The sequence below is a fragment of the Motacilla alba genome, chromosome 3 (genome assembly GCF_015832195.1).
Source record: "Motacilla alba alba isolate MOTALB_02 chromosome 3, Motacilla_alba_V1.0_pri, whole genome shotgun sequence".
Classification (NCBI taxonomy): Eukaryota; Metazoa; Chordata; class Aves; order Passeriformes; family Motacillidae; genus Motacilla; species Motacilla alba.
Window position 1 is genome coordinate 761,385 of NC_052018.1, and position 138,310 is coordinate 899,694.

The window sequence follows — 138,310 nt, forward strand, 5'->3', positions numbered from 1 at the left end:
CTCTGCCAGCCTGGCTCCAGCCCTGGAGCAGCTCTGGGGCCTCCTCTGGACCCACTTTTCTCTCCAGTTCAGTGAAACTTTGGGGTTCCTGGGCTCCCTCCTGCCAGTGCTGGTGCTGCACAGCCAGGCTCTGGCTCTGTCCTGTGAGGGGCAGTGATGCTCCTTGAGCTGGGCTTAGCAAATCCCAGTTTATGATGTTTCTTTGGGGTATGATGTCTCTTTGGGGTATGAGATTCCTTTGGGACATGAGATTTCTTTGGGATGCTGTTCCTGTTGTCCACAGGAGGTAGAGATCCAGAACCACTGTAGAGATCCACCGTGGATCCACTTTTCTCTCCAATTCAGTGAAACTTTGGGGTTCCTGGGCTCCCTCCTGCCAGTGCTGGTGCTGCACAGCCAGGCTCTGGCTCTGTCCTGTGGGGAGCAGTGATGCTCCTTGAGCTCGGCTTACCAAATCCCAATTTATGCAGTTTCTTTGGGACATGAGATGTCTTTGGGATGCTGTTCCCGTTGTCAGCAGGAGGTGGAGACCCAGAGCCACTGTGGAGCTCCAGAGCCACACCCCCTGTAGAGGAGGGTGCTGAGGACAGTGAGAGGGGCTCAGTCCTTGCACAGTGCAGGGCTGCAGGTGAAGCAGGACCTCTTTGGGGTGCTTTTATCCCTCATCAGCCACCTGGATGGGCCATCCTGAGCTCCTGTAGGCTGGGTGTTGGGATTAGGGGGAATGAGGTGTCACCTCTTCCAGCCAGGTGACATGGGGTGTGTCCCTCTGTGTCCCTGCAGGTTGGAGCCCCTCCCCTGGACAAGTTCAACACCTGGGGGGGCTCCCTGTCCCTGGGACACCCCTTTGGGGCCACCGGCTGCCGGCTGGTCATCACTGCTGCCCACAGGCTGAAGAAGGAGGGAGGCCAGTACGGCCTGGTGGCTGCCTGTGCTGCAGGAGGGCAGGTAATGCTGCTGTGCCCCAGCCCGGGGAGAGGGAGGAACCTTGGGAGAGGGCAGGAGCAGCAGGGTTGATCCTGCTGGGACTCTGCAATCCTGCCTGGTGACCCCAGCTCTGGGTGCTGCGTGTTCAGAGCTCCCTGAGGCACCTCTGGCTGCCCCCATCACCCCTCAGTCCTGTCCCTGTCCCCTGGGAGCACAGCCTGACTCCCCCTGGCTGTCCCCTCCTGTCAGGGAGTTGTGCAGAGCCACAAGGTTCCCCCTGAGGCTCCTTTTCTCCAGGCTGAGCCCCTTTCCAGCTCCCTCAGCCCTCCTGGGGCTCCATTCCCTTCCCTGGACACGCTCCAGCCCCTGCAGGTCTCTCCTGTCAGGAGGGGCCCAGAGCTGCCCCCAGCACTGGAGGTGCCCCAGCAGTGCCAGCACAGGGGACGGGCACTGCCCTGGCCCTGCTGCCACCCCAGAGCTGGCACAGCCCAGGGGCCAGTGGCTTCTTGGCCACCTGGGCACACCTGGGCTCATGTCCATCTGCTGTGGCTCATGTTCTTGATGCTGTGCCTGGGAGCCTGTGCCAGCAGTAATTACTCTTTGTTAATGAGCCATTTCTGTGATGTTTTGTCTCTCTGTTGCCAGGGTCACGCGATGATCGTGGAGCTCTACCCCCAGTAACAGCCCTGGGAGTGCTGTCCCTCCATCCTGTGCCTGGTGATGCCATTTCAATGCACTAATAAATCCTGCACCCAATCCTTCTTGGAGAGGGGATCTGTGGCCTTTGTCAATCCCTTGTAGCTACTCAGCCAGTAATTTTTATCTAATGAGCGCGCTCTATTCCACTTCCAGGAGAGGAGCAGTTAACACAGCTCTGAGTCTCTGCAGGCTCCTCGTAACTGTCTGATCCCTCTGGTAACCCTTCAGGATTTCTCCCACGGGGGAACAAAAGTTATCCCAAAGCTCTGGATGGAGAATTAAGTTTGGAGATCAGGAGAACGTGAAGCAGTGGAGGTGTGGGGGCTGAGAGGGGAGGTAATGCTGTGGGGAGGAGCAGCTCTGTGGGGCAGCAGCGTCAGTCCCAGGGGCTGAGCTGGGCTCTGAGGGGGCAGTTTGCTCCACGCTGTCCAAGTGCTGTTGGAATGAGCAAATTGCATCTGACGAATGAATGTCACTGATGGAACTGCAATAAATCAGGACAAAACCCAGTTCTGGCTGTTTTCTTTCCCTTCTTCCACCCGAAATGCTTTGGGGACTGTTCCTGTGCTGGAGGCTGTGAGCTGACACCAGGTGCTGGTGCTCTGAAATCATGGAATCACAGCTGGTGTGAGTGGGCAGGGGCTTGTAGAGGTCACCTAATCCACCCCCTGCCATGGCAGGGACACCTCCCACTGTCCCAGGATGCTCCAGCCTGGCCTTGGGCACTGCCAGGGATCCAGGGGCAGCCCCAGCTGTGCCGGGGCCTGCCCACCCTGCCAGGGCACAATTCTTAGTTCTCAATATCCCATCCAGCCCTGCCCTCTGGCACTGGGAGCCATTCCCTGGCTCCTGTCCCTCCAGGCCTTGTCCCCAGTCCCTCTGCAGCTCTCCTGGAGCCCCTGCAGGCCCTGCAAGTGGCTCTAAGGTGTTGACAAATTTCAAGTGTGCAGGGCTGTCCCTGTCCCAAGCATTGGGAAGATGAGATCATTGCTCTTCTGTTTAATTTCCTCGTTATTTTCTTCACTTTGTGATGCTGAGGGTGGCTGCTCTGACCTGCCAGGGAGCAGAGTTTCTCCTGAAGCACCTCACAAACAACCTTCGAGTCCTTTTTTCTGACAGAAGCACTTTCTGCCACCCACCAGCTGCTGCCCGGGGGCTGAGATAAGGGATGGGTGCAGCAGCCGGGCTGTCCTGTTTATTCTTCCTTGGAAACCTTGCACAAGAGCACTGCTCCAGGGGGAGAGGGGAACTGCCAGGCCCAGAGGAGGGCTGGGATTGCTTTAGAACCACAGAATCGTTTAGGGTGGAAAAGAAAACTGGGAAAACTGAGTCCAGTGCTGCCAGGCCCAGAGGAGGTCTGGGATTGCTTTAGAACCACAGAATCGTTTGGGATGGAAAAGAAAACTGGGAAAACTCACTGAGTCCAGTGCTGCCGAGGCCACCGCTGACCCACAAGTGCCACATCCACGCGGCTGTTGAATCCCCCCTGGGATGGGCACTTGTCATGATCTGTCCTTGTGAACGGGGTTTGTGAGGGTTCGTTAGATTGATCTCAAGGTACAAAAACACCGACATGGCAAAGGGGGTTGCAGTAATAATCAAAACCAGTGTACTTTATGGAATGATCACAGCAAAAGGCGTTGGAGGGAATTGGGGGGGAAAAGGGAAAGCATAAGGAAAGAAAAGGGTAAAAGAGAAAGGGAGGTTACAGCTACCAAACATAGAGGCGAAGAAGTCCTTCGAGGTCCAGTCAAGGGGTACCTGTCGCATTCACGTCCGGGGAGATCTCAAAATCACAAGCTAACTCGGGGGTTTTTATTACGATTTTTCTATTGGGGATTGTGAAGGGGGGAGAAACTGATACAATAGTCCATGATCTCATCTTGGTCAGCAGTGGGCGAGAGCCGTTGTCTTCTTGGTCCAGTGGTCACTACCTGCAGGCAAACACCTCAGTTTGGTCAGCTGGTCTCCCCCACTCACCCCCCAGGTTAGAGGTTTCAGTCTCAGTCTCTGGGAAAAAAGGAGTTTTTTCTATGTAAGGGTCTCATGTCTCAGTCCTTCGAGGAAAGGCTTCTCCCATCTCAGTCCCTCTGTCACGGTAGTTGTATGAAGGCTCCTCTTTTCTATGGGGACCACCAAAGGTCATCTCCGAGAGATCCAGCCAAGCTGGGAATTGGGAAGATCCCAGGATCACTGCTGCGGAGCGATGCAGGTGAGCTAAAAGGGCACGACACCCCCTTCTCCAAATACCCCTGGTGAGCAATAACTTAGCAGGCCAGGGGCTCTGCTCCGGCCTCGGGAGCTCGGCAAGCTCCCACCAAACCACGATATTAACAGGATCCTATACTTTTTCGGTGGTCCCATTTTCCGCCTTTTTTCATGACGAGAATCGTGAGGCAGCTGAGAGGAATTTCGGACAGAGTCCTACAGCACTCCAGCCGTGCCCTGCCCACCCTGCAGGTGTTATCTGGGGGGTTTAACCCCCTGTGGGCTGCGGGGGCAGAGCAGCGCCCTGGGGAGCTGCAGGCAGGGGCTGGTCCGCACACGCTCGGCCGGGCAGGGCTACATCCCGTCGGATGTGACTCATCCTGGAGGCTCATCCCGCTCCTCCCCTGCTCCGCCGGTGCCTCTCCTGTGTCCCCGCCGCCTGTGGGACCCTCGCTGCCATCGGTACCACCGTGCCTGAAGCCGCTCCGGGGCGTTCCCGTGCCCGTGTGTCGCGGAAGGTGCTCGGGGGAGCGGGGTGGGCTGGCGGCAGCGATCCGGGAGGGCTGCGGGAGCCTCGGCAGAGCTCCGGCGCGGCTCCCGCTACGGATGGAGCCCACTAGAACCCGTGCCTCGGCTCCCGGGGTGCCCAGGGGTCCCTTGTGCCCGGCAGGGCCGTTTGTGGGGCAGCGCTCGGGGCTGTCGGGGCACGCCCGGGGCTGTGCCCGCGGAGCCAGCGCCCGGGCAAAGGTTCCTTTGGCTTTCCCCGCGTTGGGCACGGACCCGGAGCGAGGTAGGAGGAAGGGGGGGGGATAAAAGGAGGGAGTCAGAGGTCCCAGCCAGGCGGTGCCGGTGTCCCCTGCGGGCTCAGGGCACGGCAGAGCCGGGGCTGGTGTCACCGGCGTGTCACGGCCGGGAGCAGCCCCTTGCGCTGGGGGGGGCACGGGGTGGGTGGCATCGAGGAGCGCGACAGCCCCCGACTGTGTGGCCCCAGCAGGGACCGTGGGATGGCGGTTTGCCCGGGTGGAGGGCTGGGGGGGTGTTGTGTGGCCGGCAGGATATGGGGGGGCTGATCCGGGGATCCCCCCGCTGACGGAGCCCCGTTTGCAGGGAGCCGGAACTGCCCCCCGGGCCCTGCCCCCGGCCCCACATGGACCTCCCGGCGGAGGATGGGGCTGAGGCACGCCAGGAGGGGAGCCCCGAGGCTGAGGTGAGAGTGGGAAGGGGCTGGGGACCCCCCTGGACAGCTGCAGTGGGGTGCCAGGGAACCCCAGTAGTGAGGAGGGGGGAAATCCATGGATGGGGATGTGAGACCCCCACGGGTGGCAGTTTGGGGATCCCCATGAATGAAGGGGGTGGGACACCCACAAGTGGAAGATGGGAGACCCCATGGGTAAGGTGTCTGGGTATGCAGGTGGGGGGAGGATGTGAAACCCTGCAGGAGGAGGTTTGGGGACCCCCATGGGTGGGGATTTCTGGGATCCCCATGGGCAGGGGATGGGGGATCCTCATGGGTGAAGGAGGGGGGATTCCTACAGGTAGTTATTTCTGAATCCCCATGGGAAGGGGATGGGGGATCCCCATGGGTGAAGGAGGGGGGATTCCTACGGGTAGTTATTTGTGAATCCCCATGGGAAGGGGATGGGGGATCCCTATGGGTGAAGGAGGGGGGATTCCTATGGGTAGTTATTTGTGAATCCCCAGGGGTGGACGATGGGGGACCCGCACAGGCAGAGATTCGGGGACCCCCATGGGCTGAGGACGGGGACGAGGATGCCGCCACCAGCATCGGTGCAGGGATGCGACCGAGGGCTGTGCTCGGGATGGGTTGGGGACACTGTGGTTCCCTGATGGGACAGCCAGCTCCCCTTCTCGTCCCACCCAGGAGCCCGAGGGGCCGCAGCGCCCGGCGGGGCAGTGGTCGGGGGCCGAGGTGGGCCGGTGGCTGGCGGCGCACGGCGGGGCCGCGGGGCTGGCGGAGCTGGCTCTGGAGCACGCCCTGACGGGCCGAGCGCTGCTGCGCCTGACCGAGGGGTCCCTGCGGCGCATGGGGGTCACCCCGCGGAGCCGGCGGCGGGAGCTGCTGCGGGAGCTGCTGCGGCTGCGGCTGCAGCAGGAGGTGCGGGAGCTGCGGAGCATCGCCGGCGGTGAGCGGCCCCCGCGCTGGGGGCGAGGGGAAGGGTGGGCAGGGGCCGCACCCCCCCGGGGGATGGTGCTGTGGGAAATGAGGCTCGCTCTTGGAAATTTTTAAAAGTTTTTATTAAAAAACCCAAAAATAACAGCGCTGGATGCACAGCCATGTACACTGTTAACTATAACAACTCATTTATTTTTCATTGCATTGGTCAAATACATATTCACAACGATTATACATATTCAAATATTCACTTGAGTTTATTTGTTTCAGGAATTCTTTAGCTTAGTTTGACCCCCAACCTCATCTCAGAGCATTTGCCACAATGTAGAGGTTGATTTTGGGAGTTTTGTATTTTATTTCTTCACAAGGCTCCCTGGTCTGTGGTTTCATAATTACTGATAGATGAAATAATTATCAATTATAGTGGTGGATTCCCCCTTGCTCTTTTAGTGTTATTTGCCTCTGTTGTCCTGTTTTTGCCTCTGAACCTGTTTTTGATTCTTTTCAATGTTATCTTATCATACAGACATTTTAGCCATTTTTACAAGTACTTTCAATCAATATCAGTTATTTCACTATTGTCAGTCAGCTAGAAAAATAAAACCATTTTTTAGTTGTTATTTCACAACTACAATTACTTCTGCAAAAGTTAACGTTACAATACACAGGATACAGTATTTTAATATTTTGTTAAAGCCTAAACTATAATATATTTATCACACTAAAATGTATAATCTACATGGGGATTAGGGTATTAAACATAAAAGGCTGACAAATTATTTTCTATGAAATAAATATGACAATTAATAATAAATATGAAATTATATTAAATAAAAAGTTAAAAAGTGATTACAAATGGCACAAAATAATTTGCAAAAGCCAATATAATAGCAAAAGCAAAAAACTATATAGTTATTTATAACAGTGTCACCTTCCCCCCTGTCCCCAGAGTGAAGATGACGTCCCTGTGGATGTCCCAGAGCCTGTGGGAGCAGAGGAGATGGCATGTGAGGACAAAGCAGCTGGGACTGAGCAACACATGCAGGAACAGTGCTGGAGGAGCCCCGAGGCCACTGTGACCCCCCAAAAAAATCCAGAGCCTGCCTGCCGCGGGAATTGATAAGGACAGCAGAACCTTAGAAGCAAAATTTGATCCACGAGGCTGGGCAGTTACCCCAAGCAGGCAGAAAGCAGACCCAGAACTGATCTCGTGTGAAATAGGGGGTAACAAATACAAAGACACTCATTGAAGTGCTGAAAAACTTTTGAAACGTTTGCAAAAATCTACAGTTGGGTCTAAACCGGCTCAGATTGGGCAACCAAGAATCCAGCAAAGTGTAGTTTGTTAAAGAAACGGCCCTAGTAAGGCTAACAAAATAGTGCTGGGAGCCACAAAACCTGGAAATGTTCTGGGTGAACATTGGCAGATTGATTTTGCTGAATTGCCCTGACAAGGTGGGGTATAAATCCAGAGCTGTAAAGTTCTGGTGGATACCTTTTCTGGGTGACCAAAAACCTTCCCTTGTCACACCAACCAGGTTAGGGAAGTGACTGAAGTACCGTCAAATCAAATAAAACACAAAAAAAAAAATCATAAATGCAGTAAGTAAAACAAATTGGGGGTACCTTTGGGAATGTCATCAGATTCCCACGTTATTGCAGAAGTGAAACAACAACTTAGGAAAGCCTTGGGAATAGCTTGGGATCTTCACACTCCTCATAGGCCCCAGGCTAGTGGCAAAGTGGAGCAAGCGAATTGTACAATCCAATTGCAATCGGGTGAAATACGTCAGGAAAGCTCCTTGGCCTGGGTCCAAGCCTTACCTGTTGCTCCACCTCAAAGCAGAATTCAGCTGTGGGGCACCAGCAAAATCAGCCCCTGTCAGCTGCTCTGTGGTCGACCCTACCGAGTGCCACACTCCAGGAAACACACATGTTGAAAGGAGGGGTTGATTTCAGTAATTACCTCATTTCTCTCAGTAAAACATTTCAGGATTTGCAGTGGTTGGACACAGCAGGGCACGAGTTCCAGCCAGGAGGTTGGGTCTGTCTGAATGACTGGGGAACTGCTCCACCCCAACCAAAGTGGAAGGGACCTTTCCAAGCACTGCTGACAACTTTTACTGTGTTGAAACTGCACAAAGTAAAATTTTGGATACCTTGTTCCAGAATTGAAAGGGCCTAAGCCGCTTGGGAAGAAGTCAAGAGCTTGTCACAAGCTGTTTCCCAAAAGCAAATGGCACTAGCCCTTGTTTTAGCATCACAAGGAGGAATATGGACTGTGATTAACTCCAGTTGCTGTGTGTTCACTGCTCAAAAGACACTGTAGAGTGTCTACAGCTGTCCAGGAAATCTGGGAACAAGCCCAAATTTTACAATCCACAGCTCAAGACACCACCTCCTGGGCATTTGGAGAAATCTGGGCCATGGGTACCCAGCTGGGCTTGGTGAAACATCTGTTTGTAATCACCACCTTAATAATTGCTGCATGGTTTTAGCCAGCATCAAGATTCAGTGTTGCAGCTGTTTTAATGCCTTACACTCTGAAAAAAAAAAAAAAAATCCTAAGGGACTGGTTCCCACAAGGAACTTAGAATCAAGAAGAGGAGGAATTTGGTAAGGACAGGAGAACAGCACAGCCTTGGAGAAACAGATAAAGGGTGTAACTCAGGCAAACAGCAGTCCCGAAAAATGGAAGCAGGATGCCAGCTCGGCTCTGCAAGGCTGACAAAGCAGAAGTTGTGCAAAACAAGGATACTGCCCTTACTCAAAAGTGGGGGTCAAGGAAGATGCCCCTAAAAAGGACACGGGATATTAAAGACAGACCCCAAGGAACCACATAAGGACTTCTGGTAAGGGGTGTGACTATATAAAATAAAGTGAAGTAAGTGGGGACAGCTAATGAATATGCAATCAGTGTGTATCCTTACAGCTCTGTTCATCCAACACTGCCAGACTTGATTGGAGAAAGTACCCAAAAATGACCAGTGCTGCAATCAAGAATGGCAGAAATGTCCCATACTACACGATGAATAACAACTTTTAATACTTTTCTTCTTATTTTCCTTCTGTAAAGCCAAAACCAAATGTCAGAAAAGACCTCCAACACCCTCAAGTCCACCTCTCACCAAAAAAAAACTTTCACCCCATACCAGGCAGCAGGAGTTTCACTTTCACACTGCTGCAGGAAAATGCAAGATAACCAGGAAAGCAGCAGCTGCTCCCTCACTGCCCCGATAAAAGCAGAAGCAGCTCTCTCCAAAAGAGCCGGGGCTGTTTGGGCTGTGCGGGACTTCTCCGAGCCCGGGAGCTGCGGGGCCCCGAGGGAGAAGGTAGGGGATGGGGATGGGAATAGGAATGGGAATGGGGATGGGAATGGGGATGGGGATGGGAATGATCTGTGGGGCTGGGAGTCGGGAGCAGCCGGGAGCGGGATCTTGTTGCTCTCCTGCCTCCTGTTGCCTGTGCTTTGCCACGGATCCCGAGCGGAGCCCCTTCCCTGCCGCCAGCCCGTGCCCGGCCGGGAAACGCTCCCCGCAGGCGGGGCCGACCCTGCCCGGCCCGGACACCCCCAGCCCCGCGGTGGGGCCGGATGGCTGCGCTCCCCTGCACGCAGGAGCCGGGGGGGATCATTCCTTTTCCTGCCCGTGCAGGGAGAGTGGGATTCTCCTCTCTTACACTCTAAGCATCACCACCCCGAGCGCTCTGGTCTGTGGGACAGCCCCACAAAGGCAGCAGTGTTCCCAGAGCCCCTTTCCCTGGGGCAGGGCTGCGGAAAACACTCTCGGGGGGCTGTTCCTGTCAAACGGGGTGCAGGCATTCCCATGGCAGGTCCTGCTGCCAGCCTTGCTGCTTTCCTTGTTTGCTTCCAAGGAGGAACTCGGTCCCAAGTGATGCCCTGAATGTGCTCCGTGCCTCTCTGCGGGCACTGACACAGTCGCATGGGGCTTTTCCCCTATTCATGCAGCACTGGGAAGCCGTGCAGGGACTGCCAGGGGTGCCTGGGGGCAGGTTCAGGGTGTGGTTGGGCTGGAATTAATGTTGTCCAGGGCAGCCTCTGGCTCCCGACCTGAACCAGCAGTGGCAGTGCTGCAGTGGGAGAGAATTTTGGAGGGAACAGGGCTGGGACAAGTGGCTCAAGTGGACAAGCTGCAGCAGTGACCCTGAGCCAGCAGTTCCCATCTCCTGAGCAGCTGTCCCGCAGTTCCCATCTCCTGAGCAGCTGTCCCGCACTGAGACTCTGCTGCCCAGGGAGCAGCTGAACATGCGCCTGCTGCTATAGTTACATATTATAATGTTGGCTTTTTACAAATATTTAAATGGATGCTATATGTATAATGTTAAAGTAACTTTGCTATAAAGATATAGGGGCTTTTTTCCTGTTATTAAATAAACTTAGACACAGTAGTGAAATAGCTGATATAGTTAAGCTTATGGTAATTGAACTGCCTGCTTGGCTGGGGCAATATCCAATGAATATATGATGAGGACCCCTGCTACTGATACACCAACTATCAGCACTCACCATCTGTGTAAAATATGGACCAAAGCCCAAAACTGGAGGTGATGATAAGAATGGACTAAAACCACAGCCAAGAAATGTGCATGCTGTAAAGAGGTGGACCCGAGGAGAAGCCATGCTAAACAGTTCTTGAAACATGTAAACTAGTTTGGGGAAAAGTTTAAATATGCATAATTGTTTATGAATATGCAAAAGGCCGATGCACTAGAAATGGTGTATAAAGGATGTTTCCAAAATAGTAGGGGAGCTCCTGGTGAAGGTCCAAGCACCCAGCCATATATCTGCATTTTTGTGTTTGTCTCCCATTGTCCATCATTAAACTTTTAAATTTTACCAGAAGAGTGAACCTCATTTTTCACAATGCAAAGGACACTTGGTGCCCAAAGTCCCTCCTGTGCTCTGCCAGCACGTCCTGCTTTCCTCTGCAGCTGAGCTGCCCTCATCTCGATCCAGTGGCCTTTCCAGCTTCTGCTGTCCCAGTGGAGAAGGGTTGGCCTCCAGTGCTCCCTGGAATGAATCTGCCATACTCATGGGTATGTTTCTCCTGGCTGTCTGCTCTTCTCCTTTAGGATTTCGGGCCTTTTCTTCCTGCTGCTCTTCCTCCTGAGTTCTCAAGGGGGTCCCATCTTCTCCACACCCACCGTGTACCCCAGGCCTGCTGCTGCTGCTGTGCTGGGTCCCCTGAGCTGGGGCCCTCGGTTGCCGGTGTCTGCTGGGAAGCCAAGGCTGGGAGCAACGGGAGCATCTGCTGTGAGGTGGGTGAGGGGAATCAGAGCTCACAGCCTTTGCTCAAATGTGCAGGGACTCCCAAGGGAAAGCTGCCCTGAAGGCTCTGGAAGGGTGCTGGAGCCCTCAGATCGATACTAGAGTCCAAGCCCCTGGTATCAGTTCCTGTGCTAGTGACAGTGTTCTGGCCTTGGTGGGATGGAAGGTGAATACTCAGAAGGATTTTTTTGCATGGAATAAATCTCTCCGGTATCAAACTGAACTGAGACTGGGGCAATTGTCAGGGTTGTGTGACAGTGTCAGAAACCCTAAAGGTTTAAAGGCAGGTGTCCAGTGAAAGCACCAGGTCTGTTAGGTTGAGAACCATGGGATCATGGAATGGCCTGAGTTGGAAGGGACACATCATGGTGCTAGGAGAGGCAGGATCAAAAGGTTTACTGAAATCTGAAAAGCTCAGATTAACTGGCTGTCCTTGATCAACTCCATGTGTTAATGTGTTGTGAAAGGAAATTTAGGGTGACAAGCAGGACTTTCCCTCTTGAGTCCGTAGTGGCTGTCACCCACGACTGCCTTGTGCTTCAGGGGTTTTTCAGTAAAAAGTGATGAGCAGTAATGGACCTGTTCTGGTTTAAAAAACAGGCATTCACCAAAGAAGGCAGGAACCTTCCTGGAATGGAGAATATGACCTCCTTCTCTCCATATCATTATAACTTTGAAATGATGGGGCTTTTAGGCAAAGATACCGGAAAAGGAGTAACAGGTATTTTCTAGAGTGTATGTGTATATATATATATATATATATATATATATATATATACACTCTAGAATATATATATATAATATTATAATAATATAATATATATTAATATTATATATATATATATATATATGTAAACCAGGAGAAACAAACAACAGCAGCAAACTATTAGCGTTCAGGAACACATAATCATGGAATGATTATACGCAGGTGCTTTTGTTGAAGAGCTCTGGGTGTCAGGGGTACAAACCCAAATCTGATTCCGACATGGGTTCGGGATGAACATGTTTTTATATTCTATCATTATATAACTTTCATGTTAATCATTAAACTTACATTGTTCTATTGTATACATTGATTTCATACATGGGCTTCTCATGGTCCCCCTCAAACTTCTAACATAGTTTTCTCATGATTCTTCTTCTGTTTAAACAATAAATGTTATTATTTATTGTTTATATGTATTTGTAATTTATTTATATGTATTTGTAATTTATATGTATTGTTAATGTTATTATACTAAGCAATTATCACATCTAACAATTATATAATTTAACATACACTGGTTACACAGGTGCAATTTCACATGATCTGGCAAACACAAAGCCTAACATTTTCAAAGTCTATTTCTAACATTTTTCCAGGGCCCCACTAAGTCTAGCTTCTTTCTAACTCCCCGGATTTTCTATGATTTTAAGACCTTTCACTATCAAAACAACCAACCAGAACCAGAAACCCAACCCCAGCCTTGTCTCACCTGTCCGGCACCGTTCGGCGCAGTTCCGGGCACGGCCAGCAGGGGCGCTGCTGGCTCCTGGCCGCGCAGGGCAGGTGCGATGATTCCTCCGCGGCTGCGGGGGGCGCTGTGGCGCGCGCTCGGCCACCCCTCCACTGGCAATGGCGGCTCTGGTGACACGGGAGAGGGGAGTTGGCTTCCCCTGCACAGCCCGCAGGGAGCAGCTGCTCTCAGTGCTGCTACAAATTCGGGGTGGTGAATCAAAGTGTAGCAAAAAAACCCCAAAGCAGTAGGGGCTGGGTGGGGATGGCTCCTTTGCACGGCTCACCAGTGGTGGCTGGGCCTGAGGTCGGGCCTGGTGGGGCTGAGGGTGCTCCCAGGTCCCAAGCAGCAGAGGAGCAGAGAAGTAAGCTGGCAAGCCTTGGTCACAGTTCTGAAAGAGGAAAAAAAAAAACATGAGGGAGGGAAAAAAAGGAAAAAACCACAGGGAAACAGGATCTCAGGTCAGAGCCACTGTGCTGCATGGCCCCTGTGTTGATCACCCCCACTGGAAGGAAGTGCAGCCCCTGGTCCCCAACCCCACACTGAATCCTGGGCTGCCCTTCATGCATCGTGATACTCCTGAATCAGAGGGGGGACAGTGACATCTCCAGACAGAAAGCTAATCCAAAACCAAACTGGCTATGGGATGAGAACCACCCCCAAGACAGGACCCCAGCACCTTCCAGAGCCGTTTCCCTGGGGCGCCTCTGTAACTTGCCCCAGTCAGCCTGAAGTCTGCTCCCGTCAAGGCCTGGGTTGAAGGTTTGCTGGCACTATTCCTCCTGTCACCAGAGATTTTAAGCTCAGTGGCTCCATGGTGGCTGTGGCTGAGATGGCCAACAATGGGCACTTGCCTGAGGAGACCCTCTGTGCTAAGGAGCAGCAGATCACAGAGGGCTCCTCTCTGAGTTGGCTCCCAGCATCTCCAGTCTCTCCTGAAGGGCCACCAGGATGTCCCAGGCACAGCTGTGGGCAGGGACAAGGTGGATTTTCCCCCTGCACTGGGCTGGGCCCCTGAGTGTGCCAGGAAGCAGCTCCTGGGAAGAGGCCAGAGAGGGGCGAGGGAGGGACTGCACTGGCAGCTGGAGCAGGAGCACAGCTCAGAGCCCCTGGGGCCGTGCCGGGCGTGGGGGGAGTGTGTCTGGGGAGTGTGGGGTGCCCATGGGGGGAGTGTGTGAGCGCTGCCTCCGGGTGCTGGGAGCAGCAGGCTGGGCCAGGCAGGGAGCAGGGCAGCCGTGGGCTGGGCAGAGGCTGCAGGATGCAGGCAGGGCTGTTGGATGGGCAGAGGGGCTGTGCCAGTGCTCCAGGGAGCCAGGAATGGCCCCGGCTGTCTGCACTTGTGGATTGAGGAGTTCTGCTGGGAGCATGTGGGCGATGTTGAAGATATCACCCTGTTCAGGGCAGGTTGTGTGGCTGAGAGAGTCTGTGTGGGTCTGTGTTCGTGTCTCTGTGTCTGTATTTGTGTCTTTGCGTGTCTGTGCTGTCCCTGGGACACACACTCACCTTCAGGGTTGATCCTGTAAACAGGAAAGCAACAGGCACATCCAGGGAGCTGGGAAGGAGACCCTGGCTCTTGTGCCATCCCAGGCCTGGCTCCAGCAGCTGGGTGGGAGCAATCCCCAGAGCCACAGCTGCTGCAGAGCCTCTGCCAGGAGCCTGGGGCCTCTGACAACACCTTAGGGAAAGTCTCTGTTCTTCCTCCACAGCCATGGCTTCTCAGGAGGACACACAGGAGGGGGATGCAAAGGCCCAGCTCCTGGCAGAGGCGTTTGAGAAGGAAGGACTGGATGCTGCATACTGGCTGCCCAAAGCTTCACAGATCCTGGGAATCAAGTGCAGAGAAGCCCTGCAACATCTGGAATATGAAGATTACCTCAAGCTGGAGTGTGAGGTACGACATCCCTATGAGAAGAAGGCACTACAGAAACTCCTGAAAATAACAGATGACAAAATGACCACTAAAGAGATGCAAAAGGAGCACTCGGAGAAGACAAAGCAGAGACAAGAAGAGGCCAAACAAGCCCTGAAGGATCTGACAGAAATGCTCAAGAGCCGCAGCCACAGCCAGGATGCTGTGAGGGTGAAAGCAGAGGCTCTTTGGCAAGCCATGGAGATTCCCAAAGAGTTCTGGCCACCACCAGAGAAACTCTTGGCATATCAGCTGGAGAACATGCAGAAGCAGCTGGAACAGCAGGAGCAGTCAGCAGGTGGGAGGGAGAACATCCCTGACATGGAGGTGAGTCAGGAGCTGTCGCCTGAGCAGAAGAGGGAGCTTTTTGTTTTCATGGAAGATGGCATGAAAGGCTTGTGGTCCACACGGATAAAGAATCCCCACCAAAGCCACAGTGAAGATGAAGACTGGGAGAGTGTGGAAGGGGACTTGGACTCCTTAATCAGCGAGTGCTTGGATGACAAATGGGAGGAAGAGAGGATGCAGGACATACTCAGAGACCTGGAAGACACTTTTCCAACACCTGAGGCCCCCGGTCAGTCCCAATCCAAGTCAGACAGCAGCGAATCCAAAGAAAAGGAAGCCATTGCAAACCAGGAGTTCCTTCAGTTGCTCAAGCGCCTTGGACTGGAAAGTCACTATCCAAGGAAAATGGGGTTGGGAGATTTCCACACCATTGGCAAGACATCACTGCAGGACAGCCAGCCCAGCCAGGACAAGGAACTGCCATTTTACTTCTTGCAAAAGCTCTTAACCGTGGATTACCGGGTGAGGTACCTGACTTGCCGGGAAAGGAGCAGCCCAGACCTTGCACCTGTGCCACAAACCACAGAGCAAGAGGATCAACAATCAGACTCCTTTGAACAATTTTTTAATGATTTGGAGGGAGCCTCCCCTGAACGTGCAAGCAGGGACAGCCACGTGCACCCCATGGACCTGCAGATGGCCATTTTCCATTGTGCTGATGACTTCCTGAGACAGACCCTTGCAACCAAGCTGGCATTCTGCCAACTGGCGCTGCCTCTGCTGGTGCCCAACCCGAGCACTTCACGCATCGAGTTCCCACTCTACGCCCTCAGCCAAATCCAAAGGAGCTGGAAAGAGGCAGACAAGTCAGCAAAGCAGGCTGGAACAAAGAGTTACAGCAACAAACTCATCTTTCAGGCACAGACACCCATCGTGTCCTTCATCCGCATTGGCAGCTCAGCCTCCTCTTCCAAATCCCAGCTCCTGAACGCTCTGCTGAGCAAACGCAAACACGACACTTTCTTCCACCACCACTGCAGAGGCAGCACCAGAGAGCGTTTGCTGATGGAAGGGCTGGTGGAGATCGCCTGGTACTGCCCTGGCAGAAACCCTGATGACGCCTTTGATTGCTGCGTGGCTTTCTGTAACCTGCATGGAGACGCCAGGGATCACGGAGCACAGCTGCAGTTCCTGCAGGAGATATCTGCTGTCAATGTGGCTGTTGTATCTGAGTTGGAGCACATGGACGACAGGGGGAAAAAGCTTCTGAAGGACCTGTGGCAGTCAGAAAGGCCTTTGGTTTGTCTTCTCACGGAAAAAGAGGATGTTGCAGCTGGACCAGCCAGCAAAACCATAAAAATAGGGATCAAGAACAGAAACGAAGCAGAACTGATGGACCAGCTGACCAAGACAATTGGGAATCTCCTGGAAGGGTCTAATCCATGTTTCAGCCTGGAGGCCTGCGTGGACAAAGCTCGCCAGCATGGATTCATAGTGGATGCAGATCAACCCGCGTGTGTGACAGCCAAAGGAAAAGCAAAGGAGCTGGTGGAGCTTCTGAAGAAAGAGAAGCTGTCAGAGATCAAATCCCAGCTGCTGCCGCTTCAAGGAAAACTGTGGTACCAGTGGTGCCAAAAGGACAAAGAACTCACACGCTTGCAGGAGAAGAGGAACAAGAGCATTGAGCATCATCGCAGCCAAATTGAACAAGAGAAGAAAGCAATAAGAAGAAAGCAACTTGAGCGAGCTTTCCCTCTCAACCAACTCATGAAATCATTCCTTGGCTTTCTCCAGGCCCAGCCAGCAGATACCAAGAAATACTTCCTGCAGTGGATGAAGGTCTTTGTGGATGAGCTGTCTTGTGGTCGCCTTGAAGAACTGAGGAGAGACTATCACAAGTTATGGTCTGAAATCCTGACAAGAGAGAAAAGCAGGAAAGAAACCTGTGTGGATGATGAGTTGCCGAATCTCATTGATGCCCTGTCTGATGAAATGAATGATTCATCCATCGGCCTGGAGCACCTTCTGCGAGAGGCAGGGCAGATTTATGAAGCTCTGCAATTAATGAACTCCCAGAATGACAATTTTGAAAAACTGCCGGAAATTGCAGCAGAGCTGATGGTTTCAGGGTATCCTGTGGAGCTGATGGATGGGGACGCTTCTTACCTGCCCTTGCGCTGGGTGGAAGCAATCTTTGACAGCTTAATTGAGAGGCTGGGGGACAAACGAGTGTTTGTGCTCTCCGTGCTGGGCATCCAGAGCACGGGCAAGTCCACCCTGCTGAATGCCATGTTTGGTCTGCAGTTCAACGTCAGCGCAGGGAGATGCACCCGCGGAGCCTTCATGCAGCTCATCCCAGTGGGAGAGGAGCTGCAGCAAGACTTGGGCTTTGATTTTGTGCTGGTGGTTGACACAGAGGGACTTCGTGCCATCGAGATGGCCAATAAACACTCCCTGAACCATGACAACGAGCTGGCCACCTTTGTCATTGGTGTTGGCAACTTGACTGTGATCAATATCTTTGGAGAAAATCCATCAGAAATGCAAGATGTTCTCCAGATCGCTGTGCAGGCTTTCCTGAGGATGAAGAAAGTCAATCTTTCCCCAAGCTGCCTCTTTGTCCACCAAAATGTGGGAGAAGCAACTGCCAAGGAGCAGAACATGGAAGGTCAAAGGCGTTTGCAGGAAAAGCTGGATGAAATGACCCGAGTAGCTGCTCAGCAGGAATTCTGTGACATCTCCTCTTTCAGCGATGTCATTGGCTTTGATGTCAACACCCACATTCACTACTTTGCTCACCTGTGGGAAGGAAACCCCCCAATGGCACCACCCAACCCCAAATACAGCCAGAACGTCCAGCAACTCAAGAGCAAAATCCTCCAGGCTGCCAAGAAGCAGTCGCAGCGCAGCATTTTGAGACTCTCGAGCCTGAAGGATCGTATTGGTGACCTCTGGAATGCTTTGCTGAATGAAAACTTTGTTTTCAGCTTCAAGAATTCCCTGGAGATTGCTGTCTACAGGAGACTGGAAAGTGCCTTTAGTCAGTGGACCTGGAGGCTGAGGAGTCACATCTTAGATGTACAGATGAGACTGGACAACAAAATTCGGAATGGGGACTTGCAGAATGTCACCAGAGGACACCTTGAAGGGCTGGTGCAAGAGACAAGTGATGCCATTGAGAAAGAAATGGAAAAGTATTTCAGGGAAGACAAAGACTGTGAGACACTGGTCCAGTGGAAATACAGCACAGAGCTAAAGCTGAAAGAACTAAAAGAGACTCTTCTCCATGAAACAAAAAAGAAATGTGAGAATCTTATTGAGCTGCAGAAGGAGCAGAGGAAACTGGATGCAAGGAAGTTGGAATATGAAAATGAGCTCCTAAGAAAGAGCAGGGAGCTGGCTGTGAGTCTGAAAGGCAAGAGCCTCAGTGAGAGAGAACTGAAGGACAAGTTTACTCCTGTCTGGAACGCGTGGATTGCTGAAGTCCCCCGTGATGCTCATCGTCTAGAACGGGTGGATATTGATGCAGAAATCGAAGATGTCCTTGTAGAGCACTTTAAGGAGCCGGGTATCCATGCACGGATCAAGTCATCTCCCAAAGGCAGAGGGTTTTCTTTTGATCCAGAGAAACACATCATGAAGAAAAAGCATTATCACCTTTTCCAAGGTTCCTGGGGCATTTCCATATCTGATGTGATCAACTTTCAGCACATCACAGACAACATCATAGCATCTGTGAAGGCAAACATTGATAAGAAGGAAGAGGAGAAACGCGATTACAGTCGAAGTTTTATTCATGAAATACTCAATGAAGTACAGGAAGGTGTGAACTCTGTCCCCAGCAATGCAGAATGTACTTTTAACAGAGCATACAGCATAGATTTGTCTCTGTATCTGTGCAGAATGGCAGCAGAAAGGTTTAAAGCCATGCACGAAGCATTCCGAAAGGCAAATGACCCAGTTGTGTACCTGAGCAGCAAGAGAGAAGAGTTCTTCCATTGTTTCCAGATTTCCTGCCAAGGAGCCACTTCTGTCACAACTTTTGCTGTTCTCCTTTGTTACAAGATTGAACCAGCTCTTCGCCGTGCTGTCTATGAGAGGACAGCTAAAGACATTGCTGTGGACATGCAGGACAAACTCCCAGATTTCCAGGGCAACAGAGCCAATCTGGAAGTTTGCATCCTGAAATACCTTGCAGAACAGGAAAATTTTGAGTATTTCAAGCAGTACCTTACATCTCCAAAACAGTTTTTTGAGAGTTACATTGAGATACGAGTTAGGGAGCACTGTTTAGATGGGACTGGGAAGCTGAGGAATTTTTTAGCTTCCTCCCTTGATCATTTCCATAATAAAGTCCGGTCAGCCATTTCTTCCTCAACCCAAATTGTTAAAGACAGAAAAGACAGAGAAGACAAAATCTCTCTCTGGCTGGATGAATTTTGCAGGGAACTGTCAGAGGTTATCAACTTGCCCAGAAGTGACCTGAAGGGCATCGAGCACCAGGAGGTCACAGACATTGAGTTCCTGAGCAGGGCCATGGCTGAAGCTCTGGATGATCTGAAGGAGAAGCTCATGGAAGAATTGTCTGAAGCTGACCTGAGCTCGTTTTCAAGGCAGCCTCACACCATCCTGGCGGAGCATTTTTCGGGGTGCTGGGCACAGTGTCCCTTTTGTGGGACTGTCTGCACAAACACAATGCGGGATCATGATGGAGACCATCAGGTGGTCTTGCATCGCCCACAAGCTTTGATGGGATGGACATGGGTGGTACGCTTTTTTTTCTTTGAGTTTGGTACACACAAACTGGTCATTGACATTTGTTCCAGCCTTGTTGCAAGTAATTGTAAATTCAAAAGTGATTGTGGGCGATGGATCCCCTACAAGAGATACCGGGATGCGGGACCTCCTTATTCCACTTGGAATATTCTTCCTGATTCATCCATGCAGGTGTACTGGAAGTGGTTTGTGTCTCGTTTCAGCACACAACTGGAAGCTTTGTACGATCAGAAATTTGAGGGCAAAGGAAAAATCCCTGAGTCGTGGCGGAGAATTACCAAGCAGGAAGCATTGTCCAAGCTGGACAAGCATTAGGCCATGTCCATGGGAAGGAAGAATCACAAGAGCTTTGTAGTTTGGGAGAACTTTGTACCAGGCTCTCCACAAAATGCAGATACAATGACAACGCTCTCATGCCCAGTGAAGACAATGGTGTAGGAACGGCAGCGGGGTAGGATGGTCAGGACAGATGGAGACGAGAGATCTCTGAAGCCTGGTCATGGAACTTGCAGTTTATTGCAAAGGGCGTGGGTGGACAGGCCCTGCCTGGAGCTGCCAGCCACAGCTCAGAGCAGGCCCGAGAGAAGTAAAGAGATTGGTAAAGAGAAAGAAGGCAAGAGTGTGGTAAAGAGAGAATGAGAGTAAAAGAGAGGATCAGAGGGCGAGGTTCCCGTTACAATACAATAAATCTTCTGTGTTTGTTATGTTTGCCCGATTGTCTAATCACAAATAAAAAAAACAAACAGAATTAAATGTAGGAGCAATTTTAATGAAGTAGTTTAGAATACATAAAATTGAATACTCTCAAAATATTGGCAGTATAATTTGGTTATAATGAGGTATAATCTGGTTCTTATAATAGCACATAAGCAAAAGATTACCGCGGGGTACGGAGTGCAAGGGCTTTGGGACCCCTGCCACCTCACGCACAAGGTCAGTAAGTTACAATTCCCCTTTTTATGCTGTGTGCCATCACCATCTCCTCCCATTTTCGATTTGTCACATTCATATCTCTCTCCTCATCATCATCTTCATCACGCATGCTCCACCATTCCTTTGAGGTGGTCACACCACTCTTTGGGGGTCGTCTGAGGAAGGCTTCTCCTCTTCCTCAGGTGTCCTTTATTTCACCTTTGGATTACACATGCGCACCAAGCTGGTATAATATGAGCCAGAACTAACATTATATAAGCCAATGCCATGTTCTAAAGCAATAAATCTCATACAATTAACATGTTCCTGATTTCCACCCAAGTTTTCCCTCTCTTTCAGATAAATTTAGTAATACTTATCTCTTACTCCTTCCTGTTCTGAACATCTGTAGGAGAAAGGGGGGGGGAACGGACCCCTCCTCTCCCTTTTTCCTGGCATTTCACTTTTTAACCATTTTATTATCTCCAAATATTGATTACTGCTTCAATTTTGTCAGCACAAATCACACCTATTAATCACAGTGTTGAATATTCTAATTCTCATTAACCAATCTCATACAAGATACAAATCCTATAGCATTTACATACAGCCTGCAAGAATCATTACATTACCATACTGTGTTTCATTCTAAACCCTAAAAACTACTCTTTGGATCCCTTCTGCTAAGCTGGTTGGGTCTGCTCTGACCCTCGGACCTGTCTGCAGGCAGAGGGTATTGTTTCACCAAAAGGGGATTACCTTCAGCTGGCCATACCATTGTTTTCCAGTTGTTTAGTAACTAAGGTATCACAGAGCTTGCTTTCATTTCAATCTCGCTTATAGTTTCATATTCTCAAAATCTTTTGCCAGGCAATCATATTTATAAGGCTTTCCTGTTTCATCTTCCCCAACAAATGGTATCTATTTTTTCCCAAATTTGGTGAAATTAGCCGCATAACTGCACCCATCACTCAGCAATTCTCTCACTTCATGAGAAAGCCAGAATCTCCTTGCCAGTTTGCCATGAACATTTCTCTTGGCTTTGTCCTAGAGCCAAACCAAATCCCCTTTTTGGGGTGATTGGTCTTGTGGCCAAGCCTGAGCCCAAGGGCCAGGGAGGGGGCAAAGGCAGTGCTCCAAGCACTCCTTGGATCAGCTGCTGTGAGACAAGAAAGGACAGTGCCCCCAAGGCAGTTTTCCTGCAGCAAGGAGCTGTCTTGCTCGGAGAAAGACCTGCGGGACCTGAGGTCAGTTCCACGCTGGCTGCAAGCTGGGCTGCTTGGCTTTTGGGTGTCATCCTTCCCTCCCTCACTGCAGCCTCCTGGATCAACTGAGGCCGTTCTCCCAGCAGGAGCTGTTGTGCCTGCGGGCTCAGGAAAGCAGTGACACGACATCCCCAGGGCTCAGGCAGTGCTTTCACTCCCTGTCTCAGGGGTGCTGTGTCTTTGTCCAGGGCAGCTGCTCCTGCTCTAGTGCCTGGGGCTGCTGCCCTTCCCTCCAGCCCTCAGCCCCAGCAGGAGCTGCTCCTGGCCTTGGCCTCACTGCTGAGCAAAAGCCTTTGGAATGCCCCATGTGGAGAATGCTGTCTGCCAGCACCTTCTGCAGCAGCCCTTGGATTCAGGGTCCTTTCTCTTCTTGGCTCAGCTTTTTCTGAGGTCTATGGCCAGGCAGACCAGCTCCTTCGGGTTCTACTGAAGAGATCCTGTTTATTTCCTGATCTTTGACCAAAACAAAGCCGAACAGTTCAAGGGGGAAAAAAAGGCTGCTCAAGGATTGCTGCTGCAGCTTCTTGAAGGCCACGGAAAGGGAATAAAACTTCTTGCTTCAGCCAAAAAAACCCAAGCCAGCTAAGCAACAAAACAATGCTGTCACAGGACATCCAAGCACACCCGGGAGTGAGGCTTTGAACCAAGCCTGCACAAAAGCCCCAAGGCTCTCATTGTTGCCTTGGAGTGGATACCTGGAACAGAGGCTAGACAAGATTAAGAAAATAAAAGTAGGCATTTATTAAAGTATGGGGAGGCAGCTGGGCAGAGGAGCGGCGAGTACTGTGGGGATGATGGATGGTCCAGCTATCCTGGCTCTTCTGGTGGGGAAGAAACCATGGGAAGTCCAAACAGAAATGTAAGGAGGGAAGCAAAAAGGAATGTAGTGCTTTAAGTAAGTCATGTAAGTCTGCAGGTGCTTGGGGTTAAGCCATGTATCTAAGAAACATTAGGAATGTGATTATTGCTTGGCAGTGTAAAATTTTATCTAAAGCTATTAGAGTATATATACCCAGCTCTAGAGATAACAGACAACTTCACGGCTTCGCTGTATCAACAATAAACAACTTCTTGCTGACATCTATGGGGAGTCCTGTCTCTCAATTGCCAACATTAAAGACCTTCAATAGGAGCACCGTGGGCAGACAGAAGCCTCCCAGAGGCTACACCCAAGATGGACAATGGTCACAAGTTTTTCATACAGTTATAAGTTTGGTCCGTTTACATATCAGGAGTGAATCCTCCTATTACAGCTTCAGGTAATGAAATCATTTACCCCCAGTTTGCTCCTCCCCAACTCACTTTTGTTTATAATTTTTGGGGCCTGAGACAGTAGGGTGTCCTTGATTTGAAGGCCTAGAGGAATTGTTTTATCTGAATAGAACGGGAGAACAGTAGCTGACAGGCCACTGGAGTTTTAGTGTTATACCCTAAAGCTGTACAGGATCAAAAAAATGTAAAAGCTGAATCCTAAGGCACCACTGTCCCTTCTCTGAAGCCACCTTAAAGCACCATTTCTGGGCATTAAGCAGAAAATAAGGGAATTGAGTATCATCGTAAAATCGCCCCTATATCGTGTTCCCTTGCAAATAGCACACTGATCTTTTCCTAATGGTCATCATTGAAAACGTCTTCAACATGTTCTGCCTCTTCTCCAACAACTCCTCTCTCTCCTCTGGGACCCATTAGAGCAGCCATCAGTTCTCCATCTTGACCTCCCCTAGCCAAGCCTGTGTTATTACGTAATTTCCAAGCAGTTTCTCACCATTTATTTACATTTCTGGAGTCGTCTGCCCCCAGTCTCTGTAACTTCCTCGTAATGTCTGGAGCCAATTGTCCTATATTTGTGGCTGCTATTTGTAACACATCTCCTTCTCTGTCAGGGTCCATGTTAGCAAATTTCCTATCTGTATCCATTAATCATTGATGGAAATTGGAAAGAGACTCAATTCTTTCCTTGGATTACGTGATACAATTCTGACATAATTACAGCCTTTGGAATTGCATGTTTCATACAAAAAAATGGTTAATTTCTGATATCTGGTCAAAAGATCCCTGTGTCCTGGCTGGTTGTGAAAGGAATGAGAAGGGGGTGTCTTTACAAACAAACTGGTGAATAAAGCCAGACACTGAAAGGGGAAAGAAGCAATGGGAGGAACCATACATTCCAGAGGAATTCCACTACTTGACACAGACTGTTACTCACTGAAGGCCTGAAGGCTGTAGTTAATCCCTGGATTTGAAGAAAAAGAACAGAGGAAGGAACACAAGGGAGAAGGAAAGCGGGGGCAGGAACACATGAGAAGGGTGTCTGTAGTGGGAAATCTGTACCTGTCAAGTATCTCAGCCAAGGGGGAAAGAGAGAAGGAAATGCAGCCAGGGAATGAGGATAAAAAGGAGGCTGCAACCTCCAACAACTTGAGAGACCCCATGGGAAATGCCCAGGACCTTTCCCTTTATTCAAATAAAGTAGCTGGACTCCTCTGTCTCCTTTTTGGACATGAACCTCAGGTGTTTGTGGATGAATTTTCGTGACAGTTGGGATCCAGTCTTGGATCAGCAGGTGGAAAGCATTGATCTGCTTTTCCTGGTTGCACATTTTGAGCATGAACTCATTTTGCCTCTTCCCTTGACTTTGCTACCACCATTGTCTTCTCATCTACATGCAGCAGTGTATGTAAGACCACGTGAATATCATTCCAATCATGACCCTGGGTCCTTACAATGGTCTCAAAAGGCCTTACTTGCCTTCTCAGGATTTTCCCTTTATGTCCCTGCCAAGTCCTTCCAGGACCTCAACTCAGTTACTAAAAAAGGCATCATTACCAGTGATGATGCCTGATACCAGATGACCAGTCCATCTGCACCTTCCACCCACCTGAGAGGGACTTGAACTGCCCCCTTTCCTCATTTCTTCTCTCTCCTCCTGGGCATGTTCTCCCTGCCACTGGCCTAAATTCCTCTGAGTCGGTGTCTGCCCTCCTTCCTCTTCATCCACAGGGGGTCGGGGAGCCACCAACATTTTGAAATCCTCTTCCTCTCCTGTTGTGGGTTTGGTTTTTTTCAGGGAATTTTCTCCCATCTCTTCTCTTGAAGAAAGACACTGTGAAGGAAGGAGGATATCCAGGGGGGCAATTAAAAAACAAAAACCAAAAAAAAGGCCAAGCACTCTCACATACCACTGCAGTGCCTCGACCAGGGGAACAAGAGTTTGGCAGTCATGCCGGGGGAAGGAAGAGTATGTTCTTCAGGAGTTGTGGCATAATACCATGAGTTGTACTGGGGTGGACTCTGGGACTCTGTCTGGGGAGTGGGGGGCTGGTTTATGGCCGCATTTTTGGCTCAGTGGTTGAGGATAGTGGTCATGTATGTTACAGACAGCATTTGGCTCCTGCAGGGACATTGTTACTGTTATAGGTTGAATGCCCACTAGGCCAAATCAATAATTTGCAAAAGGCAAATTATTATAATAAAAAAAATGGAATTCTTTTCGCGTCTCGAATTACAATTTGTGCCATCCATGAATCAAAAGGAACAGGGCCGAGCCCGGGACTTGGCTCTGGTGAATGCAGTTCTGACCCCCTCGCACATCAGACCTGGTGAGTTCACAAAGTCTGCTTGAATCAGTCCAGGTTTTATACTCTTCTTCTAGCCCGGAGCTACTTTTCCTTTGTCCTTTTCTTAGTTTGGCGAGCTTTCCGATGTTCCTCTGGTGCAGAATTCTATCAGATGGAGTGCCGACTCCAGAGTCTCTGGAATATTCATGCAGTCCTCTTGTTCTCTGTCCGGCGTGTGCAGATACCTGTCCACCCCTTGGACAAAAGCCGCGTCGCAATACACAAACCACATCCGGGAACAGATACATGTTCAATAGGGTTTACAGGAATCAGGTTTTCATATGCTGGTGAGCTTCTCAGAACTGGCTAGTCATGCTTAGTTGATTTTCAGGAATTACGCTATCTCTGGTTATCGGTGGCCATGATGGGCCGCTGATGTCTTGGGAGTTTTGTGATTCAGTTAGGAGTTCCGTAGTAGCGGAACTTCTCCTTCACTCGCTAATTTAGACCTCTATTCAGTGTACACCTGTGGAAACTGTGTTTCAATGAGGTATGAGGTAACCCATTTCCCAATCCCTGTGGCTGATTTTGTAAGCTCAGTGGTTTTGTGTCAGACCCTAGTGACATGTCTGGACATGTATCCTAGTATATTACATCCCTCCTAAACACAATCATATTTATTCGAACATGAATTTTAATGTATTTATAACATGAGGCAAAAAAGTTCCCTAGACTCTAAGGGGTTTTTTTCCCTTTTCTTTAGACCTGTTTAAACCTGCTCTGGACTGAACAGCCAGCAGAGCACCGGCAGCTCACACCTGTAACCCACCAGGCCGGGCCTGGGCCGCGGCAATTCCAGCACGGGAGTGACTGAAAAGAGATTGAGTGAGCCAAGCTGCAACCCAGGGACGGGACTTTTCGGAGTTTGTCATCTCTTTTGGAGCAGCAAGAAGTTTTATTATTTAGTATTGTTTAGGTTTTATTGTTTAATAAACAGGTTTTTTTTCCACTTTTCTCCAAAGAGGTATTTTCTTCTCAGTTGGAAGAGGGGCCAATTGAATCGGCTTTTCTAGAGGAACCCCTTTGGGGGTTCTATCCCAAATTTGCCTTGAACCAGGACAAATACATTTAGTGGCGCCCAACACGTGGCCCGAGAAAGTAGAAGAAACCTTTCTTGATTGCATGTTGGTTGTGCTTGCTCTATAGTGGGTTAAAACAGTCAGTAGCCATATTGTTTAAATTCGTAATGTCTCTTGGGGTAGAAGTCTTCCTGCAGTTCTAGACTCTAGGCTTTTCTGAAGTTTCAATACCTTTCCAGTCACTAAAATTATTGTCCTTAATACATAGTTTTTACAATAAAAGAGCACAAATTAAAATAACTATTGTGCTGAACTTAGTAATAATGATTTAGAAAGGGTTTACAAAGAAACTGAAATCTGTTTAGAATATGTATGGTTTATAGTTTCTTTGTCCTACCCTGCGTCTCAGTTCCAGTAGTATGTTTTAAAAATTTATTAATAATTGCACCAAGTTTGTTAAAAAAACCAAAAAAACAACAAAAAATGAGGCTTTCCAGCCTTTCCTTTCCTTCTTCTCCTTTAAATCTGTTATGTCACTTTTAAAAAATATTCAGTTTCCCCTAAATGTTAAAAAAAAAATCTTTCTAGTATTTAATCTAATAAGCTTCCTCTATATAGTCTTCAGCTTCTCTAGAATGAGGGCTGAAATACCCAAAAAAGCTAATGAGACCCCTGACCCAAAAGTAAACCCAGGTGTGGAAAATCCTGAGTGATGTAGAAAATGAGAAAATATAAGCCAAACCCTAAAAGAATCTTCTGACCCTGTAAACTGGGATTTTCCATGTAAACAAATTGAAAACTCAGCTGAAGTGGAAAAATACCTAAAAAAAAAATCATCCAAATTCTCCTAAAAACCAACTTCCACATCAAAAAATCCCTACTAAAAATATAATTTCTAAAAATAAAATAACAAAATAAACAACATCAAATTCCCACCAATATCATCACCAAATCACAACAATATCTCCACCATCCAACAAAAAACCCCACAAACTTTCCTAAACACCCCAAAATTTAAAAAATACTCATTCCTAAATACAACCAAATTATAAACCCTCTCTACCTAATCACCCATAAAAAAACAGATTCCACTAAAGCCCTAAACAACAACAAACCTTCACCCAAATGAAACAAAAAATCACTCATAAAATAACCCTTAGCCCAATCAAAACAAAGCCAAATATTAAAAAACGTACTCTACTCAACAACCAAAACCCATCATTTATCCTAAAACCTTTAACAAAAAATACCTAAAAAACCTCAAAGCCAGCCACTAAAATTTTAAAATCAAAACTGCAAAAAAATCTAAAACCAACTATACTCCAACAACAATAACAACAAAAAATTAACAACCAATAAGAAAATCCAAATCACCTCAAAAATAATAAACACTAAAACACAACTCCTCCTGGCACCCCAGCTTCCAATACTAAAATAAACAAAACAATAATTCCCTCTACCCACCACACCACCAATACTACATAAAACAAATAAATTGCTCTCATCACACAACATACTCATATTAAAAAAAACAAGTCACCCTGAAATTCTAAAAATAAACAGAAACTAACAAAAAACCCTTTAATCTTACTAATAAAACTCCCCCAAAAATACATACTAAAAAACCACCACCATATAACCAACTACCAACAAAAAACCCCACTCTTTTTAATAATATACAAAAATACACTCTTTTTAATAATAACTCCTAGCACAGTATAAAAATAAAACCAAACAAAAACTCATATAAAACCCCACACAACAAATCACAAAAACTACTAAAAAAATAAATCAAACCAACTCACTAAACTCAAAACTATTCAACTAACCCTAAACATTACTAAAAAAACCCCAAAGCTCTACCTCTACACTAATTCATAAATAATAATCAATACTCTTTAAAAAGAACTACAAAAAAAAAAAAACAAACCAACTAATTAACAACATAAAAAACCCAATTTAAACTACAAATAATTAAAAAACGATTACTACAAAAATAAAAAAACTACCAATAAAAAACTACCATATAAATACCCATATCCCCAAAAATAAAACCAATAAAAACCACCAAAACAATAAACAAATAAACTGAACTACAAAAATAAAAATATCAAAAATTAACTGAAATTAACAACACAGAAAACAGTATTCCTAACTCAATAAACCCATAATACCTCAAACCATCAAAATAAAACTACCACATATAAATAAGCACAAAACAAAAAAATATATTTATCAGTAAACAATATTTCACAAATTATCCATAACTATAAAACATATACTACCATCAAAGAAACCAAACAAATAAAACCTCTGTAATATAATAAACATTAATCCAAATACAAATATAAAAACCTAACAAATTAACTACATTACACTACCCCAAACACACCAAAACAAACACTACATGCTCACAATAGTAAAAACCACAACAAAATAAAGAAAAACCTACCCTACACCTCATACTACAACCCATAACACCATCCTAAACCTCCAAAAACAAATCCTTTAAAAACATAACACCCCCAAAAAAATTAAATCAAACAACAACCTTATCAACACCTAAACTAAAAACAGAGCATTAAATAAATATACCCGATCCCCAACCACACACCTACTGCAAACAACATAAAAATTACAAGAAACTATTAAAAACCACCTTAAATACATTAAATAAAAAACCTTTCAAAAATTAAAAACAACATCTAACAAAAACCACCTAATTAGTTAACACCCAAAACTCTACTAACCATATAAACCCTACCCAATCCAAACCTTTATAGTTATTAAAATATATTATAACCATTTTAATAAATTTATTTAATTTATTAAATTAACATTTATTTTTTAAAATTTATTTTAGAAATTTTATTTAAAAAACGTTTAAATAAGTTCTACCTCAAATGCAAACAAACTCATTCATATAATTATTTTTACTCAAAAACCAAGTTACACATAATAAATAATACAACCCCCCCCACAATATATACCTCAAAAAACCCAAATTATTAAATAAAAACTATATAAAAAGATCACTATTTACTAAATATGAATACCATTATGTATATATAGCTATACATTAAATATATAATCTATATATATTTAAAATTAAAAATATATATTAATTTTAATAATAAACTAACAATCTAAAAATAAAAAACAAAACATCCTAAATTAACTTTATAATGCTTTTATCCCCAATTGTCTTATTCTATTTACACTAAATAATAAGATTTACACCTTTAAAACTTATTCCAAAAAATAAAAAGGAAAAAAACAACAAAATTTATTTTCTAACACTGCACTCACTCCTCCACATTCCTCCTCCTAAACTATTGTCATCTACAAATAAACAAACAACAAAACTAATTTTTTTTAGTTAAGTTCACCAACTAAAATAGTTTCCTAAACAGTATTTTTTTTCTCTTTTCTTTACACCTATTTAAACCTACTCAAAACTGAACACTCAAAAAACCACCAACAACCTCTAACCCACCGGGATAGGCCTAAACCCCAACATTTTCAACCCCCAAAAAACTAATAAAGAACTAAATAAACCAAGCTACAACCCAAGAAACCCAAAACTTTTCTAAATTTATCATCTCTTTCAAAACAACAGAAAGTTTTATTATTTAATATTTTTCAGTGTTGTTATTTAACAAAGAAGGGCTTTTCCACTTTCCTCTAAAAAAATATTTTCTCCCAAACCAGTTAAAAAAAAAAAACCCTTTAAAAGTTCTCTCCCAAATTTACCCTAAACCAAAATAAACACACACCCCAAACCAGGCAGCAGCAGTTTCACTTTCCCACTGCTGCAGGAAAATGCAAGATTACCAGGAAAGCAGCAGCTGCTCCCTCACTGCCCCGATAAAAGGGGAAACAGCTCCCCCAAAAAGAGCCGGAGCTGTTTGGGCTGTGCGGGACTTCTCCGAGCCCGGGAGCTGCGGGGCCCGGAGGGAGAAGGTAGAGGATGGGGATGGGGATTGATGGGAATGGGGATGGGGAGGAGCAGCGGGGCTGGGAGTCGGGAGCAGCAGGGAGCGGGATCTTGTTGCTCTCCTGCCTCCTGTTGCCTGTGCTTTGCCACGGATCCCGAGCGGAGCCCCTTCCCTGCCGCCAGCCCGTGCCCGGCCGGGAAACGCTCCCCGCAGGCGGGGCCGACCCTGCCCGGCCCGGACACCCCCAGCCCCGCGGTGGGGCCGGATGGCTGCGCTCCCCTGCAGGCAGGAGCCGGGGGGATCATTCCTTCTCCTGCCCGTGCAGGGAGGGTGGGATTCTCCTCTCTTACACTCTAAGCATAACCACCCCGAGCGCTCGGGTCTGTAGGACAGCCCCACAAAGGCAGCAGTGTTCCCAGAGCCCCTTTCCCTGGGGCAGGGCTGCGGAAAACACTCTCGGGGGGGCTGTTCCTGTCAAACGGGGTGCAGGCATTCCCATGGCAGGTCCCGCTGCCAGCCTTGCTGCTTCCCATGTTTGCTTCCAAGGAGGAACTCGGTCCCGAGTTCTACCCTCAATGTGCTCAGTGCCTCTCTGCGGGCACTGACACAGTCCCCTATTCCTGCAGCACTGGGAAACTGTGCAGGGACTGCCAAGGGTGCCTGGATGTGGCTAGACTGGAGTTAATGATATCCGGGGCACCTCCTGGCTCCTGAGACTGAATCAGCACTGCTCCAGTGGGAGAGAATTTGGGAGGGAACAGGGCTGGGACAAGTGGCTCTGGTGGACAAGCTCCAGCAGTGACCCTGAGCCAGCCGTTCCCTTCTTGAGCAGCCGCTCTGCACTGAGGCTCTGCTGCCCAGGGAGCAGCTGAACATGTGCCCACCTAGGGCACTTGGTGCCCAAAGTCCCTGCTGTGCTCTGCTAGCTCACCCAGCTTTCCTCTGCTGTTGAACTGCCTTTGTCTTGAGCCAGCAGCTTTTCCTGTTTCTGCTGTCCCTCTCCTGTCCCCATCCTGCTGGTGGGAGCACCCCAGCTGCTGGGGGGGCTCAGTGCCTGCTGTGATCCAAGCCCAGCGCTGCTTCTCCCCCCTCTCCAGGGCCCTGAGCTTCCCCCCAGCAGCAGCTGCGTGATGTGGGCAGGGGTGGGACAGGGCCCTGCTGCCCCATTGTCAGTGCTGTTCTCCTGGCTCTGCCCCCTCCTCACCTTGGCTGCTGCCCCGAGAGCACAGATGTTCCCTGGACAGCCTCTCACCCATCAGCAGCCCCGAGTCCTTCTCCTCAGGGCTGCTCTCAATCCATTCTCTTCCCAGCTTGTGCCTGTGCCTGGAATTGCCCTGACCCAGGGACAGCACCTGCACTGGGCCTTGCTGACCTTCATGGGCTTTGCTCTGTCCCACCTCTCCAGCATGTGCAGCTTCCTTCTGGTGGGGGAACATGGATGTGGGTCCCAGGTGAAACCCTGCTCTGCTCACCTCCCCACAATGCCACGCTGGGTCCAAAATCTCTCACACTCCCAGCTCCTGGGAGGAGACCTGCGCCAGGCTGAGAGCCGACACGTGGCTCAACCAGCAAGGGGGGTACTACCCAGTGCAGCTTCTGGTGAATCACTGTAGGCTTCCAGGCAGCGCCTCGGCAGGAGTTTCAGGGATGTGGAGGAGGAAGCAAGGTGAGAAAAGAATGGTCCAGAGAAGTTTATCCCTCCAGGGAGACTCGCTGAACAAAGGACCCAGATTGAAGGGGACAGTAACATATATAGGGGGTGGAGACTAAAGGTGGATACATTACATGAACCTATGTAGAGAACTTGAGGGGTGGTACAGATATAACTGATATCCCGGCCAGCAAATAGACAATAGAATGGGGAGGAGTTTTGGCCCCTGATCCAATCATCCAGCACAGAAGGGAGAACATTCTGGAAAGGGGGGGTGGGGCTACTGGATGATGGACAGGGGCCCTGGGAGGCGTTAACAACATAAATCTGTGGGGAAGGATAGCAACAGGGGTGGAGGGGAAGTCAATCAGTGGAGAAGGTGGGGAAGCTCAGGCTGAACCATAGCCTAACTAGGGGACAAACTGGGAGATACCAACTTAATTAGAACAATTTGAATAACACACCACAACACCACAAGAGCCCTGAGGAGTCTTTGCTGCTTGGGCAATCCCCAGTGGAAGGGAAGGGTTAGCCTCCAGTGCTCCCTGCAGTGAATCTGCCATGCTCATGGGTTTCCTTCTCCTGACTGTCTGCTCTTCTCCTTTAGGATTTTGGGCCTTTCCTTCAAGCTGCTCTTCCTTGTGAGTTCTCAAGGGGTTCTCATCTTCTTCTCCACACCCACCGTGTACCCCAGGCCTGCTGCTGCTGCTGTGCTGTGTTCCCTGAGCTGGGGCCTTCAGCTGCCGGTGTCTGCTGGGAAGCCAAGGCTGGGAGCAACGGGAGCATCTGCTGTGAGGTGGGTGAGGGGAATCAGAGCCCACAGCCCTTGCACACATTGCCCAGATCTCCAGGGATTCCCAAGGGAAAGCTGCCCCCGAAGGCTCTGGAAGGGCACAGGAGCCCAGGCCAAGCCCCTGGGATCAATTCCTGTGCTGGTGACAGTGTTGTGGCCTTGGTGGGATGGAAGCTGAATGTTCAGAAGGATTTTTTTGCAAGGAATAAATCTCCCCAGTATCCAAGTGAACTGAGATTGGGACACTTCTCAAAATTGTGTGACAAGAGTCAAAACCCCCAAAGGTTAAGAGGCAAGTGCCCAGTTGAAGGTTTGCAGGCACTTTTCCGCCTGTCACCAGAGATTTTAAGCCCAGTGGCTGCGTGGTGGCTGTGGCCAGGATGGCCACCAATGGGCACTTGCCTGATGACACTCTGAAAAACACACTTCACTCTCCTGGTAAAATTTAACAGTTTAATACAGGACAAAAGCAGACAAAGACAATAAAGGAAAGATCTACAGCGAGTGCGTCTTGGCACTCAGCCAAGGGCACATCTACTAGTTTGGAAATATCCTTAACATACCATTTCTATTGCATCTGCTTTTGCATACTCATACTTTCCTCAAAACTAGTTTACATGCTCCAAGAACTGATTAGCATGGCTCCTCCTCGGGTCTGCCTTTTTAGAGCATGCATATTTCTTGGCTGTGGTTTTAGTCCATGCTTATCCTCATCTTCAGTTCTTGGGCTTTCTTCAGACAAGTGAGTACTGATAGCTGGCATATCAGTACCAGCTCTTCATCATATGTTCCTTGGATATTATCCCAACCAAGCAGACATTTGACACAGGTGTATATATATATATATATATATATATATATATATATATATATATATCAGCTACTTCTAAGTTTTAGTTAACAACAGAAAAAAACCCCTATATGTCTCTAGCAAAGTTATTTTAACACCACACATACAGAATCCATTTAATTATTTGTGAAAAGCCAATACTATAATATGCATATAAAAAAAGACCCTCTGTGCTAACCACCAACAGATGACAGAGGGCACCTCTCTGAGTTGGCTCCCAGCATCTCCAGTCTCTCCTGAAGGGCCACCAGGATGTCCCAGGCGCAGCTGTGGGCAGGGACAAGGTGGATTTTCCCCCTGCACTGGGCTGGGCCCCTGAGTGTGCCAGGAAGCAGCTCCTGGGAAGAGGCCAGAGAGGGGCAAGGGAGGGGCTGCGCTGGCAGCTGGAGCAGGAGCACAGCTCAGAGCCCCTGGGGCTGTGCCGGGCATGGGGGAGTGTGTCTGGGGAGTGTGGGGTGCCCATGGGGGGAGTGTGTGAGCGCTGCCTCCGGGTGCTGGGAGCAGCAGGCTGGGCCAGGCAGGGAGCAGGGCAGCCGTGGGCTGGGCAGAGGGTGCAGGATGCAGGCAGAACTGTTGGATGGGCAGAGGGGCTGTGCCAGTGCTCCAGGGAGCCAGGAATGGCCCCGGCTGTCTGCACTTGTGGGTTGAGGAGTTCTGCTGGGAGGATGTGGGTGATGGTGAAGGTAACACCTTGTCCAGGGCAGGTTGTCTCACAGACTGAGAGAGTCTGTGTGTGTGTGTGTGTCTCTGTGTCTGTATTTGTGTCTTTGTGTGTCTGTGCTGTCCCTGGAATACACACTCAGCTTCAGGGTTGATCCTGCAAACAGGAAAGCAACAGGCACATCCAGAGTGCAGGGAAAGAGACCCTGGTGCCATCCCAGGCCTGGCTCCAGCAGCCGGGTGGGAGCAATCCCCAGAGCCACAGCTGCTGCAGAGCCTCTGCCAGGAGCCTGGGGCCTCTGACAACACCTTAGGGAAAGTCTCTGTTCTTCCTCCACAGCCATGGCTTCACAGGAGGACACACAGGAGGGGGATGCAAAGGCCCAGCTCCTGGCAGAGGCGTTTGAGGAGGAAGGACTGGATGCTGCATACTGGCTGCCCAAAGCTTCACAGATCCTGGGTATCAAGTGCAGAGAAGCCCTGCAACATCTGGAATATAAAGACTACCTCAGATTGGAGTGTGAGGTCCAGCACCCCTGGGAGAAGAAGGCACTCCAGAAACTTCTGAACATAACAGATGGCAAAACGTGTGAGGAGACGCAAAAGCATAACTTGGAGAAGACAAAGCAGAGACAAGAAGAGGCCAAACAAGCCCTGAAGGATCTGACAGAAATGCTCAAGAGCCACAGCCACAGCCAGGATACTCTGAGGGAGAAAGCAGAGACTCTGTGGCAAGCCATGGAGATTCCCAAAGAGTTCTGGCCGCAACCAAAGAAACCCTTGGCAGATCTGCTGGAGAGCATCCAGAAGCAGCTGGAGCTGCAGGAGCTGTCAGCAGGCAGGAGGGAGAAGATCCCTGACACGGAGGTGCTGAGGCGGGCGTCGGGGGGACTGGCCCTGCAGGGCATCTACAGAACCAGCAGACCTGAAGATGTGCTGGCAAGGCGAGAGCAGCTCCTCAGGGTTCCTGAGGGCTTCCAGCTGGCCGGTCCAGTACAAGGATCGCTGCTTGAGAGGAAGGAGTTCTCCTCTTCTGCAGCAGAATCCACTTTCACCAAGTCCATGGAGCAGCTGGGGTTCAGCATGAGCGTTTCTGCCAAATCCTCATTTTGGGGGATTAATCTGGCAGCAGGTGTAGATCACAGCAGCTCCTGGCAGTCACAGGACACCCACCAGTCCCTCTCTGAGCAGAGCTACTATTGCACCACCAAGTACCAGTACATCCCTCTGGCCTCCTGCTACTTCCAAAGGCATCAGCTTCGCCTCTCGGATGCGGCTCTGCAGGAGCTGCAAGACATGGAGCAGCAGCTTTTGAGCTTCAGTTGGGAAGAAGACAACCCCATCTTGGTGAAGATGTGTGAGAGCTTCTTCAGGAGGTTTGGGTCCCACATAAACCAGGGTCCCCTCCACTTTGGGGGGATATTCTGGTGGAAGGCTTCTACAGAAGGATTCCGAGCTGAGCAGCGGGAAGAGATGAAGCGACAAACGACTGAAGCACTGAACAGCTTTGTTGGGGCCAGCTGGGGTGGCTTTGGGGCCAGTGCAGAAGGGACCCTGGATGTTTCCAAATCCAGCTCACAGGCATCTGTCCTGGGGAGAGCTGGGGAGAGTTCCCATACAGCAATTCAGCTCTACGTGGTCAACACAGGGGGCCCAGCAGACACAGCTTCCCTTCCTCAGTGGAAAACAGGGCTCGTGTCTGATAACACAACGTGGTGCGTTATCGACCGTGGCTTTGAGCTGATCCCAGTGTGGGACGTCATCCTTTACAATCACTATGGGGATTTTAAGTCTGTTGGTCAGATGAGCAGAGCCCTCAGGGCTATGTACAAAGCGCTGACGAATCTGAGTTTTGGCACCATTTTTGGAGAGGAACTGGGCAGTGCAGTGCAAGAGGCTAGAGATTTCATGGGGACTGTGAGGGCCTGGGAGGTGACAGTGGATGAAAAAAAGCTGCTCATGATGATGGGGCTAAAAGACTATCTCAATGCAAAAACCGGGAACCCCAGTGTGTGGATCAACGTGTGCCTGTCGGACAAAGCCCTGCAGGACTTCCTGGTGAACACCGTGCGCAGCTGCCAGGAGTCACCTCCAGAAAACACCACCTCTATCAAGGTAATGTTGAGGAGTCTCCTGAATCCTCATATCTACTCTGTCAAGGACTTCCCTGAGGCTTCCTTCATTATGCAGTGGGTCTTCCAGACTGAGCACCCGATTCCCAGATCTCCCAAAGTCTCTGAGCTTCAAGAGCTCATCAAAACACTGCAGCAAATGAAGGAGCACATCCATGCTGTCACCTACGCACCAGGAAGCTCTGCTTCTGATGTTCATGAGGCAAAGATAGAAGCCACCCTGACCAGCAGCCTCGCCATTTATTCCTTACTCCAGTCTCTCCAGCAACAGGGTCAGAAGGACATGGAACTGTTGGTGCTCTTGATTGTGATCAGCACAGGGTACCAGGTGGAAAGCAGCACTTTTCAGCACCTCCTTGGACACCCAGAAATTCACTACATGGCCAAGGAAATGGAAGCGGCACATGCGGAGTATGTGAACCTGAAGGAGCAAGATGCCAACAGAGCTGAGGCCTTCCTCCTGCTCATGGGTCTGACTGTGACCCCTGAATGTCAAGAGCTGTCCCCAGAGCAGAAGAGGGAGCGTTTAGTTTTCATGGAAGATCACATGAAAGGCTTGTGGTCCACACAGATAAAGAATCTCCTCCACAAGCACCGTGGAGATGAAGACTGGGAGAGGCTGGAAGGGGACTTGGACTCCTTGATCAGTGAGTGCTTGGATGACAAATGGGATGAACAGAGCATGCAGAACACACTCAGAGACCTGGAAGACACTTTTCCATCACCTGGGGCCCCCAGTCAGTCCCAGTCCAAGTCAGACAGCAGCGAATCCAAAGAAAAGGAAGCCATTGCAAACCAGCAGTTCCTCCAGTTGCTGAAACGTCTTGGACTGGAAAGTCACTATCCAAGGAAAATGGGGATAGGAGATTTCCACACCATCCGCAAGACATCTCTGCTGGACAGCCAGCCCAGCCAAGAAAAAGAACTGCCCTTTTACTTCTTGCAAAAGCTGTTAACTGTGGATTACCAGGTGAGGTACCTGACTTGCCGGGAAAGGAGCAACCCAGGCCTTGCACCTGTGCCACAAACCACAGAGCTAGAGGATCAACAATCAGACTCCTTTGAACAATTTTTTAATGATTTGGAGGGAGCCTCCCCTGACCGTGCAAGCAGGGACAGCCATGTGCACCCCATGGACCTGCAGATGGCCATTTTCCATTGTGCTGATGACTTCCTGAGACAGACCCTTGCAACCAAGCTGGCATTCTGCCAACTGGCGCTGCCTCTGCTGGTGCCCAACCCGAGCACTTCACGCATCGAGTTCCCACTCTACGCCCTCAGCCAAATCCAAAGGAGCTGGAAAGAGGCAGACAAGTCAGCAAAGCAGGCTGGAACAAAGAGTTACAGCAACAAACTCATCTTTCAGGCACAGACACCCATCGTGTCCTTCATCCGCATTGGCAGATCAGCCTCCTCTTCCAAATCCCAGCTCCTGAACGCTCTGCTGAGCAAACGCAAACACGACACTTTCTTCCACCGCCACTGCAGAGGCAGCACCAGAGAGTGTTTGCTGATGGAAGGGCTGGTGGAGATCGCCTGGTACTGCCCTGGCAGAAACCCTGATGACGCCTTTGATTGCTGCGTGGCTTTCTGTAACCTGCATGGAGACGCCAGGGATCACGGAGCACAGCTGCAGTTCCTGCAGGAGATATCTGCTGTCAACATGGCTGTTGTATCTGAGTTGGAGGACATGGACGACAGGGGGAAAAAGCTTCTGAAGGACCTGTGGCAGTCAGAAAGGCCTTTGGTTTGTCTTCTCACGGAAAAAGAGGATGTTGCAGCTGGACCAGCCAGCAAAACCATAAAAATAGGGATCAAGAACAGAAACGAAGCAGAACTGATGGACCAGCTGACCAAGACAATTGGGAGTCTCCTGGAAGGGTCTAATCCATGTTTCAGCCTGGAGGCCTGTGTGGACAAAGCTCGCCAGCATGGATTCATAGTGGATGCAGATCAACCCGCGTGTGTGACAGCCAAAGCAAAGGCAAAGGAGCTGGTGGAGCTTCTGAAGAAAGAGAAGCTGTCGGAGATCAAATCCCAGCTGCTGCCGCTCCAAGGAAAACTGTGGCACCAGTGGTGCCAAAAGGACAAAGAACTCACTCGCTTGCAGGAGAAGGGGAACAAGAGCATTGAGCATCATCGCAGCCAAATTGAACAAGAGAAGAAAGCAATAAGAAGAAAGCAACTTGAGCGAGCTTTCCCTCTCAACCCACTGATGAAATCATTCCTTGGCTTTCTCCAGGCCCAGCCAGCAGATACCAAGAAATACTTCCTGCAATGGATGAAGGTCTTTATGGATGAGCTGTCTTGTGGTCGCCTTGAAGAACTGAGGAGAGACTATCACAAGTTATGGTCTGAAATCCTGTCAAGAAAGAAAACCGAGAAAAAATCCAGTGGCAATGCTGAATTGCCGAGTGGCTTGAATGCCCTGTCTGATGAAATGAATGATTCATCCATCGGCCTGGAGCACCTGCTGCGAGAGGCAGGGCAGATTTATGAAGCTCTGCAATTAATGAATACCAAGAATGACAATTCTGAAAAACTGCCAGAAATTGCAGCAGAGCTGATGGTTTCAGGGTATCCCGTGGAGCTGATGGATGGGGATGCTTCTTACCTGCCCTTGCACTGGGTGGGAGCAATCTTTGACAGCTTAATTGAGAGGCTGGGGGACAAACGAGTGTTTGTGCTCTCCGTGCTGGGCATCCAGAGCACGGGCAAGTCCACCCTGCTGAATGCCATGTTTGGTCTGCAGTTCAACGTCAGCGCAGGGAGATGCACCCGCGGAGCCTTCATGCAGCTCATCCCAGTGGGAGAGGAGCTGCAGCAAGACTTGGGCTTTGATTTTGTGCTGGTGGTTGACACAGAGGGACTTCGTGCCATCGAGATGGCCAATAAACACTCCCTGAACCATGACAACGAGTCGGCAACCTTTGTCATTGGTGTCGGCAACTTGACTGTGATCAATATCTTTGGAGAAAATCCATCAGAAATGCAAGATGTTCTCCAGATCGCTGTGCAGGCTTTCCTGAGGATGAAGAAAGTCAATCTTTCCCCAAGCTGCCTCTTTGTCCACCAAAACGTGGGAGAAGCAACTGCCAAGGAGCAGAACATGGAAGGACAAAGGCGTTTGCAGGAAAAGCTGGATGAAATGACCCGAGTAGCTGCTCAGCAGGAATTCTGTGATGTCTCCTCTTTCAGCGATGTCATTGGCTTTGATGTCAACACCCACATTCACTACTTTGCTCACCTGTGGGAAGGAAACCCCCCAATGGCACCACCCAACCCCAAATACAGCCAGAACGTCCAGCAACTCAAGAGCAAAATCCTCCAGGCTGCCAAGAAGGAGTCGCAGCGCATTTTGAGACTCTCGAGCCTGAAAGATCGTATTGGTGACCTCTGGAATGCTTTGCTGAATGAAAACTTTGTCTTCAGCTTCAAGAATTCCCTGGAGATTGCTGTCTACAGGAGACTGGAAAGTGCCTTTAGTCAGTGGACCTGGAGGCTGAGGAATCACATCTTAGATGTACAGATGAGACTGGACAACAAAATTCGGAATGGGGACTTGCAGAATGTCACCAGAGAACACCTTGAAGGGCTGGTGCAAGAGACAAGTGATGCCATTGAGAAAGAAGTGGAAAAGTATTTCAGGGAAGACAAAGACCGTGAGGCTCTGGTCCAGTGGAAATACAGCACAGAGCTGAAGCTGAATGAATTAAAAGAGACTCTTCTCCATGAAACAAAAAAGAAATGTGAGAATCTTATTGAGCTGCAGAAGGAGCAGAGGAAACTGGATGCAAGGAAGTTGGAATATGAAGATGAGCTGCTGAGGAGGAGTCGGGAGCTGGCTGTGAGTCTGAAAGGGAAGAGCCTCAGTGAGAGAGAACTGAAGGACAACTTCACTCTTGTCTGGAACCAGTGGATTGCTGAAGTCTCCCATGATGCTCGTCCTCCAGAACGGGTGAATATTGATGCAGAAATCAATGATGTCCTTGTAGAGCACTTTAAGGAGCCGGGTATCCATGCACGGATCAGGTCATTTCCCAAAGGCAGAGGGTTTTCTTTTGATCCAGAGAAACACATCATGAGGACAAGTTATTACCGCTATTTGCCAGATTTCTGCAGCATTTCTATTGCTGATGTGATCAACTTTCAGCACATCACAGACAACATCATAGCGTCTGTGAAGGCAAACATTACTAAGAAGGAAGAGGAGAAACGTGATTACAGCCGAAATTTTATTCATGAAATACTCAATGAAGTACAGAAGGGTGTGAACTCTGTCCCCAGGAATGGAAAATGTTCTTTTAACAGAGAGTACAGCATAGATTTGTCTCTGTATCTGTGCAGAATGGCAGCAGAAAGGTTTAAAGCCATGCACGAAGCATTCCAAAAGGCAAATGACCCAGTTGAGTACCTGAGCAGCAAGAGAGAAGATTTCTTTCTTTGTTTCCAGGTTTCTTGCCAAGGAGCCACTTCTGTCTCAACTTTTGCTGTTTTCCTTTGTCTCAAGATTGAACCAGCTCTTCGCCGTGCTGTCTATGAGAGAATGGCTAAAGACATCGCTGTGGACATGGGGGACAAACTCCCAGATTTCCAGGGCAGCAGAGCCAATCTGGAAGTTTGCATCCTGAAATACCTTGCAGAACAGGAAAATTTTGAGTATTTCAAGCAGTACCTTAGGTCTCCAAAACAGTTTTTTGAGAGTTACATTGAGATACGAGTTAGGAAGCACTGTTTCGATGGAAGTAGGAGGCTGGAGATGTTTTTAGATTCTTCTCTAAATCTTCTCTATGAAAACATCCTGTCAGCTGTTTCTTTATCAACGTTGATTTTCAAAGAGAGAAAAGACAGAGAAAACAAAATCTCTCTCTGGCTGGATGAATTTTGCAGGGAACTGTCAGAGGTTATCAACTTGCCCAGAAGTGACCTGAAGGGCATTGAGCACCAGGAGGTCACAGACATTGAGTTCCTGAGCAGTGCCATGGCAGAAGCTCTGGATGACCTGAGGAAAAGGCTCATGAAAGAATTGGCTGGAGCTGACCTGAGCTCGTTTTCAAGGCAGCCTCACACCATCCTGGCGGAGCATTTTTCGGGGTGCTGGGCACAGTGTCCCTTTTGTGGGGCTGTGTGCACAAACACCATGTGGAATCATGATGGAGACCATCAGGTGATCTTCCATCGCCCACAAGCTTTGATGGGAGGCACATGGTCCACCAGATCTTTATCTGGCATTGAGTTTGACACACACGAACTGGTCATTGACATTTGTTCCAGCCTTGTTGCAAGTAATTGTAAATTCAAAAGTGATTGTGGGCAATGGATCCCCTACAAGAGATACCGGGATGCTGGACCTCCTTATTCTACTTGGAACATTCTTCCTGACTCATCCATGCAGGCGTACTGGAAATGGTTTGTGTCTCATTTCAGGACACAGCTGGAAGCCCTGTACAATGGGAAATTTGAGGGCAAAGGAGAAATCCCTGAGTCGTGGCAGAGAATTACCAAGCAGGAAGCACTGTCTGAGCTGGACATGTGTAGTCCATCTCCTCAGAAAGGAAGTAACACAAGGTTTTCGCAAATTAAAACAGCTTTGTTCGAGGTTCTCACCAAAATAAACTTACAATATGATGCTCTCATGCATTGTGGAAATTATAGTTTCCAATTCCTCCCAAATTTCATGAGATAAGGCACATTACTTCAGGCTTTCCTCATTAACTCATTCCTTCGTGATAAAGCCAGAATCCACTTGAGTGTTTGCTATAAACATTTCCCAGGGCTTTGTCCTAGAGCCAAATCAAATGCCCTCCTGGAGGCAATCGGCCTCAAGGCTAAGCCTGAGCCCAAGGTCCAGGGATGGGGCAAGGGCAGCAGTCAAAGCACTCCTTGGATCAGCTGCTGTGAGACAAGAAGGGACAGTGCCCCCAAGGCAGTTTTCCTGCAGCAAGGAGCTGTCCTGCTCGGAGAAAGGCCTGCAGGACCTGAGGCCAGCTCCACGCTGGCTGCAAGCTGGGCTGCTTGGCTTTTGGGAGTCATCCTTCTCTCGCTCATTGCAGCCTCCTGGATCAACTGAGGCCGTTCCCCCAGCAGGAGCTGTTGTGCCTGCGGGCTCAGGAAAGCAGTGACCTCATCTCCCCGGGGCCCAGGCAGTGTTTTCATTCCCTGCCTCGGGGGTGCTGTGTCTCTGTCCAGGGCAGCTGCTCCTGCTCAGGTGCCTGGGGCTGCTGCCCTTCCCTGCAGCCCTCAGCCCCAGCAGGAGCTGCTCCTGCCCTTGGCCTCACTGCTGAGCAAAAGCCTTTGGAATGCCGCATGTGGAGAATGCTGTCTGCCAGCACCTTCTGCAGCAGCCCTTGGGCAGTGCTGGTGCTGTCCAGGCAGGCTGGTGGCACTGGAGCGGTGCTCTGGAGAAGGTGGCACCAGCTGGCTCTGCCCCAGGGAGCTGTGGGGGCTTTTGCTGTGCAGGTGCTGCAACCCCGCTGGCAATGGGAGGGCCAAGCCCTCCTGGAGAGCTGCTGAAGGGCTGCTTCAGCCTTATCCCCAGCAGGCTCTATGTGAAAAATGCATATTTTATGATTGACTCTTCTCAAATACTAAAATGAATAATATATGTGTTTTATTGGAAATTTATGTTGTATTAATCTCTTTTAAGTAGCGTGGTAAGTATAGTTTTTAGTTTATAGCATAATATAAAATAGGAACTATGCGATGGAAGATACTTTTCTAACTTGCTCAAGGAATGGATAAGATAATGAAGAAATTCTTTGCACAGAGATAACAGCAGCAAGACACCAAAAATCCCAAGAGAAGAATTATTGCCTCTTTATTTGGAAGAACGAGACTTTGAGGGACCAAGGCGATTGATTTGCAAGATGAGTGGGGGAGTTGACAATAACCAGAAAACACCCTTTTTCTGAAAAGGCTTTTTGCATAATGTACGAGATCTATGAATATGCTACAGGCTATTGCTTTTAAGGATTAATTCTTTGTTAGCGAGGTGTGCTTTTACTTGGCAGAAAGTGTAAAAGGCACCTAGACATCTGTAACTCTTTCCTTTTTATTCTCTTCAATTGTCCTATTCTGATTGTCCAAATTCTTATTGTTCTAATTTTTATTACTATTTTAATTATATTTTGTCACTGCTAAACTTTGAAAATTTTAAAACAAGTGATTGGTATTTTTCACACTCTGCTACTAAAGGAGTTGATTTGGACTGCTCTGTGTCTCCTTTGTGTTCAGGGGAGGCACAGCTGGGGGTGACTCGAGCTCTGTGTGCTGCAGACAGGCAGGGGACAGGGGTGTGAAGAATACATATTATATTTACTGGCTTTTTACAAATATTAAAATGAATACTATATTGCGGTGGTCTTCAGGGCAGTCAGGACTTGGTGAAGCGAAGGAGAGATCTTGACTCCATTTCAGAAGGCTGGTTTATTATATTATGATACATATTACATTAAAAAGACCCCACTATAACTATACTACAAAGAACAGAGAGAAAGATTCATCAGAAGGCGAGACAGGAATAGAAAGGAATGAATAACAAAGTTCTGTGACTCCTAGAGAGTCCGAGAGCTGCTGCCTCCTCGATTGGCCACCAAGTAGAAACATCCCACATTGACTAATCGAGAAAGCACCTGCTGCATTCCACAGTAGCAGATAACAAATTGTTTGCACTTGAAGCTGAGGCCCTCTCAGCGTCTCAGGAGAAGAAAATCCTAGCAAAGGGATTTTCACAAAATATCACAACCACAGATATTAGGAAAAAGTTTTTCACTGAAAGAATCATAAAGTTCTGGAATGGCCTATCTGGGGTGGTGGTAGAGTCACCATCACTGGATGTGTTTAAAATAAGACTGGATGTGGCACTGAATGCCATGGTTTAGTTAAAGTGTTAGGGCATGGGTTGGACTCTATGATCTTTGAGGTCTCTTCCAACCTAGTCATTCTATGAATTCTGTAAATTCTCTGAAAATCCACAGGAGCAAGACCTGAATCTACACCCAGCTGTTTTAGAGGACATTCAAAATGCTGCCCAGAATGCCTTATCCTAAATACCTGATGATACCACCCCACAACAAAGTTTCACTGACATTCGTCAGAGCACTGATGAAACATTTATCAAATTCATAGACAGACTAAAAGACACTATTAATAAGCAGGTCAATTGCCCAAGGGATAGAGAAGAGCTGCTCAGTAAATTGGCAGTGTCCAACACAAATGAGGAACGCAAGAAAATTATAAGAGCACTCCCTCCAGACCCTGAACGCACTATTCAGCAAATGGTGGAAGCTTGTACCTGTCTCACAACTTCAGAATATATGGTAGCCATGGCAGTCAGCAAAGGAGTAGCTGAAGCCTTTGTGGCACAAAATAAACAAGTTATCAGATGCTATAAGTGTCATGAACTAGGTCACCTCAAGGTGGAATGTGATAAAGACTTATTACAGAAACACCCCTCCACTGGTTATCCCTCCACTGCATGCCTAGACTGGAAAGAGCATTTTAAACACTGTCCAAAGTTTCAATACCACCAGCAGGTTCAGCAACATCCATCCTACCAGAAACACCAGGGAAACTTCCAGCAGAGCACAGGGCAGCCCTGCATGATGACACCAAATGCCAGGCCGTTCTGTCCCTCCTTCCCCACCATCCCGGAAAGTCAAGGCACCAAGAGACCATGTGTGATGACAAGAAAGAGCTCCGACTCTCCATGATCCACCAATATTTCCAGGCAGGTAATGCTGCTCGCTGGGTTACAGGGTGTCCCCAGCCGGGCTGCATTAGAACCGGATAGCCCAGTCCTGTTCCGAACTGCCTGTCCGAGTTCCCAAGCAGCTCCCAGCCACGGGCTACCTTAGCAAGCTTCAGTGATATCAGCTCTTTAGTGATTATCAGCTCGTTTGTGATTTCAGCTCTTAGGTTGCTAGGTGCCACAGGCAGACGCAAGGCGAGAGAGGAGAAAAGCCATTTGAGGTTGCACAGAGAAGTCTTTATTGCTCTTCTGCGAAAGTTCTCAGTGACAGCTCTTCTGCCAAACTGGGCAGAAGTAGGGGTTTATATAGGGTACAGGGGGATTGGAAATTGTCCAGTCGTAAGGGTTAAAGGAAAGTGACCTATAGTCTTACAGAGAGATAAGCAAGGGTCCAAAGGCGGAAGAGAGGGGCTTCTAAGGTCTAGTCATCATGACTTGGCATTTCCTATCTTAGGCTGCTGAACGCCAGGGAGGCCTTGCAAGCCCTGGGCCTGCTACAGGCAGAGACACAACAAATGCTTGTAAGCACCCTTTCCATCCAGTTTGATAATGAGGTGATCTACCAAATTCTAACTGGTAAATTTAGACCTTCTGACGGACCAAGGGACATTTTAATCACAGGGGACTGTAAGAGACAGTTCAAAGTTTCCCTCAATTGCCTCATGACCGTTGCAAGGACAGAGATTAAGACCCTGAAGACCCCAACTGGAGTTCTGGACTGGTAGAGGTGGATGCTCGCCAAGTGATTGTTTGCAGGTCTGTTTGCAGAGCCACCACGGTACACTGCTTTGAGCAGGGACTGGCAAGGAGTGGCGTGCTCTATACACTTATACCTGCTTCATGACCCCTGCTCATCACATTAGCCCATTAATTTCCCCACCCCTTGGCCAAATGAACTTTCTGAGGTAACTCTGGTGATCCCCCCCATGAAAGATCCGTCATCTGCCTCACGACCGCTGTCAAGGACGGAGATTGAAGCCCCCTCCCAAGGACTGAGACTGAGACCCCCTAGAGTTTTGACACAGGGGCACTGGGCTGACTGAAGTGGGATGTCTGCCAAGTGTTGCCTGCAGGTGTCTTCGCTGGACCAAGACTGGTTTCCCATAGAAACCAATCCTAGAAACAGTGGGCCCTGCTCACTGCTGAGATTGATTTGTCCTGTTTCAGAACATGAACATGTCTGTACTCATTTTATTTTCCACTGTCCTTTACCTGTTCCCCCTTCGGCATATGACTTTAATAGACACCTGATTCAACCAAAGACTTGGAGATTCACCCCAATGTGACAAGACGGATCTATTGGCTGGACCACGAGGATTTCCTCTCTCCGTTGGTAGCTATACCCCCTTCCATCTTTTTCTCTCTCTTTCTATCCTATATCTCCTTTCTAATCCTTCTATTGCATTTGCTGTGGGCACTAAATAAAAGGTGCATTTGTTTTGATTCATACTGAAATCCCCTTCTGCGTTGGTTTTGCACTCTGAGATCAGGTAACAAACCATCACCACTCCCTCTTGTACTAGCAGATCATGACAGGGACTCTATTAACGGACCAGACAGTTCACAAGTACTTCCAGAAGTCCAAACTGTGGGACCAAGGGATGAAATTACTGTGACTGCCACATGTAGACACCCACCTTGGTTTTGGCCTAGGGCACACTCATCAACCAAGCTTCCCTTATACTCACCTGGACTGACATCTTGTTGGAAAGCCCTATGGTTTTTTTGGGCAGAGATTGTGGGCCAAGACAAACCTCTTATAGAGTGTGGCTTGCTTAACAAATGAGACAAAGTTTATCTTCCAGGAGTAGCAGATGCTGGAGCAGACTTGACCATGACTGTCCACTCTGAGTCGCCAGAAGGCTGGGAACTTGTGCCAGCCAATGGAGTCATCTCTGGGATTGGAGGAGCTGCCACCTCTATGTGGAGCAAACAGCCAATCTTTATTGAAGGACCTGGGGGTCAGGTAGCCACAGTAAGACCTTTCGTGGTAAGGGCACCTATCACCTCCTGGGGCAGGGACCTATTGTCTCAATGGGAAACAAGGCTAGAAATTCCCTCATCACCACAGGATTTCTAGCTAGGGCCACTGTGGAGCACCCTACCACACCGCTCACATGGAAAACTAATGAACCGGAATGGGTTGATCAGTGGCCCCTTTCAGAAGTAAAGTTAAAGGCACTCAAATTCCCTAGTGCAGGAGCAGTTTTCTAAGGGCCACATAATACCATCCACTAGCCCTTGGACCACCCCTGTCTTTGCAATTCATAAACCAGGCAAAGAGAAGTGGAGGCTCCTACAAAACCTCAGGAAGGTCAATGAGGTCATTGAAGACATAAGCCCTCTGCAGCCCGGCCTTACCTTCACCCTCAATGCTCCCCCAAGATTGGAAACTGGCAGTCATTGATACCAGAGATTGCTTTTTTAACATCCTGCCCCATTCCAGAGATACCCCAAGGTTTGAATTTCCTGTGCCATCAATTAATAGACAAACCCATCTAAAAAGGTGTCAATGGGAAGTTCTTCCTTAAAGGGATGAAAAATTTGCCAGCTATCCGCCAAATGTTTGTTACCCACATTCTCTTACCCATTTGAGAAAAATTCCCTGATGCCACAATTTTTCACTATATGGATGATATTTTAGTATGCACTGAGACTGACTATTACTTGGAGATTGTTCTCAAAAAACTGTTCAAGCCATTGAAGGAACAGGTTTTGGAATTGCTACAGAGAAGATTTGGCGCATCTGCCCCTGGACCTACCTTGGACTCTGAATCGGTGAAAGGAGCATTGTACCCCAGCAGCTCACCATCAAGGACAAACCAAGAACATTGGGGGACCTACATCAGCTATGTGGGAGCATGAACTGGGTTTGTCCACTGCTAGGGATCACAACAGAGGACCTTGCACCCCTTTTCAACCTCCTGAGAGGCTCCGCTGACCTCAACTCACCACGAACAATCACACCAGAAGCCCAGGTAGTGATCCAAAAGGTATCAGAGGCAATGTCCACAAGACAAGCCCACCATGTTGATCCTACCCTGCCTTTGCAATCTGCCATCTTGGGAAAGTCTCTCAAGTTTCATGGGGTCATTTTCTAGTGGGACCCCACTCTGAAGGATCAGCCTCTAATCATAGTGTGTGTTCCCATCATACCAACCACATAAGACTATCACTACACCACAAGAGCTGATGGCTCAGCTCATTATAAAAGCCAGATCATGCCTCAAAACCCTAGCAGGGTATGAGTTCACATGCGTTTACCTTCCATTGACATCAAGTGATCTGGAAGCTTTCCTCCAGACCAATGAACACCTACAGTTTGCTCATGACAGCTACCCAGGTCAAATCTCTATTCACCTACTATTACTGCAAGGGCGACTCCAACGAAGGGGAGAGAATGGTGCATCTGACTCCATCTTATCAGAAGGCTAATTAATTACTTTATTATACTATACTATATACATTTCATCTAAACTGAATCTGCCAAGCGCTCACTCTGCACACAACTGCACAGAACTGCGCTCATGTCCTGACTCTCCCGTGACTGTCAGCAGACAGTCCGGACACACTCACTCTCTCGGCCTTAATAGGCCAAGGAAACAAAACATCCTCACTTTGGGTAAACAATCTCCATATTGCATTCTACTTTGGCACAACACAGACTCAGCAAGTAAGATAAGAATTGTGTTTTCCCTTTCTCTGAGGTTCAGAGAATGTGAATCTCAGAAATATTCTTGGGAAGAATTGTGCCTTATTTTTCTTTATGAAGAGAATGTGGCAACACCTTACCCCTCTTATTATTAAAAAAAAGGAGCTGCGTTTGTAATTCTTCTGCTGGGTCCTTGCAGAAGAGAGAACAAACACATCTCGAACGGTTTAACCGTGGCCAATCGAAACCTTAATCAAGTGCTGGTGTAGGATGATCAAGCAGATTCTTTACCTGTAGAATATGTCTGTAGAGATACTTCTATTATCTCACTAACCCAAGGTTTACAATATCAGAAACCCAAACCACCATGCAAAGAATGTTAATTGTTTCAAGTCCAAACAGCTGAGTTTCAGGAGAAGGTCTATTCTGGAGATGTTGTTTTTTGACACCCCTGGAGGTCCTTCCCAGTTCTGAAACAGACCTGCAGAATCCTGAAACAGAAAACTGCTAAAGAAAGTCACTAATAACTACTTAGAAATCCACTGAGCTAGCAGCTCTTTCCACCCCTTTTCTTTTTTCAAAAAGACGAGCAGCAGCAAAAAATTTTTTGAACCCTGCACTGCTGAACGGGGTGCAGTCCTTGGCCTTGATGGTCAGGCCAAGGAAACAAGACCCGGCCCAGATGGGGGGATAAAATCCCCCAAACCTAGCGGTGCGCAGGGAAGGGGCCCTGGGCCAGGGGGATGGGCCAAGTGGCCCAGACCAGGCCCATGGGGAGGGGTCTTTGGTCTCGCAACCCGCCTCCAACACGCTGCGAGTGTCTCGGCAACAAGAACGGCCAAGTGCTTTTTCCCCCTCCCCCCAGAACCAGCGGTCCGTGTCTGTGGCTGGGAAGGAGAAATTTTTTTGGGGATGTAAATCCCCATGATGGATTTTGGGACCCCACTTGCCCAGGACATGCAAGTTCACTCCCTGCTGCGCTGTTCTCCCCTGCCCTACAAATGAGTGTTGCCCAGCCCTCTGATCAGTGGCACCATCCCCATCCCCTCAGGGCTCGGGACCAGAGGTAGCACCTCTGGAAACGACCTCCCCCATGCCGCTGGCACATGCAGGGGGAGCCATGCATCCCAAACCCCAGAGAGAACCCCCGACCATTGTCAGGCACTTCTCAAACACTAGCAGAGCTCAGCTCTCAGAGAAACACCCTGTGCTGATCAAAGACCCCGAATCTGAGCAAATAATGGGCCCATTTCCATTAATTACTTAGGGTAGAGACTATGATTGCATGTCTACAGGATCTGGTCCAAGGTGGATTCCAGGCAAGAATATCAAGCCGTACATCAAACTGCCAAATGCAGCATCCAGAGACACTCCCCCTGAACCTCAGAGACAGCAAAGAGATCAAGCTTGGGTGGTGTGGAGGAGAAGAAGGAAAAGGAATGTAAACGCAGATGTTCGTCACAGAAGAAGATGACTCTCCACTGCTCCAGAATATTATAAGACTCTCTGTTGAATTTAATTCGCTCATTGTTTTGCACTGTTACCTTTTCGGACAAAGGGGGTTGACAGGATGGGTTTAATCTCTTGTGAAAGGATTTTTTTTTTTGTTCCAATCATTGTTTTTATTGTTTTAGCTATGTGTTCCTGTTTAGTGAAGTGTCTGCAAAAGTCCATTGGGGAAGTCTTCATAGTAAGAAAAAGCAGGGGAGTTCAGGAATCCTTTGAACCCCTCAGGGAAATCTCCAGGGCCTTGCCCTTGAACAATACACCATAGAGTCTCCACCTAGGCTGAAAGAAAAGATTTCTCCCATGGAGCCTGGCCAGCACTATGATTTATCCCAGTTACTTTCCCACATGTCCCAAATTCTCATGGTTTTCCCTTTCTCTGTTTCCTCATTGTTTGTAGTATCACTGGTGGCCAGCCTGTCTTCCCTGTAGGCTAATGGCCTTTGTCCTGCACTTTGTGCCGCTCCCCTGCCCTCAGGTCATTGTGTGCTGACCCCTACTCAACCTTATACACACCACATGATTAGGTCCTTTGTCCTTGATTACCCTTTGGTGTGCTAGAATAAACCTTCACTGGAATTTATCACACAATAGGCCCCTCTGCCTCTCTTCACTGAGAGTGAAGCGTGAGTGTGGTGTGTGCACTTGACTGCTTTGCCTGAATGCCTCCCCAGGTGGGTTTTCCACAGGAGATGCGTATTGGGAAATAGCCAGCAGCATTCACCATCTAAATCACCACGCTGCTACAGGCAGGGACACCTTCCACTATCCCAGGTTGCTCCAAGTCAGGTCCAGCCTGGTCTGGAACACTTCCAGGGACCCAGGGGCACCACAGCTTCTGTGGGCAACCTGTGCCAGGGCCTGGCTGTGCCTCAGCCTGTGAGCTGTGCCTGGCAGAAGCTCTCTGGCCACACACCATCAACTTGGAGAAGAGCCAGTGGATGTGGGGGGAGGTGGAGGAGGCAGCGTATCCCCAACAGGGAAGGAGCCTGTCCTTGGAGAGGAGCTGGTGTCCCTGGGGCTGACAGAGCAGGAGCAGAGGAGCTTGATGCAGGATGATCCCCAGCCTTCTCCAGCCCTGGCTGGGTCACTCCTGCCATGGAGCCAGGAGTGCAGATGGTTTCAGTTTGCAGTGTGCACGTTCCTGCTGGCTGGGGGTGAGGCAGGAGTGTGCTCCTGCTGTCCCAGGCTGGCAGGGGCAGAGAGGGAACGGTTCTCTGGCTGCTCCTGAAGGGACACTGAGGAGCTGCTGAGCCCGAGGAAACCATGCAGCACAAGGTGCAGTGCTGGCAGAGAGGGGGGCATGGTTTAATGGTGCTGGAGAAGATTTCCTGGGTGTGCTGGTACCAGCAGATGGACACGAGCCCAGGTGTTCCCAGTCGGGCAAGAGGCCAGTGTTCCCTGGGCTGTGCCAGCTCTGGGGTGGCAGCAGGGCCAGGGCAGTGCCCGTCCCCTGTGCTGGCACTGCTGGGGCACCTCCAGTGCTGGGGGCAGCTCTGGGCCCCTCCTGACAGGAGAGACCTGCAGGGGCTGCAGCGTGTCCCGGGAAGGGAACAGAGCTGGGAAGGGAATGGAGCCCCAGGAGAGGCTTAGGGAGCTGGAAAGGGGCTCAGCTTGGAGAAAAGGAGGCTCAGGGGGGACCTTGTGGCTCTGCACAACTCCCTGACAGGAGGGGACAGTCGGGGGGATTGGGCTCTGCTCCCAGGGAATGGGGACAGGACAAGGGGAAATGTCCTCAGGCTGGGCCAGGGCAGGCTCAGGTTGGACACCAGGAGGAATTTCTGCATGGACAGGGTGGTCAGCCCTTAGAAGGGGCTGCCCAAGTAGGTTTGGAGTCTCATCCCTGCAGATGTTCAAGGAAGGACTGAACATAGCACTCACTGACCTGATTTGGTAACGAGGAATGGATCAGTCACCGCCACAGTGATCTGGGAGGTCTTTTCCAACCTCACTGATCCTGGGGTTCTGTGCCTGTAACACTCCTGCAGCAGGGAATTCTTTGTCTGGAGGAAATATCCCTCTGGAGACAGGCTCAGCTAAACGGGGAACAGAGGGACCAAGTCCATGCTCTGTAGGTGATGTGTCCCAGCCCTGCTGTCACGATCCACCCTCACGGACAGGATTGTGATGGTTCGTTATCTGATCTCAGGGTACAAAACACCAACATGGCAAGGGGGTTTGCAGCAACAATCAAAATCAGTGTACTTTATTGAATGATCACAGCAAAATGCATTGGAGGGGACTGGGGAAAAGAGAGAGAGAGAGAGAGAAAGAGAGAAAGAAAGAGAAAGAAACCCTGTGGAAAAAGAAAAGACAGAGTAGGTATATCTACCAACATAGAGGCGATGTAATTCTTTGAGGTCCAGTCGATGTCCAGTCGAGGAGTCGCCTTCACGTTGGGGAGATCTTGAGTTAGCTAGCTGACTCGAGGGGTTTTTATTAGAATTTTCTATTGAAAGTTGGGAAGGAGGGGGGAAAAGATACGATAGTCTTATGATCTCAGCAGTGGGGGAAAGCCATTGTCTTCCCTGGTTCAGTGGTCACTGCCTGCAGGCAAACACCTCAGTTTGATCAGCTGTTCTCCCCCACACACACTGCCCTCCTCCCCGCAGGTTACAGGTTTCAGTCCTTGAGGAGAAAAGGAGTCTTTTCCATATAGGGGTTTCATGTCTCAGTCTTAGAGGGAGTGGCTTCTCCCATCTCAGTCCATCTGCCACGGTGGTTGTACAGTAGATGAAGGGTGTTCTGTGGAGACCACCAAAGGGTAATTCCAGAAGAGAGTCCAGCCAGGCTTGGGGGTGGAAAACTCCAGGCCATTGTCACAGAGCGATGCAGGTGAAGAAAGGTCAAGGTGCCTCTTCTCCTTTCACTGGGAGCAGTGTAGCATAAGGTGGACAAACGCACCTGTGAACAATAACTCAAGTTCCAGTCCCAGGGCCTTGGCAACCCCCACCAAACCAGGATGTAGGATCCTCTTTCAGTGGTCTCAGTTTTTTTCATGACGATCGTGAGGCAGATGAGAAAGCAATTTTGGGCAGAGTCTTACACCTGCCTGGCAGCTGCTGAGGCTTCCCCTGAGGCCGGACAAATGCCAGCTGTGTCTGCTCCAGCACTTGTGACTTGTCAGCCTGGGCCAGGTGATGGCTGGTCCTGGCATGCTGGAGGTCTCCATATCCAAACTCCAGTGCTTGCTTTGAGGCCGTGGAGCAGGATTGGTGTGTCCATATCTCAAGTGAAAGCACTCCAGGTCCTCTGCTCTGGTCGGGTGTTGAATGTCCTGTGTGAAACCCCAACGCTCTGTTACTGTCAGGTGTGGGGTGTCCCTGCCAAGAAAGCTGCAGCCAGGCCCTGTTCCTGCTTTGCTTCCTCTGCTGGAGAGGTGCCCAAGGAAGGCCAGGATGGATGGTGCCTGGAGCAAGCTGGGACAGTGGGAGGTGTCCCTGTCTTGGAATGGGGCAGCCACTGGTTCTCTGGGAATTCCATCCCAGCCCCTCACAAAGTCTCCCAGGGAAGAATTCCTTCCCAATATCTCATCTATCCCAGCTCTCTGGCAGTGAGAAGCCATTCCACCTTGTCCTGTCCCTCCAGGTCCTTGTCCAAAGACCCTCTCCTCCTTTTTTGACATGTGTATGTATCCCATTCTGACAGTTTCCAGTATTATTACCAGCAGTCAGCACAGGAGTTAAGTGTCAGAAGTCTACAAAAGACGAGTGTCGTCTGTGAGCTAACACAAACCCCACCTGATGTGGAATTTGGACCATAGTTCACTCATCTGACTCCAAAAGGATGGTTTCACATCTGCTGCTCTGCCGCAGTAGAAAGACTGATTTCCAGGAATTATCCCGCTGGCTCTGGAGCAGCGATAGGAATCCCACACCCACCGGAAAGCCAGGGTTGGATAAACAGGGGCTGGGATGGGCTTTTCCCAGCCCGGGAGCTGCGGGGCCCGGAGGGAGAAGGTAGGGGATGGGGATGGGGATGGGGATGGGGATGGAGATGGAGATGGGGATGGGGCTGAGCTGCGGGGCTGGGAGCAGCCGGGAGAGGGATCTTGTTGCTCCCCTGCCTCCTGTTCCCTGTGCTTTGCCAGGGCTGGGGAGATGGCAGGGCAGGAGAAGAGGGGGCTGAGGGCAGCGGGCGGGCGCTGTGTGCTCCGAGCGTGGGCTGCATGAAGCCGCCTTTGCTGGCACCGCTTTGGGGGAGCTCGGGGGAGCCGTGTGCGCTGCGGGGGCTGAGCTGGGAGGGGGCCGGGGTCAGAGCGGCCGGAGCGGAGCGGCGGGGGAAGGAGGAGGGATGCGGGGGATGGAGGGGCACAGGGAAGTCTGCGGAGGCGCAAAGGCTGGCCCGAGAGCTGGCAGCGGGGCTGGCCGGGCACAGATGCCGAGCGGAGCCCCTTCCCTGCCACCAGCCCGTGCCCGGCCGGGAAACGCTCCCCGCAGGCGGGGCCGACCCTGCCCGGCCCGGGCACCCCCAGCCCCGCGGTGGGGCCGGATGGCTGCGCTCCCCTGCACGCAGGAGCCGGGGGGATCATTCCTTCTCTTGCCCGTGCAGGGAGGGTGGGATTCTCCTCTCTTACAGTCTAAGCATCACCACCCCGAGCGCTCTGGTCCCTGGGATAGTCCCACAAAGGCAGCAGTGTTCCCAGAGCCCCTTTCCCTGGGGCAGGGCTGCGGAAAACACTCTCGGGGGGCTGTTCCTGTCAAACGGGGTGCAGGCATTCCCATGGCAGGTCCTGCTGCCAGCCTTGCTGCTTCCCTCCTTTGCTTCCAAGGAGGAACTCGGTCCTGAGTTATGTCCTGATTGTGCCTAATGCTTCTCTGCGGGCACTGACACAGTCGCATGGGGCTTTTCCCCTATTCCTGCAGCACTGGGAAGCCGTGCAGGGACTGCCAAGGGTGCCTGGGGGCAGGTTCAGGGTGTGGCTGGGCTGGAGTTAATGTTGTCCAGGGCAGCCTCTGGCTCCTGAGACTGAACCAGTGCTGGCAGTGCTCCAGTGGGAGAGAATTTTGGAGGGAACAGGGCTGGGACAAGTGGCTCAAGTGGACAAGCTCCAGCAGTGACCCTGAGCCAGCAGTTCTCTTCCTGAGCAGCCGCCCTGCACTGAGGCTCTGCTGCCCAGGGAGCAGCTGGCCTATGAAAAATGCCAATCACTTGTTTTTAGAATTTTAATACTTTAATAGTAATAAAATGGTTATAAAAATAGTGATAAAATTTTGAACAATTGGGATTAGGACAATACCAGACAATGAAAACAAAGAGTTGCAGATGGTCCGGGTACCTTTTTCTGGGCACCTTAAGCCCGAAAAAGAACACAACGTAACAAAGGATTAACCCTTAAAAGCAATAGCCCATTGCATATTCATGCACCTCATACATGATGCATAAATTCCATACAAACAAAGGATGCTCTCTGGTCAGTGTCAACTTCTTCCTCTGAATCCTGACGGCATCTTCAGCGCTGAGCGATGTGGGAAGAAGTTAGTTTCTTCTGATAATGGAGCAATAAATTAATTTTCTCTAAAAGATTTAGGTGTCCTGTGGCTGCTGTCTGGTGCAGGTACCTCCTTCCTTTCTTAAAAAAATATCCCACATCGATAGTTTCTATTTTAAATACAGAAGTTAAATTTTAACTACATAACTACATTTACCATACTATTAAAATGTTAATACAGCACTACTAATCAATACAAGATAATACATGTACAAAATATCTGTGCAGACCCATATCATATGCACTTTTCACATGAGCAAAGAAAGCAATTGGTGTCTGAAATCCCTCCTGTGCTCCGCCAGCACGTCTAGCTTTCCTGTGCTGCTGAGCTGCCCTTATCTCGAGCCAGCAGCTTTTCCTGTTTCTGCTGTCCTCTTCCTGTCCCCATCCTGCTGGTGGGAGCACACGAGCTGCTGGGGGGGCTCAGTGCCTGCTGGGATCCAAGCCCAGCGCTGCTTCTCCCCGCTCTCCAGGGCCCCGAGCTTCCCCCCAGCAGCAGCTGCGTGATGTGGGCAGGGGTGGGACAGGGCCCTGCTGCCCCACTGTCAGTGCTGTTCCCCTGGCTCTGCTCCCTCCTCACCTTGGCTGCTGCCCCGAGAGCACAGATGCTCCCTGGACAGCCTCTCACCCATCAGCAGCCCCGAGTCCTTCTCCTCAGGGCTGCTCTCAATCCATTCTCTTCCCAGCTTGTGCCTGTGCCGGGAATTGCCCTGACCCAGGGACAGCACCTGCACTGGGCCTTGCTGACCTTCATGGGCTTTGCTCTGTCCCACCTCTCCAGCATGTGCAGCTTCCTTCTGGTGGGGGAACATGGATGTGGGTCCCAGGTGAAACCCTGCTCTGCTCACCTCCCCACAAGAGCCCTGAGGAGTCTTTGCTGCCTGGGCAATCCCCAGTGGAAGAGAAGGGTTGGCCTCCAGTGCTCCCTGGAATGAGTCTGCCATGCTCATGGGTTTCCTTCTCCTGGCTGTCTGCTCTTCTCCTTTAGGATTTTGGGCCCTTCCTTCCTGCTGCTCTTCCTCCTGAGTTCTCAAGGGGGTCCCATCTTCTCCACACCCACCGTGTACCCCAGTCCTGCCACTGCTGCTGTGCTGTGTTCCCTGAGCTGGGGCCCTCGGCTGCCGGTGTCTGCTGGGAAGCCAAGGCTGGGAGCAACGGGAGCATCTGCTGTGAGGTGGGTGAGAGGAATCAGAGCCCACAGCCCTTGCACACATTGCTCAAATCTTCAGGGATTCCGAGGGAAAGCTGCCCCTGAAGGCTCTGGAAGGGTGCAGAAGCCCTCAGATCTATACCTGAATCCAAGTCCCTGGAATTGATTCATGTGCTGGTAAGGATCTTGTGGCCTTGGTGGGATGGAAGCTGAATGCTTGGGAAGGGTTGGTGCATCAAATAAATCTCTCCAGTATCCAAGTGAATTGATACTGGCACAATTCTTGGAGTTGTGTTACAGGGCTCTCAAGAGAATTGATCCACAAACACCAGAGGTTTATGTCCAAAATGAGACAGAGGAATCCTGTAGCTTTATTCCGATAAAGGGAGACGCCATGGGGCATTTCCCCTGGGATATCTCAAAATTTCTAGGGGACGCAGCCTCCTTTGTATCCTAATTTCCCAGCCACATTTCCCTCTCCCTTTCCCCATTGGCTGAGGAACTTGAGACATACAGACTTCCCAAAATGCCTGATACAGACCCCCTTCTAATGTATAGCCCGTCCTCCCTTCTTTTTTTTCCTTGCGTCTCTGTTCTTTTTCTCTAAATCCAGATATTTTGCACAGTCTTGAGTGAGTAGCAGTCTGCGTCAACTAGCAGACTTCCTTTGGAATTTATAGTTCCCCCCATTGTGTCCTGATCCGCTCTATGAGCGGGGAGTCGTGATGGTTCGTTTTACTGATCTCAGAGTGCAAAAACCAACACGGAAAGGGGATTGCAGCATCAATCAAAACAAACTCACCTTTATTGAATGACCACAGCAAATGAGATAAAGGAATTATGGAAAGGAAAAGAATAGAAAAGAGGGGGGAGAAAGAGAGAGAGGGAGGAATATAGCCACCAAACGTGGAGACTAAGTCCTTTGTAGCGTCCAGCTGAAGGAATCTGCCTGTCACGTTGGGGAGATCCTGAAAAACCTGGTTAATTCCAGGTTCTATTACAGTCCATTGCTGAGGGCGGGGGAACAGATCTTGAAACCGTTGAGGGGGAACAGATACAATAAAGAATAAGTCTACTGAAATGGCTGAGGGCGAAAGAAGGCATTGAAGATGGGTAGAGACAGTCCATGTTCTCAGCAGTAGGCGAGAATCTTTGTCTTCTTGGTCCAATGGCCACACCTGCAGGCAAACATCTCGCTTTGGTCAGCTTGCCTCCCCCACACACCGGCCCTGTGTTAGGGGTTTCAGTCTCAGTCCTTGGGAGCGGGGAGCTTTTCCATATGGGGGTTTCATGTCTCAGTCCTTGAGGGAGAGGCTTCTCCCATCTCAGTCCATCCGTCACGGTGGTTGTAAGGCAGATGAGGGGTCTCCCGTGGAGAGACCACCAAAAGCTACCCCAGAAAAGTCCAGCCAGGCCAAGAGGTGGGGAAATTCACAAGCTATTGTTGTGAAACAGGTGCCAGCACATAGGACGTGTCGCCCCCTTGGCAGGCCCTGCCAGAAGCAGTCACTGTAGACACAGCTGCAAAGAATCACTTGGCAGACCAGAGCTCTGCTCAGGGGCCTCAGGATTATTTGGTGTTCTTCCACCACTGGCAGGCCAGAATTCCGATCAGGGTCCCCAGGGTCCTGATGTCTGTCCTTGAGACGGTCGTGAGGCAAATGAGGGGAACTCCAGACTGTGTCTCACACCGCCCAGTGACTCATGACAGTTTTCAAGGGGTCTTCATCAGCAGGGTTCCATAGGGTTGTTGCGAAGTCTTTGGGACTCGTCAAATATTGGTGGCATATCCCAGAAAATGGAGACACTATGACAGAGAGAAAGATGGAGAGAAAAGAAGGAAAAGATAGAAAAAGGGAAAAAATAAACAAATAGAATTAATATTAATTAAAACAATATTATTTTTAAACAATTTTTTTCAAATAATCAAAACAAATCACAAATAATCAAAAGCAACAAAGCAATAAACAAGTACAATAAGTATTACTTAATTTTTTTTTTTCAAAACAATTCACTAAAAATCAAAAGTAATTTTTACAAAATCATAAAAGAAAAGTAAATTTCAAACCACACTAATTTATGATCGCCTTGTGTCAACAGTCTTGGGAATGCCCACAGTGAAGAGGACATCAGCCAAGTGGTGTGTGCAATAATTACAGACATAAATTTTGTTAACTGTTTCATCAATCTCCAATTCATAATGAATAAGATTGCTGATAAAATAAAACCAATCAAAACTAGAATCAAAAGGACAATGATGGGATGACATATATTGTTCAGGACACTTGTGCCAGTAGGTGACCACCCAAAAAGTGTATCCCACCACCTGTACTCAGCATCTTGCTTTACTCTTTCCATGACATGACGTATTTGTCTCACATCGTGATGAACAGTTACCAGGGTTTGCTGTCTGTTTTTCCAGATCTTTTCCAAGATTTTGATTAAGTCCTGATGGAGCAACAATTGCCTTACCAAAGTGAGGTTCATCCCAGTGGGAGTAGGCATCAATATGGGAATCGGTGTGTTGTTGGATTGTAAAAGGTAGTGAGAGGTAACTGGGGCTTCATAAGAAAAATCACTTCCTGCAACTTTGGTAAAGTTACAAGCACAAAAATTTGAATGATTTTTAGTATCCACTACTATGTTTGCTATGAATACAATATCACAAGCAGTTCTAAAGCATGCACACCCATTGCCTATATATATAAGGACTGTTTCAAAAGTCTCGTTAGGATGAATTTCAAAATGACAGATATTTTGCTCTGTGTCCAAACAAATATCTTGAGCTATAATTGCATTACTTTCACAGATGAAACCTTGTTGTTCTTGGACAATACAAAATTCCAAATTAACAGTTTACCATTTCTCACCAATTTGACGGGCCCATTCCCTATGCTTGGAAGGATAGAGAATGGCTCCATCATAATTCAGTCCTAATGCAATAATAGGAAATATCTAATGCACTGAGGCATTGTGTATGGTTGACACAAAAGCTGTGGCTGTGTTTGAAATGGGGTCATAAGTAAAGTTCACCAGGTTCCACCAGGATTGGAATTCTCTTTCAAAATCAGTGGCACTGTCCCAGATTATTTTCCAAATTTCAGTAGGAAAAGTGCCTTCTTCACCTTCTCTTTTAATTGAGGCAGCAACTGACTGCATCCACAATTGTGCCTGAATACAGCCAAAGAAACTTTGTTTTGTCTAGCACCGAGTGCATCAATTATCAATTTGTGATCATTCACGTTTACCTTCTCCCAATTTAGTAAAATGTTTGATAACAACCACTGATGTGTTCCTAAAGCCAATAAGGATGACTGCAGTGGCTGCTGTAATTAGATCAAGTCTCTAGTTGTGACAGCCAATTTATTCATTAATACTTCTGAATCAATACTATTTAGAATTCCCAATCCTGTTCCCACAACACCGGTCATGTCTCTTGGTGTCCATTTTTTGAAAGAGGTCCGCTTTCGCAGCCAGGTTGTCCAACCCTCAAGGAAGTCTGCAAAAAAGGTGAACAGGCTGGCTGAATTTCTGAGTCTTTGTTTTGCATCAGCAATTTGACTTAAGAGACCATGCCACATTGAACAATATTTGTTGTTGACCAGTTTTCCTGATTATATATGGTCTTATTTCAAAAATTCTTGGGCTGAGCATAACTGGTGATTGGGCTGGAGTGGTGGTAGTAGAAAATTGGGTCATAGCATTGATTACAAATATAAAAAGAAAGGCCTTCAGCATTTTTGGATCAAAGACAAACTACTTTTGCAGTTTGTGTTAATGTAAAACTGTGCCAACAATCTTGTACGTTTGGGTGCTCACAAACCTGTTCACGCTTATTTGCCTGATCTGTCAAAACACTGATGGAGATTGCCTTACTATAGGTAGTTCCCTTAACCATTTGGCATCCTATGCTAATTTTTTCTCCCACTACTCCTGAAAGCTGCCAGGTTTTTGGTTTTCCCGTTCCCGCCCAGTGTATAACTGATTCTCATGTATAACTACAGTTGATAGGTTAAAACCCTTTACATTTCCCATGGATCTGGTAAATTGTACAAAAGCCTGGGACCAAGGCCATTCAGTAAGGGGGCTCTCAGTCCCTTCTACTAATTGGGGTATGATTGTTGTATTTACTGTGGGTCTCGTAGTCACAACCCCTTCCATCCACTAGGACGTAACCATTGTACTCAATGTGAGGTTTGTGCTTTCTGCCCGTCAGGTTGTAGCTACTGTACTCCATGTGGACTTCATGCTCAGTCCCTTCTGTCTATGGGGATGTAACTATGGTGCTCAGTGTGGGTTTTGTTATAGCGTCTTAAATTTATTAATCAAGCCTCTTAAACCTAACGGGTCAGTCAAGTTATTTTGCCAGCGGCACATCACCTAAGTAAGTTTAGCCAAAGTAAAATTGTGCCAGCAATCATTTGGTTCATTTTTACAATCCTTTGTAATTGCAACATTGTTACTTTTGAGACCTAGAGTGTAACCAACATACTCCTGGCGGCAATACAGAGTGTGTTTGTTTGCCACACTCCCACTTCTTTGTAGGGCAGAGTCTCGCTGAAGGGATATCCAGATAATTATTCCCACCTGGTTCCATAAAATTTCCAGCAACTGTAATGGAGGTAGCTTTCTTGTGGAGAGATCCTTCCACTTTTCTGCATGCTACCACAATCGACACACCAATTGTTCCAGTTAGGGTTCTAATCCAGTCTTTTTGATCCCATCCCCACTCACTCGGATGACATACCTTGGAGTCATGCAGCACTATAGTAGCTAGGCTTGCGTGGCAACCCCGGGGTACGATCCTAGAACGTTAGTGTGATGGATGGTAGCTTCAGAACATGACCACTCAACAGGATTCGGTCCATGGAGATGTGGTAGGATGCAGAAATCCTAGATGTAGATGTATCACCACTGTTATCATGGTTCAGATGATTCTCATGTCCCTCGGGGTTCTTCTGTAAAAGTAAAACCAACAGAAATCCTGCCACTGAGAGGCAGAAAAGAGTTAAAATGATGGGATTATCCTGTGTGTACTATCCAATGCTCTTTCCCATGAGCATCAGAGGCTACCTATGCATATTTTTTCAGAGGGGTTTTCAGCACTAGTGGTACTTCCCCTACAGTAGGGAGGTCCACCAGAACAGGTTGTCCAGGGTAATGTGCTGGATTTTTTGAATCGTCAGGTCCCTGTAGTGAGGCAATGATGCTTGGAGCTGTCGGGCAAAAGGCAGTGATTTTGGGACATCCATTCACCCCCTCATCTACTGTTCACTCCTTTAACAGCTTTCCACAAATGAGTGTCCCAATTTCCCTCCTGTGGTTTTAGGAGTCGTTTCATAAAAGACCATTGGTGGTTTCTATGATCCTGTCAGCTTGAGGGTAGTAGGGGGTGTGAAAATTCCTTCACCTTTTGCCCAATCTTGTACAACTCTAGCAGTGAAGTGGGACCTGTTGTCAGATTGAATTTCCCGTGGCTTTAGGAAAGTTCCAAACCACACCTGCAAAGCTTTAACCGTTCTATCACCTTTGGCTCTTTTAAATCATCAGCTTGCACCAACCCAGATACAATTTCTACTCCTACTAGCACAAAGTATTTACCTCCTGACTTCTTAAAGGGGCTGATATAATCTACCTGCCATGCATCCCATAGGCCTTTACCCTTTCTTAAATACAGAGGGTTTTCTTCTAATGGATTCTTTCCAGTCGCCTGAGATGTTGTTCGCAGGCTGATATGCATGTTTTACACATTTCCCTGGTGACAGGCCAACCCCAGACATGAATTTCCTTGTACAAATCTTTCACACCTGTGTGCTGTCTTTTTACATGCAACCATTCTAATAGGTGATCCCAGTCTTCAGTAATTAGTTCCTTTTTCAGGGGGCTGGGCCTTGCTAGTTCATCAACTCTATTATTCTACTCTCCTGCTGGATTTCCATCTGTTTGTTGAGAAGCTACTCAACCAACAGCAAAATTTCCTTGACTCACAATATCTAAAATTTCTTGCCACTTTTCCTTTTGCCACACTGGGATTCTGTTAACTTCCCAGTCATTTTGCTGCTAAAAAGGAAGTCACTTGGTACAACCTTTGTACACTGCATAAGAGTTGGTGTAAATGCAGACAAGAGAAATGTTCTGTGCCTCACATCGGAAAACACTCCAAACAGCAATTAGTTCTCCGACCTGAGTGCTGCCTTCCTCTTTGGTAATGATTCTTTCACCAGATGAAATGTGTAAGGCAGCTGATCTCTATCTCCATACCTTCCCTTCCTGTTTCACGGAGGCATCTGTGAACCAAGAACTTGCTGCTAGTTCGGGGGAGAAAGGAGGGGCAACCTTGATTACAGAGGCAGGTTTGTCTTGGGTGCTAGCCAGGCTCTCAGTGTCTTGGATTGCTAGATTTTTAGCAGCACCTTCTGTTATTGAGAAGGTATTACAATAGTGTTCTATCTGAGCATACCATTTTCTGACTGAGGCCCTTTGGGCCACCCCATCAGGCAGGGGAGTCCTATTAGTGACAATTTTGGTAACTTTAAAAGGGCCTCTTAACACAATAGGCTGTTGTCATGTAATTTTTTCCACTTCTATGGGAGCTAAGCTAACCACAAACAACCCCTTTCCCCAGGGAGCGTATCTTTCCTCAGTGTCTTTGAAACCACGGTAATAAAAACCAACAGGCCTTGTGGGACCCTCGGGACCTTGCTGCCAGAGGCGCACTGATAGCCCTGAGTAGGCAAACTCCCATTCCACCTGAAAGGGATCTGTGGGATGGACAGGGCCCAGTGCTTGCTGAGCTGTTGCCTCAAAAATCAGCAATTGCAATGCTTCTTCCTGAGAAGGAGCCCAATCCCATTTCATCCCTTTCCTCAGCAAGTCATAAAGGGGCCTGGCAATAACTGAGAAATCAGGCATGTGTTTCCTCCAGAACACTAATAGTCCTAGATCTTGCTGGAGGTCTTTCCTGGATTCAGACATTTTAATCTTATCTAAAGAGGTTAGGGTATTGGGTGGGATACATGTCATACCTCCTATTGACCAAATTCCCAAAAACTTCACTTCCTGAGAAGGCGTCTGAATTTTTTTTTTCTGGGGGAATCTGCAAATCAAGGCTTTCTAAGTGAGAAATTATTTTCTGATGATGTTCCCCTACTACCTCTATTTCCTCTCCCCCCAGCAAAATGTCATCAATGTATTGATAACAGCTCCAGTGTCAGGTTTGGGTATTTTTTCTAATTCCTGTGCTAAAGTATGGTGGGCCAGAGTTGGGGAGTTTTTGTAGCCTTGGGAAAGCCTGGTAAATGTATATTGTTGTCCTCCCGTGTGAAGGCAAAACGGTTCTGTCGTGGTTTGAGAGGAAGTGAGTTTTTGGGAGGTGGTGGTGGTCAAACCAATAGGTGCTCAGATGTGAATATTGGCACCTGGTTTGGCCATTGAGGATATGGATCCGCCTCTGAGAACACAGGGGTTAAAAGCGAGGAACTCCCAGGGGAACTCTCTCTTGGTTCCGGTGGATGGAGAGGTCAGACCTCCCCTGCCCAGCTGCGGGATGGGCGGGGGAGGAGAAGCCACGCAGCCGAGGGAGGTAGGCCGGAGCCTTGGGCAGAGACAGGAGGCGATGGCTTGGATAAGAGTGAGTTCCCCACAGAGATGGAAGGGTGGAAGAACTCGGAGAGGCATTGGGCAGTCCCCCTTTCTCAAGAGGGAGAGAGAGAGAGAGAGAGAGGTGCCAGTGCTACCTTGGAATTCGATAGCACTGGCCTGGCCGAGAAGGAGAAGTGGGGGGGGCAGTGGGAAGAGTGCCCAGCGGAGCCAGCGAGCCAGCGTGGGAGTTCGGGATGAGTAGAGACTGTGATTTTAACCCTTCTGTGGGACGATGGAAACCTTGCAAATGCTGATCCTCCGGGAGTTGAAGGAGGAGAGAGACGGAAATAAAGTAAGAGGAAATACGCAAGTGTGATGAAAGCTGTGAAGGTTGAAGAACGACTGAGAGAAGTTGAGGAAAATCCTAGGTGGACGAGATGATGGAGTGGCTTTTGGCTGGACTTTTCTTGTATGGCCATGGACAGAACCTTTCCCATAATACAGAGACTGCATTTTAGGGGGAGGCGGTGGCTTGGTGCCAAAGGAGCGATGTGAGCGGAGACGACAGGCGATGAGGTGATGGTGCTCTCGAGACCCCTTGGCCCCAGGGGGTGAAATATTGGGGGGGACTAGTGTCCCGAAAAAAGGTGAGAGACTGTCGTTTTCTCCTGGAACTGGGCGAAGCATCCTTGAAAAGGGAAACCCTAAAAGCAGCTCTCGTCCATGTGCAGTGGTGAGAGCACTGAACATGGAAGGAAGAAGTCACGAAGGTGGTTGCTGAGTGACGGGGAAACACAGCTGGACTCGGCTGTGTTTCCAGGGGAAACCTGTGGCGCAAGGGGGCTCCTCTCTTCTTGATGAAATGAGAGGTGATTGTCGGAAGGGTGGAGATGGACTGAGTTGATTATTTGAAGGGTGATGGACTGGATTAAGATCTAAGGTTTTGTGTTATTCTGTGGGAAATTGAGTGGGGGGAGGAGAAATGTTTGAGAGGTTTCCATTTTGCTCTGTGTGTTTATTTTACTATAGTTTTAAGATAATAAAGTTTTTTCCTTGTTTACAAGTGGAGGCCTGCTTTGCTCTGTCTCTGATCGCATCTCACAGCAGACACCAGGGAGAATAGGTTTTCATGGGGGCACTGGCATTGGGCCAGCGGCCAAACCATGACAGGTTCATATCTTCTGGCTGTATAGGTATCATAAAGAACATGTCTTTGACATCTATAGTTGCCATGATTGAGTGAGCCTTTTCTTGAACTGATGTTATTAATTCAGCTAAGTTTGGGACCGCTGCTGTGAGAGGGTCTGTGTAGGCATTAAGCCTACAAAAATCTGCTGTCAACCTCCACTTCCCATTTGGTTTGTGAGCTGGCCACAATGGTGAGTTGAACGGAGAATGAGTATTATCTATTACTCCTTGGTCTCCCAAACCCTGTATAACTGGTTTGATACCCTCTCTGGCACCAGAAGGAAGAGAGTATTGTTTTACATTTACATTTACATCAGTAGTTTTACTGAATGGTAAGGAAGATGTGGTTTGGAGCAGTCTAATGTGAAGGTATGGCAGGCCAAAAGACCACAGAAATCCCTCAGAATCTCCCCACTGCCTTCCATCATCCATCCCTAATAAACTGTTTGGAATATCCCCAATTACCATTTAAAAACTAATTTATTCTCCTCTCCTGGGAGCATAAGTTTTACTAAGGCCACATTCATAGTTTCTGTAGTTCCTAAAGCATCGTTATAGGTAGTAAATGATAAAGCCAAATTCATGATTAATAAACAATAGATTTTATTTCGTGACTGAGATACAGTCTTCAATAGCCACAATCAAAAGGGACAGCGTCAAGCCCAGGTTCGGCACTGGGTGAACTCTGATCCGACCTCCATCGCATAGGAACCCCTTTGTTCACGCATGCTGTCTGTTGAGGTTTGCTTATATACAGTTTTTATTGCCCAGGCCAGAGTTCCTCTTGTTCTTTTCTTTTTCTTGCATATTCATACAGACTCTTTCTCTGTCCTGTGTTGGACAAAGCCATCTCCAGGAAGCGATGAATGCTGATGTTGAGTTACAGGAGCCGGGAACCTGCACTCCTTGATGGTCCCAGTCATCTTGATCTTAGGTAGTTATCGAGTATCCAACACTTGGGTGTCTCCCAAATTGCTCTTGAGATTGAGCCCATTTCTGTAGGAGTCACATCTTTTGGCTTGCTAATTTGACATTGCATTTTGCTGCCAGCTGTGGTTTTGCAATTTGGTGAGGCAATCTCTCTCTGGCTCCAGCGTGTGATTTTTGAAACTTTTAAGAGTATTTCTTACAATCTTTTTATAAACATAACCCATTTCTCATTTATTTCACATAAGCACAAATTATCCTAAGTCATATATCACAGCAATAACAAAAAAAATATTGTTTTTTAATTGGAAAAGCTCCATATTTCTGGCCAGCTGTATATGTTGATGCTGAAATTTGGTTTCCAGTATCAACCACAGAAGTATTAAGTGGCCTCTTAGGACCAATTATTGCTGTCATTAATATATCTCCAGTTTTGTGATTTCTAGTGAGCATTTTAACCAGTGCCCACCTCTCCACTCACCCTTGAGAGACGGAGTTTTCAGTTTCCCTGACGATGAAGCTGTTTTGGTGCAATTCCTGAAATTGGGAAGGGGACTGCAATGCCCCAAACCTGTGCAGGAGAGGGCTTTGGTTCAATGCCAAGCGCTTGTGCAGGTAAATGCTTTGGCTCACTGCCCAGAACCTGTGGAAGAAAGGGTGCGCTGGGCTGTACAGTGGGGGAATTCGGTACAATGGATTTGGGACAGTGCCAATTAGAAACTATTTTACTTAATTTTTCAAGAGATAAGCCATCCATAACATCTCTAGGGAAACCCTTTTTTATCCCAAATGACCACCAAAAATGGTGGTTAGAAATCTGCTTATCCTTTTCTGGTTTTACATTAGGAGAAGCAATGTATCTAACACCCTTTGCTTTTTCTGATTTCTATTATGGGAGTTTTACAGGTCCATATTTTCTACTGTAATTAATCAGCTCCTCTGCCAATTCACTCCATGTCCAAATTTTATGGTTACTAGCAGGAGAATGCAATTGTGAGCTTGGTGGCTGAAAAGGGGAAGCAGAGGGACTAAACCCAGGATCAGTGGAAAGAGAGGGGTTGTTCTGGTTAAAAAATCTGTCCAATCTTTCTAAAGGAGATATAGCTGCTATGGGTTTTTGGAGAAAAACCGCTGTGGGTTTAAGTGATTCTGGGAGGCCTTGAATTAAAGGGGTCATAATTTCAGGCCTTACAGGCAATTGCATTGGTGACTCATAGCCTGTAGTTAATTTTCTCTCATGTATCATTTATAAGCAGGCAGCTTTGTGAATGTTTTCCAGGAGTTGATTGGGGCTGCCAACAATTGCCAAGGGGTCCCCCCTTTCTAAGGGGTTAAGCCCCCCTGCCCAGTAAGCTGTGCGCTGAGTAAGAGACCATGGGCTACGCCTATCCCCTGTTGTTAGAAACGCCCCATGCCCCCAGTACCCACTGGCTTCCTGTTCTGAGAAATTAATTTGATCTCCTGTGGTAAGAGACACTCGAAATATGTATTCTGTCTCAGTTTCATGACAGAGACACTCGTACTCCTTTTTTAATTTACCTAATTCAGTAGCTGTGTATGGGATTTCTTTAGTAGTTATGTGAGGGTCAAAATCCTCATCATTAATATAGTTATATTCTGTTTAATTAAAGGTCTTAAACTGGGACAGCAGTGTTCCTCACAATTTTTTGCCAGAGCTAATTCTTTGTGAGGATAAATTTGATTAATGCGGGGAATTTCCTTTTCCTCTGTTTCTTTTGCTGTGCCAATATGCTATGAATTTTTAACATATTCCTCTCTAAGGGCATTTTGTAACAAATGGTTCTCATTCCTTTCTTCATCTAATTGGTTTTGCAAAATTTCAATTAAATTTTTAAGGGAGTCTCTTAATATTTTTTCCTCACTTATTTGCTTAAAGTGAGTTTCTATGGCTGTTGTGAGACAAGCTCCCAGAACTGAGCAGAGGATGGTTTTATTTTTGCCCAGTTAAAATTTTGTTTCATGTTGTAAAGAACACATTATATCAATAACATTTTCCAAATTAAACCAGTTGTTCTTTGCCCAAACTTCTCCCCCTGGAGAAGGTTTAGCATCGTATTTAGCGAGCAGAGCATAAAATTCATCTTTAGCCTTTGCACTGAGGTCTTCAGTCATTTTGTAAAAGGACCAAAATCACAGCAGGGAAATACAGAATTAAATTACACAACCACACAGCCTTCGATGTGTCTCCCTGAATTGGCAAAGGAACCTAAGCTGCTTGGGAGGTGCTCCTTTAGCACAAAAAGTCTGGTTGTCCCTTTGCTGCACCAAGCATTCAAAATTCACACACACAACAAAACAAAACAACACAGTGTCCTGCCTTTTGCACTAGGAGATCCTTTTGAATTTCCGAAGACAGTGTGGGTGCTTTTTCACCTAGGCAATGTGCAGTCTCTGGGAAATTTGAATCTCCCCGCTTGCTATCTAGACCATGCTCAGTTTTTTGGGCTGGCAGGCTAGGTGTGGCTGAAGAGAAGCGTCCTTCCCCTGTTACAGACTACACAGAACCTGCACCCCTTCTGTCTAGACAGAAATCCTGTCTGTGACGCCAATTTATGTCACGATCCGCTAGGGCAAGCGAGGTCGTGATGGTCCCTTTTCTGATCCCAAAAGTGCAAAAGACAAACAGCAGGGGACTGTAAGTTTAATCACAACAAATGCACCTTTATTGAGTGCCAACAACAAATGCGATAGAGGGATCAGAAAAGAAAATAAAGGATAGAAAGAAAAATAGGGGAAGGGGAATAAAGCTACCAACAAGATGGAATCCTCATGGTCCAGCCACATAGATTCATCGGCCGTGGGGGTTCACCAAAGTCGTCTCAAAAGTTACAGTTTATATAGTCTTAATCCAAAGTGAGTGGCATTTGGCCAAAAGGTGGGGAAGATTCATGGGCTATTGTGTTGAGACTCCTTGGTCTGTGAGGCAGGTACGAGCATGCAAGGACAAGCCACCACTTTTAAGAACTTATGAGGCAGGTGCAGGCGTGTAAGGACAAGCCACCATTTATCAGAACTTGTTCAAAGGAGCGTTCTGTGAAAGCACAGCGAGCACAACAGCAAACAATTGTCACTGTCAAGGCAGTCACAACACGAAGCAGAGACCGCAAGCAGTCTCAGATGGCGACTCTTTATTATCAAACATGCCTGACCTTTTATACACTTTGTAATTGTTTATGCTTCTTCTACCCTAACTATTGGACACAATAAATCAACATACCACCATTGGTGAAAAGTGACAGTGACTTAACTAACTTTCTAAAAATACTTCATCCAGCTGCAAAGTTCTCTTCTTATCTTTCTTCATTTCCTCACTTCTCTTGGTCTCCTTGGTTACAGCCTTGGAGAGAGCACCTTATCAGCTTCTTCTTGCTTCTCAGCTACTTCTCGCTCCTTTAGCTAACAGGCCTGCTGTTAGCCCCCTTCACAATTCCCCCTTTTTGTTTTTTAACTGTAAACAAGCTGCCATGGATTTTTGCAGGGCTCTTTGCAAAAATCCAAGCAGACAAGGGAAACACAAAACAACAATCACAACCATCAACAAAATTAACATTCCCATTCTTAGTACAATCATTCCTGTCCTTCATCCATCTATAAGTGCTTTTAAATTTCTTAACTACTTTATCCCATAAAACCGTGAACTATAACCACCCCAAGTGCTCAAAAGGAGCTGCAGGAATACTAGAACAAAGGTTCCAAAAACCTGCATTGTCTTGGTCAGCTCAAACCAAAACCACACCCTTTAATTACTATGAAAGCACATTAAGCCTGTGCTTACATGTCCTGATACATATATTGATATAGCCTTAGCCAGTGTCATCCGCATGTTCTGCTTCAGCTGCGGAAACATCCGTCCTATCCCTGCTTGCACGCTCCAGGTAAGGTTTGACACAGCGAGCAGGAACCCATCGAGGACCCTTATCTGTCAAAACACAAGCATAACCCCTCCCCCAGGTTATTAGTTCCACTGGACCAGACCACATGCCAGTAATTAAATCCTTAACCCATACCTTGACATTTCTATGGAAATCTAGTTGCTTAGAATTCAAAGAAGAAAAATGGTAAAAAATTGGAGATAACTGTGAGTCAGGTAGGGGATGCAAAAAGTTTAACACATAAACAGCTTTATTTAATCTCATTTGAGGTAACTCCTGTTGTATTTCCCCTTTTTGTTTTTGAACCTGATGTTTAAGAAGACTGTGAGCTCTTTCAATAATTGCTTGCCCATGGGGAGATGTGGAATACCTGTTGAATGCTCAATGCCCAAGAATGAAAAAATGCTTGCATTTTCTGTGAAACATGGGCTGGGCCATTATCCATTTTTATGTGGAACAGCTAGGATAGAAAATGCATGATAAAAATGACAAATAGCATCACAAGTTTTTTCTGCTGTGAATGCTGAAGCAACCATTGCATGAGAAAAGGTATCAACTGTAACATGAACATACTTAAAGCAACCAAATTCTGGCATTTTTGTAACATCAGTTTGCCGTTCCTCTGAAGCGGAAAGACCCCTAGGGTTGGTACCACACTATTGAGTGACATGAGTCATGTGACAGTCAGGACAAGAAGAAATAATTGATCTTCCTTCACCAGGAGACAATTTAAATTGCTGCTGTAAAGCTTGAACGCTCTGATGAAAAAATTGATGAGATAAAATTGCCTGCTGCAACACATTAGGTATGGTTTTGATTGCAGCAGCAGCTACTAGAGAATCTACCTATGCAGTGCCTTCAACAAAAAATCCAGGTAATGATGTGTGGCTCCAAATATGCATGATTAACTAAGGATGTTTTTGAGCACCAATGACCATCCATAACTTCACTAACATAGTAAACAATGGTTTCTCTTGGATATTACACAGCACTGCTTGATCTAATGCTTAACCAAATTTGCCATATAGATAGAATCAGTAACTATATTTACAGAATCAGGAAAAAAAGTAAAAGCCAAAAGAAGAGCACAAAGTTCAACCAATTGAGGAGATCCTTGCTGAATCATTGTCTCATATTCCCATTGATCATCTTTTCTCCAAGCCCCAGCTGCTTTTCTGTTTTTCCTGGATCCATCTGTAAAAACTGTTATACCTTCCGCTGGAACAGGAGAACAAATTTGTTTCCCTTCAAAAGGAATCTCTTTGGTCAGTTTTAGAATCGGATGAGAAGGCAAATGATATTTTATTTGGCCTGTGAAACAAGACAAGGCAGATTGCAACTCATGATTATTTTGATAGCACCATTCAAAATAACACTGTTGCACAGGTATCACAATGGCCACAGGGTCTGTCCCAAATTTTCATGACAACGTCTGCAGACTTTGATGATAATATCTGCAAAAAGCTCATAAAGTCCTGGAGCTGTTTTCAGAGATCTGAAAGATAAAAATATCTATTCCAAAATATGCAGTTGATCTTTCCAATTATCACTCCATTGACACAGTACTCCACATGGTATTTCATGGTCCTTCAAAATAAAAAATTGAGTACCAACAGAGGTATCTATTTTGTTAACAAATTAGTGTGCTACGGCTAATTTAATTTCTCCTAGGGTCTTTTTTGCTGCCATAGTCAATTGCCCCTCATCAGTAGAGAAACTGATGTCTGAGAGCAAATCAAGCAATGGTTGCATCTGAGGATTGGTTATGCCTAAATATGATCAAATTCAACCAATTAAACCGACCAATTTCTGTACATCTGTAACAGTTTTAACATCAATGTCTAATTTCACAGGTTAAGGCATAACTTGAGTGTTAGTCACCAACATACCTAGATATTTCCGGGGCATGTGTTCTTGCACTTTCTCTGGGGCAATGATCAGACCAAAAGCTTTCGCATTTATCACAGCACATTGTTTAAGAGCTGATAACTGTTGTTTGTTGTCAGATGCCTACAAGATATCATCCATGTAATGATAACAGTATAAAGTATAAAAATTGCTCCTGCACTTTTGACAAGGCCTATGCCACAAACCATTGACAAATAGTTGGTGTATTTTTCATAGCTTGGGGGAGTACCCTCCATTGATATCTTTTATTTGGTTCAGCATGATTTGTGTAAGGCGCAGGAAAAGCAAATTTTTCTTTGTCTTGCTCAGCCAATGGAATTGTAAAGAAACAATCTTTCAAATCAATGAAAACTATCTGCCATTCCTGTGGAATCATTGTGGGTGTAGGAAGGCCTGGTTGTAAAGCTCCCATTGTTGCCATTCCAGCATTTATCTGCCGTAAATCATGTAGAAGTCTCCATTTTCTCAATTTCTTTTTTATTACAAAAACAGGGGTATTGCAGAGGCTGAATGATTCCTCAATATGTCCTGCTCGCAATTGTTCTATGACTAATTCTTGAAGGGCAGTAAGCTTTTCAGTAGTAAGGGGCCACTGGTCAACCCAGACAGGTTTATCTGTCAACCATGTCAAGGCTACAACTGGACATTCATTGCCCTGCATCACAGTGACCCCTATTAAAAATCCGCAGTAATTTTGACACCCCATTTAGATAAACAATCTCGTCCCCATAAAAGTCTGAAATAAAAATTCCCTTAGTTCCTAACAAAACTTTCCATGTAGCTAAAACAGTCTCTTCCTCTTTAGATAAATTATTTCCAATTATTGCTGGTTGGTGGCTCACCTAATTCCAGGTGTCTTGATAGGAGAAAATCAGGTCCGGACCTCCCAGTGGCTTTCATCAGCCGCTCTTAGCTGCACCAAGTCTGCCTCCTCCACTAGGCCCCAGTGGGTCATGGTTGGCAGTTGCTAGGACCCCGTATGGGTCCAAACCGAGTATGTTGTTAAGGGTGTTGGGTCACTCAGTGATCACCAGATGTCGCTGTTGAGGCAGTCATGACACGAAGCAGAGACCGCAAGCAGTCTCAGATGGCGACTCTTTATTATCAAACATGGCAGACCTTTTATACACTTTGTAATTGTTTATGCTTCTTCTACCCTAACTATTGGACACAATAAATCAACATACCACCATTGGTGAAAAGTGACAGTGACTTAACTAACTTTCTAAAAATACTTCATCCAGCTGCAAAGTTCTCTTCTTATCTTTCTTCATTTCCTTACTTCTCTTGGTCTCCTCGGTTACAGCCTTGGAGAGAGCACCTTATCAGCTTCTTCTTGCTTCTCAGCTACTTCTTGCTCCTTTAGCTAACAGGCCTGCTGTTAGCCCCTTCCACAAACAATCACTTGGCATAACATCCAGAAAATGTCCACCTCAGACAGAGCTCCTGTCGGGGGTCTTCAGGGTCCTTGCAACAATCGTGAGGCAAATGAAGGCAACTCCGGACCGCCTCTTAAAATCAGTCATACCAGCGTCTGTTGATGTGGGTGTGGAAAGAGGGAACAGAAAAAATCTCAGGTTCTCCTTAGGCCCACTTATTGATGAATTGCTTGGACAGACAAAAAGGAAACTTAGAAGTCCAGTATGACTTTTTACCCCCATTTACCGTGCCTATGGATTTACTACTCATAACAGGTGTATCTTAGTGGCAAGTAGGGAGGCCAACTCAGTCTTGTCCTCTAGTCCTTGTTGTTAAGTGCACCTGTTTTGGGTGTTGAAGGGAAATACAGCTGAGGAATGATAGAGGCCTGGTATGGCCTTTTTGCCCCCACCTTACCATGCCTATGGGTTTGCTCTCCCAGCAAGGCCCACCTTTTTAAGAAGGGAAAAGGGAAGGGATGGGGGGAGGGAACAAGGATAAGGAGGCAAGAGAGGGAAAGAAAACAGAGAGAAAAGAACTTCATCTCTCATCCAAAAAGTGAAAAAAACCTTGCCCATGATCCAGGGGCCTCCGTATCACCGGATTGATTCCTGCTGTTCCTCTCCTCAGCTCGATGTTTTGGTCCCACAGTCTTATGCCAGCAGGTATTACAGGGGAGCCGGTACAGCCCTATATCTGCCCTGCTCCTCTCTCAGTGAGTGGTGTCCCTGCCCTGCTCCTGGCTCAGTGAGTGGCATCTTCGCCCTACTCCCCACTCAGCTCAGCGAGTGGCAGCTGGCAGCTCCACCCTGCTCCCCACTCAGCAAGCTGTGGCTCTGCTCCCAGCTCAGCAAGCGGCATCTCTGCCCCACTCCCATTGCAGTGAGAGGCTGCTCCACCCCTCTCCCCACTCGGCTGACCTGCCCCACTGTGACCCCAGCCTCGTCTGGCTCAGAAAATGATACACTAGCTGTGCACCAGAGTCAGCCTCCACCCCCGGTGTTGCCCGAGCCACAGCACTCTGTGGAGCCCTATGCGGACTCTTAGCATTTGCACAAGCACAATCAGATGACCCCCAAGTCTGGTAGCTCTCAACCTGGCCCCCCACGTGTTCTTGAGCACCCCTAAGTCTGGCAGCTCTCAACCTGGCTCCCCCAGATGTTCTTGAGCACCCCTGAGTCCAGTAACTCTCAACCTGTCACCCCCCAGGTGTTCTTGAGCCCCCCAAGTTTGGTGGCTCCCAACCTGGCACCCTCCCAAGTGTTCTCGAGCCCCCCAAGTCTGGTGGCTCTCAACCTGGCTCCCCCAGGTGTTCTTGAGCACCCCTGAGTCCAGTAACTCTCACACACACTCCAAGCACACTCTCTGACTCTCACACGCACGCAAATACTCACTTTTTTCATCTGCTTTTTTGTCCCCCTCTTCTTTTTCATTATTTAGTCTTCTGTTGTCCCTGGGGGACACCTGCACTTGTTAAAAATGAGATCAGGCTCCCAGTACTAAAGTGATTTCAGCATTTATTATAAGAAAAAGAAAGGCTAAAGCAAGGGAGCCTGCAGGTTGAGCAGGAGCGTTCCCATCGAGGATGCTGCAACGCCGGCGCTGGGTCTTTTCAGCAGCGATGTAGTGATGTCCCTGATGTCCCAGATGTAGCGGCATGAATTCAGTGGGTCAGAAGCCCCCTTTTTATCCTGTTTTTTATCCCTTTGGATTGGTTTCTTTTTGGATCCTTCATTTCCATGAATGTTTAAGGTGCTTGATTGGCCCATTACAGTTCTGTCCAGGCTAGCTCGTTTGGCTTTGGGGGGTGGTGCACTTTACTGAGGTGTGTTATGGTACATTGAGTACTGTATTTCTTATAACTACCCATTTAACCCCTTTTACAATATAATAACAGAACTAACAGTACATGCTTAACAATCTATCAATTATTTTACAACAGTTCCTTAGCTATTTTTAACAGCACTTACCGGTGGTCACAGTAGAACTCGACTGAGCTGCCGAAATTGTGGCAGGGTGCGCTTCTCTTTTGAAATCTCCTATGGCCACAGAGATGAAGTTTTTATCCCAGATGAGGGACCATTGTGAGAAACGACTGCTCACTTAAAAAATTTCAGAGGTTTATTAAACCTTAATAAAAATTACAACAAAGGATGAATAAGTAAAAGGTTTTCAGCACTGGGAGCCCCCGTGACTACCAGCCACATGGTCCTCTTCAAAATGGATGCTCTCCCTTTTATATCTCTATCCCCTCCTAGAGTCTTGTCAGTCAACTCCTTCCTTGCTGTCTAGTGGTAGAGATCACTTTCTTCCATCTTGACTGGAGGTCAGGTGTTTCTATAGGAACAAGCTGACTCTCCCCAAATGCCCTGACTACCAAAACCATCCCATGATACCACACGGGTGGTGGGGGTGGGATGGGACATATTAGAGTAACAGAACTATACATCTAGGAAACTTCTCTTAACATACATATAACACTCACCCCTTATTGTGACAGCCAACCATCTCATTACTCATCTATAGCAAAAAGAAATTCAGTAGGACAAGAAGAACTTTCCCCTCCTGAGCCTGTGCTGGTTGTGACCCATGACGACTTGTCCTTCAGGGATTTTTCAATCAAAAGTGACCAGCACTGATGAACCCCAGCAACTTTCAGAACCGTTTTCCAGGGCCCCTCTGTAACTTGCCCCTGAGAAGCCTGAAGTCTGCTCCCGTCAAGGACAGGGTTGAAGGTTTGCAGGCACTTTTCCTCCTGTCACCAGAGATTTTATATTTGGTGGCTCTGGGGTGGCTGTGGCCAAGATGGCCACCAATGGGCACCTGCCTGATGAGACCCTCTGTGCTAATGAGCAGCAGATCACAGAGGGCACCTCTCTGAGTTGGCTTCCAGCATCTCCAGTCTCTCCTGATGGGCCACCAGGATGTCCCAGGCACAGCTGTGGGCAGGGACAAGATGGATTTTCCCCCTGCACTGGGCTGGGCCGCTGAGTGTGCCAGGAAGCAGCTCCTGGGAAGAGGCCAGAGAGGGGCGAGGGAGGGGCTGCGCTGGCAGCTGGAGCAGGAGCACAGCTCAGAGCCCCTGGGGCTGTGCCGGGCATGGGGGAGTGTGTCTGGGGAGTGTGGGGTGCCCATGGGGGGAGTGTGTGAGCGCTGCTTCTGGGTGCTGGGAGCAGCAGGCTGGGCCAGGCAGGGAGCAGGGCAGCCGTGGGCTGGGCAGAGGCTGCAGGATGCAGGCAGGGCTGTTGGATGGGCAGAGGGGCTGTGCCAGTGCTCCAGGGAGCCAGGAATGGCCCCAGCTGTCTGCACTTGTGGATTGAGGAGTTCTGCTGGGAGGACGTGGGTGATGGTGAAGGCAGTACCTTGTCCAGGGCAGGTTGTGTGGCTGAGTCTCTGTGTCTCTGTGTCCGTGCTTGTGTCTCTGTGTGTGTGTGTGTGTGTGTCTGTCTCTGTGCCTCTGTGTTGTCTTTGGAACACACACTCACCTTCAGGGTTGATCCTGCAAACAGGAAAGCAACAGGCACATTCAGGGTGCTGGGAAGGAGACCCTGGCTCTTGTGTCATCTCAGGCCTGGTTCCAGCAGCTGGATGGGAGCAATCCCCAGAGCCACAGCTGCTGCAGAGCCTCTGCCAGGAGCCCGGGGCCCCTGACAACAACTTAGGGTGAAGTGATACAGGAAATAAATAGACTCCACAACCTGATGTAGTTATGAAGTGGGTATATATTTTCAGCGCCCGGCACAAGTGAGATAGCTCTTGTGAAAACTTGTGCCCCGAGCCCTGGTCTGAGCTACATTTTTATTCGCAAAGGTGTTCCATATACATGACATTGCACAACCTTTCCATGCATATTCAACTCCTGGCCCCGCCTGTCCTCGCCTAGCATGGGAATTAGATCCACACCTTTCTGAGCATGCATTGTTCATGGTAGTGGTCGCAAGGGATTCTTTTGGTGGTCTCTGAGACTGAAGGCCGTGGTCTTCCTCATGACTGAACTTTTGAACTTTTCTCCTTTGCGCGTCCGCTTGGGCACTTGGTGCTTATCTGAGTACGTCTGTCGATTTTGGTCACCTTTGAGACAGAAGAGCTCCTTTATCTCGGTTTCTTGCATTCCTTGGTCTTCTCCCAGTATTGCTCTTTATCGCAAGAAGCTTCAGAAATTTGCATTTTCCCCTGCCCTTTGTACCATGGCAGAGGTTTCTAAAGTAAAAGGTTAAAATTCTACAAGCTAAAATTTAAATGCTTAATTCATATTGCTAACTTAAGCCAACTCCCAAAACTTCCATTTCAAGGGAAAGTCTCTGTTCTTCCTCCACAGCCATGGCTTCACAGGAGGACACACAGGAGGGGGATGCAAAGGCACAGCTCCTGGCAGAGGCGTTTGAGAAGGAAGGACTGGATGCTACATACTGGCTGCCCAAAGCTTCACAGATCCTGGGAATCAAGTGCAGAGAAGCCCTGCAACATCTGGAATACAAAGACTACCTCAAGCTGGAGTGTGAGGCACAGCACCCCTGGGAGAAAAAGGCACTACAGAAACTCCTGAAAATAACAGATGACAAAATGACTGCTAAAGAGGTGCAGAAGGAGAACTTGGAGAAGACAAAGCAGAGACAAGAAGAGGCCAAACAAGCTCTGAAGGATCTGACAGAAATGCTCAACAGCGGCAACCACAGCCAGGATGCTCTGAGGGAGAAAGCAGAGACTCTGTGGCAAGCCATGGAGATTCCCAAAGAGTTCTGGCCGCCCCAAAAAAAACCCTTGGCAGATCTGCTGGAGAGCATCCAGAAGCAGCTGGAGTTGCAGGAGCAGTCAGTAGGCAGGAGGGAGAACATTTCTGACACGGAGGTGCTGACGCGGGCGTCGGGGGGACTAGCCCTGCAGGGCATCTACAGAACCAGCAGACCTGAAGATGGGCTGGCAAGGCGAGAGCAGCTCCTCAGGGTTCCTGAGGGATTCAAGCTCGCTGGCCCAGTACAAGGATCGCTGCTTGAGAGGAAGGAGTTCTCCTCTTCTGCAGCAGAATCCACTTTCACCAAGTCCATGGAGCAGCTGGGGTTCAGCATGAGCGTTTCTGCCAAATCCTCATTTTGGGGGATTAATCTGGGAGCAGGTGTAGATCACAGCAGCTCCTGGCTGTCACAGGACACCCACCAGTCCCTCTCTGAGCAGAGCTACTATTGCATCACCAAGTACCACTACATCCCTCTGGCCTCCTGCTACTTCCAAAGGCATCAGCTTCGCCTCTCGGATGCAGCTCTGCAGGAGCTGCAAGACATGGAGCAGCTTTGGAGCTCCAGCTGGGAAGAAGACAACCCCATCTTGGTGAAGATGTGTGAGAGCTTCTTCAGGAGGTTTGGATCCCACATAAACCAGGGTCCCCTCCACTTTGGGGGGATATTCTGGTGGAAGGCTTCTACAGAAGGATTCCGAGCTGAGCAGCGGGAAGAGATGAGGCGACAAACGTCTGAAGCACTGAACAGCTTCGTTGGGGCAAGCTGGGGTGCCTTTGGGGCCAGTGTAGAAGGGACCCTAGATGTTTCTATCTCCAGCTCACAAGCTTCTGTCTTTGGGAGAGCTGGAGAGAGTTCCCATACAGCAATCCAGCTCTGCATGGTCAACACAGGGGGCCCAGCAGACACAGCTTCCCTTCCTCAGTGGAAAACAGGGCTCGTGTCTGATAACACAACATGGTGCGTTATCGACCGTGGCTTTGAGCTGATGCCAGTGTGGGACATCATCCTGTACAATCACTGTGGGGATTTTAAGTCTGTTGGTCAGATGAGCAGAGCCCTAAGGGCTGGGTACAAAGCGCTGACAAATCAGAGCATCGGCACCATTTTTGGAGAGGAACTGGGCAGTGCAGTGCAAGAGGCCAGAGATTTCATGGTAACTGTGAAGGCCTGGGAGGTGATGAAAGTGGATGAAAGGAAGCTGCTCATGCTGATGGAGCGAAAAGATTATCTGAATGCAAAAACCGGGAACCCCAGTGTGTGGATCAACGTGTGCCTGTCGGACAAAGCCCTGCAGGACTTCCTGGTGAACACCGTGCGCAGCTGCCAGGAGTCACCTCCAGAAAACACCACCTCTATCAAGGCAATGTTGAGGAGCCTCCTGAATCCTCATATCTACTCTGTCAAGGACTTCCCTCAGGCTTCCGACATTATGAAATGGGTCTTCCAGACTGAGCACCCACTTCCCAGATCTCCCAAAGTCTCTGAGCTTCAAGAGCTCATCAAAATACTGCAGCAAATGAAGGAGGACATCCATGCTGTCACCTACGCACCAGGAAGCTCTGCTTCTGATGTTCATGAAGCAAAGATAGAAGCCACCCTGACCAGCAGCCTCGCCATTTATTCCTTACTCCAGTCTCTCCAGGAACAGGATCAGAAGGACATGGAACTGTTGGTGCTCTTGATTGTGACCAGCACAGGGTACCAGGTGGAAAGCAGCACTTTTCAGCACCTCCTTGGACACCCAGAAATTCACTACATGGCCAAGGAAATGGAAGAGGCACATGCGGAGTACGTGAACCTGAAGGAGCAAGATGCCAACAGAGCTGAGGCCTTCCTCCTGCTCATGGGTCTGACTGTGACCCCCAAATGTCAAGAGCTGTCCCCTGAGCAGAAGAGGGAACGTTTAGTTTTCATGGAAGATCACATGAAAGGTTTGTGGTCCACACAGATAAAGAATCTTCTCCAAAAGCACTGTGGAGACGAAGACTGGGAGAGGCTGGAAGGGGACTTGGACTCCTTGATCAGTGAGTGCTTGGATGACAAATGGGATGAACAGAGGATGCAGGACATACTCAAAGACTTGGAAGACACTCTTCCAACACCTGAGGCCCCCAGTCAGGCCCAATCCAAGTCAGACAGCAGCGAATCCAAAGAAAAGGAAGCCACTGCAAACCAGGAGTTCCTCCAGTTGCTCAAGCGCCTTGGACTGGAAAGTCACTATCCAAGGAAAATGGGGTTGGGAGATTTCCACACCATCGGCAAGACATCTCTGCAGGACAGCCAGCCCAGCCAGGACAAGGAACTGCCATTATACTTCTTGCAAAAGCTGTTAACCGTGGATTACCAGGTGAAGTACCTGACTTGCTGGGATGAGAACAACCCAAACCTTGCACCTGTGCCACAAACCACAGAGCAAGAGGATCAACAATCAGACTCCTTTGAAAATTTTCTTGTTAAGCTGAGGGAAGAAGCCCCTGAACGTGCAAGCAGGGGCAGCCATGTACACCCAATGGACCTGCAGATGGCCATTTTCCATTGTGCTGATGACTTCCTGAGACAGACCCTTGCAACCAAGCTGGCATTCTGCCAACTGGCGCTGCCTCTGCTGGTGCCCAACCCAAGCACTTCACGCATCGAGTTCCCACTCTATGCCCTCAGCCAAATCCAAAGGAGCTGGAAAGAGGCGGACAAGTCAGCAAAGCAGACCGAAACAAAGAGTTACAGCAACAAACTCATCTTTCAGGCACAGACACCCATCGTGTCCTTCATCCGCATTGGCAGCTCAGACTCCTCTTCCAAATCCCAGCTCCTGAACGCTCTGCTGAGCAAACGCAAACACGACACTTTCTTCCACCGCCACTGCAGAGGCAGCACCAGAGAGCGTTTGCTGATGGAAGGGCTGGTGGAGATCGCCTGGTACTGCCCTAGCGGAAGCCCCGATGACACCTTTGAGCGCTGCTTGGCTTTCTGTAACCTGCATGGAGACGCCAGGGATCATGGAGCACAGCTGCAGTTCCTGCAGGAGATATCTGCTGTCAACGTGGCTCTTGTGTCTGATTGGGAGCACATGGACAATCGGGGGAAAAATGTTCTGCAGGGCCTGTGGCAGTCACAAAGGCCTTTGGTTTGTCTTCTCACAGAAGAAGAGAATGTGGCAGCTGCACAATCCAGAAAAACCATAACAATAGGGATCAAGAACAGAAATGAAGCAGAACTGATGGAGCAGCTGATAAAGGCGATTTGGAATCTCTTGAAAGGTTCTAATCCATGTTTCAGCCTGGAGGCCTGCGTGGACAAAGCTCGCCAGCATGGATTCATAGTGGATGCAGATCAACCCGCTTGTGGGACAGCCAAAGGAAAGGCAAAGGAGCTGGTGGAGCTTCTGAAGAAAGAGAAGCTGTCCAAAATCAAATCCCAGCTGCTGCCGCTCCAAGGAAGACTGTGGTACCAATGGTGCCAAAAGGACAAAGAACTCACTCGCTTACAGGAGAAGAGGAACAAGAGCATTGAGCATCATCGCAGCCAAATTGAACAAGTGAAGAAAGCAATAAGAAGAAAGCAACTTGAGCAAGCTTTCCCTCTCAACATACTGATGAAATCATTCCTTGGCTTTCTCCAGTCCCAGCCAGCAGATACCAAGAAATACTTCCTGCAGTGGATGAAGGTTTTTATGCATGAGCTGTCTTGTGGTCGCCTTGAAGAACTGAGGAGAGAGTATCACAAGTTATGGTCTGAAATCTTGGAATTAAAGAAAAGCCAGGGCAAAAATAGTATGAATATTAATATGTTGGGTCACTTAGATACCCTCTCTGATGAAATCAATGATTCATCCATCGGCCTGGAGCACCTTCTGAGAGAGGCAGGGCAGATTTATGAAGCTCTGCAATTAATGAACTCCCAGAATGAGAGTTTTATCAAACTACCAGAAATTGCAGCAGAGCTGATGGTTTCAGGGTATCCCGTGGAGCTGATGGATGGGGATGCTTCTTACCTGCCCTTGCGCTGGGTGGGAGCAATCTTTGACAGCTTAATTGAGAGGCTGGGGGACAGACGAGTGTTTGTGCTCTCCGTGCTGGGCATCCAGAGCACAGGCAAGTCCACCCTGCTGAATGCCATGTTTGGTCTGCAGTTCAACGTCAGCGCAGGGAGATGCACCCGCGGAGCCTTCATGCAGCTCATCCCAGTGGGAGAGGAGCTGCAGCAAGACTTGGGCTTTGATTTTGTGCTGGTGGTTGACACAGAGGGACTTCGTGCCATCGAGATGGCAAATAAACACTCCCTGAACCATGACAACGAGTTGGCCACCTTTGTCATTGGTGTTGGCAACTTGACTGTGATCAATATCTTTGGAGAAAATCCGTCAGAAATGCAAGATGTTCTCCAGATCGCTGTGCAGGCTTTCCTGAGGATGAAGAAAGTCAATCTTTCCCCAAGCTGCCTCTTTGTCCACCAAAACGTGGGAGAAGCAACTGCCAAGGAGCAGAACATGGAAGGTCAAAGGCGTTTGCAGGAAAAGCTGGATGAAATGACCCGAGTAGCTGCCCAGCAGGAATTCTGTGACATCTCCTCCTTCAGCGATGTCATTGGCTTTGATGTGAACACCCACATTCACTACTTTTCTCAACTGTGGGAAGGAAGCCCCCCAATGGCACCACCCAACCCCACCTACAGCCAGAATGTCCAGCAACTCAAGGGCAAAATCCTCCAGGCTGCCAAGAAGGAGTCGCAGCGCAGCATTTTGAGATTCTCGAGCCTGAAAGATCGTATTGGTGACCTCTGGAATGCTTTGCTGAATGAAAACTTTGTTTTCAGCTTCAAGAATTCCCTGGAGATTGCTGTCTACAGGAGACTGGAAAGTGCCTTTAGTCAGTGGACCTGGAGGCTGAGGAGTCACATCTTAGATGTACAGATGAAACTGGACAACAAAATTCGGAATGGGGACTTGCAGAATGTCACCAGAGAACACCTTGAAGGGCTGGTGCAAGAGACAAGTGATGCCATGGAGGAAGATGTGGATGAGTATTTCAGGGAAGATAAAGACTGTGAGACACTGGTCCAGTGGAAATACAGCACAGAGCTGAAGCTGAATGAATTAAAAGAGACTCTTCTCCATGAAACACAAAGGAAATGTGAGAATCTTATTGAGCTACAGAAGGAGCAGAGGAAACTGGATGCAAGGAAGTTGGAATATGAAGATGAGCTGCTTAGAAAGAGTCGGGAGCTGGCTGTAAGTCTGAAAGGGAAGAGCCTCAGTGAGAAAGAACTGAAGGATAACTTTACTCCGGTCTGGAACGAGTGGATTGCTGAAGTCTCCCGTGCTGTTCGTCCTCTGGAACGGGTGGATATTGATGCAGAAATCGATGGTGTCCTTGTAGAGCGCTTTAAAGAGCCCGGAATCCATGCACGGATCAGGTCTTTTCCCAAAGGCAGAGGATTTTCTTTTGATTTAGAGAAACACATCACAAAAAGAAAGTATTTAGTCTATATGCCAGATTTCAGGAGCATTTTCAACACTGATTCAATCAACTTTCAGCACATCACAGACAACATCATAGCATGTGTGATGGCAAACATTGATAAGAAAGCACAGGAGAAACGCGATTACAGCCAAAATTTTATTCATGAAATACTCAATGAAGTACAGAAAGGGGTGAACTCAGTCCCCAGCAATGCAACCTGTACTTTTAACAGAGAGTTCAGCATAGATTTGTCTCTGTATCTGTGCAGAATGGCAGCAGAAAGGTTTAAAGCCATGCACGAAGCATTCCGAAAGGCAAATGACCCAGTTGTGTACCTGAGCAGCAAGAGAGAAGATTTCTTCCAATGTTTCCAGATTTCCTGCCAAGGAGCCACTTCTGTCACAACTTTTGCTGTTTTCCTTTGTGACAAGATTGAACCAGCTCTTCGCCGTGCTGTCTATGAGAGGACAGCTAAAGACATTGCTAAGGACATGCAGAAAACCCCAGATTTCCAGGGCAGCAGAGCCAATTTGGAAGTTTGCATCCTGAGATTCCTGGCAGAACAGGAAAATTTTGAGTATTTCAAGCAGTACCTTACATCTCCAAAAGAGTTTTGTCAGAGTTACATTGAGACACGAGTAAGGAAGCACTGTTTAGATGGAAGGAGACTGAGGTTGTTTCTAGATTACTCTTTAAATCGTCTCAATGAAAGCATCCTTTCAGCTGTTATTTCATCAACTCAAATTGTCAAAGATAGAAAAGACAGAGAAAACAAAATCTCTCTCTGGCTGGATGAATTTTGCAGGGAGCTGTCAGAGGTGATCAACTTGCCCAGAAGTGACCTGAAGGGCATCGAGCACCAGGAGGTCACAGACATTGAGTTCCTGAGCAGTGCCATGGCTGAAGCTCTGGATGACCTGAAGGACAGGCTCATGAAAGAATTGGCTGGGGCTGACCTGAGCTCGTTTCCAAGGCAGCCTCACACCATCCTGGCGGAGCATTTTTCAGGGTGCTGGGCGCAGTGTCCCTTTTGTGGGGCTGTCTGCACAAACACCATGTGGAATCATGATGGAGACCATCAGGTGATCTTCCATCGCCCACAAGCTTTGATGGGAGGCACATGGTGGGAATGTTTATCTGGCAACGACTCTGATACACACAATCTGGTCATTGACATTTGTTCCAGCCTTGTTGCAAGTGACTGCAGATTCAGAGTTGGTGGTGGCCAATGGATCCCTTACAAAACATACCGTAATGCCGGACCTCCTTATTCCACTTGGAACATTCTTCCCGATTCATCCATGCAGGCGTACTGGAAATGGTTTGTGTCTCATTTCAGGACACAGCTGGAAGCCCTGTACAGTCGGAAATTTCAGGGCAAAGGAAAAATCCCTGAGGCGTGGCAGAGAATTACCAAGCAGGAAGCCCTGTCTGAGCTGCAGAAGCATTAGGCCACGTCTTTGGGGAGGAAGAACCACAGCAGTATTGCAGTTTAGGAGAACTTTGTACCAGGCTCTCCACATAATACAATGAGATACAATGACAATGGTCTCAAGCACAGTGAAGACAACAGTATCTAATTTTTCCCAAATTTGGTGAAATAAGGCACCTTACTGTGGGTTTTGCTCAACAACTCCCTTGCTTCATGAGAAAGCCAGAATCCTCTTCCATGTTTGCCATAAACATTTCCCTCGTCTTTGTTCTAGAGCCAAACCAAACCCCTTCCTTGGGGATGACCAATCTCATGGCCAAGCCTGAGCCCCAGGCCAGGGATGGGGCAAAGGCAGCGCTCAAAGCACTCCTTGGATCAGCTGCTGTGAGACAAGAAGGGACAGTGCCCCCAAGGCAGTTTTCCTGCGGCAAGGAGCTGTCCTGCTTGGAGAAAGGTCTGCAGGACCTGAGGCCAGATCCATGCTGGCTGCAAGCTGGGCTGCTTGGCTTTTGGGAGTCATCCTTCTCTTGCTCATTGCAGCCTCTTGGATCAACTGAGGTCATTCTCCCAGCAGGAGCTGTTGTGCCTGCGGGCTCAGGAAAGCAGTGACACGACCTCCCTGGGGCTCAGGCAGTGTTTTCACTCCCTTGTCTCGGGGGTGCTGTGTCTCTGTGCAGGGCAGCTGTTGCTGCTCAGGTGCCAGGGGCTGCTGCCCTTCCCTGCAGCCCTCAGCCCCAGCAGGAGCTGCTCCTGCCCTTGGCCTCACTGCTGAGCAAAAGCCTTTGGAATGCCGCATGTGGAGAATGCTGTCTGCCAGCACCTTCTGCAGCAGCTCTCAGACTCAGGGTAATTTCTCTTCTTGGTTCAGCTTTTTCCAAGATCTGGGGCCAGGCAAAGCAGTTCCTTCATGTTGTAGTGAAGAGATCCTGTTTAATTCCTGATCTTTGACTAAAACAAAGCCAAACAGTTCAAGGGAAAAAAAAAAAAAGCTGCTCAAGGATTGTTGCTGCAGCTTCTTCAAGGCCAGGGAAAGGGAAAAAACTTTCTTGCTTCAGCTCACACAAAACCAAGCCAGCTTAGCAACAAGATAATGCTGTCACAGGGCATCCAAGCACACCTAAGCCTGCACAAAAGCCCCAAGGCTGTCATTGTTGCCTTGGATTGGCTACCTAGAACAGAGGTTAGACAAGATTAAGAAAATAAAAGTGGGCATTTATTAAAGTATGGGGAGGCAGATGGGCAGTGGAGCAGCGAGTACTGTGGGGATGATGGATGGTCCAGCCATCCTGGCTCTTGTGGGGAAGAAACCATGGGAAATTCAAACAGAAATTTAAGGGGGGAAACAAAAAGGAATCTAGTGCTTTAAGTAAGTCATGTAAGTCTGCAGGTGCTTAGGGTTAAGCAATGTAGCTAAGAAACATTAGGAATGTGATTATTGCTTGGCAGTGTAAAATTTTATCTAAAGCTATTAGAGTATATATACCCAGCTCTAGAGATAACAGACAACTCCACTGCTTCAGCCCACTGCTCCGGGGATCCTCCCACAGTTTAGCCCCCTTGCCCCATCTTAGGTGTGAAAAATATATACTATATGATTGGCTCTTAGCAAATATTAAAATTAATACTCTATGTGTTATGTTGGAAAGTTATACTATATTGATCTCTTTAAAGTAGTGCTGTATTAATCTCTTTTAAGTAGTGTAGTAAACATAGTTTTTAAGCTGTAGCATAATAATAAAATAGAAACTATATAAAATAATATAAGATAATATAAGATACTTTTTGCAACTAACTCAGAAATTAAAATAGATAACCAAGAAATTCTTCACGTTATCCTATCTTGATAAAAATAACAACAACAGACACCAAAATACCAAGAAAAGAATTATTACCTGCTTATTGAGAAAAGTCAAACTTCCAAAAACCAAAACAGTGAATTTACAAGATGGGGAGGAAGCTAAACTTAAACAAAAGCACCCTAATTTGAAAAGAATGTTTAATTCATATATAAGATATATGAATATACAATAAAACATTACTTTTAAAGAGTAATCCTTTTTAAGCAAAGTGTGCCTTTTAGCAAAATACCAAACACCCAGACATTCGTAATTCTTTACTTTTTATTGTCTTTTATTGTCTTTTATTATCCTGTGGGGGTTTTTTTGTTCTACTTTTTATTGTCCTAATTTTTATTACTATTTTCATTACTATTAAACTTTTAAAATTTTATCAAAAGTAAATAGTGTTTTTCACATTAGGAAAGGCAAGCATCTCATGCCCACACCACACACACCCATCTTTTTCCCTTTGCCCGAGGTCCCACCACCACCTCCAGAGGTTTCTGAGCCCGCTCCAGGTGCCCCTGGAGCCGCAGGGGAGCCATTGTGGCCCCTCCGCCAGCAGCACCCCCTGGAGTCGCCAGGGTGTCACTGCAGCCTCTGTGCCTCGATGGAGCCAACAGCACTCCCTGCTGGTCGTGGGTGTAACTACACCAAAGGGAAATTACTTGATGGGTGAGAAAAGGCTGGTGTTGGTTGTTGGTTTTTGTTCCTGTTGTTGCTGTTGTTGTTTTTGTTTATTACCGACACCTTACAGGAGGGATAGGACTACTGTCAGGCTAAAAACAATGATAAACATCAGCCTCAAAGGCCTTCAGATTTTAAATGAGTAAACGGTTGGCCATAGTTCAAAGTAGTCCCAAGTTTCTTCATTACAAGGCAATATATAACATACTAATCCAATGGAAAGTTGCCACTAAGTTTATTTTGTTTTTCTAACCTATCACCTTTACTTAATTTTGCTGCACTGTGGATACTTTTATCCAATTGGCTACTATTACACATACACAGTTATACTTCTAAGATAACAGCAAAACTCTTAGCTTACTTATACAATTACATTATTACACTATAAAACCCTTCACTCTCTTACCCAATACAGTTTGTCACTTACTTAAGGTATATTCTCACTTACAACTATAGAAACGTAAGTTGATAAGTTTATAATTTTTCTGCTTAATGTCTGTGCACTTTTATTTTTACATCAATCCAAGCTTCTTCCAAGGCTGCAAATCAAACCCTTCAGTCTTTGTGATAGTTTCTATCTTTCCCTTTTCATACAGCTGTTGTCTTGTTATACCTATATCTATATCTATATATCTGTATCTATATCTGAGGGCCAATGGGAACTGAATACAATTGGTGCAGAGGAGGGGCAGCCAAATGGGGAACCAATGAGGCAACAGGAGAGGAGTCTTGCACTAAGCCAGAACCAATAGGAGACAAGAGAAGGGAGAACATTCTAGGGGGATTACATATAAGGAAAAAAGGGCAGTTGAACTGGGTGATACCAATATAACCTGTTGCATTAACATGAGCCTGCAAATGCTTATGGATGAGACCATTGTATTCAGAGGGCTGTCTCTCTTTGACCCTGGTCACCTTTGTCCTGAGGTATTGCAGTTCCAGTGTTAGGCCCCTGGGCTGCCACAACTCCCCCTTTTTTTGTTTTCTAAGAAGAAGACTTCTGCCATAGACTTTTGCAGACATTTAGCAAAAATGGATAAAATGACCAACACAATAAACAAAGGCCACAGAACAGTCTTAACCAGAGACGAAGGGCAGCTTTTCATCCCCCAGTCTTTGAAAAGTCCAGTGAGAAATGGTTTTATGGTTTTTGCTGGGATCCATCTTGGGCCTGCTGCTGTAGAGACACAAGCATATCCTGTCCCCCAAGTTATTAATGGGAAAGGGCCCATAATTTGTTTAGATTCAGAGTCTTTGAGCAAGTCTGGTGACTTTTCTTTTAATTGGGCTGCAGTCAAATTAGTAAAATGCCTGATGACTGGGGGAGTTGGCTCCATAAATTAGTTATTCAAAAAGTTGAACACATAAAGGGCCTTCACCAATCTGTCAATGGGAGATAATATCTGGAATCCCCCTCTCTGTTGATCAAGAATCCTTTTGATGGAACGGTGGGCCGTCACAAACCTGTGGCAGAGTGTGGTATGCCTGTGACAGGTTTTATACCCCACTGGTCAGAAAACTGTTGGAATCGGTGCAAGGTATAAGCAGGACCATTATCAGTTCTAATTTCCTGTGGAACTCCTAAGGTGGAAAAGGCTAAAAAGTAATGGTTTATATCATATTTTGATTTTTCACCAGCATGGACAGAGGCAAAAACTACACCTGAAAAGGTGTCGATTGAGACATGGATGTATTTTAGTGTCCCAAAAAGGGCAGAGTGTGGGATGTCTGACTGCCAGATCTAGAGACTCTGTAGTCCTCTTGGATTGAGTCCAGCTCTGACAGAAGGAAGGGCATGTTCCTGACAATTTGGGCAGGGGGCTACAATGGATCTCGGCTGGTCTTAGGTAATTTTAAACATCCTGACCAGCTCAGGAATGTTTTCATGGTAGAATTGGTGGCTGATCCTGGCCTGTTCAAAAACATTAGGAAGGGTGTTTTGGACAACCATCGCTAGGGCATCTGCTCTAGCATTCCCTTCTGCTGTAAGTCCAAGAAGGATGGTATGAGACCTTGTGTGCATGATATAGTATGGGTGTTGTCTGTGGGATAAAAAATAAATTAAACAGGACAGCAAATCATCTAGTTGGGGATTAGAAATGTCTTTTAAAATTGAATTTTCAGCCTGCTGCACTATGCCATAGACATTTGCCAAATCAGTGATCAAATTAATAGGTTCTTTGAACTTGGAGAAGGCCCTAACGACTGCAACCAATTCAGCAATTTGGGGAGACCCTTGAACAAATTCAATCTCTAAGTCCCATTGTTGGGTTGTGGGGTCTTTCCATGTAAAGACAGATTTGTGTGAGCTCTCAGAGCCATCTGTGAAAACACTTAAGGCCTTTAACAGTGTTTGGCTTTTTAGAGGTTTGGGGACTAAATTGAGAGCCGAAATAAACAGTCTGTGCTTTGGAAAATGACTAGAAATTTGTCCTGAGTTACTACCTAAGGCATATTGCAGAGGTTCAGATGTTTGAAGTAGCCAATTGAGGCGCTCTTGAGTGAGAGGTAAGTATATATTCGCAAGGTCTGTTCCTGCAAGGGAACACAGACATGCTCTAGCTTTCCTGATCAGTTGCGCAGTAACTTCTTATGGGGTTGTTATTGTTTTATTAGGTTGGTGTGATCTGAAAACCCATTCAATTATTACCAGGGGATCTGAGATAGCTGAGTCTCACTGAAACAATAATGCATGGAATTTTGGACTTACACCAAGGATTGCTACGGAGAAAGGCAAATTAGGGTGGTATCTGTGTGCCTGTTTAGTTTGAATCGCCTGGGCTAAGTTTTGTACAGCTGCTTCAGCCTCCGGTGTCAATGACCACAGAGAATCGAGTCTTTCACTACCTTTAAGGAGCAGGAATAGTGTCGCGAGATCTTCTGTGGTGATTCCCAGCAGTACATGTACCCATTAGATGCTTCTGTGGAGTTGGTGGATTTCTCGCAGAGTCTTTGGGTTGTCCTTGATTTGCAGTGGTTGGGGTGTGATGGTTGTTCTCTATGATTTTTAGGCCGAGGTACTTCGAGGGGGCTGTCTTTTGGACTTCATCTCCTGCAATCTTCTCAAAACCTTTCTCCTGTACCACAGTGATGACATCTTGTACTGCAACATCCAAAATAATTTGAGCTTTGGCAGAAACTAATATATCATCCATGTAATGAAAAATTATAGCATTAGGATGGCTTTTCTGGATGGGCAAGAACATTTGGGCTCCAAGCATTGACAAATAGTTGGGCTGTTCTTCATTCCTTGAGGCAACACAGTCCACTGGTACCTCTGTTAAGGTGCTTGTTGGTTAAAGAGAGGATGGAAAAGGCAAACAGGGGGAGCATCATTGGCGTGCAAGGGGATGTTAAAAAAGCAGTCTTTTAAATCTGTAACAACCATCTGCCAATCTCAAGGTAACATGGAGGCCGAGGGCAGGCCGGGCTGGAGGGGACCCATGTCCTCAATTACCTCACTGATTTTCCTGAGGTCCTGCAGGAGCCACCACTTGTCTTTGTTTGGCTTTTGTATGACAAAGACAAGTGTATTCCAGGGGCTAGTAGATGGTGCAATGTGGCCCAAAGACAGCTGCTCCTGAATGAGGGACTGCAGCGCCTTTAACTTTCTGCCTAGGAGGGGCCACTGATCCACCCATACGGGGTCGTTGGTCTTCCAAGTTAACTTAAGTGGCCCTGGCTAGAAAACCTGAGATGTTGGTAGGACCTCTAGTCTTGTCCCCCGTTGGAACAAGAGGTCCCTTCCCCAAAATATTTTTGGTGCCTGGATGACAAATGGTCTTACTGTAGCAACTCTGCCCTCAGGATCTCCCACACAGATGGTACCTTGATTCTGAAAGCTGGTAGTGGCTTTCCTGATGCCTGAAATTACCCCAGCAGCTGGAACCAGGGGGCGTTCTTTTGGCCAATCAGAGAAGCAAATTATGGTGACATCAGCTCCCGTATCTAATAGTCCTGAAAGACATATCTTTCTCCCTTTACATGACAAAGCACACTTTAAAAGGGTCTATTTTGGCCTGTAATCTGTGCCCACATCACCATTGGATCAGCTGGTGTGGTGACCATGACTGGGAGGAAGTAGGCTTGGGCTATAACTGTTTCTTTTGGAATGAAATGGGGAGGGTCTAAGCATAAAACCTGGACAGTTATCTCCTGCAGAGATGTCAAGGTGACTACCTCAGGTAGTATGGTGAGTCCCTCCATCCCTTCACCCGTGTCTCTATGTCGTTCTCTCCATGTGTTTTCACCTTTCCCTTTCTCTGATTCAGGAGAAGATTGGTTCCTGCAGGTTTATCTGTTCTTAAATGGGATTCTACAGCACTGAAAGAGTTAATCTTATCTGGGCCTTGCATTAGGAAATGGTCTTTAGCTGTTGGTCACCTTATCTCTGCTTGGCAGCAACCAGAGCTGTTCATGGAGGAAGATTTTCTTGGCAGCTGCGCTGTAGCAGGGAGTGGCTAGGAGTTCAGCAGCCAGGCCAGGGCTCAGCAGCAGCATGCCACGGGCTGATGGCTTCCCCTACCCGGTGGTTGTGGTGAAAGTCAGCAGCAGCAGAATTTCAGCCAAGCCACGCCCCACCTGGCCTGGGGCTTAGCAAAGCCTGGCCTGGCCTGGCCAGCACTGCAGCAGAGCAGGGCCTGGCCCGGCCCTGCCAGGCCTCCAGTGCAAAACCAGCACACCTGGCCAGGGTCCAGGTGTCTGCTCAAAGGCTGGAAAGCAAGAGAGTTTTTCCTTGGGTTTGTTTGTTTTTAAATGTGATTTCACAGTGGGATGTCCAGCCTTCTTAAGTGGTTTAACAAGATGTCAATATTCAAAAGTAGCCAGCTGATTAGTTCTGTTGAGTCCAGAGGAAGCTGTCAGCAGTCCTCAAAGAGAATCACTTCCATAACTGATGGATTTTCTCTTTAACTAAAACCCAAGCTATGTTGAACCTTGACAGCATTTTAGCCACAAATCCTATAATGCCCTTTCAGAGCCAGGTCACGTTGGCAAAGGGCCTTCCAAATTTTCATCATTAATTGATGGGTGAAAATACTTGCTTGCTTCCTGGCCTAGGGGTCTCCCAACAATAGTTGCCCCACTGTAAGCACAATATTTTCATTTCCAAGCTCCCACAGGAGGTTTCCACCTGCAGTTACATTCCAGATCTGTTTTGTTGGATCTGGACCAGAACTTATTAAAAAGGGTTCGAATTTCATTCCAGTGTTGCCACTTCCACTGATAGTCACACACAACATGTGTCCTACTTGAGGAATTATCTCAGGGCCAGCTTAAAAATAAGTGGTTAAAAAACCTGTCCTTCCCCACTGCTTTACAGCCTTCAAAATCCCTTCAGTAATTATGGTAGGAACACCTTACCCAGCTACCATTAGTGAGCTTAATGCGCATTTGATTCCAGCTGCCTCAATTGCAAGGAGGGCAGTTGGGGGTCCAATGGTATAAACCCAAAGTCCAGTCACAAACGCTTTTTCTGACGTACACACCTCCTGTTCTATTTCAACAATAAATGCCTCTTTCAGAAAAATTAAGTCTCCATGGACTTCCTTCCTCATCCCAAAACCCAGTTCCATTATGGACCTCACTCAGGGTGCTGACCCATCATGTAGGCTCTACTGGGCTGGCCACCCATGGCCACTCTTCATATCCTCCTTGCCCTCTACAGACCCAGCAATTGCTAACGTTAAAGGATTTTGCTACTTCTTCTCCTGGGACTAAAAAACAATTCTCCCATCTCTGGCTCAAACCTAATTGACAATATAAAGGTAAGATCATTAAGAAAAACATTCTGATGGTGTAATCGCATTTCCTAATTTAATTTTCATATTGTCTTCCACACCACCTGTGGCGAGTGAAGGCACAGAAACAACTCAATGTAAAGAAAATAGTGACAGTGAGGACTGCCCCCCCCCCCCCCCCCCAATGACTTGAGATTCTAAAGGAGAGATGCCCACACAGACTGTTTCAGCAGGCAGTCTGTGGGTAGGCACACAGGGCTTCCCCTGATGTCAACACACTGGCTACTGCTCCATTCCGCCCCGCGGAATGTCAGTCACAGCTTCCACCCTTCTCCTCTAGCTGAGACGTCCAAATCTCCAGGCCTCTGAGACCTTGACGCCAGTGTGATTGGTCCACCTGTGTTCAGCTGTCTTGATGGCTGTTTCTGTGGTCAGTAACACTTGGAAAGGTCCACGCGACTTTGCCACCAGGGGTGCCTCTTTCCACTCCTTAACTGGGACCCAGTCTCGTGGCTGGATGTTATGAACAGCAAAGTCCAAAGGCAGGGTCTGTGCCAGCTGAGCTTCCTGTTGAAGAGATTTCACAGGAGATAGTATCGTGGCCACATATTGTTTTAAATATACATCACTTATTTCTACCCCCCACCCCACTAGGCTGAAAATTACAAGGGAAAGGAATTCCAAACATCAGTTCAAAGGGAGATAATTGAATATCTCCTCTGGTTCTGGCACTTACTCTCGCCAAAGCAAATGGCAACAGCCACACTCATGGCATCTTGATTTCTATCACCAGCTTTGAAAGGTGTTTCTTTATTTCTCCCTTCATTCTTTCAACCTGGCCCAAGTTCTGGGGGTGCCAGGAGGTATGGAGGTTCCATTGTATTCCTAAAGCAGTTGTAATGGACCTTTCCTTGAAGGATCTTTCCTGTGAAATGAGTTCCCCTATCAGAGTCTACTGCTTCCACAATCCCATATCTTGGAATTATTTATTCCAAAAATACCTTAATAACTGATCCTGTTGTTGCTGAAACAGTTGAAAATGCTTCTGGCCACCCTGTTAGCTAACATACTGTTACCAGAAGATATTTAAACCTTGATACTTGGGGCATTTTGGTAAAATCCACCTGGCATCTTTGGAAGGGATGTACAGCCCAAGGCCTCCTTCCTCTGGCAATTTTCCTTGCAACCCTGTTTTTGGTTCTAGCACAAATCAAACAACCCTCAATAGCTTGCTTTGCCAAAATAAGAAGACCCACAGCAACATATATCTTGAGGAAGACTTCTGCTAGTCCTCAAGAGCCCCAATCCTTCCCTTTGTGGAGTTGTTTTAATATTAAGGCCAGAGCTTTTGGTATCCACTGCTTACCATCCCTTGTAGACCAATTATCCTCTCTTTCTTCTGCCCCACTCTTTTTAATTATCTCAAGTTCCTCTGGTGGAAAAGACAGTTTCTCTTGCCCTAATCAAATACGCATGGTAATCACAAAGGCAAGCCAGACTGGCCTGGTTATTTGGGTCCCACTAGGGGTTCCCTTAGGGGATTGCATCACCCACAGTACGTGTGCTGGGTCCAGCCTCCCCCACCACTTGTGGATGCTCATCCTCCCACAGCTGCTGAGCTTTCTGAAAAATCATTAATTTCTCTGATGACCCAAACAAAATCCCCAAAAGAAAATCCCAGTCCTTCCGTGTATAACCCACATTTCCCAAATATTCCCCTATTTTTTCCCCCACCCCTATGGGATCATCCAAATATGGCGGGAAATTGCTTTTTTAACTCTCTTATATCCTGGGTAGTAAGTGGTACAATTACAAACCCAAACCCTCCCACTTGATCCCCAAGGGAACTTGGCATAGTGGCATCTGGTACCCCAGACTGTTGGGTCCAGGGGGCCTCTGATGTCCTATACTGAGTTCCTCTTCTAGTTCTATGGGATGATATGATATGCTGCCCTCCTCCCCTTTCACTGTCATTATCCTCAGATGGGGCTGTAGGAACAGCATTTCCCTGATCCCTTTGCTCTGGAAGTTGAGGATACGGGGGACCTGCAGCTGGCCCTGGGTCAGCTAGCAAAACTGGAAGAGAAGACAAGCAAGGTGCTGAAAAACATCCCAATCCTCACCATTTTTCTTTTCCTCCCCTTTTTCCTGTTCTTCCTTCTTTCTGAACACATAGACCTCTCCTGATGCTTGTTTCAACCATATCAATCGACATTCCCTTTCAATCACTACTTTCCAATTCTCTTCTAAATACCACCACATACTTTGACTTAGACAAAGTCTATTTCTTTCATAAGGTAGCCACTTAAGCCCCTTTGGCAATTCATACTTTGGCCACACAAAATAACTATATTCTACCATTCTTTCCCTGTTACCTCTGGGGGAATGCACAATCTGTCCCAAGACCTCAGCATTCTGCCCAAGGGACTCTCCGGGGGTACTATGGGATCATCATTCCTTTTGCTGGGATCCCTTCCCAGCTTTACCTTTGCAGCCTTCCATGTGTGCCTTGCTTTACCCGTGCTACCCTCCATGGATGTCCTCCCAGGTTTTCTCCTCAAAGAACCCATTTTACTCACTGGTGAGATTTTCAGTGGTCCTTCCCTGTGGACTCTTCACGGACCCCCCACGTCCATCACTTGTCTGTCTCCTGGACAGTCTCAGGACCCCAGTCAATCCCCCCAAACCAGCCGCCACTAAGGGGAGCTGATCACTGAAACTGGGTGACCTGCGCCTCCAGCTCCGCTTGTGCACAATGCCCCAAACAGTGGAAAGATCCCAGACAAATTCCCCAGCTTGTCAGGAAAATTAATCCACAAACACTAAAGATTTATGTCAAAAAAGGAGACAGAGGAGTCCTGTAATTTTATTCCATTAAATTCCATGGGGCCTTTCCCCTGGGGTATCTCAAAATTTTTAGGGGACATTTCTTTTTATCCTGGTTTCTCAACCGCATTTCCCTCTCTCTTTCCCCATTGGCTGAGGTATTTGAGAGGTACACACCACCTGAAATGCCTAATACAGACCCCCTTCTAATGTATACCTCCCCCAGTTTTTCTTTTTCCTTGTGTCACTGTTTGTTTTTTTTCTCTAAATCTAGAGATTCTGCAGAGTCTTGAGTGAGTAACAGTCTGTGTCAATTAGTGGAAATTCTATGGAATTTATGGTTACTTCCCATAGCTTCTTTCACTTCTCCATATGTGGCCTTATCTACCATCAGGGCCACAGTTTGTTTGTAAAGACACCTCCTTCTCTTTCCTTTCAGGGTCAAAAACCCAAAGGTGTAAAGGCAGGTGTGCAGTGAGAGAGTGCCAGCTCTGTTAGGGTGAGAACCATGGAATGATGGAATGGCCTGAGTTGGAAGGGACACACAGGGATCCTGGGAAACACAGGATCGAAAGCTCTACTGAAATCCAAAAATCTCAGATCAACTGGCTTTCCTTGACCAACTCTGTGGGTTAATGCGTTGTCTCAGTTAAGAGACAAATTTTAGGAGAAAACACGCTGGAATGAGCTTTTCCTCCAAAGAGAATGTCTCCAAAAATCCCTTTTTTGCCAATGAGAGGAATGAATACCCATGGATGAAAGTGAAGAAAAAAGTAAAACTCCTTATTAACAAAGCAAAATACCCACAAAGTACAGGAAAAAATTTGAACCTTACACCCCACTGCTACCTTGCTGCATGGTGTCACGATCTGCCCTTACGAATGGGATTCGTGATGGTTCATTACTTGATCTCAAGGTACAAAACACCAACAAGGGGTTTGCAGTGACAATCAAAACCAGTGTACTTCATGGAATAATCACAGCAAAATGCGTTGGAGGGGACTGGGGAAAAGAAAGCGAAAGAAACCTGTGGAAAAGGAAAAAAAAGGGTAAAGAGAGAAAGAGGTATAGCTACCAAACACAGAGGTGACGAAGCTCTTCAAGGTTGTCATGGTTTGGCGCTGGCCCAATGCCAGTGCCCCCATGAAAACATACCCTCCCTGGTCTCTGCTGTGAGATGCGATCAGAGACAGAGCAAAGCAGGCCTCTACTTATGAATAAAGGGGAAAAAAACTTTATTATTATATAACTACAATAAAATGAACACACAAAACAAAATAGAAACCTTTCAAAATGTTTCTCCTCCCCCCACTCAATTTCCCACATCATAAAACAAAACCTTAGATCTTTATCCAGTCCATCACCCTTCAAATAATCAACTCAGTCCATCTCCACCCTTCCGACAACCACCTTTCATTTCATCAAGGAGAGAGGAGTCCCTCTTGCACCACAGGCTTCCCCTGGAAACACAGCCGAGTTCAGTTGTGTTTCCACGTCACTCAGCAACCACCTTCGTGACTTCTTCCTTCCATGTTCAGTGCTCTCACCACTGCACATGGACCAGAGCTGCTTTTAGGGTTTCCCTTTTCAAGGATGCTTCGCCCAGTTCCAGGAGAAAACGACAGTCTCTCACCTTTTTGGGACACTAGTCCCCCCCAATATTTCACCCCCTGGGGCCGAGGGGTCTCGAGAGCACCATCACCTCATCACCTGTCGTCTCCGCTCACATCGCTCCTTTGGCACCAAGCCACCGCCTCCCCCTAAAATGCAGTCTCTGTATTATGGGAAAGGTTCTGTCCATGGCCATACAAGAAAAGTCCAGCCAAAGGCCACTCCATCATCTCCTCCCACCTAAGATTCTTTTCAACTTCTCTCAGTCGTTCTTCAACCTTCACAGCTTTCATCACACTTGCGTATTTCCTCTTACTTTATCCTCGTCTCTCTTTTCCTTCAACTCCCGGAGGATCAGCATTTGCAAGGTTTCCTTCATCCCACAGAAGGGTTAAAATCACAGTCTCTACTCGTCCCGAACTCCCACGCTGGCTCCGCCGGGCACTCTTCCCACTGCCCCCCCCCCACTTCTCCTTCTCGGCCAGGCCAGTGCTATCAAATTTCAAGGTAGCACTGGCACCTCTCTCTCTCTCTCCCCCTCCTGAGAAAGGGGGGCTGCCTGATGCCTCTCCAAGTTCTTCTACCCTTCCACCTCCGTGGGGAACTCACTCTTGTCCTGCCAGGGCCAGGGGCCTTCACATCCCTTCCTTGCCCAAGGCTCCGGCCTACCTCCCTCCGGCCTCGTGGCTTCTCCTCCCCCGCCCAGCCCACAGCTGGGCAGGGGAGGTCTGACCTCTCCATCCACCGGAACCAAGAGAGAGTTCTCCTGGGAGTTCCTTGCTTTTAACCCCTGTGTTCTCAGAGGCGTATCCATATCCTCAATGGCCAAACCAGGTGCCAATATTCACATCTGAGCACCTATTGGTTTGACCACCACCACCTCCCAAAAACTCACTTCCTCTCAAACCACGACAAAGGTCCAGTTGAGGTCCAGTCGAGGTCCAGTCGAGGAGTCACTTCTGAGTTCAGGGAGATCTTGATCTCAGGCTAACCTGGGGGGTTTTTATTAGAATTTTTCTATTGAAAGTTGGGAAGGAGTCGGGGGGGGAAATACAATGGTCTTATGATCTCATCTGGTCAGCAGTGAGCAAGGGCTATTGTCTTCTTGGTCCAGTGGTCACACCTGCAGCTACTTGCCTCCTCCACACACCCTCCCCCCTGGGTTAGAAGTTTCAATCTCAGTCCTTAGGAGAAAAAGAGGGTTTTCTATATAAGGGTCTCATGTCTCAGTCTTTGAGGGAAAGACTTCCTATCTCAGTCCATCTGTCGTGGTGGTTGTAGAGTAGATGAAGTGTCTTCTGTGGAGACCACTAAAAGGTCATTCCAGAAAAGAGTCCAGCCAGGTTTGGGGGTGGAAAACTCCAGGCCATTGTCGCAGAGCAAGATGCAGGCGAAGAAAGGTCAAGGTGCCCCTTCTCCTTTCACCAGGTTCAGCGTACCATGGGGTGGACAAACACACCTGCGAGCAAGAACTCGAGCTCCAGTTCAGAGGTCCTGGCAAGTTCCTATCAAACCAGGATGTCGAACTGGATGTTCAGTGGTCTAAAAATGAGGCAGATGAGAGTGTTTTTGGACCGAGTATCACACATGGCCAAGGGGCAAAGATGGTGGCTACCCTTCTTTGTCTCAGGGGATGGAAGGAACAGGAGTTCATACAGGCACTCGAGCAGAATAGGTGGGAACCTTTCTAGCGTTAGTCTTTGCCTCTCAGCAGGCGGAAGTGGTGGGTTTAAATGTTCTTTCTCATGTTGGTCCAGCTTCTCCGAGATCGGTTCAAGGTGACCCTCCTCGGCTCCTTGGATGGGCTGAAAAGAAAAACAAGCCAATACAAAACAGTTCAAGGAAAAAGGAAAAAATAAAATAGCCACTGAGAAGACTTTCCAGTACAGCATCCAGGCTAGGAGAAGGGAAGGAAAGAAACTTCTTGCTTCAAGCTAGCAAAAAAAAAATTAATCCAACAAAAGGAACAATGTAGAGCTCTGGTCTGCACTGCTAAGCACCCAGACAGAAAGTTTGAACACAGCCTGCCTAGGGTTCCCAGGCTTTGGCCTTGCTCCCTGGTTCATCTTAAATCTACAGCACTCTTTCTGGGCATAAAGCAGATGATTAGAAAATACAGTATCATCATAAAATCACCCCAAGACACACATTATAAATGGAAATTCTGGGTGATGATAGGCAGACAGACTCCACAACTTGTAAAGTTATAAAGTAGGTATGTATTTATTCAGCATCAGGAACATGTGGGACCTCCCCACAAAGGCAAACACGTCTCCCGCCTCCCAAGAAACCTAACCCTCTTTTATTCTCTAAAATGTTACATATGCATCAAGTTTCACAATAGTTCCACGCCTATCCATTTCCTAGCCCCGCCTAGCCCCACTTCATATTATAATTAGCTTATGTCAGAAATGAGAAGCTTGACTCAGCCAATATATCAAGCAGTAATTAAATTTATTAATTGATATGGCACAGTATGAGCAAAAACAGCTCTGGGTTGAGTGGTGGGGGTTTTCCCCTCCAACTGCACACTGATTGCTGAGCTTGGCTGGTATTTATTGATCATATTCATGCATATTCATAAGCTTTCTCAGCAGTTTCTATTTCCAATTTTTTACAGCACTTTCTATTTCCAAATGTTTACGTAACAATTCTATACTTCAGGATTGTAAATCTATGATGGTGATGTTTGGTTCCTTTCCAATTTCTATACTCTGTTGGGATCTAGATAGGGTTTAGATATCCCAGGATGTGTATCTTAGATGGTGGGGCCCAGCTTCTGTTTTCTAAGACCATTAATCTATGACAGTGATGTCCAGCTTTCCTTTTTGAAATCATCAATCGGCAACGCTGATGTCCATGTTTTTCACTGTTTCATTAGGAGACTTCCCTATTTTGTTTAAATCCTTTATACAGTCTAAAGATCCTTAATACAAAGTAACATTCTAAAATGCTAAGCTGCAGTCTAAAAATACTTAGTACAAAATAATATTCTAAAGTTATAACTCAAGGGTTCTTTTTACAAAATAGTTTAAGACTCATAATACTTAATTGCAAACAAAAGGTTGGTTCAAAGGCCTTCTTCCATGCTTTTCTTTCCTCGGTTGTCTATTAGAACTCATCATTATAACTGTCCCATGGCTGTGTTCCACACATTTCACAACCACAACTACACAGGTTACTTTTATTTACCTGACACGAAACACAACTTTGTATTTTACATCTGTTTGTCTGTATGTGTCTGTGTGTGTCTGCGTGTGTGTGCGTCTGTTTGTGTCTGCGTGTCTCTGTGCCTCTGTGTCTCTGTGTTGTCTTTGGGACACACACTCACATTCAGGCTTGATCTTGCAAACAGGAAAGCAACAGGCACATTCAGGGTGCTGGGAAGGAGACCCTGGCTCTTGTACCAGGCCTGGTTCCAGCAGCTGGGTGGGAGCAATCCCCAGAGCCAGGCTGCTGCAGAGCCTCTGCCAGGAGCCTGGGGCCCCTGACAACAACTTAGGGTGAAATGATACAGGAAATAAATAGACTCCACAACCTGATGTAGTTATGAAGTGAGTATATATTTTCAGTGCCAGGCACAAGCGAGATAGCTCTTGTGAAAACTTGTGCCCCGAGTCCTGGTCTGAGCTACATTTTTATTCGCAAAGGTGTTCCATATACATGACATTGCACAACCTTTCCATGCATATTCAACCCCTGGCACCGCCTGTCCTCGCCTAGCATGGGAATTAGATCCACACCTTTCTGAGCATGCATTGTTCATGGTAGTGGTCGCAAGGGATTCTTTTGGTGGTCTCTGAGACTGAAGGCCGCGGTCTTCCTCATGACTGAACTTTTGAACTTTTCTCCTTTGCGCGTCCGCTTGGGCACTTGTGCTTATCTGAGTACATCTGTCGATTTTGGTCACATTTGAGACAGAAGAGCTCCTTTATCTCGGTTTCTTGCATTCCTTGGTCTTCTCCCAGTATTGCTCTTTATCGCAAGAAGCTTCAGAAATTTGCATTTTCCTCTGCCCTTTGTACCATGGCAGAGGTTTCTAAAGTAAAAGGTTAAAATTCTACAAGCTAAAATTTAAATGCTTAATTCATATTGCTAACTTAAGCCAACTCCCAAAACTTCCATTTCAAGGGAAAGTCTCTGTTCTTCCTCCACAGCCATGGCTTCTCAGGAGGACACACAGGAGGGGGATGCAAAGGCACAGCTCCTGGCAGAGGCGTTTGAGAAGGAAGGACTGGAAGCTGCATACTGGCTGCCCAAAGCTTCACAGATCCTGGGAATCAAGTGCAGAGAAGCCCTGCAACATCTGGAATACAAAGATTACCTCAAGCTGGAGTGTGAGGCACAGCATCCCTGGGAGAAAAAGGCACTCCAGAGACTCCTGAAAATAACAAATGACAAAACAGCCTCTGAAGAGGTGCAGGAGAACTTGGAGAAGACAAAGCAGAGACAAGAAGAGGCCAAACAAGCTCTGAAGGATCTGACAGAAATGCTCAACAGCGGCAACCACAGCCAGGATGCTCTGAGGGAGAAAGCAGAGACTCTGTGGCGAGCCATGGAGATACCCAAAGAGTTCTGGCCACCACCAGAGAAACCCTTGGCATATCAGCTGGAGAGTATGCAGAAGCAGCTGGAACAGCAGGAGCTGTCAGCAGGCAGGAGGGAGAAAATCCCTGACACAGAGGTGCTGAGGCGGGCGTCGGGGGGACTGGCCCTGCAGGGCATCTACAGAACCAGCAGACCTGAAGATGTGTTGGCAAGGCGAGAGCAGCTCCTCAGGGTTCCTGAGGGCTTCCAGCTGGCCGGTCCGGAGCAAGGATCGCTGCTTGAGAGGAAGGAGTTCTCCTCCTCTGCAGCAGAATCCACTTTCACCAAGTCCATGGAGCAGCTGGGGTTCAGCATGAGCGTTTCTGCCAAATCCTCATTCTGGGGGATTAATCTGGGAGCAGGCGTAGATCACAGCAGCTCCTCACAGTCACAGGACACCCACCAGTCCCTCTCTGAGCAGAGCTACTTTTGCACCACCAAGTACCAGTACATCCCTCTGGCCTCCTGCTACTTCCAAAGGCATCAGCTTCGCCTCTCGGATGCGGCTCTGCAGGAGCTGCAAGACATGGAGCAGCTTTGGAGCTTCAGATGGGAAGAAGACAACCCCATCTTGGTGAAGATGTGTGAGAGCTTCTTCAGTAGGTTTGGGTCCCACGTATGCCAGGGTCCCCTCCACTTTGGGGGGATATTCTGGTGGAAGGCTTCTACAGAAGGATTCCGAGCTGAGCAGTGGAAAGTTATAAAGCGACAAATGACTGAAGCACTGAATCGCTTTGTTGGGGCAAGCTGGGGTGCCTTCGGAGCAAGTGTAGAAGGGACCCTGGATGTTTCCAAATCCAGCTCACAGGCATCTGTCCTGGGGAGCGCTGGAGAGAGTTCTCATACAGTGATTCAGCTCTACGTGGTGAACACAGGGGGCCCAGCAGACACAGCTTCCCTTCCTCAGTGGAAAACAGGGCTCGTGTCTGATAACACAACGTGGTGCGTTATCGACCGTGGCTTTCAGCTGATCCCAGTGTGGGACATCATCCTGCGCAATCACTGTGGGGATTTTAAGTCTGTTGGTCAGATGAGCAGAGCCCTCAGGGCTGGGTACAAAGCGCTGACAAATCAGAGCATCAGCACCATTTTTGGAGAGGAACTGGGCAGTGCAGTGCAAGAGGCCAGAGATTTCATGGGGACTGTGAAGGCCGGGGATGTGACGAAAGTGGATGAAAGGAAGCTGCTCATGCTGATGGAGCTAAAAGACTATCTGAATGCAAAAACCGGGAACCCCAGTGTGTGGATCAACGTGTGCCTGTCGGACAAAGCCCTGCAGGACTTCCTGGTGAACACCGTGAGCAGCTGCCAGGAGTCACCTCCAGAAAAAACCACCTCTATCAAGGCAATGTTGAGGAGTCTCCTGAATCCTCATATCTACTCTGTCAAGGACTTCCCTGAGGCTTCCTTCATTATGCAGTGGGTCTTCCAGACTGAGCACCCACTTCCCAGATCTCCCAAAGTCTCTGAGGTTCAAGGGCTCATCAAAACACTGCAGCAAATGAAGGAGCACATCCATGCTGTCACCTATGCACCAGGAAGCTCTGCTTCTGACGTTCATGAGGCAAAGATAGAAGCCACCCTGACCAGCAGCCTCGCCATTTATTCCTTACTCCAGTCTCTCCAGGAACAGGCTCAGAAGGACATGGAACTGTTGGTGCTCTTGATTGTGACCAGCACAGGGTACCAGGTGGAAAGCAGCACTTTTCAGCACCTCCTTGGACACCCAGAAATTCACTACATGGCCAAGGAAATGGAAGCGGCACATGCGGAGTATGTGAACCTGAAGGAGCAAGATGCCAACAGAGCTGAGGCCTTCCTCCTGCTGACGGGTCTGACTGTGACACCCAAATGTCAAGAGCTGTCCCCAGAGCAGAAGAGGGAGCGTTTACTTTTCATGGAAGATCACATGAAGGGCTTGTGGTCCACACAGATAAAGAATCTTCTCCAAAAGCACAGTGGAGACGAAGACTGGGAGAGGCTGGAAGGGGACTTGGACTCCTTGATCAGTGAGTGCTTGGATGACAAATGGGATGAACAGAGGACCCAGAACATACTCAGAGACTTGGAAGACGCTTTTCCATCACCTGAGGCCCCCGGTCATTCCCAGTCCAAGTCAGACAGCGGCGAATTCAAAGAAAAGGAAGCCATTGCAAACCAGGAGTTCCTCCAGTTGCTGAAACGCCTTGGACTGGAAAGTCACTATCCAAGGAAAATGGGGTTAGGAGATTTCCACACCATCCGCAAGACATCTCTGCAGGACAGCCAGCCCAGCCAGGACAAGGAACTGCCATTTTACTTCTTGCAAAAGCTGTTAACCGTGGATTACCAGGTGAGGTACCTGACTTTGTGGGAAAGAAGTAATCCCGGCCTTTCACCTGTGCCACAAACCACAGAGCAAGAGAACCAACAATCAGACTCCTTTGAAAATTTTCTTGTTAAGCTGAGGGAAGAAGCCCCTGAACGTGCAACTAGGGGCAGCCATGTGCACCCCATGGACCTGCAGATGGCCATTTTCCATTGTGCTGATGACTTCCTGAGACAGACCCTTGCAACCAAGCTGGCATTCTGCCAACTGGCGCTGCCTCTGCTGGTGCCCAACCCGAGCACTTCACGCATTGAGTTCCCACTCTATGCCCTCAGCCAAATCCAAAGGAGCTGGAAAGAGGCGGACAAGTCAGCAAAGCAGGCTGGAACAAAGAGTTACAGCAACAAACTCATCTTTCAGGCACAGACACCCATCGTGTCCTTCATCCGCATTGGCAGCTCAGACTCCTCTTCCAAGTCCCAGCTCCTGAACACTCTGCTGAGCAAACGCAAACACGACACTTTCTTCCACCGCCACTGCAAAGGTAGCACCAGAGAGTGTTTGCTGATGGAAGGGCTGGTGGAGATCGCCTGGTACTGCCCCCGTGGCAGCCCAAATGACACCTTTGATTGTTGCGTGGCTTTCTGTAACCTGCATGGAGACGCCAGGGATCATGGAGCACAGCTGCAGTTCCTGCAGGAGATATCTGCTGTCAACGTGGCTCTTTTGTCTGATTGGGAGCACATGGACAATCGGGGGAAAAATGTTCTGAAGGACCTATGGCAGTCACAAAGGCCTTTGGTTTGTCTTCTCACAGAAAAAGAGAACGTGGCAGCTGGACAATCCAGAAAAGCCATAACAATAGGGATCAAGAACAGAAACGAAGCAGAACTGATGGAGCAGCTGACCAAGACGATTGGAAATCTCCTGGAAGGGTCTGATCCATGTTTCAGCCTGGAGGCCTGCGTGGACAAAGCTCGTCAGCATGGATTCATAGTGGATGCAGATCAACCCGCGTGTGTGACAGCCAAAGCAAAGGCAAAGGAGCTGGTGGAGCTTCTGAAGAAAGAGAAGCTGTCCAAAATCAAATCCCAGCTACTGCCGCTTCAAGGAAAACTGTGGTACCTGTGGTGCCAAAAGGACAAAGAACTCACTCGCTTACAGGAGAAGAGGAACAAGAGCATTGAGCATCATCGCAGCCAAATTGAACAAGAGAAGAAAGCAATAAGAAGAAAGCAACTTGAGCAAGCTTTCCCTCTCAACACACTGATGAAATCATTCCTTGGCTTTCTCCAGGCCCAGCCAGTAGATACCAAGAGATACTTCCTGCAATGGATGAAGGTCTTTATGGATGAGCTGTCTTGTGGTCGCCTTGAAGAACTGAGGAGAGACTATCACAAGTTATGGTCTGAAATCCTGTCAAGAAAGAAAAGCGAGAAAAAATCCAGTGGCAATGCTGAGTTGCTGAGCCGCTTGGATGCCCTCTCTGATGAAATCAACGATTCATCCATCGGCCTGGAGCACCTTCTGAGAGAGGCAGGGCAGATTTATGAAGCTCTGCAATTACTGAAGAAAAAGAAAGACAATTTTGTCAAACTGCCAGAAATTGCAGCAGATCTGATGGTTTCAGGGTATCCCGTGGAGCTTATGGACGGGGATGCTTCTTACCTGCCCTTGCGCTGGGTGGGAGCAATCTTTGACAGCTTAATTGAGAGGCTGGGGGACAAACGAGTGTTTGTGCTCTCCGTGCTGGGCATCCAGAGCACGGGCAAGTCCACCCTGCTGAATGCCATGTTTGGTCTGCAGTTCAACGTCAGCGCAGGGAGATGCACCCGCGGAGCCTTCATGCAGCTCATCCCAGTGGCAGAGGAGCTGCAGCAAGACTTGGGCTTTGATTTTGTGCTGGTGGTTGACACAGAGGGACTTCGTGCCATCGAGATGGCCAATAAACACTCCCTCAACCATGACAACGAGCTGGCCACCTTTGTCATTGGTGTCGGCAACTTGACTGTGATCAATATCTTTGGAGAAAATCCGTCAGAAATGCAAGATGTTCTCCAGACAGCTGTGCAGGCTTTCCTGAGGATGAAGAAAGTCAATCTTTCCCCAAGCTGCCTCTTTGTCCACCAAAACGTGGGAGAAGCAACTGCCAAGGAGCAGAACATGGAAGGACAAAGGCGTTTGCAGGAAAAGCTGGATGAAATGACCCGAGTAGCTGCCCAGCCGGAATTCTGTGACATCTCCTCCTTCAGCGATGTCATTGGCTTTGATGTCAACACCCACATTCACTACTTTTCTCAACTGTGGGAAGGAAGCCCCCCAATGGCACCACCCAACCCCACCTACAGCCAGAATGTCCAGCAACTCAAGAGCAAAATCCTCCAGGCTGCCAAGAAGCAGTCGCAGCGCGGCATTTTGAGGTTCTCGAGCCTGAAAGATCGTATTGGTGACCTCTGGAATGCTTTGCTGAATGAAAACTTTGTTTTCAGCTTCAAGAATTCCCTGGAGATTGCTGTCTACAGGAGACTGGAAAGTGCCTTTAGTCAGTGGACCTGGAGGCTGAGGAGTCACATCTTAGATGTACAGATGAAACTGGACAACAAAATTCGGAATGGGGACTTGCAGAATGTCACCAGAGAACACCTGGAAGGGCTGGTGCAAGAGACAAGTGATGCCATTGAGAAAGAAGTTGAAAAGTATTTCAGGGAAGACAGAGGCCGTGAGACACTGGTGCAGTGGAAATCAGACACAGAGCTGAAACTGAAAGAACTAAAAGAGACTCTTCTCCATGAAACACAAAAGAAATGTGAGAATCTTATTGAGCTGCAGAAGGAGCAGAGGAAACTGGATGCAAGGAAGTTGGAATATGAAGATGAGCTGCTTAGAAAGAGTCGGGAGCTGGCTGTGAGTCTGAAAGGGAAGAGCCTCAGTGAGAGAGAACTGAAGGATAACTTTATTCTTTTCTGGAACAAGTGGATTGCTGAAGTCTCCCGTGCTGTTCGTCCTCGAGAATGGGTGGATATTGATGCAGAAATCGAAGATGTCCTTGTAGAGCACTTTAAGGAGCCGGGCATCCATGCACGGATCAGGTCATTTCCCAAAGGCAGAGGGTTTTATTTTGATCCAGAGACACACATCACAAAGAAAAAGTATTTTGGCTTTATCCCAGGTCCCAGGAGCTTTTCCAATGCTGATGTGATCAACTTTCAGCACATCACAGACAACATCATAGAGTGTGTGAAGGCAAACATTGCTAAGAAGGAAGAGGAGAAACGTGATTACAGTCGAAGTTTTATTCATGAAATACTCAATGTAGTACAGAAGGGTGTGAACTCTTTCCCCAGCAATGCAACCTGTACTTTTAGCAGAGAGTACAGCATAGATTTGTCTCTTTATCTGTGCAGAATGGCAGCAGGAAGGTTTAAAGCCATGCACGAAGCATTCCAAAAGGCAAATGACCCAGTTGTGTACCTGAGCAGCAAGAGAGAAGATTTCTTCCAATGTTTCCAGATTTCCTGCCAAGGAGCCACTTCAATCACAACTTTTGCTGTTTTCCTTTGTGACAAGATTGAGCCAGCTCTTCGCCGTGCTGTCTATGAGAGGACAGCTAAAGACATCGCTGAGGACATGCGGGACAAACTCCCAGATTTCCAGGGCAGCAGAGCCAATCTGGAAGTTTGCATCCTGAGATTCCTGGCAGAACAGGAAAATTTTGAGTATTTCAAGCAGTACCTTACATCTCCAAAACAGTATTGTGAGAGTTACATTGAGACACGAGTTAGGAAGCACTGTTTAGATGGAAGGAGACTGAGGATGTTTCTAGATTCCTCTCTAAATCTTCACTATGCAAACATCCTTACAGCTGTTTCTTTATCAACGCTAATTTTCAAAGATAGAAAAGACAGAGGAGACAAAATCTCTCTCTGGCTGGATGAATTTTGCAGGGAACTGTCAGAGGTGATCAACTTGCCCAGAAGTGACCTGAAGGGCATCGAGCACCAGGAGGTCACAGACATTGAGTTCCTGAGCAGTGCCATGGCAGAAGCTCTGGCTGCCCTAAAGGACAGGCTCATGAAAGAATTGGCTGGTGCTGACCTGAGCTCGTTTCCAAGGCAGCCTCACACCATCCTGGCAGAGCATTTTTCAGGATGCTGGGCACAGTGTCCCTTTTGTGGGGCTGTCTGCACAAACACCATGTGGAATCACGATGGAGACCATCAGGTGGTTTACCATCGCCCACAAGCTTTGACTGGACGCAAGTGGCATAGGACAGACCACCTGGTCATTGACATTTGTTCCAGCCTTGTTTCAAGCAATGTCGTGTTTGGAGTTGGTGGTGGTGAATGGATGCCATACAAGAGATACCGTGATGCTGGACCCCCTTATTCGACTTGGAACATTCTTCCCGATTCATCCATGCAGGCGTACTGGAAGTGGTTTGTGTCTCATTTCAGGACACAGCTAGAAGCTTTGTACAATCGGAAATTTCAGGGCAAAGGAGAAATCCCTGAGGCATGGCGGAGAATTACCAAGCAGGAAGCACTGTCTGAGCTGGAGAAGCGTTAGGCCACGTCCTTGGGGAGAAAGAACCACAAGAGCTTTGCAGTTTAGGGGACCTTTGTATCAGGCTCTCCACAAAATGCAGTTACAATGATGACGCTTTCAAGTCCAGAAAATAGAATGGTATCCAATTGCTCCCAGATTCGGTGAAATTAGGCGCATTACTGCACCCATCACTCAGCAACTCCCTCACTTCATGAGAAAGCCAGAATCCTTTTGCCTGTTTGCCATAAACACTTTGCTTTGTCCTAGAGCCAAACCAAACCCCTTCCTTGGGGATGTCCAATCTCATGGCCAAGCCTGAGCCCCAGGGCCAGGGATGGGGCAAAGGCAGCGCTCCAAGCACTCCTTGGATCAGCTGCTGTGAGACAAGAAAGGACAGTGCCCCAAAGGCAGTTTTCCTGCAGCAAGGAGCTGTCCTGCTCGGAGAAAGGCCTGTGGGACCTGAGGCCAGCTCCACGTTGGCTGCAAGCTGGGCTGCTTGGCTTTTGGGCGTCATCCTTCCCTCCCTCACTGCAGCCTCCTGGATCAACTGAGGCCGTTCTCCCAGCAGGAGCTGTTGTGCCTGCGGGCTCAGGAAAGCAGTGACATCATCTCCCCGGGGCCCAGGCAGTGTTTTCACTCCCTGTCTTAGGGGTGCTGTGTCTTTGTGCAGGGCAGCTGCTCCTGCTCAGGTGCCTGGGGCTGCTGCCCTTCCCTGCAGCCCTCAGCCCCAGCAGGAGCTGCTCCTGCCCTTGGCCTCTCTGCTGAGTAAAAGCCTTTGGAATGCCCCATGTGGAGAATGCTGTCTGCCAGCACCTTCTGCAGCAGCCCTCGGGGCAGTGCTGGTGCTGTCCAGGCAGGCTGGTGGCACCGGAGCAGTGCTCTGGAGAAGGTGGCACCAGCTGGCTCTGCCCCAGGGAGCTGTGGGGGCTTTTGCTGTGCAGGTGCTGCAACCCCACTGGCAATGGGAGGGCCAAACCCTCCTGGAGAGCTGCTGAAGGGCTGCTTCAGCCTCATCACCTGCAGGCTCTGCTAATAAAGGAGTTGATTTGGACTGGTCTGTGTCTCCTTTGTGTTCAGGGGAGGCACAGCTGGGGGTGACTCAAGCTCTGAGTGCTGCAGACAGGCAGGGGACAGGGAATGGTACTGGGGGAGGGGGTGTGACAGCAGAGGCTCTGCTCCATTCAGGCTCTCTGCTGCAGGAGCAGCTTCACTGTCTGCAGGGACAGCAGAGAGGACAGGAAGCCCCAAACCACAACATCCAGGGAAACCAATGTCAGTGGCAGGTGCCAAGAGAGGCAGGGCTGGGAACCAAGCCTGGCCAGTCACACACATGGAGGGATGAGAAGGTTGATCCCAGCGAGGTGCTCTGCTCTGGAGCTGCTCAGCTGGGATCCTGAGGGACAAAAGGGAAACGGGCCCAAACTCCACCAAGGCCAGCCCTGGCCAAGCAGACCCAGAGCCAGTGACAGGAGCCAGAGCTGGGCCGTGTGAGCGTGTGCTGCACGAGCTGAGTGCCAGGGACTGGGGACACCTGGGCTGGGAGAGGATTTGGGCCAGCTCCCGGAGCCAGACTGGGAGTGGAAGTGCCCCTGGCCATGGTGTCACCTCCTGGGCAGCGTGGGGAATGTCCCAGTGCAGCTACTGGAGTGACTGTAGGGGACTAAGTGCTACAACTGGGTGCGGTGGAAGGACCCAGTGCAGCAAGGGCGGTGGCCTCAGGCCTGGGCTGGGGTATCAGGAGGGCGCAGGGTCCCTCACCTGCTACGCTCACCTGTGCCAGCTGTCCCAGATCCCTCTCCAGTACAGCCAGACTGTTCTCTGCTCCTTTCCCTGTCTCTGCCAGGACTCCTCGGCCAAAGTCTCCCTCAGTGGCATCGTCTGGCACCTCCTTCCTTGCAGGCCCTGCTGTGGGGAGGAGCACAAACTGCTTAAAGGTCTTTTCCAACCTCAACAATTCTTGAATGCGGTGCCTTCCAGTGACAGTGGTGTGAAAAATGCATAATTTATGATTGGCTTTTCGCAAATATTAAAAAGAATACTGTATGTGTTAAGTTGGAACCTTATGCTGTATTAATCTCTTTTAAGTAGTGCTGTATTAATCTAACTAGTGTGGTAAATACAGTTTTTAGTCCATAGCATATTATTAAAATAGAAACTATGTGATGTAAGATACTTTTTGTAACTACCTCAAAGAATGGAAAAGATAATCAAGAAATTATTCGCATTATCCTCTCTGGATGGAGATAACAGCATCAGACACCAAGATCCTGAGAGAAGAATTATTGCCTCCTTATTGGGAAAGCTCAGACTTCGAGGAACCAAGAATGTTGATTTACAAGACTGGGCGGGGGGAAGCTGAAATTAGGGAGAAACACCCTTAGTTGAAAAAAAAAAATGAAATATAAATATGCAATAAATTATGGCTTTTATAGGGTAATCCTTTTTTAGCCAGGTGTGCTTTTTGGTGGAGTGCCAGGCACCCAGACATCCGTAACTCTTCACTTTTTATTGTCTCTTATTGTCCTAATTTTTATTACTATTTTCATTAGTATTAATTAAACATCTAAAATATTTTAAAAGTGAATTACGTTTTTAACACTGAGATGCAGCAGCTCTCTCCCAGGCTGCACCAGTTGGACTAAGGGTGCAGTGACCCTGTGTAACACCCCAGAACATTTAAATATAAGGGGCTAAACTGAGGTTCTTTTACTCTGGCTTGGCACACAGGAGAAATGCCAAGCAGATATTCTTAAGAGGTCAAAATTACACAGAACTTGGATGGCAAAAGATAGAAAATCAAGGAATTGGATCAACTTTTTCCAGTCTGTGACACCCTGCCTGGGTCCTGAGGAGAGCTGATGGTGTTCAGGTGAGAGAGGAATGGAGGATTTGTCTTTATAACCAAACTGTGGGTCTGCTGGTAGATAAAACTAGCACTGTGAGAGGAAAGAAACAATGGGAAGGATTCCACTGATTGATAAATGGAAAAAGATATTTGCTTTTACAAGTAAACCAAGGGTTTGCTGATGAATGAAATTGGACATTGAAAGATGAAAGAAACAATGGGGAAAAGCCCTAAATTCCATAAGAATTAAAAATTAAAGGGGAGGGTTATACATTAGAGGGAAAATCTCTGGTATCAAGCATTTTGGGAAGTCTGTACCTCTCAAGTACCTCAGCCAAGGGGGAATGAGAGAACGGAAATGTGGCTGCGTCCTCCAAAAATTGGAGAGACCCCAGGATAATGTCCCATGGCCTCTCCCTTTCAAAAAAAGTCAAAGGACTTCTCTGTCTCATTTTGGACATAAACCTCTGATGTTTGTGGAAGATTGATTTTCCCAACAGGTGTGAGATTTTCCCAACACTGTGAAGCGGAGCAGGAACTCTCCAGTGGGGTTTGTCTGCTGCACACGCTGGGAAGGACATGGCTGGTGAAGAAGGCGGACATGGCTGGGCTGCCTGGCTGGGAGGAGCTTGGATGGGGATGGGAGAGGGGGTGGGGAGGCCTGAGAAGACCAATTTTGCTCTTAGTTTCCCTTCCTCCCCTTCTTCTCCCTCCCTCCCCAGAGAAGCTGTGGCTGCCCCATCCCTGGCACTGTCCAAGACCAGGCTGGGCGGGACTTGGATAAACCTGGCATACTGGAAGTTGTCCCTGCCCATGGCAGGGGCTGGCACTGGATGGGCTTTAGGGTCTCTTCCCACATGGAATCCATTAGGACTTAAGGAACTGAGAATGGTACAGGGATACTTTTGATCCCTTTCTGGCCCCTAAAGGAGATCCAAGAGAGATTCTTAGCAGGGCTGGAGAGCCAGGACATGGAGAATCGGTCCACAGTGGGATATTCGGAGAGTCTGTAGGGAGAGCCAGGGTGTGGGAAGGGGATGTGGAGGGAGTCTGGGGGTTTGGGACGGAGGCAGGGGCCACAGTGAAATCTGAGATTTAAAGGGAGTGAGGGGGAACCCAGGCTTGGGAAGTGTGGGAGGTTGTTATGTGGGGTTGTGGGTTCAGAGAAAAACACATGACACAGCAGAACAAGAGTCATCAACAAACAGCAATGAGTTTAATATGGCTGCCCTTTTATTGGGCATTTGAATTTCCTGGGCTTAGATAGCTGATTGGTCTGGTTTTAACACCGTCCAGCTCTTTGACCAGTGAGATATTTGCACCGTAGGATGGAACATGATTGGGTGAAATGAGTGTTTGGGCTTGGGTGAAATGCCTGTTTGGGCTTGAATGCAGCCTATCATTGTTCACCCAGGGAGCGGTTTATGGAATGGGGCTGGGTTTCTTATTTATAGCTGAATCAATTGCCCAACCACAGACCAGCTGTGCTGTGACAATTCCCTTTTCCTTTTTATTAAAAAATCCAAAATGTTCTCTGTTATCTTATCTGCAAGGGTCCTTTGCAGGTAGGATGACACAGATAACATGTATTGTATCAGGTGACCCCCAGCATTGACTCCATGATTTCAGAAGGCTGAAGAAACTCCTTATTAGGCTGTACTGTACTATACTACATACTACACTAAGACTATACTATAGAAAGACCTGTGACCCTTACGGGCAGTCACAACGCAGCTTTGACCTAATTGGTCAAGCAATCAAAACACCCTCACCAGGGTCCAATTAAGAAATCCCTTTTGGTAAACAATCTCCCTAACACATTCCACATGTTCCAAACAACAGATGCAGCAAGTGAAGATGAGAATTGTTATTCTTCTTTGTCAGAGCTTGCTCACAGACTTTCCCCAGGAAAATCCTGGGGAAAGTCTGTGTCTCTCTCTGTTCAAAGAATATGTGAATGCCACAAGCACAATTCTAATTTGAATGAGTGTCACTCTTGCGCCGAGAATAACACAGGAACAGGCGGGAGGCAGCATTGTAGAAAGAGCAAAGAAGGCTTTATTCAAGAAAATGGTGAGGTTTTTATAGAGTGATATGATAGATTCTATTTGAGTGGCAAACTAACAAAAACATCTTCCTTATACACTGTCCTTGAGAAGAACAGAAAGATGAAGTAGAAGAACACCACCTGCAGATTGTTTCTACTTAACAAGTTATCACATCCTTACAACTCCTCAAAATTTCTCACAAGCTGCTGTGAGAAATGCTTGCCGTTTCTCTCTCTCTCTCCCATGGCATTCACAAATGAGGTCTTTTATTTAATTGGAGAAACCTAGCTTCCCCAGCTAGCGATGTGTTCCATGTACTATTGGAGTTGCAGCACTCCCTTCCAGCAGCTGTTAGTGAGATCACAATCTGTCAGGCTAGCATGCTACAGGTTAGCTACTTATAGTTACAAGATACAACTTAACTCTGAAACTAAGAAACCATTTAACTCTTAGAAGCGTTAGAAAAAAACCCAATTACCAGAAAAATAAATTGCAAACAGAAAGAAAACTATTGCGAACAGAAAAAAACAGTTTGTAAACAGAAAAACCAATTTGTAAACAAATAGGGTCCTTAAACAATCTGTCACTTCAAGAGTCCCAGATTTCCAGGAGGTAGGTGAAGAAGTTGTTTCCACCACTGTTCCACACACAGCTCTACAATGGCTCTTGACAGGCCACCAGGAGGATGTTGCTTGTGGTCCTGGGTAGGATGGACCATATTAGGTCTTTCACCACTTATGACCTGAGCTCAGTACATGTGGGGCTGACTTTGAAATGTCCCCTGTTGTGGAGACCCTGGGGAGGCATTCCCTGGTCTAGGGAGACACAAGAATCTTCCCTCAAAAAGCTGTTAGACCCCATTGGCTCCTTCCCCTGTTCCTATGTCTGTTCCTATGTCCCTGAGCCACTCCCTCCCGATTCCCTGATTGGCCCTTATCTTTGTACTGCCCTGAGACCAGGGTCAGCCCCCAGCCCCTGGGGACAGAAACCTGGACCCTGAATGTGTGTGTGTGTCTGGGACCTGATCATCTCACCATGCGGATGAATAGAACATCTGTTGATATTATGCAAAGGTCCATTTTGCTTCCTTACCCTGGAGGATGTTAGCAGCAATTCAGCCTACCACAAATGGCGCCCGAACAGGGACCTCTTCTCCTAGAAAACATCTGCGCTAGACCACCCCGAGAATTTCATCGTCTTGCCCCAGTGTGGTGAGTGTGAAATTTTAGTTCCTTCCTCCTTTTACTGTCAGGTGTTGGGAAGAGACTGGGTTAAGATGAAAACAGGACTCACCCACGCAGAACAAGAAGTTCACCTCCACCTTAAAAAGTCTTTTCTTCAAGAAGATTTTGATTTTTCGTAGAGGGAGTTGAAGTGTTTTGTACACTGGTTATTTAAGCATTTTCCTTACATTTTGTGGAATGTAGTTCTAACCAATGACTTTCTGGAAATAGTTTGGGAAAACTTACGACCTGAAGAAGAACTCCATAAAGAATTCTATCCTTTTTTAAATATGATGATGATATGCATTCAGAATCTTGAGGAACAGTTAAAAAATAGTGAGCCCCAGCTGAAAACCCCTTCTCCAAGCTCTCCCGTCTTTACTCCTGCCACCCAGGTTTAGTGTCACTGCATGGCCGTGGCTGCATAGTCACATTCATGAGTTCAAGACGGTGGAGACTGCATGGCAGGAGCCACGGGGTCTCCCTTTCCACCCTCTGGTCTCCACGCCTCCACACCTCCTCCCACAGCTTCCACAGTCCCTGGAGTGGGTGGGGGGTGGGGGAGGCGTGTCAGAGGAACGGCCTCTGATTGGCAATATAAATCTGTACTAGTTTCTTACAACGAAGGGGAAAGAAACCCTACAGGCACTTGCAGTGCAGGAAAGGACAGTAAACAAAAGAACAGATGTGTTTACCTTGGTTGCTATAGCACCATGGGATGCAGTGTGGGTGGCAAGAGCCATCCTCGCTCCTACTGAACAGCACCAAACAGCGCTTCCTCCATGGAAAATGGATGGCCAAACCCGGGTCGCAGCAGCCTGCAGCACCGGGGCTGAGGGAGGACGGGCGAGACTGGCGGGCGGGCAGCTCTGCCAGAAGAAGGTTCAGAACTGCACCTGCCCATGCGGCCCGAGCTACTGCCACTGCTCCAGAAGCCCCGTGCCAGCAGTGTCCATGGGTATCAGCTGAGAGAGTTCCCTGAAAAAAAGCCAGGGCTCAGCATGGCCACCAGCACCGGGAGCAGGATGAACCCCACACAGCAGTGCACCAACCTCAACACCAACAACACGTCCAGCACCAGCAACACAAACCCACTGGCAAAGGTAAAAAAGTCCTTGCCATGAATGTTTTGGGGACAGTAAAACAGTTCAGTGTAAGAAATGGATATGGCTTCATAACCCAGAATGAAAACAAAGAAGATGTGTTTGTTCATCAGACTGCTATAAAAAAGAAGAACCCCAGGAAATACCTCCACAGTCCAGGAGACGGAGAAATTGTGGGATTTAATATAATACAAGGAAGAAAAGGCCCCAGAGCAGCTGATGTGACAGGACCTGGTGGAGTTCCACTGCAAGGTAGTAAACATGCACCAAACTACAAACCTGCAAAATATTGCCCACATCATAGAAGTCCTCCACACTCCAACCAAGGAAATAAAACCCAAATCCAACAATCAATTCCCAGCAACAACCTAAAAGCTGGAAGAGCACAGAACGCCGATGAACCTTCCTCCATCCAAGAGTCCACCTCCATAATGAAAGAACCTTCCAGTCCAGTAAGTCCCACTTCTTCTAATATACTTCCCCAATTCCTGTGGCCTCCCTGCCCCCTCCCTCTTTCCTCTTTGCTTTTCCATTGTCCTATTACCCCCTTTTTATGTTCCCACAAATTCCTACCAACTTTTTCCCCTTTCCATGTCGTCCCTCCACTAATCCCTTCCCCCAGAGTTCCTTCGTAATACCAGAGGGAGGGTGAATGGGAGGGAAAGAAAGGAAAGTTTCCCTAAAGTAACCATCTTTTTCTTAAAGTTAATGATTTCTATTTGGAGTTTCCAGCAGACACACCACCACTTACACTACCTCATACAGAGCCAATTACAGCCAACAACACTGCCTCAGGTGGCAGAGAACCAGTCCCTGCTGAAGAAACTTCTCCTGACTCAGTTTCTTGATAAACTGTGCTATGAAAACCCTGCATCCCTCCTGCCAGCTCTAAGACACTCCAGGAAATCTGTTGGGACATTGGGAACACAGAATTGTTTGTATTTGGAAAAATTCTCTTATGGGTGCTTTTGATTGTTTTTGTCATTTTGTGTTGATTCAGTTGATCCTTCAGAGAAGCTTTCTTAATAATATAAAAAAACAGGGAATTTTGAAGGCCCTGGGGAGGCATTCCCTGATTTTAGGGAGACACAAGAAGCTTCCCTCAAAAAGCTGTTAGACCCCATTGGCTCCTTCCCCTGTTCCTATGTCTGTTCCTATGTCCCTGAGCCACTCCCTCCCGATTCCCTGATTGGCCTTTTCCTTTGTACTGCCTTGAGACCAGGGTCAGCCCCTGGGCCCCTGGGGACAGAAAGCTGGACCCTGAATGTATGTGTGTGTCTGGGACCTGATCATCTCACTATACGGCTGAATAAAATATCTGTGGATATTATGCAAAGGTCCATTTAGCTTCCTTACCTTGGACTATGCTAGCAGCAATTCAGACTGCTACACTCTGTGGTATGGACTGGTGTGGATAGTTCACTTTTACATGGCCTTGTATCCTGGTTTTGCAAGGGAGACATTTGTGGAAGTGATGCAAAGCTTTTAGCCACTAGAAAGTTGTACATGCCTCTGTGAAAAACCCATGTTAAAGACTAAAGAAACCAGGAACTTCCTCTTTTCCTTCTGGCCTGGGAACAGGAATAAGTCCTGGCCTGGCCTCTGTCTCAGCTGGGCCAAATCAGGCAGGCTCTGCCACAGATCCTGGCCCCTTTCCGGAGAGCCCAGCGGGCCCTGTCCTGGCTTGGCCAGGCCCCACAAGCTGCCAGGCAGGGAGCGGGGAAGCTGTGGGGGCTCTGGCCGAGACAGGGCTGGGCTGCGGCTGTTAATATCTTTCCACAGCTCCTGCAGCAGGCTACCAGCCAGGGTCAGGTGACCATCTGCAGGCCCTGGATGAGATGTTAAATCTTTCAGTGCTTCAATCCTCCCTCGAGTGAAGGAAAGGAACAAAATGCAAGCATGTAAAGGAGCAACATGAAGACATCGAGGTCAGTGAAGAAGAAGTGAAGTCCCAGATGGGAGGGATGAGGAGATGCCTTGTTTTTGGAGCTGAAATCCTCTTGTAAGCTATGGACAAAAGACTCTTTTTTTCTTTATAATGCATGAAACTACAGGGAGATGAAGTGTTCAAATTGATATTGAGCAAAGGCCTCCACACTAAGATTAGCAGATGTTGTTTGAACAGAGAAGGAGAGTAGAATGGTCCTGGGCCCCCAGGAAGAGAAAATCTCTGTTCCTAGAGATGAAGATGATTTTAGAGACAGATAATGAGAACTTTTGCCTTTGAACAGCTCATCTTTAAAACAGTACCCCATAAGTTAACATGGCCCATAAACACAGCTGTGGGAAAAGCGTGTGGAAAATGGGAGAAACTATGTCCAGCAGAGCCAATCCCTGAAGGCTCTCATGATAGACATATGGCTAGCCCAATTAGAGAAGTTGGTAATCTCTCTGTGCTGACGTATTTAAAAATAAAAAAGAAAGGTATACACCATCTTTCTTCTCTTATGAGGGCTGGCGAGGCAGCCACCACAGCTCATCCTGACATGGCTGCTGGGGCCCATCCAGTCGTGGCTGCCAGGGGACCATTTCAGTGTGGCCTCCAGGGGCCATCCCAGCACCATGAGTGGCCACGCAGCCAGGACTGTGCAGCTGTGTCAGTGCCGGGAGCACCCATGCAGCCGGGGCTGTCTCTGCACGGTCTGCAGCAAACTGTGCCTGCGTGATGGCTTTTGACCAGCTGTGCTGTGGGCTGAAGGGCAGGGCGGCGCCAGCACCTTCTCCTTTTCAGTGCTCTGCACGAAGACAGGCGCTGAATGGAGCCAGCACCGTGGTGGCTGGCACCACCCACATGGCAGTAGTGGGGACTGTGTAGCTGACAGCAAGGGGCATGATGAACAATTCCCTGATATGGAGCCCAGGCAAGATCAATGTTTCAGTGCTGCAAAGCCCTAGAAGATCTTGTCAATTATTAGAACCTGAGAACAAACAAACCTATGGACAACAATTTTCTCTGGAGTCACAGAAAAGGAAAATGTGAAGACACGTGGAGACAACAACATGGTGACACTAAGGTCAGTGAAAAGGAAGGAGGGGGAGGTGGTGCTCGGAGCTAAGTTTCTTCTGCTAGACGTGGTGAGGACTAGAATACAACAGTTTTTCCCTGTAATTCATGAAGTGTATGGGGGGGATGCAGATATCCACTCACAGCCTGTGAGAAGAGGTGCTGATGCTGGAGCGGGTGCATGCTGAAAAACCGTAATCTAGTGGGAAAGTTAAACAGAGAGAGAAGACCCTTGCTTCCAGGGATAGACAAAGAGGACCCCTGCTTCCAAACTAGAACAGCTCATCCTTAAAAGACTACACCTCATGAACTAATGACCCATGAAAAAACAGTTGTGGGGAAGACTGTTTGCCTGTGGGAGGGACTCATGTTGCAGCAGGTTGGGTGGGACTGCTGCTCGTGAAAATTAAAAACATGCTGGAAAAATTCACAGAGAACTGTCACCCATAGGAAGAACCCCACAGCACAGCAGAAAAAAGAAACTCCTTCCGCTAAGCAAACTGAAAAAAGAATAAGACTGCCATGATTTGTCTCTTTGCGCTGTTGGTGAGAGGGAAGGATGGCCAGGAAGGGAGGGGAAAAAAGATGTTCTAAAAGTTTATTTTAGTGCTTATTGTCCTCCTTCAATTCAGTTAATCAATTTTCTTTCTACTGTTTAAGTTTGAGCCAGTTTTCCCTTTTGTGTTTTCTTGTAATCCTTATCTCACATTATGAGCTCTTCAGTTTTTTTCTTTCCTTGTCGCGGCAGGCGGAGATGGTAGAGTGCCATGAAATTCCCAGAGAAGTGTGTTTAGAAAGATGTCCTGGGTGCACAGGCACTTCTCGCTCTCACTGAGTGATTTCATCTTTCGGGTGATTTCAGCCATGAGCAATGCAGAAGGAAAGGATGGAATCTTCATTAGGGGTTCCACGGAGAGCCTTTATGGAGCTCCTACTGCCAAGGGGTCCAGACACAAAGAACTCTCCAGGCAGAGAGAGCAGGGATTTATATAGGGATAGCAAGGGGGGGGACAGAACATCAGAATGGATGAGATGAGGGCACAGAGATGGAACAAAGGAAAAGGACCAATGGGATACATTGAATCAACACACAGCAACAATGCATTCTGGGGGAAGCTTTTTTCCCTTGCCATGACTAGGAGGTTGTTGATTAAGGGTTGTCCCTCCAGGGGAGTGTGGTAAGTGTCTCCTCAGCCTGTTTATTGGCCTCCACATCCCTCCCTCTGCTCAACTACAGCAGAAGAGCATGAGTGAATAGTTTTCTTCATGAGCACCTGGTTTTTGGCTGCTGTCAAACTATGGAAGGGGGTTGCAAGGAAATCTGGGTTTTGGGGCGAGACTCCTGTGAGACATAGGGGTTTCAGGGTATGGAGAGCTCTGCAGTGAGACCCCGAATTGCGGGTGGTATCCGGGAAACACAGGGTTTGGGAGGATGGCTGCAGTGAGACCCGAGGTTTGTGTGTTGGGGGGACTGCAGAGAGAACCAGGATTTTGTGGCAGAAGTCTTGCATAGAGACCTGGGATTGGGAGGGCTGTGGGTACAGCAAGGACCAGTGTGGTAAAGGTGCGACCACGTGCGACATGGAACATCCCCCTTTCTAAAGGGGTCAGGGTGTGACTGGGAGCTTCTCCTCCTGGGCTGGGGTTCAAGGATGCAGTGGTGACCTATTGACACATACAGCGAGGTCTAGGGCTTTCCCCTAAATGAAAGGACCACAGAGGGGGCTGTGGGTTTCCAGGAGCAGGAACGGGAACTACCCCCATGGAGCTCAGAACCACCATGCTCCTGCCCCCGGCTGCTCCCTGCAGTCACACCCACGTTGTTCCTGTCCCCTCATGCCAAGCTGTGTCTTGTTCTTGGCTATTTTAGCCTTGGGAAATGCCTGATCCAGCAAAAATCTCAGTACTGGGTCACGTATTCCAGCCTTGATTTGGGCATTGAGGTTCGGCGTGCTCTGCCCTTTGCAGCTTCCAAAGCTGGTTTACCTTGTCAGACTCACACATGGGGCTGGGAGGGACCTTAAAGCTCATCCAGTGCCACCCCCTGACATGGGCAGGGACACCTTCCACTGTCCCAGGCTGTTCCAAGTCCAGTCCAACCTGGACAGGAACACTTCCAGGGACCTAGGGGCAGCCACAGCTTTTCTGGGCACTCTGTGCCAGGGCCTGGCTGTGCCTCAGCCTTTGAGCTGTGCCTGGCAGAAGCTCTCTGGCCACACACCAACGATCTGGAGAAGAGACAGTGGATGTGGGGGGATGTGGAGGAGGCAGCGTGTCCCCAACAGGGAAGGAGCCTGTCCTTGGAGAGGAGCTGGTGTCCCTGGGGCTGACAGAGCAGGAGCAGAGGAGCTTCTCTGCATGCAGGATGATCCCCAGCCTTCTCCAGCCCTGGCTGGGTCACTCCTGCCATGGAGTCAGGAGTGCAAATGGTTTCAGTTTGCAGTGTGCACGTTCCTGCTGGCTGGGGGCGAGGCAGGAGTGTGCTCCTGCTGTCCCAGGCTGGCAGGGCCAGAGAGGGAAAGGTTCTCTGGCTGCTCCTGAAGGGACACTGAGGAGCTCCTGAGCCCGAGGAAGCCGTGCAGCACAAGGTGCAGTGCTGGCAGAGAGGGTGTCATGGTTTAATGGTGCTGGAGAAGATTTCCTTGGTGTGCTGGTGCCACCAGCTGGACACGAGCCCAAGTGTGCCAGAGGCCACTGAGCCCTGGGTTGTGCCAGCTCTGGGGTTGCAGCAGGGCCAGGGCAGTGCCCGTCCGCTGTGCTGGCACTGCTGGGGGCACCTCCAGTGCTGGGGGCAGCTCTGGGCCCCTCCTGACAGCAAGAGAGACCTGCAGGGACTGGAGCATGTCCAGGGAAGGGAACGGAGCTGGGAAGGGAATGGAGCCCCAGGAGGGGCTGAGGGAGCTGGAAATGGGCTCAGCCTGGAGAAAAGGAGGCTCAGGGGGGACCTTGTGGCTCTGCACAACTCCCTGACAGGAGGGAACGAGGGGGGTCAGGCTCTGCTGCCAGGGAACAGAGACAGGTTGGACATCAGGAGGAATTTCTGCATGGAAAGGGTGCTCAGGCCTTGGCAGGGGCTGTCCAAGGAGGTGGTGAAATCACATTGCTGCAGGTGTCCAAGGAAGGTCTGGATGCAGCACTCATTGCTCTGGGCTGGGAGCAAGGTGGGGATAAGTCACAGGCTCAAGGGTCTGAGAGGTCTTTTGCAACCTCAGGGATCCTGGGATTCTTTGTCTGTAACACTCCTGCAGCAGGGAATTCTTTGGCTGGAGGAAATATCCCTCTGGAGACAGGCTCAGCTAAACGGGGAACAGAGGGACCAAATCCATGCTCTGCAGGTGATGTGTCCCAGCCCTGCCTGGCAGCTGCTGAGGCTTCCCCTGAGGCCGGACAAATGCCAGCTGTGTCTGCTCCAGCACTTGTGACTTGTTAGCCTGGGGCAGGTGATGGCTGGTCCTGGCAGGCTGGAGGTCTCCATGTCCAAACTCCAGTGCTTGTTTTGAAGCCGTGGAGCAGGATTGGTGTGTCAACACCTTAAGGGAAAAGCAATCCAGGCCCCCTGCTGTGGTTGGGTGTTGAATGTCCTGTGCCAAACCCCAGCGCTCTGTTACTGTCAGGTGTGGGGTGTCCCTGCCAAGAAAGCTGCAGCCAGGCCCTGTTCCTGCTTTGCTTCCTCTGCTGGAGAGGTGTCCAAGGAAGGCCAGGTTGGATGGTGCCTGGAGTAAGCTGGGACAGTGGGAGGTGCCCCTGTCTTGCAATGGGGCAGCCACTGCTTCTCTGGGAATTCCATCCCAGCTCCTCACAAAGTCTCCCAGGGATGAATTCCTGCACAAGTCAGGGGCTGATGGCTTTGGAGGTTGTCTCTGGTGTCCCTGGGCTGTTCAGAGCACAGAGCTGATGTAATGACACAAATATCTCCCCCCATCTCTCCTCTCCTCAGAGCTTGGTGTGCTTACCTGGAGAGCAAGACAAGGCTTCAGAGAGACCTCAAAGCCCTTTTCCAGGGCCTGAAGGGGTTCCAGGAGAGTTGGAGAGGGACTGGGAACAAGGCATGGAGGGACAGGACACATGCAAAGGCTTCCCAGTGCCAGAGGGCAGGGCTGGATGGGATATTGGGCATTAGGAATTCCTCCCTGTAAGGGTGGACAGGCCTTGGCAGAGGATGTCCAGTTCTGGGATTCCATCATCCAGGCTAAGGGGAGCAGGGTGGGTGGTTTCCAGCCAGGAGCCCCAGGCTCTGCCCAGCTCCTGCTGCCTTCCATGGAATCATAGAATCATCAAGGCTGGAAAAGACCTCCAACCTCCTCAAGCCCGCCTCTCACAAAAAACGTTTTCACGGCCAACCACACGTGAAACCAGCAGCAGTTTCACTTTCACACTGCAGCAGGAAAGCATATTATTTACAGGAAAGCAGCAGCTGCTCCCCGACTGCCTGCACAACAGCAGAAGCAGCTCTCTCTAAAAGAGCCGGAGCTGTTCGGGCTGCGCGGGACCTCTCCCAGCCCGGGAGCTGCGGGGCCCGGAGGGAGAAGGTAGAGGATGGGGATAGGAATGGGGATGGGGATGGGGAGGAGCTGCGGGGCTGGGAGCCGAGAGCAGCCGGGAGCGGGATCTTGTCGCTCCCCTGTCTCCTGTTCCCGGTGCTTTGCCGGGCTGGGGAGATGGCAGGGCAGGAGAAGAGGGGGCTGAGGGCAGCGGGCGGGCGCTGTGTGCTCCGAGCGTGGGCTGCAGGAAGCCGCCTTTGCTGGCACCGCTTTGGGGGAGCTCGGGGGAGCCGTGTGCGCTGCGGGGGCTGAGCTGGGAGGGGGCCGGGGTCAGAGCGGCCGGAGCGGAGCGGCGGGGGAAGGAGGAGGGATGCGGGGAATGGAGGGGCACAGGGAAGTCTGCGGAGGCGCAAAGGCTGGCCCGAGAGCTGGCAGCGGGGCTGGCCGGGCACAGATGCCGAGCGGAGCCCCTTCCCTGCCGCCAGCCCGTGCCCGGCCGGGAAACGCTCCCCGCAGGCGGGGCCGACCCTGCCCGGCCCGGGCACCCCCAGCCCCGCGGTGGGGCCGGATGGCTGCGCTCCCCTGCAGGCAGGAGCCGGGGGGATCATTCCTTTTCCTGCCCGTGCAGGGAGGGTGGGATTCTCCTCTCTTACAGTCTAAGCATCACCACCCCGAGCGCTCTGGTCCCTGGGACAGCCCCACAAAGGCAGCAGTGTTCCCAGAGCCCCTTTCCCTGGGGCAGGGCTGCGGAAAACACTCTCGGGGGGCTGTTCCTGTCAAACGGGGTGCAGGCATTCCCATGGCAGGTCCTGCTGCCAGCCTTGCTGCTTCCCTTGTTTGCTACCAAGGAGCAACTCGGTCCCCACTTATGCCCTGAATGTGCTCCGTGCCTCTCTGCGGGCATTGACACAGTCGCATGGGGCTTTTCCCCTATTCCTGCAGCTCTGGGAAGCCGTGCAGGCACTGCCAGGGGTGCCTGGGGGCAGGTTCAGGGTGTGGCTGGGCTGGAGTTAATGTTGTCCAGGGCAGCCTCTGGCTCCTGAGACTGAACCAGTGCTCCAGTGGGAGAGAATTTTGGACGGAACAAGGCTGGGACAAGTGGCTCAGGTGGAAAAGCTCCAGCAGTGACCCTGAGCCAGCAGTTCCCCTCCTGAGCAGCTGTCCTGCACTGATTCTCTGCTGCCCAGGGAGCAGCTGGACATGCGCCCAAAGAAAACAATTGGTGTCTGAAGTCCCTCCTGTGCTCTGCTGACACGCCCAGCTTTCCTCTGCTGCTGAACTGCCCTTATCTCGAGGAAGCAGCTTTTCCTGTTTTTGCTGTCCCCCTCCTGTCCCCATCCTGCTGGTGGGAGCACACGAGCTGCTGGGGGGGCTCAGTGCCTGCTGGGATCCAAGCCCAGCGCTGCTTCTCCCCCCTCTCCAGGGCCCCGAGCTTCCCCCCAGCAGTGGCTGCGTGATGTGGGCAGGGGTGGGACAGGACCCTGCTGCCCCACTGTCAGTGCTGTTCCCCTGGCTCTGCCCCCTCCTCACCTTGGCTGCTGCCCCGAGAGCACAGATGTTCCCTGGACAGCCTCTCACCCATCAGCAGCCCCGAGTCCTTCTCCTCAGGGCTGCTCTCAATCCATTCTCTTCCCAGCTTGTGCCTGTGCCTGGAATTGCCCTGACCCAGGGACAGCACCTGCACTGGGCCTTGCTGACCTTCATGGGCTTTGCTCTGTCCCATCTCTCCAGCATGTGCAGCTTCCTTCTGGTGGGGGAACATGGATGTGGGTCCCAGGTGAAACCCTGCTCTGCTCACCTCCCCCAGAAGAGCCCTGAGGAGTCTTTGCTGCCTGGGCAGTTGCCAGTGGAAGAGAAGGGTTGGCCGCCAGTGCTCCCTGGAGTGAATCTGCCATGCTCATGGGTTTCCTTCTCCTGACTGTCTGCTCTTCTCCTTTAGGATTTCGGATGTTTTCTTCCTGCTGCTCTTCCTCCTGAGTTCTCAAGGGGTTCTCATCTTCTTCTCCACACCCACCGTGTACCCCAGGCCTGCTGCTGCTGCTGCTGTGCTGTGTCCCCTGATCTGGGGCCCTTGGCTGCCGGTGTCTGCTGGAAGCCAAGGCTGGGAGCAACGGGAGCATCTGCTGTGAGGTGGGTGAGGGGAATCAGAGCCCACAGCCCTTGCACACATTGCCCAAATCTGCAGGGATTCCCAAGGGAAAGCTGCCCCTGAAGGCTCTGGAAGGGCACAGGAGCCCAGGCCAAGCCCCTGGGATCAATTCACTGTCACTGTGCTGGTGACAGTGTTGTGGCCTTGGTGGGATGGATGCTGAATGCTCAGAAGGATTTTTGCAAGGAATAAATCTCTCTGGTATCCAAGTGAATTGAGACTTGGAGAATTCTCAGAGTTGTGTGAAAGAGTCAAAACCCCAAAGCTTCCCAGTTGAAGGTTTGTAGGCACTTTTCCTCCTGTCACCAGAGATTTTCAACTGGTGGCTCCGTGGTGGCTGAAGCCTAGACTGCCACCAATGGGCACCTGCCTGATGAGACCCTCTGCACTAACCAGCAGCAGATAACAGACAGCACCACTATGAATTGGCTCCCAGCATCTCCAGTCTCTCCTGAAGGGCCACCAGGATGTCCCAGGCACAGCTGTGGGCAGGGACAAGGTGGATTTTCCCCCTGCACTGGGCTGGGCCCCTGAGTGTGCCAGGAAGCAGCTCCTGGGAAGAGGCCAGAGAGGGGCGAGGGAGGGGCTGCGCTGGCAGCTGGAGCAGGAGCACAGCTCAGAGCCCCTGGGGCCGTGCCGGGCATGGGGGAGTGTGTCTGGGGAGTGTGGGGTGCCCATGGGGGGAGTGTGTGAGTGCTGCCTCTGGGTGCTGGGAGCAGCAGGCTGGGCCAGGCAGGGAGCAGGGCAGCCGTGGGCTGGGCAGAGGCTGCAGGATGCAGGCAGGGCTGTTGGATGGGCAGAGGGGCTGTGCCAGTGCTCCAGGGAGCCAGGAATGGCCCTGGCTGTCTGCACTTGTGGATTGAAGAGTTCTGCTGGGAGCATGTGGGCGATGGTGACAGCAGCACCTTGTCCAGGGCAGGTTGTGTGGCTGAGAGAGTCTGTGTGTGTACTTGTGTGTGTGTGTGTCTGTCTGTCTCTCTGTATGTTTGTGTGTCTGTGTTTTTGTCTCTGTCTGTGCCTGTGTCTCTGTATGTCTGTGTGCGTCTGTGTGTCTCTGTATCCGTGTGTGTGTCTGTGGCTCTGTGTCTGTGTCTGTAGATCTGTGTGTCTCTGTGTCTGAGTGTGTGTGTGCCTGTGTATGTGTCTGTGCTGTCCCTGGGACACACACTCAGCTTCAGCATTGATCCTGTAAACAGGAAAGCAACAGGCACATCCAGGGAGCTGGGAAGGAGACCCTGGCCCTTGTGCCATCCCAGGCTGGGCTCCAGCAGCTGGGTGGGAGCAATCCCCAGAGCCACAGCTGCTGCAGAGCCTCTGCCAGGAGCCTGGAGCCTCTGACAACACCTTAGGGAAAGTCTCTGTTCTTCCTCCACAGCCATGGCTTCTCAGGAGGACACACAGGAGGGGGATGCAAAGGCCCAGCTCCTGGCAGAGGCATTTGAGAAGGAAGGACTGGATGCTGGATACTGGCTGCCCAAAGCTTCACAGATCCTGGGAATCAAGTGCAGAGAAGCCCTGCAACATCTGGAATACAAAGACTACCTCAAGCTGGAGTGTGAGGTCCAGCACCCCTGGGAGAAAAAGGCACTACAGAAACTCCTGAAAAAAACAGATGACAAAACATGTGAGGAGACGCAAAAGCATAACTTGGAGAAGACAAAACAAAGACAAGAAGAGGCCAAACAAGCCCTGAAGGATCTGACAGAAATGCTCAACAGCCACAGCCAAAGCCAGGATGCTGTGAGGGAGAAAGCAGAGACTCTGTGGCAAGCCATGGAGATTCCCAAAGAGTTCTGGCCACCACCAGAGAAACCCTTGGCAGATGTGCTGGAGAGCATCCAGAAGCAGCTGGAACAGCAGGAACTGTCAGCAGGCAGTGGGGAGAACATCCCTGACACAGAGGTGCTGACACGGGCGTCGGGGGGACTGGCCCTGCAGGGCATCTACAGAACCAGCAGACCTGAAGATGTGCTGGCAAGGCGAGAGCAGCTCCTCAGGGTTCCTGAGGGCTTCCAGCTGGCCGGTCCGGAGCAAGGATCGCTGCTTGAGAGGAAGGAGTTCTCCTCCTCTGCAGCAGAATCCACTTTCACCAAGTCCATGGAGCAGCTGGGGTTCAGCATGAGCGTTTCTGCCAAATCCTCATTCTGGGGGATTAATCTGGGAGCGGGTGTAGATCACAGCAGCTCCTCACAGTCACAGGACACCCACCAGTCCCGCTCTGAGCAGAGCTACTATTGCACCACCAAGTACCACTACATCCCTCTGGCCTCCTGCTACTTCCAAAGGCATCAGCTTCGCCTCTCGGATGCGGCTCTGCGGAAGCTGCAAGACATGGAGAAGCAGCTTTGGAGCTTCAGTTGGGAAGAAGACAACCCCATCTTGGTGAAGATGTGTGAGAGTTTCTTCAGCAGGTTTGGGTCCCACGTATGCCAGGGTCCCCTCCACTTTGGGGGGATATTCTGGTGGAAGGTTTCTACAGAAGGATTCCGAGCTGAGCAGCGGGAAGAGATGAAACGACAAATGACTGAAGCACTGAACAGCTTTGTTGGGGCCAGCTGGGGTGCCTTTGGGGCCCGTGTAGAAGGGACCCTGGATGTTTCCAAGTCCAGCTCACAGGCATCTGTCTTTGGGAGAGCTGGAGAGAGTTCTCATACAGCAATCCAGTTCTGCATGGTCAACACAGGGGGCCCAGCAGACACAGCTTCCCTTCCTCAGTGGAAAACAGGGCTCGTGTCTGATAACACAGCGTGGTGCGTTATCGACCGTGGCTTTCAGCTGATCCCAGTGTGGGATATCATCCTGTACAATCACTGCGGGGATTTTAAATCCGTAGATCAGTTAAGCAGAGCCCTCAGGGCTGGGTACAAAGTGCTGACAAATCAGAGCATCGGCACCATTTTTGGAGAGGAACTGGGCAGTGCAGTGCAAGAGGCCAGAGATTTCATGGTAACTGTGAAGGCCTGGGAGGTGATGAAAGTAGATGAAAGGAAGCTGCTCATGCTGATGGAGCAAAAAGATTATCTGAATGCAAAAACCGGGAACCCCAGTGTGTGGATCAACGTGTGCCTGTCGGACAAAGCCCTGCAGGACTTCCTGGTGAACACTGTGCGCAGCTGCCAGGAGTCACCTCCAGAAAACACCACCTTTATCAAGGTAATGTTGAGAAGCCTCCTGAATCCTCATATCTACTCTGTCAAGGACTTCCCTCAGGCTTCCTTCATTATGCAGTGGGTCTTCCAGACTGAGCACCCGCTTCCCAGATCTCCCAAAGTCTCTGAGCTTCAAGAGCTCATCAAAACACTGCAGCAAATGAAGGAGCACATCCATGCTGTCACCTACGCATCAGGAAGCTCTGCTTCTGATGTTCATGAAGCAAAGATAGAAGCCACCCAGATGAACAGCCTTGCCATTTATTCCTTACTCCAGTCTCTCCAGCAACAGGCTCAGAAGGACATGGAACTGTTGGTGCTCTTGATTGTGACCAGCACAGGGTACCAGGTGGAAAGCAGCACTTTTCAGCACCTCCTTGGACACCCAGAAATTCACTACATGGCCAAGGAAATGGAAGCGGCACATAAGGAGTACGTGAACCTGAAGGAGCAAGATGCCAACAGAGCTCAGGCCTTCCTCCTGCTCATGGGTCTGACTCTGACACCTGAAAGTCAAGAGCTGTCCCCTGGGCAGAAGAGAGAGCGTTTAGTGTTCATGGAAGATCACATGAAAGGCTTGTGGTCCACACGGATACAGAATCTCCTCCAAAAGCGCCGTGGAGACGAAGACTGGGAGAGGCTGGAACAGGACCTGGACTCCTTGATCAGTGGGTGCTTGGATGACAAATGGGATGAACAGAGGATGCAGAAAATACTCAGAGATCTGGAAAATGTTCTTCCAACACCTGAGGCCCCCAGTCAGGCCCAATCCAAGTCAGACAGCAGTGAATCCAAAGAAAAGGAAGCCATTGCAAACCAGGAGTTCCTCCAGCTGCTCAAGCGCCTTGGACTGGAAAGTCACTATCCAAGGAAAATGGGGTTGGGAGATTTCCACACCATCTGCAAGACATCACTGCAGGACAGCCAGCCCAGCCAAGACGAGGAGCTGCCATTTTTCTTCTTGCAAAAGCTGTTAACCGTGGATTACCAGGTGAGGTACCTGACTTGCTGGGATGACAGCAACCCAAACCTTGCAGCCCAGCGACAAACCAGAGCAAAAGTGGACCAACACTCTGAAACCTTTGAACAGTTTTTTGACAATCTTACAGAACCAGCCCCTGAACGTGCAAGCAGGGACAGCCATGTGCACCCCATGGACCTGCAGATGGCCATTTTCCATTGTGCTGATGACTTCCTGAGACAGACCCTTGCAACCAAGCTGGCCTTCTGCCAACTGGCGCTGCCTCTGCTGGTGCCCAACCCAAGCACTTCATGCATTGAGTTCCCACTCTACGCCTTCAGCCAAATCCAAAGGAGCTGGAAAGAGGCAGACAAGTCAGGAAAGCAGGCTGGAACAAAGAGTTACAGCAACAAACTCATCTTTCAGGCACAGACACCCATTGTGACCTTCATCCGCATTGGCAGCTCAGACTCCTCTTCCAAGTCCCAGCTCCTGAACGCTCTGCTGAGCAAACGCAAACACGACACTTTCTTCCACCGCCACTGCAGAGGCAGCACCAGAGAGCGTTTGCTGATGGAAGGGCTGGTGGAGATCGCCTGGTACTGCCCCCGTGGAAGCCCTGATGACACCTTTGATTGCTGCGTGGCTTTCTGTAACCTGCATGGAGACGCCAGGGATCACGGAGCACAGCTGCAGTTCCTGCAGGAGATATCTGCTGTCAACGTGGCTCTTGTGTCTGAGTTGGAGCACATGGACAACAGGGGGAAAAATGTTCTGCAGGACCTGTGGCAGGCAAAAAGGCCTTTGGTTTGTCTTCTTACAGAAAAAGAGAACATTGCAACTGGACAAGCCAGCAAAACCATAAAAATAGGGATCAAGAACAGAAACGAAGCAGAACTGATGGAGCAGCTGACCAAAAGTATCAGGGATCTCCTAGACGGGTCTAATCGATGTTTCAGCTTGGAGGCCTGCGTGGCCAATGCTCGCCAGCATGGATTCATAATGGATGCAGATCAACCCGCGTGTGTGACAGCCAAAGCAAAGGCAAAGGAGCTGGTGGAGCTTCTGAAGAAAGAGAAGCTGTCTGAGATCAAATCCCAGCTGCTGCCGCTTCAAGGAAGACTGTGGTACCAGTGGTGCCAAAAGGACAAAGAACTCACTCGCTTACAGGAGAAGAGGAACAAGAGCATTGAGCATCATCGCAGCCAAATTGAAAATGACAAGAAAGCAATAAGAAGAAAGCAACTTGAGCAAGCTTTCCCTCTCAACACACTGATGAAATCATTCCTTGGCTTTCTCCATGCCCAGCCAGCAGATACCAAGAAATACTTCCTGCAGTGGATGAAGGTCTTTATGGATGAGCTGTCTTGTGGTCGCCTTGAAGAACTGAGGAGAGAGTATCACAAGTTATGGTCTGAAATCCTGTCAAGAAAGAAAAGCGAGAAAAAATCCAGTGGCAATGCTGAGTTGCTGAGTCACTTGGATGCCCTCTCTGATGAAATCAATGATTCATCCATCGGCCTGGAGCACCTTCTGAGAGAGGCAGGGCAGATTTATGAAGCTCTGCAATTACTGAAGAAAAAGAAAGACAATTTTGTCAAACTGCCAGAAATTGCAGCAGAGCTGATGGTTTCCGGGTATCCCGTGGAGCTGATGGATGGGGATGCTTCTTACCTGGCCTTGCACTGGGTGGGAGCAATCTTTGACAGCTTAATTGAGAGGCTGGGGGACAAACGAGTGTTTGTGCTCTCCGTGCTGGGCATCCAGAGCACGGGCAAGTCCACCCTGCTGAATGCCATGTTTGGTCTGCAGTTCAACGTCAGCGCAGGGAGATGCACCCGCGGAGCCTTCATGCAGCTCATCCCAGTGGCAGAGGAGCTGCAGCAAGACTTGGGCTTTGATTTTGTGCTGGTGGTTGACACAGAGGGACTTCGTGCCATCGAGATGGCCAATAAACACTCCCTGAACCATGACAACGAGCTGGCCACCTTTGTCATTGGTGTCGGCAACTTGACTGTGATCAATATCTTTGGAGAAAATCCGTCAGAAATGCAAGATGTTCTCCAGATCGCTGTGCAGGCTTTCCTGAGGATGAAGAAAGTCAATCTTTCTCCAAGCTGCCTCTTTGTCCACCAAAATGTGGGAGAAGCAACTGCCAAGGAGCAGAACATGGAAGGACAAAGGCGTTTGCAGGGAAAGCTGGATGAAATGGCGGTGGTTGCTGCTCAGCAGGAATTCTGTGACGTCTCCTCCTTCAGCGATGTCATTGGCTTTGATGTCAACACCCACATTCACTACTTTGCTCACCTGTGGGAAGGAAACCCCCCAATGGCACCACCCAACCCCACCTACAGCCAGAACGTCCAGCAACTCAAGAGCAAAATCCTCCAGGCTGCCAAGAAGGAGTCGCAGCGCAGCATTTTGAGGCTCTCAAGCCTGAAGGATCGTATTGGTGACCTCTGGAATGCTTTGCTGAATGAAAACTTTGTCTTCAGCTTCAAGAATTCCCTGGAGATTGCTGTCTACAGGAGACTGGAAAGTGCCTTTAGTCAGTGGACCTGGAGGCTGAGGAATCACATCTTAGATGTACAGATGAGACTGGACAACAAAATTCGGAATGGGGACTGGCAGAATGTCACCAGAGAACACCTTGAAGGGCTGGTGCAAGAGACAAGTGATGCCATTGAGAAAGAAGTGGAAGAGTATTTCAGGGAAGACAAAGACTGTGAGACACTGGTCCAGTGGAAATCCAGCACCGAGCTGAAGCTGAAAGAATTAAAAGAGACTCTTCTTCATGAAACACAAAAGAAATGTAAGAATCTTATTGAGCTGCAGAAGGAGCAGAGGAAACTGGATGCAAGGAAGTTGGAATATGAAGATGAGCTACTGAGAAGGAGTCGGGAGCTGGCTGTGAGTCTGAAAGGGAAGAGCCTCAGTGAGAGAGAACTGAAGGACAACTTTACTCTTGTCTGGAACCAGTGGATTGCCAAAGTCTCCCGTGTTGCTCCTCCTCCAGAACGGGTGGATATCGATGGAGAAATTGAAGATGTCCTTGTTGAGCACTTTAAGGAGCCAGATATCCATACACGGATCAGGTCATTTCCAAGAAGCAGAGGGTTTTCTTTTGATCCAGAGAAACACATCATGAAGAAAAAGTATTTTGGCTTTATCCAAGCTTTCAGGAGTATTTCCAATGCTGATGTGATCAACTTTCAGCACATCACAGACATCATCATAGCGTCTGTGAAGGCAAACATTGATAAGAAGGAAGAGGAGAAACGTGATTACAGTCGAAGTTTTATTCATGAAATACTCAATGAAGTACAGGAAGGTATGAACTCAATCCCCAGCAATGCAACCTGTACTTTTAACAGAGCATACAGCATAGATTTGTCTCTGTATCTGTGCAGAATGGCAGCAGAAAGGTTTAAAGCCATGCATGAAGCATTCCGAAAGGCAAATGACCCAGTTGTGTACCTGAGCAGCAAGAGAGAAGATTTCTTCCAATGTTTCCAGATTTCCTGCCAAGGAGCCACTTCTGTCACAACTTTTGCTGTTTTCCTTTGTGACAAGATTGAACCAGCTCTTCGCCGTGCTGTCTATGAGAGGACAGCTAAAGACATCGCTGAGGACATGCAGAAATCCCCAGATTTCCAGGGCAGCAGAGCCAATTTGGAAGTTTGCATCCTGAAATACCTTGCACAACGGGAAAATTTTGAGTATTTCAAGCCATACCTTAGGTCTCCAAAACAGTTTTTTGAGAGTTACATTGAGATACGAGTTAGGGAGCACTGTTTAGATGGGAGTAGGAGGCTGGAGATGTTTTTTGATTCCTCGCTTGATCATCTCTATCGAAACATCCTGTCAGCTGTTTCTTTATCAACCCAAATTGTCAAAGAGAGAAAAGACAGAGAAAACAAAATCTCTCTCTGGCTGGATGAATTTTGCAGGGAGCTGTCAGAGGTGATCAACTTGCCCAGAAGTGACCTGAAGGGCATCGAGCACCAGGAGGTCACAGACATTGAGTTCCTGAGCAGTGCCATGGCAGAAGCTCTGGATGACCTGAAGGACAAGCTCATGGAAGAATTGTCTGAAACTGACCTGAGCTCGTTTCCAAGGCAGCCTCACACCATCCTGGCGGAGCATTTTTCAGGGTGCTGGGCACAGTGTCCCTTTTGTTGGGCTGTGTGCACAAACACCATGCAGAATCACGATGGAGACCATCAGGTGGTTTACCATCGCCCACGAGCTTTGAATGGAGGCACATGGTGGAAATGTTTATCTGGCATCGAGTATGATACACGAGAACTGGTCATTGATATTTGTTCCAGCCTTGTTGCAAGTGACTGCAGATTCAGAGTTGGTGGTGGCCCATGGATCCCCTACAAGAGATACCGGGATGCTGGACCTCCTTATTGCACTTGGAACATTCTTCCTGATTCATCCATGCAGGCGTACTGGAAATGGTTTGTGTCTCATTTCAGGACACAGCTGGAGGCCCTGTACAATGGGAAATTTCAGGGCAAAGGAGAAATCCCTGAGGCGTGGCAGAGAATTACCAAGCAGGAAGCACTGTCTGAGCTGCAGAAGCGTTAGGCCACGTCCTTGGGGAGAAAGAACCACAAGAGCTTTGCAGTTTAGGGGAGCTTTGTATCAGGCTCTTCACAAAATGCAGTTACAGTGATGACACTCTCAAACCATGCTTAGATAATGGCATCTATCTTTTCCCAAATTTGGTTAAATAAGACACATTACTGTGGCCATCGCTTGGCAATGCCTCACTTCATGAGAAAGCCAGAATCCTCTTGCCTGTTTGCCTGATCTTCTTAAAGCACCTTCTGAACCTCAAGAATTAGAAATTCTTGGTTCAATAGCAATGGAATTTTGTGTTGAGTTTCAGTAGCAGGACAACCCACAATTAAATGTTACTCCCCATCATCCTGTGTACAGAGCCTCGAGCTTGTGGTGCAATTGTACTATCCCATTGCCCCCTTAGGGTGAAATTGCTGACCTAGATGAGTCCCCACTGCAACTGCCTAAAAGATATTAGCTCATTTTTAGAGATAGAGCCTGGCAAGTCATTCCCTCAAAAATTAAACGTGGCCCATGTAGCATTGGACTACTCACTGTGATAGCAGCTGTTATAAAAACCATCAAGAGAAAACAGAGAAAAAAGATTTACCCATCATTATGAAGAAAACTGTAATAGCAATTTCAAATTCTAGAGCCCTGCAAAATGAGTTGCATCAGCTTTATTTCTACCTCAACTTCCCTCAGGTGAAGCATTAAAACAACTAAACCAGTTGGGGTGTTGGATGAGCAAAGAAGTCAATACTACTTCCATTGCAATTAGTAACATGATGACAGATCTTAGTGGTGTCAAAATGCAACCTTACAGAACAGAGCCGCCATCGATTATCCTTTACTGGCACATAAACATGGTGGTGAAGATTTTGGAGGACTGTGTTGTATGACCTTGGCTGACCATTCAGTGTCCATCCACAGATAACTTCAAAAACTGAGGCATTTGACAAATCAAATTAAAACAAATGATAGATCATAGTCAGATGACTTGTTTGAAAGATGGAGTTTTACACCTCGGCTATAAGAACTTTGCAAAATAGGTTTATAGGTATTGATTTTTATTGGAGCAATGTTAGTAATAGTGCCTTGTGGACCTCACTGTGCATGAAAAATGATGAACAAGGCCAGCTGGGAACCTGTGGGACAAAAGGGGAATGGGCCCAAACTCTGCCAAGCCCAGCCCTTGCCAAGCAGACCTAGAGCCGGCGACAGGAGCCAGAGCTGGGCCGTGTGAGTGTGTGCTGCACAGGCTGAGGGCCAGGGACTGGGGACACCCAGGCTCAGTGTGCTGCTACTGAAGTGTCGTGGTCTGTAAGAAATAACTATGTAGTCATTGCCCTTCACTATGATATTGGCTTTTGCAAATTGTTTTGGTTTAGTACAGTTTATAATCAGTTTTTAACTGCTTTTTGTATAGTATAATTTGTCAGTCTTTTTACCATAATCCCAGTGTAGATGATATATTTTATGTGGTAAATATATTATAGGTTAGGCTCCTGCAAAATACTAAAATAGAGACTATTTGCTGTGTATTATCACATAGACTGTTACAGAAGTAGCTACTACTTTTTTTTTTGTGTGTGTAACTAACTGACAGTGGTGAGAATAACTCAGATAATTGTGTGAAATAGCTAATATTGATTTCATGTACTTGTGCAGTATCTTATCTGTATGATAAGATAACATTGAAAAGAACCAGGTTAATAAACATCGAAGAAATGCAGGGAAGAATTCACCACTGACCCTTTAGCTATCAAGAACCGTCAAACCAAGGAACAGGGGGTCTGGTGAGGAAATAAAAGATATAAATTTCATCTGCAGAGTGGCAAGTACTTTAAGAAGATGGGTCAAGTGTCGAATCACGCAAAAGAATTCCCGGAACATGTAAACTCAAAGGAATGTTTGAATATGTGTAATCTTTATGGATATGCATTTGAGTAATATAATGAAAAAGTATATAAGAAAATTGTTTTAAGTGAACTGGTGTGCTTTTGGGCTCCAGGAGGCAGACTGGGAGTGGAGGTGCCCCTGGCCATGGTGTCACCTCCTGGGCAGTGTGGGGAATGTCCCAGTGCAGCTACTGGAGTGACTGGGGGTTCCCAGTGCCACAAGGGGGGCAGTGGAGAGGACCCAGTGCAGCAAGGGGGGTGGCCTCAGGCCTGGGCTGGGGTATCAGGAGGGCACAGGGTCCCTCACCTGCTACGCTTACCTGTGCCAGCTGCCCCAGATCCCTCTCCAGTACAGCCAGACTGTTCTCTGCACCTTTCCCTGTCTCTGCCAGGACTCCTTGGCCAAAGTCTCCCTCAGTGGCATCGTCTGGCACCTCCTTCCTTGCAGGCCGTGCTGTGGGGAGGAGCACAAACAGATTAAAGGTCTTTTCCAACCTCAACAATTCTTGGATGCAGTGCCTTCCTGTGACACTGGGATGCAGCAGCTCTCCCAGGCTGCAGCAGTTGGGACTAAGGGTGCATTGACCCTGTGTAACACCCCAGAACATTTAAATGTAAGGGGCAAAACTTAGGTTCCTTTCCTATGCTTGGCCCACCGGGAAAATACCAAATAGATATTCTAAAGATGTTGAAATTGCACACAACTCTGGTGGCAAAAGATAGAAAATCAAGGAATTTGATCAACATTTCCCGTCTCTGACACCCTGCCTGGGTCCTGAGGAGATCTGCTGGTGTTGGGGTGTGACTGTGAGGCGGAGCAGGAAATCTCCAGTGGGATCTGTCTGCTGCACACACTGGGAAGGACACGGCTGGTGAAGGAGTGGGACAGGGCTGGGGTGCCTGGCTGGGAGGATCTGGGATGGGGATGGGAGGGCAGGTGGGGAGGTCTGAGAAGACCAATTTTGCTCTCTAGTTTGTCTTCCTCCTCTTCTTCTCCCTCGCTCCCCAGAGAAGCTGTGGCTGCCCCATCCCTGAAAGTGTCCAAGGCCAGGTTGGAGGGGACTTGGAGCACCCTGGGTTGG

At 48.5% G+C, this 138,310-nt stretch overlaps 6 protein-coding genes across 13 annotated transcripts in view; all 6 read left to right on the plus strand.

Annotated features, from left to right (window-relative positions):
* HADHB (hydroxyacyl-CoA dehydrogenase trifunctional multienzyme complex subunit beta) overlaps positions 1-2,135 on the plus strand; it is an 18,900-nt gene extending 16,765 nt beyond the window's left edge. For all 3 annotated transcript variants that reach the window (XM_038132092.1, XM_038132091.1, XM_038132090.1), the window contains exons 15-16: positions 784-948; positions 1,573-2,135. In XM_038132092.1, coding sequence (XP_037988020.1) covers positions 784-948; positions 1,573-1,608 — 201 coding nt within the window. In that variant the 3' untranslated portion in view covers positions 1,609-2,135. The remainder of the gene's footprint in view (positions 1-783; positions 949-1,572) is intronic.
* A 2,100-nt stretch (positions 2,136-4,235) lies between these two features.
* Positions 4,236-8,516, plus strand: LOC119699084 (sterile alpha motif domain-containing protein 12-like). Its single transcript, XM_038132101.1, has 4 exons — positions 4,236-4,352; positions 4,942-5,041; positions 5,717-5,978; positions 6,918-8,516. Exons 2-4 carry the CDS (start codon positions 4,982-4,984, stop codon positions 6,920-6,922), a joined length of 327 nt encoding a protein of 108 aa, XP_037988029.1. The 5' UTR covers positions 4,236-4,352; positions 4,942-4,981; the 3' UTR covers positions 6,923-8,516.
* Positions 8,517-9,023: 507 nt separating this feature from the next.
* On the plus strand, positions 9,024-20,360 carry LOC119699073 (interferon-induced very large GTPase 1-like). 2 transcript variants are annotated; one of them, XM_038132077.1, is made up of 2 exons: positions 9,024-9,300; positions 14,458-20,360. In XM_038132077.1, exon 2 carries the CDS (start codon positions 14,460-14,462, stop codon positions 20,037-20,039), a length of 5,580 nt encoding a protein of 1,859 aa, XP_037988005.1. In that variant the 5' UTR covers positions 9,024-9,300; positions 14,458-14,459; the 3' UTR covers positions 20,040-20,360. The 2 variants fall into 2 exon arrangements, with proteins under 2 accessions (XP_037988005.1, XP_037988003.1); XM_038132075.1 differs by lacking the exon at positions 9,024-9,300 and adding an exon at positions 11,060-11,245.
* Positions 20,361-30,333: 9,973 nt separating this feature from the next.
* Positions 30,334-111,051, plus strand: LOC119699068 (interferon-induced very large GTPase 1-like). 4 transcript variants are annotated; one of them, XM_038132067.1, is made up of 3 exons: positions 30,334-30,500; positions 32,821-32,922; positions 34,770-42,401. In XM_038132067.1, exon 3 carries the CDS (start codon positions 34,772-34,774, stop codon positions 42,245-42,247), a length of 7,476 nt encoding a protein of 2,491 aa, XP_037987995.1. In that variant the 5' UTR covers positions 30,334-30,500; positions 32,821-32,922; positions 34,770-34,771; the 3' UTR covers positions 42,248-42,401. The 4 variants fall into 4 exon arrangements, with proteins under 4 accessions (XP_037987995.1, XP_037987994.1, XP_037987996.1 ...); XM_038132066.1 differs by having other exon boundaries at positions 30,335-30,500; positions 32,734-32,922; XM_038132068.1 differs by lacking the exon at positions 34,770-42,401 and adding an exon at positions 102,510-111,051 and having other exon boundaries at positions 30,338-30,500; positions 32,734-32,922.
* Positions 57,040-86,053, plus strand: LOC119699069 (interferon-induced very large GTPase 1-like). Of its 2 annotated transcripts, XM_038132071.1 has the most exons (3): positions 57,111-57,133; positions 66,696-66,812; positions 78,344-86,053. In XM_038132071.1, exons 2-3 carry the CDS (start codon positions 66,788-66,790, stop codon positions 85,669-85,671), a joined length of 7,353 nt encoding a protein of 2,450 aa, XP_037987999.1. In that variant the 5' UTR covers positions 57,111-57,133; positions 66,696-66,787; the 3' UTR covers positions 85,672-86,053. The 2 variants fall into 2 exon arrangements, with proteins under 2 accessions (XP_037988000.1, XP_037987999.1); XM_038132072.1 differs by lacking the exon at positions 66,696-66,812 and having other exon boundaries at positions 57,040-57,133.
* A 13,337-nt stretch (positions 111,052-124,388) lies between the features above and the next one.
* On the plus strand, positions 124,389-137,305 carry LOC119699071 (interferon-induced very large GTPase 1-like). The gene is made up of 3 exons (XM_038132073.1): positions 124,389-124,544; positions 126,436-126,626; positions 128,021-137,305. The coding sequence occupies exon 3, from the start codon at positions 128,023-128,025 to the stop codon at positions 135,349-135,351; it is 7,329 nt and encodes a 2,442-aa protein (XP_037988001.1). The 5' UTR covers positions 124,389-124,544; positions 126,436-126,626; positions 128,021-128,022; the 3' UTR covers positions 135,352-137,305.
* The last annotated feature ends 1,005 nt before the right edge of the window (positions 137,306-138,310 follow it).

Excerpts from the sequence above, each read along its gene's own strand:
- LOC119699073 (XM_038132077.1), top strand. The coding sequence starts at position 14,460 with ATGGCTTCTCAGGAGGACACACAGGAGGGGGATGCAAAGGCCCAGCTC.
- LOC119699068 (XM_038132067.1), top strand. The coding sequence starts at position 34,772 with ATGGCTTCACAGGAGGACACACAGGAGGGGGATGCAAAGGCCCAGCTC.
- LOC119699071 (XM_038132073.1), top strand. The coding sequence starts at position 128,023 with ATGGCTTCTCAGGAGGACACACAGGAGGGGGATGCAAAGGCCCAGCTC.
- LOC119699069 (XM_038132071.1), top strand. The coding sequence starts at position 66,788 with ATGGTCCCAGTCATCTTGATCTTAG. Across the intron at positions 66,813-78,343 it reads CCCAGTCATCTTGATCTTAG|CCATGGCTTCACAGGAGGAC; the intron begins GTAGTTATCGAG and ends CTTCCTCCACAG.
- LOC119699084 (XM_038132101.1), top strand. The coding sequence starts at position 4,982 with ATGGACCTCCCGGCGGAGGATGGGGCTGAGGCACGCCAGGAGGGGAGC. Across the intron at positions 5,042-5,716 it reads AGGGGAGCCCCGAGGCTGAG|GAGCCCGAGGGGCCGCAGCG; the intron begins GTGAGAGTGGGA and ends CGTCCCACCCAG.